The 120,562-nt window shown below is 40.0% G+C and overlaps 8 protein-coding genes across 20 annotated transcripts in view; 2 read left to right on the top strand and 6 right to left on the bottom strand.

The window, feature by feature from the left end:
* Positions 1–1,662: 1,662 nt before the first annotated feature.
* On the bottom strand, positions 1,663–23,924 carry rasef (RAS and EF-hand domain containing). Its single transcript, XM_017468914.3, has 17 exons — positions 23,280–23,924; positions 17,747–17,893; positions 16,993–17,083; positions 15,754–15,849; positions 14,761–14,838; positions 13,302–13,417; positions 10,746–10,814; positions 10,574–10,655; positions 10,240–10,310; positions 8,898–9,159; positions 8,454–8,585; positions 7,564–7,711; positions 7,254–7,335; positions 6,860–6,974; positions 6,466–6,585; positions 6,250–6,326; positions 1,663–4,816 (listed from the first exon to the last, which is right to left on the bottom strand). Exons 1-17 carry the CDS (start codon positions 23,648–23,650, stop codon positions 4,711–4,713), a joined length of 2,163 nt encoding a protein of 720 aa, XP_017324403.1. The 5' UTR covers positions 23,651–23,924; the 3' UTR covers positions 1,663–4,710.
* Positions 23,925–25,767: 1,843 nt separating this feature from the next.
* Positions 25,768–36,056, top strand: rad21l1 (RAD21 cohesin complex component like 1). Of its 5 annotated transcripts, none has more exons than XM_017467239.3 (14): positions 25,768–26,080; positions 26,455–26,654; positions 26,833–26,962; positions 28,326–28,425; positions 28,538–28,641; positions 29,195–29,302; positions 29,651–29,755; positions 30,174–30,284; positions 31,001–31,230; positions 32,263–32,359; positions 32,458–32,594; positions 33,544–33,651; positions 33,861–33,938; positions 35,430–36,056. In XM_017467239.3, exons 2-14 carry the CDS (start codon positions 26,532–26,534, stop codon positions 35,616–35,618), a joined length of 1,620 nt encoding a protein of 539 aa, XP_017322728.1. In that variant the 5' UTR covers positions 25,768–26,080; positions 26,455–26,531; the 3' UTR covers positions 35,619–36,056. The 5 variants fall into 5 exon arrangements, with proteins under 5 accessions (XP_017322728.1, XP_017322727.1, XP_017322724.1 ...); XM_017467238.2 differs by having other exon boundaries at positions 26,455–26,678; positions 29,195–29,299; XM_017467235.3 differs by having other exon boundaries at positions 26,455–26,678.
* Positions 36,057–36,669: 613 nt separating this feature from the next.
* Positions 36,670–47,360, top strand: LOC108265973 (syntaphilin). Of its 3 annotated transcripts, XM_017468876.3 has the most exons (6): positions 36,873–37,153; positions 42,389–42,473; positions 43,088–43,225; positions 44,397–44,546; positions 44,766–46,104; positions 47,234–47,360. In XM_017468876.3, exons 2-5 carry the CDS (start codon positions 42,409–42,411, stop codon positions 46,075–46,077), a joined length of 1,665 nt encoding a protein of 554 aa, XP_017324365.1. In that variant the 5' UTR covers positions 36,873–37,153; positions 42,389–42,408; the 3' UTR covers positions 46,078–46,104; positions 47,234–47,360. The 3 variants fall into 3 exon arrangements, with proteins under 3 accessions (XP_017324366.1, XP_017324365.1, XP_017324364.1); XM_017468877.3 differs by lacking the exon at positions 47,234–47,360 and having other exon boundaries at positions 36,670–37,153; positions 43,091–43,225; positions 44,766–47,065; XM_017468875.3 differs by lacking the exon at positions 47,234–47,360 and having other exon boundaries at positions 36,874–37,153; positions 44,766–47,065.
* A 1,123-nt stretch (positions 47,361–48,483) lies between these two features.
* fkbp1aa (FKBP prolyl isomerase 1Aa) lies at positions 48,484–50,731 on the bottom strand. 2 transcript variants are annotated; one of them, XM_017466824.3, is made up of 5 exons: positions 50,600–50,731; positions 50,322–50,369; positions 49,577–49,689; positions 49,237–49,386; positions 48,484–48,849 (listed from the first exon to the last, which is right to left on the bottom strand). In XM_017466824.3, the coding sequence occupies exons 1-4, from the start codon at positions 50,634–50,636 to the stop codon at positions 49,258–49,260; spliced, it is 327 nt and encodes a 108-aa protein (XP_017322313.1). In that variant the 5' UTR covers positions 50,637–50,731; the 3' UTR covers positions 48,484–48,849; positions 49,237–49,257.
* A 4,536-nt stretch (positions 50,732–55,267) lies between these two features.
* On the bottom strand, positions 55,268–64,349 carry mfsd2al2 (major facilitator superfamily domain containing 2a-like 2). Its single transcript, XM_053680562.1, has 13 exons — positions 64,329–64,349; positions 63,980–64,099; positions 62,344–62,468; positions 61,510–61,642; positions 60,698–60,776; positions 60,358–60,521; positions 59,218–59,305; positions 58,905–59,026; positions 58,151–58,234; positions 56,640–56,723; positions 56,372–56,484; positions 55,827–55,970; positions 55,268–55,510 (listed from the first exon to the last, which is right to left on the bottom strand). The coding sequence occupies exons 1-13, from the start codon at positions 64,347–64,349 to the stop codon at positions 55,330–55,332; spliced, it is 1,458 nt and encodes a 485-aa protein (XP_053536537.1). The 3' UTR covers positions 55,268–55,329.
* Positions 64,350–67,758: 3,409 nt separating this feature from the next.
* fam110a (family with sequence similarity 110 member A) lies at positions 67,759–73,321 on the bottom strand. The gene is made up of 2 exons (XM_017468945.3): positions 73,251–73,321; positions 67,759–69,929 (listed from the first exon to the last, which is right to left on the bottom strand). The coding sequence occupies exon 2, from the start codon at positions 69,858–69,860 to the stop codon at positions 68,574–68,576; it is 1,287 nt and encodes a 428-aa protein (XP_017324434.1). The 5' UTR covers positions 69,861–69,929; positions 73,251–73,321; the 3' UTR covers positions 67,759–68,573.
* Positions 73,322–76,132: 2,811 nt separating this feature from the next.
* Positions 76,133–115,045, bottom strand: prickle3 (prickle homolog 3). 4 transcript variants are annotated; one of them, XM_017468710.3, is made up of 11 exons: positions 114,704–115,045; positions 103,702–103,778; positions 90,761–90,944; positions 88,246–88,359; positions 84,981–85,118; positions 83,031–83,234; positions 82,718–82,904; positions 80,558–80,893; positions 80,123–80,392; positions 79,615–79,989; positions 76,133–79,395 (listed from the first exon to the last, which is right to left on the bottom strand). In XM_017468710.3, exons 1-11 carry the CDS (start codon positions 114,743–114,745, stop codon positions 78,923–78,925), a joined length of 2,400 nt encoding a protein of 799 aa, XP_017324199.1. In that variant the 5' UTR covers positions 114,746–115,045; the 3' UTR covers positions 76,133–78,922. The 4 variants fall into 4 exon arrangements, with proteins under 4 accessions (XP_017324199.1, XP_053536094.1, XP_017324200.1 ...); XM_053680119.1 differs by lacking the exon at positions 103,702–103,778 and having other exon boundaries at positions 114,704–114,899; XM_017468711.3 differs by lacking the exons at positions 103,702–103,778; positions 114,704–115,045 and adding an exon at positions 98,517–98,772.
* Positions 115,046–119,703: 4,658 nt separating this feature from the next.
* LOC108265256 (axonemal dynein light intermediate polypeptide 1-like) overlaps positions 119,704–120,562 on the bottom strand; it is a 2,440-nt gene continuing 1,581 nt past the window's right edge. The window contains exons 5-7 of one of the 3 annotated variants that reach the window (XR_001812652.3): positions 120,346–120,510; positions 120,148–120,245; positions 119,704–119,911 (exon numbers count right to left, since the gene is read on the bottom strand). Coding sequence is in view for 1 of the 3 variants with exons in the window: in XM_017467396.3 (XP_017322885.1) it covers positions 120,213–120,245; positions 120,346–120,510 (198 nt within the window). In the remaining 2 variants the exon portion in view is untranslated. Of the gene's footprint in view, positions 119,912–120,073; positions 120,246–120,345; positions 120,511–120,562 lie in introns of those variants that run through there. The other 2 variants (XR_001812653.3, XM_017467396.3) reach the window with 2 other exon arrangements.

Genomic DNA, 120,562 nt, shown 5'->3' with positions numbered 1-120,562 from the left:
TACAGTATAATCCTTTTTATAACATAGCACATCATGTTTGCGACCTCAACAAAAAGTCAGCAAGTCATTAGCCAAGTTTCAAGTTTCGCTATCATCTTCAGTTTCTGTGTATCATGAGGTGAGCGTGTGTTGCGCAACAGGAGGGTTTTATGACAGCTTTGTGCAGAACTTGCTGCTGTTGTAGTCCAACCACCTCAGGTTTTGACATGTTGTGCATTCTGAGATGCTTTTTTGCTCACCACGGTTGTAAAGAGTAGTTATTTGAGTTACCATAGCCTTCCTGTCAGCTCAAACCAGCCTGTCCTTTGACCGCCCTCATCAAGGCGTTTCCTTACCACAGAACTGCTCCTCACTGGATGTTTTTTGTTTTCCGGCACCATTCTGTGTAAACTCAAAAGACTGCTGTGCCCAAGGAGACCGGCAGTTTCTGAAACACAACCGCTGAGATCTGAGATTTTTCTCCCGCCATTCTGTTTTTAAAAAATGAACTGAAGCTCTTGACCCATATCTGGATGATATTATGCAGTGCGATGCTGCTACGTGATTGGCTGATCGGATAATTCCATGAATGATCAGGTGGTTTCCATTAAAATGACTGGTGAGTGTATATACATAGCAAATTGAAAGTTTTGCTTTGCAGGAATCAATAAGAAGTGATTTTTTTCTCTACTTGTTCAACTATGTGATTTGTCCACCTCTTCCATAAGTCATACTTGCGTTCCATACTCACAAATTCTATCTAGTGTAAAAAAAAATTTTTTTTTAATTTTAAATTCTACAAATTCTTAGCTGACAGAGTTTTCATGGCAGTGTGTACCACATTGGTTGAAAGATGTTGAAGCTTGTCGAGATTGTAATGTGGCAAAAGCTGTTTTAGTCAATCATATTACTGCCAATCAAAACTAGTGAAATATATAACCGTAAACAAACATGTTACACACACCATTTTTTATTTGGATTAGTTGTTGTTCTTCTAACCTCTTATTACACGATTGTCTTTTTCTACATGGATCTAAATGAGTTCGATTCTAAAATATGATGAAATGCCCAAAATCTAACAAATAGAACTACAAGATATTTTGCTAGTGGTCACCTAGACAGTTTTTTTTTTTGTGTGTGTGTGTGTGTGTGTGTGTGTGTGTGTGTGTTTTGTGCTTAATTGAAATTAATAATATGTATTAAGGATAGAATAAATAACTTTTGTGTTGGGTTTGTAAGTTGCATATTGCTACATGTATCATTCCATACACATTTTACATGTCACCATTTCACACTATCCAAATAAATTCTGAAATCTACTCTAAATATTCAAGATTTTAATAGACCGTAGATTTAACTCACAAACCGAACATTTCTCTTGTTGAAAATTTCATTTATTTAATTCATTTCATTTATTTTGTTTGTAGAGAAATTGTATAAGATTTCTGACTGCTAGAAAATGCACAATTGTCCAAATGAATAAATTCTGCAAATGAGAGAATTGGATAAAATTGTATGAAATTCCATCCTCAACTGCTTATCCGTTATCGGGTCGCGGGGGCAGCAGCTCCAGCAGGGAACCCCAGACTTCACTTTCCCGATTGGATGGGATGGATTGAGAATTGTATGAAATTCAAATTCAGAGTTGTATGAGAGTGTATAATGAGCCCACACTGCTATTCATTGACATTTTATTCTTTCATTTGTGTCACTGTTACAATTATGTAGGTCAATCAAATAGACTAATTCGCTTTGCAATTAAAACACATTTCCCTTTTGTGTCATTCATAAATCACAGAGTGTGATCAAATGAAAATATGCAACTTTGGAAAACATCTTTACTGTGTTGGTATATGCAAATTTTTTTGTATTATTATTATTATTATTATTATTTTGTTTTAGCAAGAGTTTCTTTCTTATTTACCCTAATTTGCCGGACGTGTTTGAAAAGACACTTTTTCTTTGCATGGCTAACAAAACACTTTTACATGTTTTTACTTTGGTCTTTGTCAGTTCTACAATGCAACTCTGGGAATACCAAGATTAAAAAAACAAAAACACAAAACAAAAAAAAAAACGAACGTAAAAGACCCCAGTTTGTGGAACACTGGGACTCAAAGCCTTATGAAGTTTGTAATGTCAATTTTGATTGTTTCTATGTTCAATTATGGATTGTTTTATATGTTAGTATTGCCAGAATAAAATCCCAGAATTTAAACATTACACTTGTTTTAATATATACTTCGTATTTGAATGTGGAGTAGGTATCCCTTTTACACAACAGAAATGCGTAAACCTGAGCAGCAGCAGATACATTATGGGATGGCATTTGTGGCTAATTAAGTTATTGTAAAAAGATGACAATAGTTTTAGCTTATAGCTAAACTTACTAACAACTAGCTTCCGAGTAAAACTTTAACATCAGACAGTTCCATTATTAACAACCTAGCAAGTTCTTTCACAATACATTTGAAAATCAGTATTATGAAATAAGGACAGTAAAAGGCTTTGGGGAAAATTCCCTTAATGAAATAAAACACATGTTTAGAAAACGGTGGATTGATTTGAAATCACACAATAATTCAATTAGAAAATGATTACATTATTGAAAAATATATAACAACATTTGGATTATCTTAATTTAATAATGCAGTTTGTCACAATTTATTCAATTAGGCATCAAATGAATTCCATAATGCACAAGTTACAAAAAAATGTGTTGATCATTGCAAGTTTATAAGATGCACAGTATATTACGTAGGTAGAATATACAAGAATTTAAAAAATACACTCTATATGAAAAAGTTCAATTTCATTCGAAAATAACGCACTACGATCTAAGCGAAGCAGTGGAATTTAATGATCGTAAGGATGAATAAACAAGCTGAACAATGTTATGTTGGTTGGCAATTGGTTTAAAAAGTTTTATGGGAAATATCTACAGAAAAAAGGTCTACATTTGGTTAGTAAAACTGCTAGAATATTGCATAAAATCTTCAGTGGGTTATCAATACATATAAAATATATAAAATCCATTTTAATAAATCCAGAAAAAATAACTAATGACTGTCAGGTTATTTCACTATCCTCACTAAATAAATCGTAATAATGAAAGAGTTGTATTTTGTAATGCCTGAGTAAAGTAATTGTTCAGTTAAACAACAAAACAGAATTCGAAACCCTTCATGTACACTAAATTATGTTAGCTTCAATTGAGTCTGAGAAACCAGGCTTTCATATAACTGCATAATATACAACATACTGTATGCATGCTACATTTTTCTAAATAACAGACAGACAAGGATCTCCCAGGTAAATAAGCAAACTCCGCATTTCAGATATGAATTCCTTTTAAAAAAAAAAAAAAAAAAAAAAAAAAAAAAAAAGGAAAATAAATGATATTCTACACAATCATATAACGATTAGAGTTAATTATCATAAATAAAGATTTTACTCCTAGCTTATTGAAAACTACTTAGGCTGTAATGCACTTATTATAAAAGGATTGCATATTTTCCTAACATGTCATGGAAGGATAACGTTTTTCGTATGTGCAAAATAGCATGTTGTGTCTCTTTGGTGTGTTTACATTAATGAACATCGAATGTGGGACTTTTCTATTCCAAGGTGGAAAATACAGTGTAGTGTTTAAGCAAGTTCATTCTTTTTGAACCCGTAATGGGAATTACTAAACATCATCTCATTCAGATTCATCTCAGGATCTGCAATTGTGTGAGGAAATCAGTACAACCCTAGGGCAGGTGTTAAATTTTGCATAAGCTTGTTTCCATTACTGAAGACAAAATGACACCTAGTTAATTAAATGGCATCGTCTGACAGCATTTAAACCGAGCCTACGCGTTTACCTCATTTATAGAACGCACTTTGATTTCTATACACTGTTGTTTTATATCGCTCTTATACTCGAGTTTCATTTTCAGTTTCACTCTTCGGGATGTCTCGCTCCCTGCATCCCAATTGGCATACTGTCCGTACTAAACAGTATCCGAGATTGGAATTAGCAGGTCCCAAATCGTAGCAGCTTCCCAAAGGTATCCGGACGGTCGATTATTTCAGGTAGATTTTCGAAGTGTGGATCAGCTAATATTGCCCACAGCTCCTTGCACAAGTTAGGAGGAGTTTTGTGACAGATGCATTTTAGAGAGGTGTAAATAAAATGTGGAAAAATAAAATCAAGGGAATAATAAATTAGCTAAACTATGTAGTATAAATTATATAAGGAATAATGAATGAAGAAAAAAAACTGAAATGAGCGAGGAGTTTGTTCACGGTGACCGCGTTCTCTTCCGAGCAACAAGGGTATTTTCTACCCCTACTTTGCATGTGATGTTATTCACAAAATTATTCTTTGTAAATAACTCGCCACATGCCTGCTAGTTCATTCACATGCAAATGACTTGTTAATTGGGCCTTAGTATACCACCATGAGGAAACCCTCACTGAACTCTTACAAACTCCATTTGCATCCCTACTCGTTGTATGGTGCGCTTCTCAGGCTGTGACAGAACACAGTGAATATCCTATATGCAGCACATTATGTGTAAGACATGGAACTCTTTAAAGTATAGCTTGAGCTGCGCAATCGGAGGTAGGCTGCAAAACAGACATGCATAGAAATGTATAATGGACTCCGACAGACAGACGCCATCCTTCTGAAACAAGCATTATTCCACACACTGCATGAGTGTTTAGGATGATAAAGGGCATGCATTAGGCTCTGCAGCACTTTGAGCTGGTGAGCTTTGGGTTGGGGCTCCCAGAGAGGCTTGGACCCAATGTTGTGTCCTTGCGTACATGTGCATATTTGGTAACCTCTCTGTGGAAAAAAAGAAAAGAAAAACTTTCATTTATGACAGCTATCGATGTACATGTAGCAGCATGGAAAAACCCTTCACGTTTTTTTTTTTTTGTTGTTGTTGTTTTGGGGATTTTCCACCATCCATCCATTTTCCATACCGCTCATCCTACAGAGGGTCGCAGGGGAGCCTGGAGCCTATACCAGAGAATTCGGGGTACAAGGCGGGTCGACACCCTGGATGAGGTGCCAACCCATCACAGGGCACATTAGCACACTACGTACAATTTGGAAATGCCAATGAACCTACAAGGCACAGTGCGGAGGCGGGATTCGAACCCCCAACAACTGAGGTGCCAGGCAAATGTACTAGCCGTTTACCCTCTTCTGCTAGTGTCACTGCGGTTGACAGGGTAAGAGTATACTATCCCCTTCCACCCAGAGAGCATGGCCAATTTTGCTCGCTTGACTTCTAGACACGTGGCATAAGCGGGAACCTGAATGCTTTGCCGTTGTGCCACTCAGGAGTGGTGAACTTTGGACATTTTCGACTATATACAGTTCTGAAACTTTCCGGAAATGAAATCTTTTTATTTTGCACATCCCTCAACCACAGGTAACGTTCTAGCATTTTAAAATATAGTATTGAAATCATGCTCATGGCTGGATCGGGAAGCTGTCGCAAGGCTGCGATGGGCTTTAAGAGGAAACATGGCGAGCACATCGCACACGACACTGTTGCCACACTTAATAACAAATTCAAAAAGACTAAGTGTTGCGGACCGACCGAGACGTGGACGTCCACGAACATCCACTGACGAAGGCACAACCGAAGTGGTACTAGAGTACATAGTCCCCTATGTATGGACACCTTCGGGACACCCTGAAGATAATTTTGTAATAATATTTAATTCTATATAATTCTATATAATTTATATAGTATATAATTCTTTAATAGTAGCGCCAACGTTTTGCTATTGACAGAAAAACACAATGTTGGTCATTTTTGGCTGTATTCCCAAAATCAGGCTCATCAACATCCTATGGGTTTTCCCTGACTGCCACACATATGTGTCACAAAGGTTATTTGATCTAAACAGGCGAAGTATGCATCCAAAATTATTTATCTTGTTGAAAATTCATTCAAAACCTGATGACAATGTCAAAATGAAAATGCAGTGAAGTTTGTTACAGGCCAGCACAATGCGTCACCATGTATTCCTGATGCTCACCGATGACACTTAATTTAAGCAGATCTGCTGCCCTCACGTGCTGGATAAGTGAAAGCACTTTAATACAGGGTGTCTAAGTTTGGTCTATGAACACAAGCTCATATTTAGTTCGTTTTGCTGAAATATACATTAAAGTATTTGCTAAGCTAGGTTTTGATTTGGGGGTCAAGTGTGACTGGTGTCTGACCATGTTCCTCGCTTCATGCACTATGAGTGACTCACCGTGCTAAATGGAGCACTGCCTCGATGATGTTTGAGCCATCCTTTGCACTTGTCTCACAGAAGAGGGAGCTGTAAGTCTGTTGAGAACCAAGCACACTTCAATCTCTGGCTTTCAGTTCAAAATTTCACCCTAGTGAATGTTTGTTTACTGGCACAAGCACATTATACACATGCGCACAGGAAGCATACGAGTTAAATCATAGTGAATCTTCTCACCCTGGCCAGTTTCTCGCCGCAGCTGGTTGAGATGCACGAGACGCCATCCTGAAGAGCCTGCTGCCGTAGATCTGTCTTATTCCCTACCAGCATAATGGGGATTTTTTCCTGGGACACATCCTGGACATGAGGGGAGCTTAAGTCAACAACTAATGAATACTGTAACATGCAAACGAGATCGCTATTGAACTTCCTTGGTGCTGGATCCGTTTCCTTGATGTATTCCTTTTTTCTTTTCTTTTTTTTAAAAAAATCTCCATATTGTAATGTAGAGGCGATTAATAGAGACAATAATTTTTACGCTGTAAGTAAACTCTGAAGTGGCCCAGATTGAGATTCGCAGAGGTTGAAAAACGACAAGCTATTCATTTAAGGGATAAAATATCAGAAATACCTCTATGGTGTCGACCCATTCTCGCACATTTAGAAAACTCTTCTCGCAGGTTACATCATAGAGCAGGAGAACGCCGTCGGCCCGTCGGAAGTAGGATTTTGCGATGCTTTTGAACCTGTCGAGAAAGGAACCATACTAATTCGCATTTCTCAAACTAACCCAGTAAAAACAACCCATGCCTCAGTTTACACTACGTTTAGTGATTCAAAATAATCGGTTTAGGATGTGTTGTAGCTTCAGGGTATGGACTAAAGATGTGCTTGAGCTGTGCTAGGATCCGTTTACAGTGGAACGTTTCGGGCGACAATGTGTTGTTGGATTTGGTGTTAGGGTTTAATTGACGGTTTAGAGTTTCTGATGATTTTACGTGACCACGTAAAAAGAGGCTTCTCACCTCTCCTGACCCGCTGTATCCCAAAGCTGCAGCACTGTCGGCACTCCGTCTACCACAAGCGTCTTCATTTGGAAATCAACACCTTAATGAAAACAAACACAGCCGGCATTTGGTATCTTATCATCGCCTCAGGTCTTCTAACAAACACACGTACTTATGTGTATATGTATAAATATACTATGTGTATGTTTTTGGACCTTATGTTTTCACAAACAAAATGTTTTTTTTTCTTCTCTTATATCTTGATAAGAAGATTAGAATATAATATACTACATACAATGTTGTGTGTTTCGTGCTCAGTCGCTCTTACCCAGAGTGGTGCTGGTGATGCCTTTAAACTCGTTTTTACAGAGGCGTAGGAGGAAGCTGGACTTGCCCACTGCAGCGTCACCTGCTAACACAATCTTGTACGCCTTTTCAGATGCCCGAGCCGTCATCACCGACTCATCCTTCAGCATCTGTAGGCAAATGATTTAGCTCGAACAGAACGTCTTACTGGCAAAAGGTTTCGTTTGTAATATCTGAGAAGTTATGTACTTCGTTGGACAGTACAGAAAATGTGGAAGGAAGAAAGGGTTTACTGAGGTGGTGTGGTGTAAGGAATAAAACACACACACTCTCTCGAAGTATTTAAAAAAAAAAAAAAAAAAAATCTTATCGCTTGCCAAAGCTAACAGTTTAATATTTAATGAAGCCTTTACAGATTTGTTTAACATTGTGGAACATCCAGGAAACTGCTATCGTTACATTGTAACAGTTATAAACAGGAATTCCTTCACTAGCCTCGCTTTTTCCCTCTCTCTTGAACTTAATAGCACACACACACACACACGCACAATGCAGCTTATCATGTTATAAAGAAACAATTAAATCTATTGTTACTAGAAATATACTAACATATTACAATGAGCAAAGTAATAAAATCCTGTGATTTTACCTTGGAACTACTGTCTGAGCTGCTGTTATAGAAAATGAATGAATACCTTCTACCCAATCAGCATCAAGAAGAGAGGTCTCTTAAGCTTCACTATTGTTTCCCCCTATTTTTTTATTTCATTAGCCTCAGAATTCCAAGCCCACTGATTCTAAATTCCTGACTATGTATGATTTCCCTCACAATCAGTAGCTGGATAATGTGTAATGTTTAAGCTTGAGTGTTGTGATTTTAGTGTTTCAGGTTTATGGTGTCTTTAAGCTCACCTCGTGGAAGATGGCGGAAAGACTTTTCTTCCCTGTAGCGGTGACGTCTTTTGTGTCGACTGGATTTAAAGTCATGTTCTGGACAGACTCGCGGTCTGATTCGCACGCTGTCTTGTCTTGAAGATCTGGCACCTTCAAAACACACACACGCACTTCAATGTGTAGCGAAAAACGATAGACTTGGCCTTGCTGTTCCAATACTTTCGGGAGGGACTGTATAAACGGCCGTTCCCTCGGCATCCTCTCCCTCACCGTGAAGTCGAGTTTTCTAATAAAAAGGTAGAAAACCTAAAGGAACAGCTCCGGACCGCTTTTTAGGTTTGAGACCCATTTTTTGCCTGTTGTCATACCCGTGTGTCATACTTTACCGGAAATCACGGAAGCAAATCTGTCACAAAGTCCTTTGTAGACTAAACAACAAAACGTCTGTGTGCGTCCTCTCACCTCCGTGTCCGAGGTGTCTCCTGAGCAATTGAAGTCAATCATGCGAGCGATGCTTTGAACCGAATCGTAGCCGTTGTTGGAGCGCAGAGTGGACATGCCGCTGTCCACGCAGCTCTCGTTCAGGCTGTCCACCTCGCAGCTGCTGCGTCTGCGCATGGGATCGCACAGCGCCAGAGCCAAAGACTCACTGCTCTGATTTTGCAGGCACTCCGTTATCCGCAGCTGCCCATAATCATCATCATCCATGTAGACCTTACAGCACCTGCAGAGCACAGATATACTTCAGTAACACACACACGAAAAAAAAACCCCCACAATCATTCATACTTTCATGTGTCCAGATGGCGACTTGCTGTTCCCTACAAACTGCAAAGTGCATTATGGGTGTTCTGCAGCATGTCGTTTTGTTCTGTAACCTATTGGGTGATTTCAGGAGTGTGCTGAATATTCTACACTATGCTCTCTGACATGAAAAATGACAAAACTCACTATGCACTACATAGTGAAAACCAGGTGAATTTGTACATCTTGAGAGCACAACAGCTGCCCAAGACACGATTACCTACATAAGCAGCCAATTCCTGCAGCGCTGCTGATGACCGTGTGTGTTATAACACATTTCTCGACTAGGTGTTTGGTTTAAACACGTTCAGTGCTATGAAATATTTGTACGACGCATACACACACAGTAGTACATTAACATGCGTTAATATTGTGCGATATTGTTACTGACATTCCCAAACATTCCCGAATACTCAGATCTGATTGGTCAAAAGGAGTTGATTAATTTTCGGTAACGGCACTGACGGTACTTCATCTGCAATCCAAATCATAGGTTTAGTATCAAATTCAAAAGACGTCAAACACTAAACGCAGGGTTATCAGGGTCCTGTTTGGTGTACGCTTACATGAATTCATTTCTTCAAAAAATTTTAAAATGCGATGTTATATAACAAAGAAAAGCGTATCGTTTCCATGGCGATGTTTTCCATAAGGAGCTGGTTATTTAACGTTTATTGGGAAGAGTCTCCAGTAATACACAGGGGTAAAGCGGTAGCGTCACCTACCTACGGACGCTTATCGGCTGCTTTTCGGAATAACTCGCTCCGAGTCGTCCGTTTAAAAAAATATTTTTTGCAAATAAAATGTTAGTTTTCTAATGAAAGAAATGAATACGTCGGCACAGTTATAGTTTTTTGTCTACAACACCGATTTCACACACTTACTTCTCATAATTAAGATCATGAGAAATATTTCAGTCAAGTGTCTCCAAACTTTTGACCGGTAGTGTATAACATTTTATATACCATGCCACAGGTATAAACTCATGCTCCAGACATACCTTTCAAAATATGGGGTGCCCATGGTCTTTGTCCTATCGATGGTACTTGCAGGAGACAGTCCACTACCTCTCTGCAAACATAATTGTTTGACATTTTAGTCTGTCTTTAGGAGATTGCACGGTCACACTGTCAGCTTGAAAAACAACCCCCCCACACACACACATATTCCAACTCCAACTTGTCGTCACACTAATCCCGACCTCCTCAGTGAGATTAGGACAGGTCATTGTGTGAGTGGAACCTTAATCCGTCTTTAAACTGACTTATTTTTTCTGTTTCTGCTTATGCACAACTTTGTCTACAGAGATCAAAGGATCATATTCAAGCACTTACCTGATTCTTGGTTTTGCTCTGGCTGTTCTCCAGACTCGAACGTAGACCATCGTTGGTGTCATGAAGCTTCCTGTTTGCTAAGCTAAACGCCAGAACAGGGAATAACGAAATAAAGTGAGCATCATATTCTATGCTATCTGTAAGTAGGAATGTTCATATGTCTCATACTTACTGAAGAATCTCAATCTGCCTCTCCAGGTTCTCCCTCTCCTCAGCAAAAGACCTCATTAGGGCTTCATCTCTGCACAAGCAAATATTAAAAAGATGGCCATTAGCAGATTATGAATGATGATGTAATACTAGCATCGCGACTTCACGGTTTTGATTGTTATCCAAAACCCGATCTACATTTCGATATAATCACAGCTAATATTTGGATAATCAAATTGCAACTAGAATCAAGAATCTTACACCTAAAGGAATACACGTGTGTTTTCAATTCTCTAATCTCTATGAACCGCATCAGTAGCCTATGTTTATTAACCATGGACAGGAATTTCAGCACGTTTCCTTGTACTGAGAAAAGAACGGAAAACCGGTTTACTCCAAAGTCTGAAAGTCTTCTGGGAGAAGTAATGAATGTTTTATGTGAGAAAGGTATTTGCAAAGTAAGCTCTAAATGTGTATAATTTGCCACTTTAGAGATAAGACTTCTTTTTCAGAGGGAAGAATTTGGTCAGCATAAGAGGTTTCCATCTGACTGCACATGAATAGAGCAAAGCCTTCAGGAAAGAGGAAATAACCAGAATGACCTTTTAGTCTGTGTTATGGCGGTGTTGGACAGTTGGATTAAACTACATAAGAAGGCTTTCTGTCATGTCAGTCTTTCTAAGATATTCGTTTTTAGACTCCAATATTACGTTATATGTGCGGCAATCAGGGAAAACCTTTCACGTGGTGAAATTTGAACGTTTTCTACCATATATTGTAATGAAAACTAGACAAAATGAATGAAATGTAGATGTAAATCTGGTTACACCCAAAAGCGAAAAAAGAGAGAAAAAAAAAAAATCGACATTTTAAAACTTAATTCCAAATGTAGGAGTTGGTATTTGATTAGGCTAATGTCCCCAGCATACCCCAATACCCCAGCATGCCAGGAAGTTGGGGTCAGCCATGACACAGTGGTGGCTTAGCGGTTAAGGCTCTGGGTTACCGATCAGAAGGACGGGGGTTCAAGCCCCAGCATTGCCACTGTTGGGCCCTTGAGCAAGGCCCTTAACCATCTCTCCTCCATGGCCGAGCCTGCGCTCTGACCCCAGCTTCCAGACAGGCTGGGGTGTACGAAGAAAACAATTTCAATGTTCTCTACTGTATATGTGACCAATATATATGTGACTCATTATCCCCCGATCTTCCATTCAGTAAGCCAGAGCCTTAACCACTAAGCCACCTCTGCCCCTAGAAAAGTTATTGACATCTTTTTGGCAGACTGTTCGAGATTGTTTTTACTTCTGTGTTTGTTAAATTGGCTTCTTACCAATGATAGCCTAGACAGGAACGAAATGTAAATAAAAACATTTACACATTCCATTTGTTTGGTGAAATATACTGTATTTTAAAGTATCTTACTGTTGAGATCTCAAAGTATGTATTCATTTTGGCCAAAACCTGACCTTTTGGGCTTTTTTGACTGCTAGCCACATGTTATTCTAAACTTTTATGGAGTTCAACAGCTTGCTCTTAGATTTCCATTCTCATTAGGTTTAGAGTAAACCATAGAGTTTACAGTAAAATTCTTGTCCATGGTAACAGCACCTACACTACAGATGTAGTAAAAACACCCCTTAAATATTAACCAGTGAACCAGTGAACACCACAGACCACTGAAGCGGGCAATCAACTAGGGCTCTGACTTAGTTGCTGAGCAACAAGGGCACCAAATTCCGTAGGTGTGTGGCGTCACTCCAGGATATCCTGCTCCTATGATGCTAGAACAGCAAACAGCAGTGGGAGTGGTCAGACACTGATAGTGATACTTTTGCGCACTATCTGTATGCTGTACGTGTGTGACTCAGTGAAATTCGCCCATCCCTGAGAGTTTACCTAAGAACTAGTACTGCTATAGTAACACAACACCACCCTTACACTCTACTCTAAACCCTTTTAAAAATTTATTTTACAATTCCTGAAACTATTAATGCACGTTTCACTTCAGTACCTTCACGTATTACGAGCTATATCTACATTTTAATATACTGATATACCTGCCCATTCATGCAGTTATCCAATCAGCCAATTATGTGACAGCAGCACGATGTATACAATCATGCAGCTTCAGATAATGTTCACCTCATACGTCAGAATTCGGAAAATGCGATCTCTGCGACTCTGGAAGGTGATCTGGTCTTTTCTAAACCTAAAAGAGTGCTTATTTGAGCTACTGTAGCCTTCCCGTCAGCTTGAATCAGTCTAGGCCATTCTCTACCCACAGAACTACTGCTCACCAGATGTTGTCTGTATTTTTGCATCATTCTTTGGAAACTCTAGAGACCGTTTTGTGCGGAAAATCTCAGATCAACTAAAATTTCCGAAATGTCATCTGGCACCAATAACCATTCCACGGTCAAAAGCATTGAGACCACTTTTTATCCCCGCATTATGATGTTTGATGTGAACATTTACTGAAGCTCTGGACCTGTTTTTATGCATGATTTTATGCGCTGCACATATCTCAATAATCAAGAATAAGCTAGAAACTGATAGATATCTGAAAATGAACTCGCACCGCTCGAAATTGATGCTCTGGTCAGTGAGATCACTCTTGAGGGAGTCCAGCTCACTCTGCAGAAACGCTATATTGGTGTGTGACTCCAGCAGTTCCTGCTTCAGCTTCTGGTATTGCTGTGACAGACAAAAAACAAAACAAAAAAAACCCCAACACTTTAGATCAGTGATTTTCAAAGTGGGGGCCACTTGTGTGCTGCCAGGGGGCGCCCGGGGGGCCTCAACAATTTGGTGTGCCCAGCCCTCCCACTAGTATGCTTTCTCTTTCTCACTCTCAGACATCCACACACACACACACAATCAATTCCTAATCTAATGTAATGTAAAGATGTAAGATGTAATTATTAATAAAAATTTTAAAAAGGGGGATATATTCAGAAGTGTATTTTTAATGTGTTTTAAAGACATCTTGCAAAAGGGGGGCCACGGTCAAATGTTAATGCCATTTGGGGGGGCGTTTCCCTGGAAAAGTTTTCGAACCCCTGCTTTAGACAACTAACGCAATGTATCCCAAAACTGGTTCTGTAGTCCAACTACACTGTACGGTTTAAGTAAGGAATAAAACACTGTTATAGGAAAACAATCAACAACAGGGTGGTGTGCTGCAGCCTGATAAGAAGTGAACATACTGTTATCACCCCAACATTCATTATTTTCCTATAACAGACAGTCATTTGGGGAAGTTTCCTTCTCAAGGTGCACTCGGATTTCTTTTTTTTAAATATTATTTATTTTTAGATCTGAAAGTAATTACTGACTTCATGTGCTATCGAACACTGTTACTTTTGGTGCAAACTCGGGTAAATCCCGGAGGTCTACACAAACCGTGTGCTCACAAAGACCCTGATATTAAACGTGTTCATTTTTACTCAACGACCGATAAAGAAAAATCTACCATTTCAATCATATTACCTGTCAAGTCACATAAATGTAGATTTATTGGAAGAAATCAAAGCCATGCATTGACATTAAACATTCTTAATCAGAGCAGCTGAACGACAAGAACGCGCTGTAATACAAGTAGACTAAGTGGTGTGATCTGGAATGCCCACGGCTCTACAACAGGGAAGCTGAATGAGCCGAAACACAAAGGAAAGTCCTCGGGTCTGGTATCACATTTACACTCAGCCCTAGAAACTATGCAAATTATAGGGTGGGAAATAGAGTAGAGGAAAAGGGACTGCCTCAAAAAACAACAACAAAAGAGTCCCAAATGTTCGCATATGGGTGATAATTTTTTTACACTGACATTTTTACCAGTGGTAATTACGCAAGGTGAACCTGTGTCCATTTTTATGCACATTCTTTTCCGATTGCTTAACCTGTGCAAAACAACAGCACGTCCTTTAGTAAATATGGCTCGAAAACATGCAGCGCAAGGAGGATCCCATGTCTACGATGAAAGAAAAAGCTTACTGGATACTGTTTTGAAATAAGTAAATGAGATAATCTTGTCATACCAGGGTCAGCTCGTTATTCTTTCGCTTCAGTGCTGTGTTTTCTTCTTTAAGGCTGGTGCTCTTGTTCTGGTCTTCGAACTGTGAAAGAGATCAAACTTCAGTCCGTTGACTTTATTAGCAAACATGATAACTTCTTATTAAACTACTGTGCATCTGTTAGACGCTGTAAAATACTGCGAAACATTTGAAATACCGTAAAGCACGAATCCAAGCCACAAATGACTTGGTTTAACGAAAGGTATTTTAGATTGCTTCAATTCAATTCAACTTTATTTGTATAGCGCTTTCTACAATAGACATTGTCTCAAAGCAGCTTTACAGAAATATCAACTCCGTGACACAAAATCAGCCGAACGTACACAAGAAAACATATTGTGTGAACATTCTTTGTGGTTTGATATAGAGTTGCATTCCAAGCAGTAACTAAATAAAGTGCTATAGTGAAATAGTGGTTCCCTATTAAGAAAGGAATGAAACATTCGAGGGCGTGCTGATGTAGGGAAATAATCAAAGACATGGTGGTGTAATGGTTTTTTCCCTATTCTCACTCCAGAGCAATCTGCATTTTGCAATATGTTGCTTATCAACAAGGATGCGTTATAATATTTATTCCTTTATAGATTACACATTTAACTTTGTGGAAAGTCCTTAAAGCTATAAATAGTTCTTCCCTCAGCAGACACGCTCATCTTTCTTTTTTAGTTAATAAGCCAAAAATTTTTTTAAAAGCTGCTTGTCGGAAAACCTCTGACTGCTACAAAGTGCTGGCACTGGAGACTCCTTCCAAAAAATGCGAACTCAACAATTACACATGCTTTTAAAATGTGGCTCGTCTGACACGTGTTACTATTGAAAGAAGGATGTATTAGAATAAGAATATAAAACTACATTTAGAGCTGCTGTTATAGAAACTTCTGACCAATCAGAATCGAGCATTCGACAGCGCCGGAGTAATAAACTGAATTTATTGATGGTCATGAAACAAACGCTCACCATCTGCAGGGTGAGGACCTTCTGCCGTAACTCACTCAGCTGAGCTTCGTATTGGTCTTTCATAAAGCTCAGTGTTGCCTCTGCCTTCTTAGACTCCTGAAGGAAACAGAACAACAGAGAGACTATGAAAATTCCCCTTTTCAACTCATCTTTTCTCTCTGTGTTTAACCTTGATCATATTTTTTCCATAAACAAATATTACACTAAACTGGACTTAATTGTGTGACCGTAAAATTGTGTGAAGGATGACATGGCTGATGTAAAATAAATAAATAAATAAATAAATAAATAAATTTAAAAAATTTAATAAATAAAAAAGCACCGTGTTTTCATACATATTACATTTCCATAAATTTATCTAGAAATTCTGAGAAAAGAAAACTACTCGCACTGCTGGAACATGGCTCATGATATAAATATCAAGTTATCAGCTGTTTGTTTCAACTTTTTCCCATGACGTAATATACTCAGTGTTCCCGGATCTGGTAAAGCATGTAATACGTTTTAAAAGATTAAAAGTCCACATGTTGTCCACAACTTTTCCCCGCCAAATAAATAAATAATTTTTTATTTTTATTTTTTATAAATCTGTCAACACTCATTCCTTTGCTTAGTAATACAATGAAATAACAAGTGTAGTGCATACTGTCTCAGCTAACTGACAAGCCGTAGGAAACTAAGCAGGTACTGTACAGTCAGAAATGAAATACACGTGGGTCAGCTGATAAGTGATGGACCAGGAACAGAAGTTAAAGATTAGAAACAGGGTTAAGGACACGAGCAGAAGCGACACTACCCAGGCTTCTCAGCCCTGAAAACTGTTACGTCGTGGATAAATAAAGATCTGGAGCTCATCCAGGAGACTCACATGACAGAAGTATTTACCTTACCAGAGCAGCATGAATTCACCTGTGCTCATTTAGCTGTTATGTTATTTACCATGCCAAATAAAGGATCCATGGAAACAACACAAATACACTCGCATCACATTATAAAGTGATCTCAATATAAATAAACATCAGAGCAGGAGAATTATCTAAATAAAATGTTTACCTATTCATAATGCTATACTAATATGTCTTTAGCTAATATATACATGAAAGGGAAACTTTTTGGAGTTGTGTGACGTATTTTCATCCTCAGTGTTACTGGCTGATGATAGCTGGTTTGCAGGGTTACTTTAAAAATGTATTCCGTTACGGTTATAAATGACTTCAGTGCTGGCGATGCTGTACCGACCTCCACGCGTGTGTTTCTCTCAGTTGTGTGAATGCGCTGGTCCATTTCCTCCTCCATCGCACTCAACTGAATGGCAGCCTGGTCCTGAGCCCTGCAAACACATGTTACACACAGTTATACCACAGCGCTGATGAATTCTTTAATCTGATTGGACAGAAGGTGTTGATTAACTTTCTGTTACAGCAGCCCTGACAATAGTTCTGGCTGCGGCGTTTACATTAACGCACTCGTCTTAATACTTTATACCTTCTACAGTAACAACTCGTTCCCAGGGACTTGGTGGACTTTCTTTTTAACAAAGAAAATGTATACTTGTTCATATGGTGATGCTTTCCGCGAGGAGACGTTTATTTAACATTTATGGAAGGTGTCTCCAGTTTCAGCACGTTGTTAAGGTCAATCAAGAAGTTTCAATACAAGAAAGTCTTCAGGACCGGGGATTTTGTGCGTCCCGGTAGGGCTGGGCCATATGATGGTATAATATCGATATCGTGATATATAATGTCACACGACACTTTTCTGATATATCGTTGGTATAACGGTACAATTAAAAGAAAATCCTTATCAGTGTTCAAATTTTCAATAAATCCATTTTTTTTGTAGATATTCTAATGTTGAATAACACCTACAGTGTTACATTCCTTTGGTACTAGGGTTATAAGTACATATCAGTAGAATTTAACATTTCTATATCTTGAAGTTTTACCTGATTAGCTAACTGTTGTGATATTTTTATGTATGCGACTGTGCGTACCGTTTGACAGCCAGCCCCAGGCGCTCCATCTCTTTACTCTGGAGTTTGATCTCTCTGGTGAAGTTTAGAAGGACTTTCTCATACTGAGGAATCATCCTGGTCTCGGTCAGACTGATGTTCTGGTACAGGGTCGAAACTAGATCAATTCTGTACACATATTGATCGAAGAATATGATTAATATGCTCAAATATTATATGACATCATTCTACTCTGCCACTGCTGGGCTCTTAACCCCCAACCGCTCAGTTGTATAAATGAGAGAAATGTAACCTGTATGATCTAAAACGTCATCAGATTTTCACACAAGTCCTAAAAGTAGACACAGGAGACAAAAATATTATACTTAGTCATGTATTTATTGAGAAAAATGATCCAATATTACATACCTGTGAGTGGCAAAAGTATGTGAACCTCTAGGATTAACGGTTAAATTTGAAGGTGAAATAAAAGCCAGGTGTTTTCAATCAATGGGATTCCACTCAGGTGCGAGTGAGCACCCCGTTTTATATAAAGAACGGGGATCTATCAAAGTCTGATCTTCACAACGCATGTTTGTGGAAGTGTGTCATGGCATGAACAAAGGAGATTTTTGAGCAGTTGGAAAAGGTTACAAAACCATCTCTAAAGAGTTTGGACTCTACCAATCCATAGTTAGACAGACTGTGTACAAATTAAAGGAAATTCAAGTAAACTGTTTCCCTCCCCATGAGTGGTCAACCAATAAAAGATCACTCCAAGGGCAAGACGTCACAAAGGTCACAAAGGAACCCGGGGTAACTACTAAGCAACTAGGGGCCTCTATCATATTGGCTAATGTTAATGTTCATGAGTCCACCATCAGGAGAAGACTGAACAACAATGGTGTGCACAGCAGTGTTGCAAGGAGAAATTCACTGCTCTCCAAAAAGAACATTGCTGCCCCTCTGCAGTTTGCTAAAGATCACATGGACAAGCCAGAAGGCTATTGGAGAAATGTTTTGTGGATTGGTGAGACCAAAATAGAATTTTTGGTTTAAATGAGAAGCATAATGTTTGGAGAAAGGAAAACACTGCATTCCAGCATAAGAACCGTATCCAATCTGTGAAACATGGTGGTGGAAGTATCATGGATTGGTCCTGTTGTGCTGCATCTGGGCCAGGACGGCTTGCCATCATTGATGGAACAATGAATTCTGAATTATACCGGCGGATTCTAAAGGAAAATGTAAAGGACATCTCAAAAGAAAATGGGGCATGCAGCAAGACAACGACTCTAGGCACACAAGTTGTTCTACCAAAGAATGGATAAAGAAGAATAAAGTTAATGTTTTGGACTGGCCAAGTTAAAGTCCTGACTTTAATCCAATAGAAATGTTGTGGAAAGACCTGAAGCAAGCAGTTCATGTGAGGAAATCCACCAACATCCCAGAGTTGAAGCTGTTCTGTACTGAGGAACGGGCTAAAAGTCCTCCAAACCAATGTACAGGACTGATTGACAGTTAGTTGCAGTTACTGCTGCTGAACCGGGGTCACACCAGATACTGAAAGCAAAGCTTCACAGACTTTTTCCACTCACAGATATATAATACTGGAGCATTTTCCTCGATAAATAAATGACCAAGTATAAAATTTTTGACTCATTTGTTTAATTGGGTTCTCTTTGTATACTTTTTGGATTTTGATGATGTTTTAAGACATATTTATGCAGAAATATAGAAAATATATACATATATTATTAATAAAAAAACAACAAAAACAAATAAGCTTTAAAAAATACAGGGAAAAAATACATAGCTAAAACACGACTTCACATAAAAACCACTTATATTGCCAATTAAATAAATATAATAAAGTATAAATATAACAAAAATTAATCTAAACAAATCAAGTCTCTGTATATGCATTCCAAAAAAAAAAAATCTATTTGAATCTTTTTAAATATTATTATTATTTCTTTACAGAATCCGAAGCCACTAATTTCTGAGCCACCATTTTAGCTGGTATCAGCTTTTTCTAATTTATTTTTGTTTTGTTATTTTTAGTTATCACAAACAGTGCCAGCAGAAAGCAGTTACACCATCAACTAGCATTTATATATAGACCAACAGAACTAAGTAAGCCTTAGGCTTTAGCTGAATTTGGACTGGACAAATATTATTTCTTGTATTCTCACAGCCACTTGATAGAAGGGCCAGCGATACTGTACTCACTTAACCTATACATACATATATTTATTATTTAAAAAAAAACAAATAAATAGTTACTTATTGTTTCTAAAACCTTTACATTAGCTTAACAAAGATAAGCTCTTTGGTCAAAAGGCAGTTTTATTAAAACTCATTTAAATGTTTTATATTTAGTCAACTCTAATCACAAATGAAGTGAATGTGTTTTAGAGTGTACTGTACTCCATGTCATGAACTAACCTTGAGAGCTTGCGTTATCAAAAAATAAAAAACACAGTGGACTGTACATGAACTCTGTACTGGTGCACAACACTATCATCCTTATGGTGCTTTCCTGTACTCGGTTTTCCACTGTCTACATCCTGTATAACTCTGCAGTGCACTGTGGCTTTATTAGATACAGATTAGACTGGAACAGAATTTCCAACAGACGAGCAAAGCTCCGAGTATAATATCTCATTGAGCCACTGGAATATATTAGTACACCTGTGTACACACGTGACCTGCCCTAACTCTTATACACTGAACTTTTTTAATCAAATCATAAACATGGTGGATAAACAGAGCTGTCATGTAGTGAATTTTTAACATTCACACCCCCCCACACACAAAATAGCTTGACAAGTAGGCCCATATTAGAGTAAGTATTATATGTTAATAGAATTTTCGTGACAATCACCAGTCACCTAGGAAAGAGCCCCAAATCTGTTGGCTTAGAAGAAATACATTAACAATAATAAATGTGGTTTCATAACCCCACATTAACTCATCTTATTACTTTTAATAAGGACACAGTATTTATATCTACCAAATTCTCGTCTCTACAAAAGGCTCTAAAGGTTTCGGTTTATCCAAAAGTAATAAAGCTAAGATGAGCATTAGACTAACGCTGATTTATGCGAATTGCCTTAACACAGATTTAGCTCAGCTTCAGGCTTAAGGCATATTTAGAATCCCTAATTGATTGCCTCCAACCTGACTACATCATAAAGCATACAGGATGAACATCCATCCATTTTACATACTGCTTATCCTACACAGGGTCGCAGGGAGCCTGGAGCCTATCCCAGGGAACTCGGGGCACAAGGTGAGGGACGCCCTAGACGGGTTGCTCACCCATCGCAGGGTTCAACTGCACACACATTCACACACTACAGACAATTTGAACATGCCATTCAGCCTACAATGTAGAAATGCCAAGAAATTAGAAATGCCATTCAGCCTACAATGCATGTCTTTGGACTGGGGGAGGAAACCGGAGTACCCAGAGGAAACCCCAGAAGCATGTGGAGAACATACAAACTCCACGCACACAAGCTGGAGACAGGATTTAAAACCCCATCTCAGAGGTGAGAGAAAAACGTGCTAACCATTACCCCACCGTGAACATGAACATTTTATATCTAATCAAGTGTACTAACTTGATACAGAGAAGGAATAAAACACATTGGGATGCACTGTTATAGTAAAATAATCAACAGTGGGCTGGTGACGTGGCCTGACAGATACAAAGATACTGTTTCCACCCCAAAGTTGATTATTTTCGATAAACAGTACATTCCAAAGTGTTTATTCCCCTTATACCACAGCAAGTTACCAACAATAATAATTTGTAATGTATTAATGAAAGCCAATCTTTGCTGCCATTTAACAACACCTGAGCAACTATAGATGAAGTGAGTCATAGCAAGAGCAGCAAAAAGTCCTTTTGCATTAAGAAAAAATGCAACCAAAAGTGCAAGCTTTAGCATAACTTAACTTTTCTTAAACAACCTACCTCTCAGAAGTAAAAAAGCGAACGTTTATCAAAGGGAGTATAGAGTATTTACTTACTCATTCAGCAAACAGGCCATGATGAGTTTACATACAGGTGTGTTTCATAACAAGAAGCTTCTTATGACTTTATTACATAATTTAAAACATCAGCAGAAAAAAATGTTACGGAATAACAGCTGCTGTCATTACCATTTATAATTTTAGAATTTATATTTCTAGGACTATCCTGGTTAAATTAATGCTAATTAAAAATGTCAAGAAGAACATTTGTTCTAGCTCTTCAATGGACTGGCGCACCATCCAGGTTGTATACCGACTTGCGCCCGGAGATCCTGTGGTAGGCTACAGATCCACAGGACACAGCGATTACTGATGAATAAATGGCAATTGCACCAATACTCATTTTGTAATTAAACTCTCCTTGTAATAAAACATAGCTCCATGTAAACTCATCATGGCTTGTTTTCCTAAATGTGAGTCAGGAATATTAATCATTCAAATAATTTCTACTACTATTAGTACTTTTTTTTTTTTTTAAATCAAAATAATTACTCGTTACCCAAAACATCTGTGCAGTCACCTGGATACTCATTTCCATTAAATGTATTTGATTAACCATTAGAGTAATGTCCATGCTACTGGGCAGACTTTAGTCTGTTATATTATTATAATGTAGGGAGTCTACCTACTGCGCACTTTACTGTATATTATAGTGTCTGTCTTAATAGACAAAAATGAGTTGCTGATGAGGTCAGGTGTCAAAAATAGTGTTTAATTACCTGTTATAATGTTGAATAACATTTACAGGTTCAATACATTTAATAATGCTGATTAACACCTATACTGTTCAATTAATTCTTATAATGTTGAGTAACACCTGCCGTGTTCAAATAATTCTTATCATGTTGAATAACACCTACACTCTTCAATTAACTCTTATAATGTTGAATAACATCTGCAGTGTTCAAATAATTCTTATCATGTTGAATAACACCTATACTGTTCACTTAATTCTTATAATGTTGAATAACACCTGCAGTTTTTTTTTAAATTAACTCTTAATGTTGAATAACACATATAATGTTCAATTAACTCTTATCATTTTGAATAACACCTGCACTCTTCAATTAACTCTTATAATATTGAATAACACCTACACTCTTAAATTAACTCTTATAATGTTGAATAACACCTGCAGTGTTTACTTAATCATTAATAACACCTACTGTCTTTATATGCATTTATTTGGTCAGATATAAACTGTTAAAGTGAATTCAGTACTCCAGGTGTTCAATCCTAAGGGGAGTTAGTTGAAAACAATTCCTTTTCCTTGTCTAACAGGAATTTACCCACAGTATTGGATTACAACCTATAGAGATGAATTCATTTATTGTTTAAACTAACATTAAGGAAAAACTTACCTGTAAACTTAAGGGTAAATGAACCTGTTTACTCAGCCCTAAGTGTTGAATGCATGTGTTTGCCATTAGTTCGACAGAACTGTACATGATTACAGTGAATTTAACACTGAATGTGATTCTTAAACACTTTAATGAATAGATGTTGCAGTCCCTGAGGTGTTTGTCCTCACCGTGGGATGAACTCGGTCTGCTCCCCGAGCCGGCTCGTGAAATCCTCCCAGGCCAGTGCGCACGCCTCCGCGCCGTTCACGCGCTCGCTCATCCCTCCTTCGCTCGCCAGACTGGAGGCCGTCTGAAATCCGCCGATAAACTCGTCCATGTTTATCGCTCCGTCCTCGTTCGCGTCCAGTTTAGCGAATATGTCGTCGACGTCCGCCGAGCGCACGCGAAGCTCCGAACACATCCGCTCAAACTCCCATTTCTCAATGACGCCCGAATTGTCGACGTCGCAGGCGTGGAAGAGCGCGCGGAGACTCTCCTCATCGCTCCCGCCGCCGGACTCCATCAACCGCACGCGCTCCTCTCTGAGGCAAAGTCCCATACACGGGTTCGAAACTTTCTTTAAGACATGGTCGGTTACTTCCCGTAAACAAGACCAAAAAAATTGTAACCCTCCGCTGTCAAAAACGACTTTATGAGTGTTCGTTAGGATATTTTTAAAACTTGCAGCACTCACGCACAAGTTTCCTTCAGATTCCAATGAACACACCTGCGCGCTCGCGACACCTCTGACGTACTCAACACAGCGCGCGAGCACACAATCTTAACTGGAGCTAAGTAAACAAAGATGTTAACCTGCAGTTAGTCCACTGTAAAACATGCACAGGTAAAAACACCACTGAGTGAACATTAACACTAATAGGCCTAATACTGAAATAACTCTTGAATTTAAATGAGTGTTTAATTAACATAGGGTTGAACTGACACCTATAGAGTTGAACTAACACCTTCGGTGTTGAATTATAGCACTATGGTGTTTAAGCCCATTTAGACAAAATGAGTACTGTATAGGCTATGTGAAGTTAATCACGGCAGTAAGTGTAATGTATCATTGTGAGTGTTAATTCTCACTGTTAATTCAATACAACACTATAAAAGTTAAACTAATACTAAAAGTGTTTGTTCCAGGTTCACTGGTTTCCTCCTTGTGTCCAAACACTTGCATGTAGGTAAATAAGTAAATAAACAAACAAACAAACCCTTTAGACTTCTGTTTGATGGAGTACTATATAAGGGTACACAGTGGTTTAGTGGTTAGCACGTTTGACCTCACACCTCCAGGGTTGGGTTTGCATGTTCTCCCCGTGCTGCGTTGGTTTCCTCCGGGTACTCCAGTTTCCTCCCCCAGTCCAAAGACATGCATGGTAGGTTGATTGGCACATCCATAGTGTATGAATGGGTGTGTGAATGTGTATGTGATTGTGCCCTGCGATGGGTTGGCACCCCATCCAGGGTGTACCCCTCCATGTGCACAGTGCTCCCTGGGATAAGCTCCAGGTTCCCCACGACCCTGAACCATAAGCGGTATAGAAGATGGATGTACCTTTTATTAATTAACATCAATTGTGTATGAGACCTTAACAAATCTTCTCGGTTGTGTGGTTCTGTGTAAACAGTGTTGTTGTGCGCCCCAATGTGGTAACTATGTGCATTACACTAATGAAGAATGATTTCATTAGTAATGGTCCCTACTCCAGCCTTGGTCCATTTGCATAGCAGAAATGGATCACAAATTGTTCTTAGTCCAATTCTTGAAAATATGAAGACAAGGGATAACAAAATAGGGGTTAAATGGCTCAAGTTTAAAATAAGAATGCCATTTGGCTCACAATGTGATTTCACTTTTGTGTTTCTACTGCTTCAGAACCTTCCACAGCTACTTCAGAGGCCTTGCCAGATACTCCCACACTGAATGAGACCACACTGCTGGAGAATACAGAGGAAGGCTTTGCTCTTGAACCTGTGGCTGTTACACATAGGTCTCTAGTCGAAGGATGTAACAGTCACAAACAGTACCCCACCTTGTGCCAGATGCTCCCTTGGACAGGCTCCAGGTTCGAACCAGTAGGATAAGCGATATAGAAGATGGATGGAGTATTGTGTGTGTGTGTGTGTATATATATATATATATATATATATATATATATATATATATATATATATATATATATATATATATATAAAGTTTATTTTTATATTTTTACATTTTGATAGATGGGTAGATCTTTAGGATTCTGACTGCTAGAATATATGCATTTTTAAATAATAAATAAACAAACAAATAACTTTTAACTTGTGTTTGATATAATACTATATAATTCAAATGTTTACATTTTTGATAAATTAATGAACTAATTAATTCAATGATTCTATTAATTTGCTGTTTGCTGGAGTATTATATAATGCCTATTTTACGGTTTATTAATACCGATGTATAATATGATAGCAAAACAGGCTACATCACGTTTTGTTTGGCCAGTCACTATCTGTTATCTGATTGGCTATCCTTAACACCAACCCTAAATGATTGGCAGATAGACGGAGTGATTGACAGCGTGTCTGCCTGCTTGACACTCCCCCTGCTTCTCCGAGTTGCAGTACATACCAGTTCCTGAGTGTGTCGCTGTTTATTCACAGTATAGAAGTTCCTGACAAAAACCAATGCCTCACAAATCCTAACCACCTTGTCGAGTTGTAATTTTCGGTGTTAATTCTAGCAGGACCGTTGTGTTATAATAAAGAGCTAACAGAAAGAAAGAAACGTTAAATTAAGATAAGTTCCCCGCCCCCATAGTAGTCTGATAACAATTTTAATAATAGCATTCATTTCAATTTCAGAGCTCGTGAACATGAACGATCGATCAAAATTGGCGGGATGCGCGAGCTTTTTTTCATTTCAGCGTTAGCTTTAATGTCAGTCGACCTGTCAATAAACTTCACGTTTAGGATTATATACACACAAAATTCAAAGGTAAGACGCCGTTAACTAGTGAAGTAAACCACCTGCAGTGTGACATATTTATTTATAATCCCATGTATCAATTTTAATATCATTTAAATACAAGAATTAGCAAGCTAACTAACCAAAAACACTTTTTTTCTTTTTTAGCATACTAGTCAAGCTAGCTTAAGTGTCGCGCGCGCTTAGATTCATTAACATTTGAATAAGTACACGAATTAGTATGATTATTTACATTTTCAGAACATCGTTTTATATCTAATTGATTCTCAAGTGAGTGGATTTCGTAGTTAAAACTAACACTTCAAATGGCCAAGACGTCATTCAGTGAACATTTGTTTAGCAGAGAGCTAACTAGTGTCCTCCATCTACCTACTTGTTAGCAGGTGTCTTATTGGCTCTGAATCTGTATTTGAGAGAAGCTGAAACTGAGAACGCTGTCAGTTTTCTCAAAGTACTGAAGATGGTCTTCTTCACACAACTCTTCACCTCTAAACGTGGACCCCTGGCCAGGATCTGGCTTGCAGCCCATTGGGAAAAGAAGATAACCAAAGCCCATGTGTTTGAATGTAACCTGGAGGCGACGGTAGAGGATATTATTTCTCCACGGGTACTCTATATGTTCCTTGTATGCATTTTAAGTCAGGATTGTAATGTTGTGTCAGTGTTAAAAATGCACTGAAATCATAACTTGTCTTCGTGTGTGTGTGTGTGTGTGTGTGTGTGTGTGTGTGTGTGTGTGTGTGTCTATGTTTTAATGCCAGATAAAGATTGGGCTGCGGACTTCAGGTCACCTGCTCTTGGGTGTTGTGCGGATCTACTCTAAGAAAGCCAAGTATCTCCTCGCAGACTGTAATGATGCTGTGGTTAAAATCAAAGTGGCTTTCCGACCAGGTGATCACAGATCGTGCATTTTGCTTCTGATTGTTCCATAAAAAGTCCAAGCATATTGTTTAACCAGCAGACAAACCACCTGAATCAGTATCATATAGTCATCACATTCAAAGAGGTCTATCAGGTGACACTTTTTGAACAGATATGATGCAGCTCATGACTCCTAATTGTGATGTTACTGTTTTCCCCCAATTCTAAAACTAACTGATTTGCTTTTCAGTATCATATGTATGCCTTTCTGTATGATTACATATGAGTAGTGGACATGATGGCGTAGATGATAAAAGTATGCACCAGAGGCATTTTCACTCAATCTGATCTGGAAGAAGGAGAATAAAAATGAAAAAAAAATCATTAGAAAGAGGTAGGGCTTGTGTTGGTAACCGGATGCTGAAGGAATTATTACAGTGGATGAGCCAAGTGGCTGCTTGGTGGTTAATGTGGTTAGTGGGAAAAAATGACTTGTTGGAATACACCTCTCTTAGATCACTTTCTCACCAGGTTATCCATTCATCTAGTTGAAATCAGTGGGAAATCGGTCATTTTGGTTGGTATGGTCCAATTCAGTTTCACGTCGTACAGATTTGATAAACTTGGGGGAATAAACCACGGGTGCCGTAGCATGGCTGACCCTGCCTAACCTCTAACCCCAACCTCCTAACATGCTGGGTGGGATTTGCAAAGAAAAATTAATTTCACTGTGCTGTAATGTATATGTGACAAATAAAGACTCATTATGAACAATGGGGTGTGTGAGATGTACATGTCAAAGCCTTTCATTCATTGGTTAATTCCTGCAGTTGGGTTGAATCATGTTCAGAAATGTTGGTTTGGAAGCAACCCCAAGCCCTGTAAACACTCCTGAGTCAAACAGACTAAATACTGCGCATGTAAAAGGGTGGCTGTATTTCTCGATTTAATCATATCAAAGCTGGAAAATGTTTTTTGTTGTTGATATTTCTTAATCCACATTCCTCATGGTTGATTAGGCATGTCATGTCAAATAGGTATACAGTAATGTGAAAAAGAATTTGCCCCATCCTGATTTCTTCTGTTTTTGTGTATATCTCATATTAAATTGTTTCAGAAATTAAAACAAAATCTAAGGTAAAACAAAGGCAACGCAGGTTACTCAGGTTGCCTTTGTGTTATGTTGTATTTTGTTTGACGATCTAAAACTATATAGTATGAGATGTACACAAAAACAGATCAAAGATGGGGCCAAATACTTTTTCACAGCACTGTATATGTTTCCTCCCTAGTGTTATCTCTAGTATTGTCACAGAAAAGCTTGGAAGCAGGGGTCCAACACAACTAAGGATGAATGTTAAATCATTGTCATGTGTTTGCTTTGTCATAACAGGACAGTTGGATCTGCCTGAGGAAGGGATGGAGGCCATGGTTAAAGCCATTACACTGCCTGAGGATTTCAATGACTTTGAGTCACAGCTGCCTGATCTCAAGTACAATGTTTTCCATCCAGCTCATCGACATTTCTTGTCTTTAATTTTATATTTACCATTCTGCTCACTGTTACAGTGAAGTGATTTTGATGTGGTTGTGTTTCTCGTCCAGCACTATCGATGTGGTAGATCACTTCTCACTGAACCAGAGCCGCACAGAGGAAATCACTATGAAGGAAAACTTTGGAAACAGTTTTCTCACCATGGATGACTTGGGTAAGCGTTTATAAGTCTCACCAGAGCCTAAATGAATGGAAAATTCCAATAGTAACTGCATGCATTGGCACCACTGTATGAAATTAGCTCCCTCCAGATGTGGGTGAATTGTCGGCAGTGCCATGTTAAAGCCACTTTGGCGGGTACATGTCTCGCACAAGTAGGGCTTGCAAAAACAGATACTTAAATTCATGTAATTTAGTTGTACTCGTTCCTCCATAAATGATCGTGATTACCATTGGCTGTACAAGTATGAAATGTCACTTTGAAAGTGGAAGTGAAGAAAAAGCAAAAAAAAAAAAAAAAGGAAGCAAAAACCCGGAAGTGTGAAATTGTCTGAACATACAATGTAATAAAAAAGCAATAAAAATACATTTTAAAAAAGCGTCTAGTGCGTGACCATGACAACAGCACAAGTTCTCCGTAGACTAGTTGTGGTAGGTTTTCTCCATCAATGCAATGCCCCCCCCCCCCCCCCCCCCTTTTTTAAACCCCTTATCTGTTTTTCTGGTTTTTCTTCTTCTTCTTCTACTTCTTCTTCTTTTTTTAACAGGAGATGAAACCCAATCTCATCAGGGACTGTTTGACACAAGTTTCCAAAGTGTTGGTGCAAATGGTGATGGGTTTGGTGATGAGGGCATGGCTTTTGATCTTGTTGGTAGTGAACTTCTTTCCACATCACTTCTCACATCAAAATTGTTTATAGCAGTATGTCTAACTTATGTATAAATATATGTATGTACTGCATATATATTAAGCTGGACTGCATACATATATGTACAGTATGTGCAAGCACTAGTATGCATCTACATGTGTACTCTCACAGATTTGATGTAGTTATTAGACTCTTGGAATATGTAGAGAAATTCTTTTAAATGAATAAAAGACAAAATGAACTGTAGTAAAAATGTGCAATTTTATATTCTGCCTCAATTTCTTAAATCCAAATATACTTCTTGATCTGTGCTGTTCTGGGAGTCACAAGACAATGTTTCATGTGTCTGTGCAGATTTCATAGCAAATGCTAATGAGAATGCATTTCTGACTGATTCGTATGGTGAATCATTAACTGAGGTCCCTGCAACACCCCCACCAACTGCTATTAATCCTACAGGTAATTTGGCTTCTGGGTATTGTTTTTATTGTTTTGCTCACATTTTTCATTTTGTCATAAGTCCCTTTTTAAGCTCCCCACATCAGTTTAAGTTTTATATTTACCTTTTATTAATTTACATCAACTGTGTAGGAGAACTTAACAAATCTCCTTGTGTTCACTGTAAACAGTGTTGTCGTGTGCCCCAATGTGGTACCTATGTGTATTAAACTAATGAAGAATGATTTCATTAATAATGGTCCCTACTCCAGCCTTGGTCCATTTGCATAGCAGAAATGGATCACAAATTGTTCTTAGTCCAATTCTTGAAAATATGAAGACAAGGGATAACAAAATAGGGGTTAAATGGCTCAAGTTTAAAATAAGAATGCCATTTGGCTCACAATGTGATTTCACTTTTGTGTTTCTACTGCTTCAGAACCTTCCACAGCTACTTCAGAGGCCTTGCCAGATACTCCCACACTGAATGAGACCACACTGCTGGAGAATACAGAGGAAGGCTTTGCTCTTGAACCTGTGGCTGTTACATGTAGGTCTCTAATCCAAGGATGTAACAATCACAAATAGTAGTATATAGAGAAATCAGGTTTATAGTTAAGATGTCTTGGGTGTTCAGCCCCCTTGATCTGCAGCATCATATGTGTACACAAAGCCTTTTGAATATTAGTAATATGAATTAGCTGTAAAGTTGATTAGCCTGTGATGTGAATCCTGACTCTGAGCCATATGTGCAAAATAGCCTACAATATAATTTTGGAAATTTTGATGAAGTTGTGGTTCAGCAGCCTTTGTGGATGCACTGACGCACTCTGGATGCGTGCCGGCATTGCATTAAAATGAATAACAAATATAAATATTTAGGAATAAAAATATATTAAGGAAACTATGTTTTGCAATGTCAACTCCAGCATATGGCATTCCGGTTAAGAAAAGCCCTGGAGGAAACACATTGGCTATTCTTCAGTCCATAGCAAAGACATCTTGATCCTTTATTCCAGGGGTGTCCAATCTTATCCGGAAAGGGCCGGTGTGGGTGCAGGTTTTCATTCCAACCAAGCAGAAGCCACACCTGAATCTATTGAAAGCCAAGATCAACTGATTAAACAGGTGGAATCAGGTGTGGCTCCTGCTTGGTTGGAATGAAAACCTGCACCCACACCCGCCCTTTCCGGATAAGATTGCCCACCCCTGCTTTATTCAGTCCCAGTTATTCAGTCACCTTGTCATCTTGATTATTATTCTCAGTCTCTTCAGAGAGGAGGAAAGGGAGCAGGAAAAGGAAGCTGGTGATAGATCAGTCTAAGGAGCTTTCTAATGAAACCATCAAAGCCCAGCTAGCACACTATTCTGACCTGCTGACCCCACTTGACCTAGCTCCACCCACACGGCAGCTCATGGACTGGAAGGAAAATGGGGGCGTGGATTATCTCTTTTCACATTTCTGCACTCCTGTCATGGAGAATGATTTGCAGAAGGTAGCACACACCTATGTACACCCCACCACATATATATATATATATGTGTATATGTATATGTATATATATGTGTGTATATATATATATATATATATGTGTGTGTGTATGTATGTATATGTGTGTGTGTATGTATGTATGTATATATATATATATATATATGTATATGTATATATATGTATATGTATATATATATATATATATATATATATATATATATATATATATATGTATATATATATATATATATGTATATATATATATATATATATATATATATGTATATGTATATATATGTATGTATGTATATGTGTGTGTGTGTGTGTGTATGTATGTATGTATGTGTATATATGTATAGACATATATACACACACACACACTCAAGCTTTATGGATTTCTGGAGATTTCATCAGAAAATATTTACAGATTTGCATTTCCCCCACAGCTAATTGAACACCCCCCTGGTTTGGTTGTGTCATGTTGGCGACAGGTGGTCATTGTAATGCAGTCTGAGCACTAATCAGTGTCTGCCCACATGTCTGGCCTCCCACATTTTATTCTGTGTTCTCCATAATGACTACATGCAAGAACGCACTCAGCAGCTCAGGGCCGGAAATCACAGTTCAGCAGAGGGCAGTGTATTTCCCTGTGGGTTGAAATTGATATTTAGCAATACAGCTCCGTTCGCCTTTTAGCATTTATAAATAATAAACCCAAGGATGCTGAATTACAAGCAAATATTATAGACATATGACATGTTTATGTAAAAGGATGCCTTAAGGAAGATATTCAGAGTTTGTGTGAAGTCTGTATTTAGTGTGAAACCCCTGAAGCCATATCACACTGACACAGCAAGATGTACAGCCATTCATGTCTATATGTTTGGTCTGGTTTATCCATCATCCCAGTGAGAGTGCAAGAAAAGGCTCTTGGCTATAATTATTCTGTCAAACTGGTGGATTCTGGGTAATTACTCTGTCAGTTCTGCACTGAAGCAATGCACCATGTTTAATTGTCCTTCCCTCTCTCACAAAGCTCTTCCCTAGAGATGTGTTACCTGGGGAAAAGGGGCCAAACAGAAAAGCTGGAGATGATAGTGACCCCAAGGAGACGAGGGAGCAGGCGAGAGAGGGTAATGCGCACACCTATATTACCCCCCCCACCCCACCCCCACACACACGGTCATTACAGCAGCCTTGCTAATAAAGGTGCTTTTCTCTTGCTGTGTAGCTGAGAGTGAGAGCACTGCTGTGCATATGGTGGAGGAGATGAGCTTACTGCAAGAGACTGTGGAACAAAGCAGAGCAGCAGAGGAATCCAGCTTTATTGAACCATCTTTCACACATGCAGAGCCTCCAGAATCCAAAGTTAGAAAAGTGCACACACTCAAACTTTGCAGTCTCTCCAAACATGTTGTTATAAATTGTGTGTGGTACAAGTTTTGTTGTCAAATACCATTTAAATTGGATTTTAATGTAGCGTTGAAATGCACTCAAATAGTAACGAGCCTATTATTTTATACTGCCAAAAAGACACAAAAGCCGAGCTAACGTTACAAATAACAGATGGTGGAAAATTTTGTTTTCTTAACCACCAGGGGGCAGTATCATCATTTTCTCATTAATGTTTACGATTTGTTTAGATTTTTGTATATGCTTACATATTGTATATTCATTCATTCAACTTCAGTAAGTTTTTTTTTTTTTTTATCCGGGTCCAGTGCACACTAGGTGTAAGGGAGGAATACAACGTGGATCTGACACCAGTCCATCGGAAGGCACCATGCACACCTACCGTAGGGGCAATTAAGAGTCCACCTACTGGCAGGTTTTTTTGGGAGTTAGCCTTTTGTCCATGTAAAAATCTGACATATTCATCTCATTTCATGTGCAGTGAGGCCAAATGCCAAATGGCTTTATGCTCACTGCGTAGGGTATAACTTAATGTCGTTTAATTTAGATAGTGCTTTACGTATCTACAGTGCTAAATAAATAAAAAGGACACTTTTTAATCCTTGTTTTTAATCACCTACTTTTTCTTTGTTTTGAATTTAATAAACAAATTGATCCATGATGATCCAATTTTATTTAAAAAAATAAATAAATAAAGTATGCCCAAAAATGTATATAAATGGGGTCTTGTGTAGATTTTTGGCTTCTTGATGAAAACTTCCAAAAGCCTTAATCTTAATCATAATGAGACTTATCTTTCGCCCTGTAACATGCTGTGCTGTCATACGCAGTTCCCTCCACTGATTATATTCCTCCTCCTCTTCCTCGTCTGTGTATTCACCTTCCTGTTCTCCCTTTCCTACAGGAAAGCAGGCTGGAGGTGTCGCATCCAGAGCCACTTTCTGAGGAGTCTATGCTGGTTCATCCATCTGAAACAGACAGTGAAACACCACTGATGCACACACAGACACAGGTAGTGCAAAACATCCTCACACACTTGGACACTCGTTGATGCTGATGTGAACAAGAACTCGAGTTTGTTAATTGTGTCCAGGGGAGAACACTCAGGTCTCCTTTTTCTCCCTCTCTCTCTCCCTCACACACACACATGCGCACTCTTCTTTGAAACACCATGTTATATTTTGCTAACCAATTGTACCATTTCTTCATTTTTCATTCCAGCACTCTTTCTTGGACAGCCAGAACAGTGAGGAGAAGAGAATGACTAGTCGAGCACAGAATCTCCTCCAGGCCATCAGAGTAAGATAATACAAACTCCGTCCACAGGGATCGTTTCTCTGATGTAGGCGAGACTCACTGAGCTGCCAAGGGAAAAAGTTTAGGGATACGCAATTTAGGATTAAGAGAAGGAGGGAAATGAAAGTGATCTAAATAGACATGTTAGAGGCCTTTTATTTCTAAGAACACACACACACACACACACCGACACACACACACAGGCTGTGATACTGCTTAAGTGCCAGACAGTTAAAATGGACAGAACTGAGGATTCAGTGACAATTATTCTTGAGATTCTTGGGACTGATATGAACAAGTTGCTTACATTTGCATCAAGTAGGGAAATCATTTTATCAATTAGGGAAATTTTTTAAGTCTGATTCCTTTTTTTTTTTTTTTATTAGTATAGTTATTTATTAATGTTCTGAAATGAATTTCCTTTTGCACTGTTTCTTACTCTTCCTCTCTCTCTCTTTAAGCATTTCTGGGCTTAGTACTAGGAGGGCATCTGTGACCATCTTTCCCAGTGAAATGAAACAGAAACAAACTTAGTGTAACAAACAATAGAGCATATAGTGTAACAAGCAAAATTCAAGGCATGTAGTCCTGTACAATATTTCTCTAAACGGATACGTTAAGGAGGCAAGGCGTCTGTCTGCTAGTTTCAGTAAAGGTGTGGCATCTCACTCCTCAAACTGAATTATGTTGTATCTCGTTGATCAAGTATCATATCACGTGCTCTTTGAAGAAGAGCTACACACCCCTCATTGTAAGAAGCTGGTTAGCCCTTAAGGAAAGCCTTCTGAGTCGACGTTATTAGTAGTTTCTTTCATCAACATGTTGGTTAACTGATTTCACTTTGGTTCAGCTCTCTCACCTTCTCATCTGTGCATTCTGCTAAAACATATTAGGTTCCAGCATCGACGCCATCATGTTCGTCATCTCGGAGATCATGAGCCAGTCAAGCCGAGTCTCTGCCGTAGCTCGGTGCAACTCTGGTGTATAGCCGCATTGCATTCTGGAATGTTGAGTCCAGCATTTGCACCAACAACCCTACTAATTCTTTGTTGTGGTTCTCGTTAATGCAACCCTGAATGTCACTGGAAATTGATGAGTGAAAAAGGAAGCATTGCACAACCTCTGACGTCTCAAGACAATACAGCACCAACCAACAAATTAGCAACAAATATTTAAATCTAAACATGTATAATGCTTTTCAGAGTGGAGTTTTCCTTTAAGCATGTTGCAGCCATTCAAAAGCTCCACAGACCTGGTAAAGTTTGAGGGCAGAAATGCCACGTATTGTTTACTATTCAGAATATAGTTTTGATCATATATTGAAACAGTATCCTTACTGGATAAGTTTTTAGCGCACTTGGTTCCCCACATGTGTCGTTGCGTATTTGTATATGCTTTTGTTTATCACCATCTGTATTAATAATGTGAGGATCAACATCTGTATTAATAATGTGAGGATCAACATCTGTGTTAATGTTATATGTGTCATAACAGAAGCAGAACAGCAGCCCTGATGCCACATTCAGCCTTCATGAAATGTGTGAGAATCGCAGTCGATCCAACACAGCGGCCACATTCTTCTGTCTGCTGGTGCTGAAGAAACAGCAGGCCATAGGCTTGCAGCAGAGTGCCCCCTACAGTGACATCATCATCATACCTGGTCCCCGTTTTCAGACGCTTTAGGACAGAGACATTAAAGAAGAGCCCTTTTATGAAACTTCGTCCACCTGAGTACTGAGGCACTGGAGTTTTAAGGAGCACCTTAACGGGTCTGTTAAACAACATAAAGCAAAAGATGTTCGCCGTTTTGAGAAAAGCACTCGTACTGTTTCTCTTCCTGTTCTGTCCTCCATTCTGAGCTCTGACCTGCAGGACATAATTGACTAGAATTTATCCTGACACGAAACAAAATGGACAGGTTTTGTTCACAGGTTTTGCGTTTCAGTACGTTTAGTGGACTTAATATTCAACCAGAAAGTCACACACAGTTGTGTGTGTTGTAACCAGTTTAAAAGTTGTTGTTTTTTTTGTGGGGTTGCATGAGACTTAGTTCTGTGTTATATTCCACATCCTTGTTATGTTTATCTTTGTAATCTAAAGTTCTTATTTTATGGAAACCAAGTTAACTTTTTTCATGTGGTTATTTGATATATTTATGATGTGTGTAAATGTAAATTTGGCTGTAATGTTTGACAGTCCATGATATTACTCACAGACTACACTGGTGCTCTATGTTACCCACAATTCCGTTCGACTACCTGCTGAAAGTGGTGCCAGTGGGATTTAGCCCTTGCTTCATCTCCAACTAAGGAGAGCGCTGCAGTGGCACTTTAGTCTGTCCAGCTCTCTCACCTTCTCATCTGTGCATTCTGCTCAACTTTCATACTAATACCACCGACAGAGTAGCCAAGCTGAGTCTCTTCCATAACTCAGCACACCTGTCATAGAGCTGCATTGCATTCAGCAAATTTTAGTCCAATGTTTGCACCATCATTACTTCTATACTAGATTTCTCATTAATACAAAATCGAACCTTGCTGGAAACTGTGTAGGAAAAGAAGCTCTTGCTCTTTTGTTTTTAAAAGCCATCAGTGAAACTGTACAGTCATTCCTTTTGTTTAGTTTTTCTCCTATTAAATGCCTTTGTAACCGTGCTAGCAATGTCCCTCTATGATATCAGCACAGCACTCATTTCTCTCAGGAGGCACAAAAATACAGTACCAAACAACACATTGGCATCAGAATTACAAAACCCATCACAAATACTTCAATCTAAACGTGTTTCAGAGTGCACTCTTCCTTTAAAACACTCCACCAGTAGGACATGCACACTAGAATGGCAGTGTCACTGCTGTAGAATGATTCAACCCATAAAATGATATCCTCCGGTCCATCTACCTTGATGGACCAGCAAGAAGCATGTCATTTCAGTACACTAGTTTGGCTTTTGGACGCGGCCTGTTAATTTATTTTGGTGCTCCTGTCCCTTTAAGAAGCGCCGCACCGTTACGTCACTGTGCTTTTGCAGCGTCAGTGCGCGGCGCTCGCGCTCTCAGCAGCGTCATTCATCCGCCTCCATTAAAGCAGCAGGGGAAAGGCGCTGCAGGATATCACCGCTCCAGGTCACCGACAAATAAAAAATAAAAAGAGCGAGAAGTTCACTCAGGTCTGCTGTGATGGAGGACGAGCAGCGTGCAGAGGAGACACCAGAAACCGCAGTAAGTTTTTTTTTTCTTCTCAGGTTGGGGTTATAGTGTGGGTTTATGCTGCAGCATCAACAAGGGGAGGGGCTAAGTAGGGCAAAGCAAGATGCTGTGACTGACAGGAACATCATAAACATGAGGTTACAACAAAAGGTCAAGTGTCCTGTGCCACTATGGTGCAACTACAAGACAGGGTATTATTATTTATTGACAACCGACCATTCATGCATGCTGTCATGACCTAAAAAAAATATTTTTATTATCTTCTATTTATAATGCCAGTTTTTTTTCCAAACTCCCATAAACAAGATGTAAGATAAGGAGAATGATGCAAAAGTTGTTTGTAATTTGCTACATAAAGGAAAGTCAGTCATTTAACACTTATCTTCGGTGAGGGGAAATAAGTATTCAAATACTTTGTTTTATGTTATTAAATATTTTTCCATTACATATATCCAGTTCAAATTTACACACATTATGTCCTTGCTTATAAATATGAACAAAAATGCATGTATTCATAAATATTGGGGGAAAGTATTTCAACACTATGGTAAAAAATAAATGTAAAGATTAAAAAGATTTTTTTTTTAAATTTCTAGATATAAATGCTGCGGGGGGGGGAATGTTCTCTTGCAAATTGCACATGGTGTCATTATAAAAGATGCCTTTGGTTGGGAAGATTTCATTCAGTAAGTAGCAATCATGGTGAAAGTGGAGGACAATATTATAAAACAACACTCGAATGGGAAAAGCTACAGAGCCATAGCACAGAGTTAAGACCTAAAACATCACCGTCAGTACAACTGAGGTGGAAAGTTCATGGAACCACAACTAATCGTCCCCGGCATACATGATTTCACAACGTGACTCTCATGCTAAGGTAAGAGAGACCCCATCAGTCACTCAGAAAAAAAAGAGTTGCAGGATGATCTGAAAGCAGCAAGAACAGCAGTTACACAGGCCTACATCCCGTGCAAAAATCCTCTGCTTTGATATGGGGCATATCAAATGTCCTGGGACATATTAGAGGAGAATTTAATGCCACTGGCCAAAAAATGTATCTTGCGAGAAGATGATGCTTCAATAAGACAGCATGCCCAAACATACAGCCAAATTAACTCAAGAAGGTCTTACAATTTCCTGACTTGAATCCCATTGAAAATGTATTGAGGATTTTTAAAATTATGCGCCCATCGGCGAGACCCTTGTAACCCTGGGAAATTGAGGATGATTTGCCAAGAGGAACGGACCAAAACTGAACCACAAAGCTTCGAAAAGCTCATTACCACTTACCATAGACATCTCGATTCTGTAATTGCCAACAAAGTACTACTGTTAATTTGCGGTGTCAGAATCATTTTCCCTCTGTCAGTTTTGTGGGGTTTTTTTGTTTGTTTGTTTGTTTGTTTGCTTATGAATACATAAATGTTTTATTCATATTTATAAGTACAAAGTCGGAAGACATTGCGTGTAAATTTAAAGTGTATTAAAGTGCACTGGAAGTATATTAAATCGCATCTGAATACTTATTTCATTTATTTCTGAATACTGCTATGTGTACCTCAACTTGCTAATCAAAATACAACTACAAAAAAAATTCAACACTCCCTATATATAAGGAATATACGGAATGTGCTGGGAAAAAATCCATTGACAACACATCCCTAAAACAAGTGTTTTAATCCTCATATACCATAGCAATTTGCCAACCAATACAAACATTAAGTTAATACTGATTTTAATAAATGTACTCTTTAAACGTTTACAGTTACGTTTAATGATGTGGAATGTCCTTGATACAAGTGAGTTCCTGTTATCACTTATGACTTTTTTTTTTTTTTTTAATTCTATATGTATATGTATATTTATATATTCCCAAAATCCTCTGAAAACTTTCCTGTAGCAGAAAACCTCAAGTTACAACTTTACGTCTAACAGCTACAAAGCTCTGACACTGGAGTCTCCTTCCATAAATGTTAAATAAATGTCCTCTCCACTACATCAACGGGTATGAAGAATTGAAGAATTTTTCAGTTCAACTGCAGCCCTAAATGTACATTTAGACGTCCCAAAAATGTCATTACAGCTTCACATATCAACTTTATGTGAAGGTTTCCATGACGCCTCCTTATTATGTTCGTTGTGCATTAACAGACTGCAGCACTATGGCCAATGCTGGAAATCCTCTGTCATAAAATGTCTGTGGTAGCTCTGTCTAGACATGATGGTTGATATGTCTCTTGATCTGTAGGACTAAAACATTATACAACATAAATGTTGAGGCATGAGGCAAGGGCCTGATCAGTATAGTAGGAATGTAAGGATATTTGGTTGTAAATCTTGATTATATATATGATTATAAATCAGAACTGGCATACGGAGCATGTTTAGCATGCTGCCTATATTATCATCTGCCTTTATTAAATATTAAGAGAAGCACAATATTAATTGTTTTCACATAAGAGGAATGTGATGGTGATCTTATTTTAAATCTAGTTTTGAAGACCCTGTTTACACATGTACATAATCCTGATACTGGATGCTTAAAAAGACCAAATGTAAGTGTATTTTTATTTGTCAGGATCGTTTCTAGTATAAGCAGTCATTTAGGGCCCCCAAGCCACCAGGCGATGTTTTTCCAATCTTCAACTGTCTAGTTTCAGTGAACCTGTGCCCACTGTAGCCTCAGATTCCTGTTCTTGGAGTGGAACGTGGTGTGATTCTCTGCTGTTGTAGCCCATCTGCGTAAAGGGTTGTCATGTCGTGCGTTCTGAGATGCTTTTCTGCTCAATACGGTTGTAAAGAGTGGTTCTTTGAGTTACTGTAGCTTTCATGTCCACTTGAACCGGTCTGGCCATTCTCCTCTGACCTCTCACATTGACAAGTCGTTCCTGCCCTCAGAACTGACATGAGTGAATGTTTTTTTGTTTTTTGCACTGGGTAAACTCTAGAGATTGTTGTGTGTGAAAATCCCAGGAGATCAACAGTTTCTGAAATACTCAAAACAGCCACCTGGCACCAACAGCTATCCCACAGACTATATATAGGGGTAAGTAGACTTAGGGCACTTAAAGCCCACAGCTCTACTCCCCAAAGGTACAGAAACAGCCTTGGTTGGCGCAATTAAACATCTGCTCTCTTTTCTATCCACCACCCCACCCCAAGCCCCCTAACAAGCCTCAGCGTTAAATTGAACCTTTTTTAAAAGTTGACCGAGCGTAATGTTTATGCATTTTTGATGGACACCAGAATGTTCAAATGTGGTCATATCATCATCCATGTTGATACGCCTGATTCACTGTACAGTCCTTCCCGACTGGATGAGACCATCTCTCTGCTGCGTGCGAATGTGAGTGTGCCTGCTCATTATTTTTTACTTCCTATTCTGGCTTCAGCTCAGACAGTCCAAACTGTTCTCCCTGCATTGCATTTCTCATCCTGTTGCTCATATCTGATAATCGTATTACTCCTGGCACTTTTTCATCTTTGATTTTGCAATCAGGCCGACCCGGATGCTGGGTTACTAGGCAACCGTGCATGATCACAACAGTTCGTAGAGCTGTGCTGGTTTATCCGCACTCCGATTTGTTTTCTTATATAACTTGCAGAGGATGTTGGAGACTCCAACTTGGAGTATATTTAGCCAACTTTATCCCCCATCAGACACAAGTAGTCAATATTAATTGCTAGTTTTTAAAGATTAAACATGAAAAAATGATTTGTACTTCAGTTTTGCTGTCACGTTTTTCACATTTTCATGGAATTCTCTTCTCATGAACAGTATTATCATACCGATATTGTTTCAGCGTGCTTGCGTCACCTGTGACCTGCTGCGTTTTGTGAAAAAGGACTGAAGTGTCCTGACACACTTGCTTGTTATATAAAGCCGTGAAAGAGAGCATGACTCAACAGTGTGTGTGTACGTTTGTGTCCTCTGACTAATGTCGATGTGTGCCTGTAAGATTTCACACCATTAATGCTCACATTTAACGTATTACTTTTTCATGCTTTTAGCAACAGAATCCAGTCCAAGCATGAGGATCACTGAGGATTATGGGTCTTGCCCAACACTGGCTGTCTGGCAGCTCTTAGATTTGAACTCACAAACTTCTGGTCACGGTGGCATGTTTGGGGGTTCGATTCCCATCAACACTGTGTGTGGAGTTTGCATGTTCTCCCCGTGCTTCTGGGGTTTCCTCCGGGTACTCCGGTTTCCTCCCCCAGTTCGAAGACATGCGTTATAGGCTGATTGACATCTCTAAATTGTCCATAGTGTGTGAATGGGTGTGTGTGTGATTGTGCCCTGTGATGAGTTGGCACCTGTCCAGGGTGTCCCCCACCTTGTGCCCAGAGTCTCAGGGCATAGGCTCTGGGCGACCCTGTGTAGGATAAGTGGTATATAAGTGGCATGGTGGCTTAGTGGTTAGCACGTTCGCCTCACACCTCCCGGGTTGAGGGTTCGATTCCCTATGCTTCGGTGCTCCATGTACTCCGGTTTCAAAGTCCAAAGACATGTCCAAAGTGTCCATAGTGTATGAATTGGTGTGTGAATGTGAATGTGATTCTGCCCTGTGATGGATTGCTACCCCATCCAGGGTGTACCTCGCCTTGTGCACCATGCCCCCTGGCATAGGCTCCAGTTCCCTGTGACCCTGTAGGATAAGTAATATAGAAAATGGATGGAATGAGTGTCTAGTGTCAGTGCTTTGTAACAGCCTGTAAGTTTTCCACCATAGGAAAGTGGTGGCTCAGGGCGGAGGAGTTTGCTTTTTCCAGTTTCTCAGTAACATGACAAGCGGCATTAATTTATCCTAGTAACTTAAAGAGAGAGAGACAGAAGAAAGGCTGGTCAGAGAATGATTGTTTCTAGTTGCTATAATGTAAGTAATAAGAGAAACACTTTTGTCTCTGGTTGTTCCACAACATAAAATGTAACTATAAATGGATAGAAAGGCACATGACATTGTATAGTAAATTTAAAAAAAAACGTAATGTTTGTCAAATTGTGGTATAAGAGGAATAAAGCACTTACGACGTGCTGTAATTGTAAAATATCATCGGCCTTCACATCGGCCACATCACTCTACTCCGTCATTGTTTATTTTACAATAACACCACACCCCGAGTGTTTTATTCATTGCTTCGAATCTGTATAGTGTAACATAGTTATGCGCAGGAGAACCTGACACCTGATCTCTTAAAGAGTGTGCTGCTGTTGCTCTGTTGTGTGTGTTTGTGTGTCTTACCCAGAACATTGTGTACTGAGGCAGATGGTGAAAGACTCGTTGCCTATGTCTCTCTCAGCTAACAGAAGGCCGTCTGCTGGAACTCGCAGGTACCAGTGCACCCTCCGTTCACACTCGGATTCAGTTTGGGCGATTTGTTTGTTTGTTTGTTTATTTGTTTTTAAACGTGTGAACATTCCGCTTTAGGGTTTACGGATGTGATGTTAGGAAATTAAAACTAGGGGGAAAAGCTGATGAGTTCAAACGTTTGCATCCCCCTTTCTAAACCTGATATAAACACACATTCTCCTTAACATGTCTTTTATAACTACTAGATGTAGTACACTACCTTCTTCAGATCAAGTAGTGGCAGAAAATCTGTTCGTATAAGATTATTATATTGTTGCAGCACGCATCCACATTTCTTTCGGAATCATGTAATCTTGTAGATGAATTACAGTAGAAGGTAAATGGACATTTCCTGTCACATTTTCCATGTGACAATCACGGGGGTGAAAACTTTTGCACTCAGATGTATACCGGATAACATATCATTTATTGGCTGTTTTAAAATGCATTTTAAAACTGTACTGTTATCAAGACAAGCTGGGTCAGCGTGCCCATAAATTTAAACTAAGCAGTGTTTAAAAGTTTACACATCTCTGTGTGTGTGTGTGTGTGTGTGTGTGTGTGTGTGTGTGTGTGTGTGTGTGTGTGTGTATAGTAGACGGCCTGCTGGTACAGTCAATAGCCGACAGCCTCACACACATGCAGATTCCTCCATCAGCACCACTTGCTCAGCATCGCCCTGCAAAGGCGCAGAAATCAGTAGCAAACCACGATCACATCCAGCTACACCTCGGTAAGACACACACATGCACAGAGAGAGAGAGAGAGAGAGAGAGAGAGAGAGACAGTGGGGGAGAGAAAGAGAGAGGGAGAGAGAGAAAGAGAGAGGGAGAGAGAGAGGGGGAGAAAGAGAGGTGGGAGATAGAGAGAGGGGGAGAGAGATGGGGAGAAAGAGAGAGTGGGGGGAGAAAGAGAGTGGGAGAGAGAGGGGGAGAAAGAGAGGTGGGAGATAGAGAGAGAAGAGGGAGAGGGGGAGAAAGAGAGAGGGGAAGATAGAGAAGGGGGAGAGAGGGGGAGAAAGAGAGGTGGGAGATAGAGAGAGAAGGGGGAGAAAGAGAGAGGGGAAGATAGAGAGAGAAGGGGGAGAAAGAGAGAGGGGAAGATAGAGAGAGAAGGGGGAGAAAGAGAGAGGGGAAGATAGAGAGAGAGGTGGAGAGAGAGAAAGAAAGAGAGAGAGACAGAGTGTCTTACACTGTGATATAGCAAATGTCCTCTGTCTGAGGTTTGTTCCAGATTTTGAACACGTGTGGCTCAAAAATAGATTTTATGTGCAAGATCTACTTTATGCCTCAGCAAAATTAGTTCACAGAGTCTCCGCTACAAGAAAAATGAAATGTTATAATGCCGTGATTAAATCACAATTCGATCATTTTAGGTTTAGGTGAGGTTTTGAAAAACAGCATAAATCAGTTGTCTGTCAGTAATAGAGCGCAAGCTACAATGTTAGTTGAAATGAAAGTATAGTGAAATTCACGGTCATTTTTTTGCACTAGAGCTTTAGCTCATACTATCAACATTGACTGACTCCAAAGATTGAAACGAGAATGCAAATGTTGCTAATAATCACTGGTAACTAGCCTCTGCCAATTAATGTGAGGCAATCACTTCATGCCAATCAGTGGTTTATATTAATACACTCGTTTTAATACGTTATAATTTCTATAGTAACAGCTAATTCGCAGGACTTGTGTGACTCACACGCACGTATATTCCTGACCATTGATTTGTTGTTGAGACCGTTAAAAGACGGTGTACTGTATATTACCATATAACCATAAACAAGCAAACACACAAGTACACATTTCATTGCACACCGTACACACTGCAGTAAAGCGCTTTGGTTTGGTTCGTTCACTGAACCCGTTTCCTCACCGAGTCTCTCTTTTTTTTTTTTCTCGGCCCAGACGGCAGGCGAAGTACGGAGGCTGTAGTGAGAATCACGGGATCCGTCCTCCTGCTCCCGAGCAATATCTCACTCCACTGCAGCAGAAGGAAGTGTGTATCCGTCACTTACGTGCCCGGCTGAAGGAGAATGTGGAGAGATTGCAGGACAGGTCAGTGAATAATAAACTAGTTTCCCCGATCTGCTTCCTTGTGAGCCTGTTGTACTTCTGCTATAATAATAACACCGCAATTTAACTGCACTGTGGGATAAATGGACTATACTAATCATCGTTGTTACCAATTCCATGAAACGATACCACAAATCGGCTCTCTCGTTTTCACGTATATATGCCTTCTTTGCTTTATAATTTCATTGCACATTACTGCAGGGACTCGGAGATCGGGGAGTTGCGAATGCAGTTGACGCGCATGCAGGAGGACTGGATCGAGGAGGAATGTCATCGGATTGAGGCCCAGCTGGCACTGAAAGAAGCTAGAAAAGAGATCCGGCAGCTCCAGCAGGCCGTGGACGCTGTCCGATCCAACCTGGGCCACCATGACTCGGATCTACAGGACTGTAAGTCGGACGGAGCGAGTGGAGTCAGGCTGGAGTCGCGACTTGGAGCTTCGAGGTCATGTGGATGCTCTCCAGCTCACACCATCGGTCGTAGTGCCACCTTTACTAGGCTGAGCAGTGAAACATTGCCTGGCATCGACCGTAATGGTAATGTTACCTCCCAGCACCGCACTCACCCCATTCCCGCCAACCGAGGAGCTGCGACTTTACCAAGAGGTGATGGACGCCCTCGTCTCATCCTGGAGGCGGCCCGTCTATCTGAGCAGGCCCCACCCACGATGCTGTGCTCCACCCTTTCACGCTCGTCCACCTATGAGAAACTGTGTAGCAAGGAGACGGTCGCACCTGTAGGCCGACCCTGCCGTATGATTAACAACAACTGCAGCTGTGCACTGAATGCCTGCCTCCCTCATCACCATCTTTTTTTGCATCTTCCTCAGCAGGAACCTCCACCTCCCCCACCTCCTACGCCACCACCAGTGCCACATAGTGCATCCGAGGCGAGCGATAAGCCCGGATTCAGATCACAAGCCTGCAGCCCGACCATCACCTGGATCTCACCAGAGGAAGAGGAGGAAGAGGGTGAAGAACTGAGCGTCATCACTTCAGCCACAACGGCGCCGGACGTCACGCTTGCTGAACCGCAAACAATTTCAACGTCTTCCTCCACCATATTGTCGACACAAAAATCTTACCTCGCTAAGCCTTTACCGCCAGACAGCCTCGTTCACTCACTGTCCTCAAAAACAGCTTCACAGACAGTGGTGACTATGCCACAAGTCCATCAACCCAGTCTTCGGTCGCCTCCATCACCCGAGCAGCCTCCACAGATAAAAGAAGAAGATGGAGCTGCTGGAACTACCGAGGAAGAGGAGGCGCAAGAACAAGATCCTCCCAGCTGTCACTGGAGCCGCTATTTCCTTGTTGATCTGCTAGCCGTGGCGGTCCCGATTGCACCAACATTGGCGTGGCTTTGTCGAGGAGGGCAGCATGACATCATACCAGCGTACCACATGGGCTCCCTTTTGCGCGGCTGTTGCGCAGTGGCACTTCATTCACTAAGACGTGTTGGCAGCACTCGTAGCCAAGGCCCATCTGGGACAGGGGGTGCGACAGCAATCTAAATATCTGCCCTAGACTTCTCTGCCCTGGTGTGTTTCTTTTTCAGCTATATCCTATTTCAGTGGTCACCAACCCTCTTCCGTGAGATCGACCTTCCTGCAGGTGTCATCTCCAACCAAAATCTAACACACCTGCTTTAGTTTATCAAGAACTTCTTAAGGAATTGGTTAAGCAGGCATGATTATGGTTGGAGCTAAAGTTTTCAGGAAGGTAGAGCTCCAGAAACAGCGTTGGTGACCAGTGTCCTATATCATGTTTAATAGACATACTAATTATTTATGCTTAGAATGAACTGAAGCAAAATATGGTTGCAGTAGGCTTTATCTATGAAGGAGAAACGGCTCACTACAATCTGAATATCAAAGTTAAGCATTTTTTTCCTCGTCTAATTTGGCCAATTCCCACCCACCAGTCGGCTCAATTGTTATACAAAAACCGGCAATTGTGGAGGGTGTCTGAAATACGTGAAGCCAGCCAACCACGTGTCAAACTGCTGCTCATGCTGTGTATCACACTCAGCGTAACACACTCGGGTGGGGGTGGGGGGGAAGCGTTATCCACCCTCTCCTGCATACATGATCTCACAGAGACCCAGGATTGGCTAGTGTCCTTGTGACTGACAGTATGCCATCCCTCCCCGATGGCTGTGGCATTGTCAGGATTTGCTCTCGCGATCTCCGGACTATAGGGTAAACTATTTTCACCTCATCGCCACTCAGGATCCCTCACGTTTGAATTTTTATCCGATTCTAAATTCGGTATTTAAATGTTCAAAATACTAATCTGGGGACTCGAGGAAAGAAGCGAAGAAGCACAGATTCGATCGCCACTATTTCAGCCAACAAGCTAAATCTTCAGATGGTGTGAAAATTTGTATATAAACTTGAACTGGATTTGAACTGGATTTGAACTGGATTGTGTCACCAAAAGTTTCATTTGAATTTCCCCACACCTAAAATGAAATTCGAAACCTTTCACAAATTGAAGTGGTGGAATGCAATTTCATTTTGATCCAACTACAAATTCAATTCAATTCAGTAAAGCCATTTGTACATTTTAAATTCAAATTGTAGCAGTACAATACTTATATAGGATATTTATCCTATAAAACCTTGATCCCTATTTTAATTTCACTGACACAGCCTTTACTTGTTTCAGGGCTCTTGGCTCTTTTCCTCATTTCCACCAATTGTCATGTTTCCTCTCCACTCTGTTTGCTCCCGTTCCAGCCGTCGAGTCCGAGGAGAAAGCGTCGATCCAAAATGGCAGGTCTCTGCCAAGCACACAGGGATAGAAACAGTACCTCATCTTAGATGTTTAAATATGAAACAAGGTTCCTGACATGCAGTGTGTAGCAGGTCACTGGTTTGATGTTATTAGCCCTGTGCTGTATCTGGCTATTCATCATCCACATGATCATGTTCATCCAGGCATGAAACCCAATACCACTGTTTTGATTCAAGGGGAAAATAAAGAGGGAGGAATGTGTAAGAAAGTGCTTCCTTGGTTAGAAGAATGTCGTACAGTTTTTAAGAATGTAAGCGTGCTTGTTGTATGCTCAAGAAAGATTTTAGTTTTAATTATCTGTTTAATAAGATGTAATCTCAGGCTGAATTCCCCCCCAAAAAAAAAGAAAAAGAAAAAAGACCTCAGCAATGAGTCAGTTAGCTTTAAAAAAAAAAAAAAAAGTTCCATCATACAGCTCAGCTCAGTACATACAGTAGATTTGGGTGTGTTGCACTTGTTCAAACAAACTTTTCATCTTTGCCGTTTCTCCACCTTAAATCTCCTGTAAAAGCTTTCCTCTCAGTTTAGCACTTTATAGTAGAGCATTAACTGAAATCCAGGGTTGTGTTGCATGCGTTCAGGTAATTCTATGTAATTGATATGAAATTATGCATTTAAACAGTTTATAAATTGTGTTATATTAAAAGCCATGCACTCCAGCAATGAATCTGAATCAGGGAGGTCAAAGACCAAAGCGAGAGCTCCACGAAGTCCGGCTAGAGTGCAAGTTAGCTCAGATTTTCCACTAGACAAGGCTAACGATCCACATCTATTTTAATAAATGTCAGCGCATTAGCAACGGCGTTTCCTGTATCCACAGTGGAACATCCTTCATAATTGTAGGCAATACCGAGTACGCAGCTTTGAAAAGGTTTGTTTTTTTTTTTTTTTTTTGGAAAAAACCTGCATTCTGCTCTATAAACAAACATGATTTGAAAATAAAAATGTGACTTTAAACAACCAATGGAGACTTTTCTTGTCCACAAATCAACACCATCTGTTGGAATACGTAATCTGTGCTGCTCAGACACGCTGCCAAATTTGTACATGGCTTTCAGATCACAATAATAAAGAGAGGCAAAGCGTCGTTCGCATTTAATGAAATCAAACAGAGCCGGCTCTGTCTTTTTATAAACAATGTTTATTTTCAAGTAGTTTAACATTTCATAATTAGCCAAATTCCCCCACCAGAGTATAGACTACCAGCTCAGCCAAAGCCCTGTTGAAGTGAACGTGTTTACAGAAATCAAATACAAAAAAAAAAAAAAAAAAAAAAAAAAAGGCAGGAGAAAAGGAAAAAGAGGGAGTTTTATAGTGAGCGTCCAGTGAGTGAGAGCATACTGATGAACATGTTCAACAGGAAAGGAATAAAAAGGGTAATAAAATATACAAATGGATGACAGAGCTAAGCTAAGTGGTGTAGCTAACAACACTAGCCCCTTTCAAGGATCACGTGCAGGAGGCCATGTTCCCCAAAAAAGGTTGACCTGCAAAAGAAAGGGATGCAAGGTGCGGTTTTAGAAAACGCATCAGTAAAGATTAGACTGTCTAATCCAAGAGCCTGTTAAAAGTAAACGCTAAAGCCTGGTTAAGACGCAAGATAAGAGTAATCTCTCAATCTCTCATGGATTAACGCACAGACAAATGAATCAAAACGATCTCTGCATTCAGTGGAACTAGATGCATTGTAACGCAAGCAAAAGCATACCATCCTTTAAATGCAAATATTTCTCTATTTTCTAAATGATTTCCGACTACACAAACAGACCACCAGTAAAAAATAAACAAAATATTTTAACTAAATAAATAAAATGCTGCAATGCATTACCAGGTGGTTTCTCAAACTCACCCTGAAAGTATGAATAGGGAAAAACCTGAGAAGAACTGCAGCGCTGTTACTCCAAGCCAATAAGCTCCACATCGAATATGAGCGTGGCGTTGGGAGGGATGATGCCAGGGTGGCCTTTGCTCCCGTAGGCAAAGTCAGGGGTGCAGGTCAGTTTAGCACGCTGGCCTACACTCATCTGCAAAACATGGAAGAGCTCAGAGGTGGTTTTTATCTCCCTGCCCTCCCCTCCAGCTGTGATTGACAAATATGTGCAAAGAAAACAAGTAAATATTTCCTCATGCTCTGTATGCAATTTGATCAGTAGGACTTATATAAAGCGATCAAAACATGGCTGAAGGTCCGTGTTGATGTTTAATCGATGGTACCTGAGCCACTCCTTCATCCCAACCACGGATAACTTCCTGCTTGCCGATCTTGAATTTGAAGGGCTTGCCTCGGTCCCGAGAGGAGTCGAACGTGTGGCCGTTCGTCAGAGATCCTGATGTGCAAAGAAAAGCCTTTGTTTTAATAACAAAAACAAACAAACAAACAAACAAACAAACAAACAAATAAAAGTGACGATTATTCTTGGCACGAAATCGCGATCGGACGGAACGGAGCACGAGACTGAAACATGTCAAAGGAAGCGCTAGTATAACTGACCCTGGGCGGTTCCACACACACACACGGAGATCTACTGACATTTTCGACATTTTTTTTTTTTAAAGAATGACGAGCCATAATTATATCCCTCTTACACTAATGAACTCGCCATTAAAAAAAGGGCTTATTCTTCGTCGGGAAAAAAAAAAAACGTTTAAACTGGAAAAAAGCGGGCTAACAAATTACTATATAGTAAACGAATTAGATTCCCCCCACCCTCAATTACACTAAAATATCACGCTAAACCCCTTATGTTATCCTTATCAAATTTCATTCCCTGCAAAAAGAAAAAAAAAGAAGGCCTATTGTTAATGCAGCATCCTGTCTGGATTTAGCAAAGAGGCTAACGGAATTTCACTACAAGTTCATGTTCGGCGATTATTTGACACCCCTGAGGTGTCTTTTTTTTTACCTTTTTTTAATTTTATTATTATTATTATTATTATTTTAACAAATTATTTTACTTACCAACATAGTGCACGACGCACGTCTGTCCTTTTTTGGGGAAAGTGCTTCCTGAAAAAGAAAGGATGGAAATAAGAAAAATTAGGCTCTGCGCTAATTCCAGTCTCTGCCTGCTAGCTAGCTAGCTATGCGTTAGCCATTCGGCTAATGCTAAACCAGCCGAGGTGAAGAAGCCCTCACAAGACCGAAATATACTGACTAAAATATGCGTAAATAATGAGGCATGCGGGTTAAAAACGAACGAGGACGTGTTTATGGTGCTATTAGTATTATTTTTATACCGTCTCCGGGTGTTATCGTTTCGACCTCGACTCCCATCCTGGCGTGGTGTTTATTGGTCTTGACTCTCGGCACAAAATGCGCTCTGTAATCAAGATTCCAGATATAAAGGTCCTCTCTCGCTTATAGCCTTCTACCGCCCCTAGTGGACACAAAAAGGGGCGCTTCATTTTCCATTAAAATAACGAGTAAACAAAACAATTAATATGCAGTCACAAGCCTTGATTTAATTACTGCCCTTCCTTTGCCAGCTCGCAGAAGATTAATCCTAATTCAGATACAACTTTACTAAATAGTGTCAACAGTAGTACCCTACCCCAGGGCTTATTTAATTACATAAACTGCATTTGACCTAAGAGTGTGTGTAATCTAAGACAAAAAAAAAAAATCAGATTTCCCCTTGGGGATCAATAAAGTACATCCATCCATCCATCCATCCATCCATCTATCCAACCATACTATATGGCCAAAAGTATAAGGACACCTGACCTTCACCCATATGTGCTTTTTAAACATCCCATTCCAGATTTGTTCCCCTCAGACTCTGCAGCAATGTCAAGTGGCTTTATTGTCATGTCAACCATATACAGCTGGTACAGTACACAGTGAAACAAAACAACATTCCTCCAGGACCACGGCACTACGTAAAATGACCACAGGACTACAAAAGACTACACAGAACTAAATAAGACCTACACATTTCTACATAAAGTGCATGTCCAAACAGCACAAGACAGTAAAGTGACTACTAAAACAGAACAATAGGCACAGTAAGAGACAGTGTAGTGCCGACCAGTACACAGTTCTAGTGTGAAAGTGTCAAATATAACAGGTAGTACAAAATAACAATATAATAAAAATGCTGTGAATATAAACATAACATAGTAAGATATTATGACATAGTATTCAGCAGATACACTTATAACATATATGGACATAGCAGGTATTGGGGTAGCAGCCAAGTAGAGAGTATACTAGTGACAAGAAATTAAATACAATATATATATATATATATATATATATATATATATATATATATATATATATATATATATATATATTATAAATTCAGCAAAAAATGCAGGAAGTCAATACAGATGTGCAAAAATTGCAAGGGGAGTGGGATGGTGATAATAATAATAATAATCATAATCATAATAATAATAATAATAATAATAATAATAATAATAATAATAACCTCCAATCTTCTGGGAAGGCTTTCCACTAGATTTTGGAACATGGCTGTAGGGATTTGCTCATTCAGCCACAAGAGCATTAGTGAGGTCAGGCACACGTGTCAGGTGAAGAGGAAGTGTTCCGGTTCATCCCAAAGGTGTTCAGTCGGGGTTGAGGTCAAGACCACTTGAGTTCTTCTACTCCAACTTTGACAAATGATGTCTTCATGGAGCTCGCTTTGTGCACTGTCATGCTGAAACAGGTTTGGGCCCTTTAGTTTCAGTGAAGGAAAATTGTAATGCTACAGCATACAAAGATATTCTATACAATTTTATGCTCCCAACTTTGTGGCAACAGTTTGAGGAAGGCTCACATATGAATGTGTTGGTCAGGTGTCCACAAACTTTTGGCCACATCTATCTATCTGTTATTACCATAACTCCTATGTGTGGCGTACTGTTAAAGCCATACCATTTATCTTGTGATCATATGTGGCTTGGGACATAAAACACTAGGTATAAATTTTTTATTTTTTTTAAAAGGCACAAAAAAAGTTATAAAACACTGTGTTGTGCGGTTATAGGAAAATAATCAACAAAGGGTTGGTCCGATGTCACCCGACACTAAGCGGAGTAACTGTTACCACCCTGAAGTTAATTATTTTTCTATAATCGCTCATCCTAAAGTGTTTTATTCCTCTTAAACCACAGTGATTACAAATTTAATTTATTAAAGAATGGCACATCATGCTTTCTATCGGTTTATAGCTACATTTAAAGTTGTGGAATGTTCACAAGACAAGATAATTTCTCTTATCAAAAGTAACACTTACTTTTCCAGCCTTTTGTTGCCCATCCCAACTTTTTTGAGATGGGTTGCGGCCATCAAATTCAAATGTACCATATTTTTTAATAGTACATTTACTCAGTTTAAACATTTGATATGTTTTCTAATGCTATATTGTGAATAACATATGGTTTTATGAGATTTGCAAATCATTGCATTCTGTTTTTATTTACATTTTACACAGCATCCCAACTTTTTTGGAATTGGGGTTGTATAAACAAGAAATTAATATCAAGTAACTGACATTTCAGACACAATATGGACAAATTTTTTTGTTTATTTTTGCTCCGTCAATGAAAATAGTACCCAAAGAAGCCACAGCTGGATAGAGCCTTGTGTGTTGCCATGCCAACACACAACAGCAAGAGCAAAATATAACACTGGGCTGTGTGAGGCAAGAACATGAATCTGTCATTACAGTGGGTACAGGTTCACCCAAATCGGACAGTTAAAGTTTGGAAAAACATTGCCTGGTCTGCCGCATGATTGGCTGTTTGGATAATTGCATGAATGAGCAGGTGTATAGGTGTCCCTAATAAAGTGGCCTGTGAGTGTATATACATTTTTTTTTTTTAAATCTTGCAATGTTTATTATTACAAAAAATGTGTTGCATTCATATACATTTTATAATAAATGGAGACTAAATATAATTCTGACTGAATTCAACCCTGATATTTAGAACATTGAGTAGAACTCCAGTCTAATTATGAACAAGATTAGCCACTGCAAGCTCACAAAAAGACCACCTTCCTGTCAACAAATCAGTTTTATTTACACCCATGTAACTGTCTCATTACTCTCCAGTGAAGACTGGTGTGTACTAATCTGAGATACAGCTAATTTATTTTGTGACCTCCATTTTGGTTTATAAAATGGCGGCTCGGAAGTGCAGTCTAAGCTAGCATTATGACTGGGAGGGCTTGTGCTTGCAATGCAGTGCTTTTGCACAGAAGTTGAAGGAAAACATCTCAGCTGGGAAGAAGAATTTTTCACTCTGGATGAAGAAGATATCGTGCTAGACTTTGACTGAAAACTGTTCCTCTTAGACGTGCGTTGCTGTATTCTGACGTCGTCTTTATTTGGAAGCATCTGGGACTTGACTCTGTGGAGACATGAAGAGCAAACACTCACAACCACTAAGAGCTTGGCTTTTCAGCTTAAATAAAGGCACAGCTAGGTATTAAAAATATGACTGAAGAAATACTCCAGCATTTGAAAGAAGAAATCACATCACTATCCACCACATTTGTATCATATGTGCAATTAGCACTGATTGGAATTTAGACTCTTCACTAAATCTGTCTATCCATCCGTTTTCTGTACTGCTTATCCTACACAGGGGTGACAACCCATCGCAGGGCACGATCACACACACATTCACACACTATGGAAAAGCCAGCCAGCCTACAAGACATTTCTTTGGACAGTGGGAGGAAACTGTGGTGCCTGGAGGAAACGTGGTGAGAAAACTCCGTGCACACAGAGCAGACGGATTCGAAACCCAAACCGCAACACATCAAGGCAAGCGTGCTAATCACTAAGCCACCCTTCACTACATAAAAAGATTTTTAAAACCTGTTTAGTGAAACGTCAGGTCTAATGATAGTCAATAAATGTTTATGTGTATCGTTTGAATGAATTCTTCAGTCACATATATTTGCAAAAGTAGCGCTAAAATTGTCTAATTCATCCTTTTCAGAAATGGAACAATTTTTTTTCCCAGATTAATTTGTGCTTATTTGTTACCAGTAACCAGAATTATTTTTGGAGCGCTCCAGTGTTGGAAAGTTGTCAAAACTCCAAAAAGCAGCTTTGGTAAGATTTCCTCTCAGGCTTGTCTCATCCTACGACCTTTATTGTTAAAAGCTGTAGTTTTACATTTGTATTATATAGTCACATATTTTAAGCAGGGTGTTAAACATGATGGCTTAGTGGTTAGCACGTTTGCTTTGCAACTCCGGGGTTGGGGGATCGATTCCTACCTGCGTCCTGAGGTTTCCTCTAGGTACTCTGGTTTAATCCTCCCAGTCCAAAAGACATGCACTGTAGGCTGATTGGCATCTCTAAATTGTCCATAGTGTGTGTGATTGTGCCCTGGACGAGGGTGCTAACCCATCATGTGGGGAAAAAGCTGTCCCCCACCTTATGCTCCAAGTCCCCGGGGATAGGCTCCAGGCTCTCCCACAACCCTGTGTAGGATAAGCGGTACAGAAAATGGATATTTTAAACATTTTTTGTCATAATTCAGCAACTGCCCTTATTAGACTTCCATTATAAATGAGTTTCTTATTTTTTTCAGTTCAGGGAAACATGTAAAATTCTTGTGTGGTGTAATCACACACATACTACACACACTGTCGTAGATTGAGATTGGGGGGGGGGGGGATAGAACTTGCTGTCAAGCTAATTAAAGATAGCCATGGCAGCATAAATTTACATTTACTGGCTAACTTTAACCATGAGTAGTGAAATTTTTACAACTACAAGACATGCAGTTAACTTTCATTATAACTCTACTGGATTTTCCCATGAACAAGCTGCATCTCTGGAGCACCCAAAATTGAGATTGCACTACATTATGTAGTGATGTAGACCTTTGTGTAGTTGTAGAGTCCTTGATTGTCTAACATCCGTGTGAAGTCTGTATCTCTCTTCCAGTATTTGAGCGTTTACATCCGAACCCACTGTGATGTTGAACCATAACCGATCTTACCTGGTTTGTTCCTGGTCTTGTTGGATCTGCTGCCGCTGCATTTCATTGATGGGGTAGAGGTAGAAAAAGACCAGACCCACCAGCAGTAGGATGATGGGAATCGGTGCCAAAAGCAGGCGTAATGCCAAGACAACTCCTCCGCTGTGGCTGCATGCTCCTGTTTTATAACCTGTCAGGCTTTGAGAATCAGAATGTGAAATGTACTGCTGTAGTGTTTATACTGACCCACTCATATAGACTCAAGGATAGTTTGGTCAAAGTATTGTGTGTGTGTGTGGGGGGGAATAATACAACCTGGAAGAAATAATGTTTCGATTCATTGGATTGGAGGGAGTTTATTTGCCTTGCCTTGATCATTATAAAACTATGATGGAACTGAGAAACACTGCTACATTTACTTGGGCCTCAACCAATGGAAAAAGTACCTAACTGTCCCTTTAAACGAGCTTGCCACAGTGCTGCAGTGTGTGTGTTCGTGTGTGTGGTGACTCACTGTAGTGTCATGGTGGAGATGCCAGCAGAGAGACCTCCTCCGAGCTTGTTGCAGAAGCAGTAGCAGGAGAAAAACAGCGGCTCCATTGCCCTGCAGCAAGGGTTCGCAACCATGAACTCATCCACCACGTCTGGCAACATGGACCTCGCAAACACACATGATTCATATTCATAATACCATTATCAGATAATAAAACAGATCTCTGTTAAACAGTGTCTAACTGTATGTTCACACTTCAGTCTTCAATTACAAGAGTAAGTTCATTTAGGATTTATTATTTGAGTACTGTTCTGCTTAAAAACATAGAAGACCTTCAGGTTTTTTAGCAAGCATTAAAAATCCTTGACTGGATGATTCTTTAATATACAAACTACATTTTTATTTATTAAGTCAAGGCAAGATCCATTCAATCCATTCAACAAGGCCCGAATAGAAGTGGTAAATGATGGACATGATGCACTGCTGTTGAGTAGCTCATGGCCCTGCTTAAAAGAGATGAATAAAGTTGACTACAGTAGACAGATCTAGGCTTTGCCTTTACGCACCATGGTAACAAGAAGAGTGTAGCTACGCTGGTGCCAACCAGAATGCACATGATCATGTAGACGGGGAAATTCTCTGAGACAGACGCTAGGACTATCATAACAGGAATAAAGAGCTGTTGAAAGACAAAGAAATTAAGTACAGGCACATGGTCAAGCCAAACAGGAATGAATATACTGTATGAAACAGTACAATAAATGAATAAATGCATAATATAAAATAATAATAACAGCTGTACTGTTACACAACTCTTCCACATCATCAACTCACAGGTAGGCCGATATAGAGAGTACTCTTCTTTCCCAACCTCAAAAGAATCATCTGCCACATGGGCACTGATACCGTAGCTGAAACCTAGACAACACAAAAATATACCACAAAATAATGTTTACAGTTTATATCGCTTTCAATTTATTTATCGAGTGTAACTTTATTTATTAACTCGATTGTAAACATTGTATATATTGCTTCAGTTCAAAGTATTTGTAATGTAATTAATATAGACAACTAGTGTATTCACTATGGAAATAATTCATACTGAAATGGAATTATTCACAGACTTAATTAAGACATCACCCACAGTTGGATGGATTTCTGGGATGAAATACAATTGGACAGTTGGGACATTTTTAACGCAGGCTTGACTTGTAGCGCAGAGGCACTACAGGTCTATCGTCTCCCGAACTACCCTTGTCAAAAAAAAATCCTATTGGAATTTCAGTTTGTCCAGTAGGGTCATATTTGATTATTCGAATCTTATTGGAACTCTATTTGAATTTTATTGGAAATAATGTCTTGTTATTGGAAATAAAAATTACAGAGGGTGCTTTAGGAGTTAAAAATGAAAAATTTGAGTATTTTACTTGGATCCCATTAAAATATCCTGTAGAAGTGGCCCTACAGGATATTTACGTCTTGTCCTGTAAGACAGTTCCTAATCAGAATCCTGTACAAGTTTATTATTGGAATCCTTTAGGATTATTTGATAAGCGTTTCCAAACGCTTTCCAGTCACTCAAGCTTCCCTGTCCATGTCCAACTCTTACTGAACCACCTCAAAAAGTTTTGCATTGCAGGTTGCATGCATTGACACCATGTCTTATTTCATCATGTCTTATGTTCGGTCTCTGTGTAATTAAAATGAGTTGCACTGTTTATTGTCTTTATCTGTCAAACGTATCATTTGTTTCTACTGTACTGTCTGATATTTGCTGCACTGTATGTTTGACGTACTGCTTAATGTTGCACACTGGCACCAAACCAAAACCAATTACTTTGAGCACAACTCATAGGCAATAAAATGTTTCTGATCTATTCAACTACCTTTATTATATAACTGATGACAGAACTGTTGTTGGCTGGATGTATTTCTTTGTAGGTTTTCATTAGATTTTCTGAGTTTTACAGGTTCTGCAGGTTCTTTTCAGATGGATTCTGTTTGGAATCTTGTCAGAAACCTTCTCAACACACTGAGGTGTTAAAAATCCCAGTAACACTTTTGTGCTTGATACATTCCTTTCAGTGCAACACACACACTATGGTATATCAATGCATATAAAGAAAGGTCCATCATTCAAACAATATTTGCTCACTGGTGGTTCTATGGTGGTCCCTTTTCCAGTTATGTAGCAACAAGTGGGCTGCATTCAGTAACGATATTATATACATACAATTTGACCTACATGGTAGGTGATAAAATGGCCAATGAGTTAACAACTGGTTGAAGAGATTTCATTAAGGTTAAGGCCTGGACTAAACTAAGAGAAGTTCATTGACACTCACCAGTATAGCCAAAATGAGATATTGGAACTGAGCTCCCAATCCTGCCACATGGATGCAGAACAGAGTAAAGTTTCCTAAAGCCATCTGAAAGGTGACATGTCCAATAAAGAAAGTTGTTATACAGTATAAGGTACTTGTTACATGTAATAATGGAGTTATTATTAAAAGTAATACTGTAAAGAAAAAGAAACATTTTAAATGAAATGTTTTTAAAAATCCAGGTTTCCAAGTGGCACAACTATCAGCAGGAGATTGGCCATGCCCTCTGGGTGGGAGGGATTGCATTACTCTCACTCCTGTTAATAACAGAGACACTAGTCAATGGAGTGCGTCTGACATTAAAGTCATTTATGTGGAAGAGGTTGGATTGCGCTTTCCTGGCTTGTATCTCGTCGATAACGTACACGATAGCATTCACCCTCCCCGGTTGGTATCTGTCATGTGATAGGGAAGAGCTGGCTGATGAGTGGGAATTGTCAAGTGACCAAATTGAGGAGAAAATGTATAGAAATGCAGTGTCTAATGTTTTGCACATTGCTGTAGACTTCTTAACTACTCTTTTGCTATTCCTATTGAATTTGATGTGTATTAATTAGAGTAATTTTGGTGTCATGGTGTTATGCAATGCGTCAGTAAAACTGTAAAACAAGACTTTACTTATTACATCTTCTCATCTTATCACTGAACACCTTATGCAATCCCATATATGAACTGCTACACTACTACTCTGATCTGCTTGTGCAAATACCCTGACCTGGAAAGCAAGAGAGGAGAACAGGAAGCCGAGCACCAGGCGCTGATATGAGACGTGGCCAATCAGTTTCTTCAGATCAGCAAGGTATGACGAGCGCCTCTCTGTCTGAACGTCTACAGCCCCTAAAAGAGCACAGTTCACACAGGCAAAACAGGCATCCACCGTTAATGCAGACCAAAACTGCACTCACTGCAGGAAGACTAAGGAGCCGGTCTGATTGGTTAAACAGTACCACATGGAAGAATTACCTGCAAGACATTGTCAGAGTGAGTAACACAAAATTCCCTGATGCTGTGAATACCACACTCACCACTTTGTTCTCTCACTCCAAGAAAGAGCACCATACAGCAGAGGAAGAAGAGAGCACCTAGGATCAGAGCCGAAGACATGAAGGCTGCTCGCTGAAGAGGAATACACACACGCACTTACTATACACTGAGCTGTCGGTTTATTAGTTGGCTAAATAGACTACACAGACATAAACATATGTCTACAATTACGCTATAGTCCATTTATTGCTATGCACAATTTGTCCAACACTACTGAGGAGATATTACTGTTGGTGATTGATTCACAGCAGAGTAGTGATACTGACATAACAGCTCATCAGCATTGCTGTGGGTTTTAAAACCTCTAAATGCCACTGCAGGGTTGAGATACAGACCACCAACAAAAAATATCCATCTAACCCTAACCCTACAGCAGTGCTGATCATTGATGAATCATGGTTAATAAACACTCTGCACGAAAAAGATGAGTCTCTTATACCACATGCACAATTGCACAAGCTTGTTGTGAGGAGATGTTTATTTACAATTTTTTGGAAGGAGTCTCTAGAGTCAGCAGTGTAACAGGCAGTTTCTCAATAATACAACAAGCTGCAATTTATCTTGGTTTTATTAAGAGAAAAAAAAAAGCGAGACCGTTGAAGGAACAACAATTTATAGCTTCTCTAAAAGGAACTCAATTGTGGAAGTTTCACAACATTAAATGTGCCTACTGTATAAGCACAGATAATGTACATGTGACATAACCGCTGTTGTGTAAGACACTTCAGAATGCAGTGAAAAAAACAGTCAGCGACAGAATGGTGGGATGTGGGTGGGGTGGTGGGATGAGGGTTCTCAGCTCCTGAATAATGTGGTTCTACTTGGAATCCTGTCTGAAACGGAAAACCTCTGGGTTCTACATGAAAGCTTGATGGATGTTGCCAGAGGAGAACCTGAAGAACCCTTAAGGCTTCTTGATTTCCCAAATTATACAGTATCTGGTCAGTCTACAGTGGCAGATTTTACATAGCAACAGATGGGCTCTGATAAATGCATCAAATGAAACTGCACGATGTGATATTTGACATTACAGTAGTCTAGTTATGTGAATGACCTGTTTAATTAAAAGTCTAATTGTGCTTATTGTGTGCCCTGTGGTGTAATTGTGTGTTCAGTAGTTATACTGTGTTCTGTAGAGAAGCATTGGAGGGAGACGGGGTGCTGTATGTCAGCTCGTCATTATAATCGGTGTCCATGCAGGAGTTCTCTCTTTCTGTGTTGTACACTCTCAACACCTGCCCCTGCATCACAGCAGCCAGCAGCATCGACAACACCTCCGCACTCATTCCTGTGAGAGATAGAGAAAGAGAAAGTGGGAGAGAGAGAAAGAGAAAGAGAGAGAGATGCAAGCTGATAAACTATGGAAAATCACTCCATTAACCATTTCATTCCATCTGTTAGCAGTTATCTGGTAACCCCAATCTCAAACCCAGAACAGTACCAAGGATGTGGAAACACACTTACTGTAGGCCGTGGCTGAATCTCTGTCCCTCTTACTTCCTCCCAGAAACATATTAAGTGACATATACGGGACATGATAGCACTGTGGAGACAGTGGGATTTGATTATAAGAGTGGTCAGGATGCTAAAAGTAAAAGTTTAGAATCCAGATAAGGAATAAAACCAGAGCAAACATACTGTTATAGGAAAATAATCAGTGATGGATTGGTGTGATATGATCAGCCAAATCCCCCTACCACAGCCTCTCTTGCTTTTTCTCTCTTAAGTTGTATATTTTTTTAAAATTACCTTCGTCAGGTTACCAAGAAACCTCAAAACCCTCCACCCGGAAGAATTTCCTGTCGTTGAAAACTTAAAGTTATAGCATTACCCCTGACTGTTACAAAACGCTGACACTCGAGACTCCTTCCAACACAGCTAAATATCTAAAACGGTTTCATCAGGGAGAACAAACTGAAGACTTTTTTGGAAGGAGTCTCCAGTGTAAGCTCAGATTGAATCATTAATCGTAATCCTAATGTTTAGTTCAATAGTTCTATTACAATCATGCCCCATGACCCAAAACCCCATTCCTTAATTCTTTAATTTTATAGCAATATCATAATATACTAGTATATCTTATATTTAAGGAAACAGACACACAAAACCCCTTTAAAGTACATGATTCTGGATCCTCCTCTGGTCAGGAGCAAGGGTACAATAAAAAAAAAGATAAAGGGAATGTAGCAGGGAATAAAATATTTACAAATGTTTCCACGTTCATTAAAGATACTAAGGATTAAACTGATAATAAAGTGATGTAGAGAAGGTCATACGCTCATTAGTGTCTGGAAGAGACAGCTGATGATGAGGTACCAGGGTACACCAACTGAGGAGCTGTCTGCAGCATGAGGGATGAACCAGAGGAAGACGTAAGACAGAATGCCCAGTGGCATGGACAAAACTGACCTGAGAAACACAAGAGACTGTTATAACATGAAAACAGCCCAGACACAACTAATACAAGAGCTAACATGGACGCCAACTCTTCTGCATGAAAGTCTAATAGTAGGTTCTATTGGAAGCTCAGAAGTGAAGACCAGGAGACATTCAAGTATATCTTCAGCAGGATTCTTTATTGAGAACATGCTGTTTTGTGCTGCAGTCACCAAGTCTAAACAAGGGATCTGTACGTTGTAGTTTCACATACATTTTAGAGGTGCAGACCTTGGAGGTGGAGACAAAAGGAGTCAGGTGACAACCTGAAACAAAGTATGCAAAGGAAGAACACACCCGCCCCAGACTCAGGAATTTCACCAGCCCTAATCCAATCAGCATAATTATATCACTTTATTATCATAGAGATAAAGAAAAGTCCACACCACAGGCATTGATGATCATGAACAATGGCCACCAATTCAAAGAATGAGAGCCATCACAGACAAAAGGTGATAGCCTCAGTTAGCATGACTCACACTAAAGAAAACAGGACCTGGCAGAAACCTCCTACAAGAAACTTTGCTCAACATAATCATTCAGCTGATGCTATGGTTGCTTGACTATCAAACAAAATACACATATAGGAAAACAGTGACTCTTAAATTTGTTTCCATGAATGCATTTTTCCAACACAAATTTGTTGAAAACCCTTCATCTACCTCTCCACTCACCAAGGGAGGAGCTTTCCAGTTGGGGTCCACCCACTCCTGCTCACCAGGTACCCAACGAGGGGGTCAGTTACAGCGTCCCACACCCGTGTGATGAACAAGATCAAAGAGACAAAGAACGCCTCCATCTACAGAAGACACAGACAAATAGAATGAAGAATAAACAGTGAACCTTATCCCTGAAGACCTGGATACCCTATTACCCTATTTCTGAAATCAGGGCTAAGAGTCATGCTAAGATCCAAGGTGTATTTGTTTAAGAATAATAATTCATGAGAATATAATGAAAGACAGGTCCAAAATAGATGGTAAACTTGCACTGTCTTGGTAATGCCAGTCACACATTAGGGTCAATAGTCTGATCAATTTAACATCTATATTTGTCCAGTACAGTCCATTCTGCGGTGAGGATTAAACTGGAGTCCTATTTCAGCAGCAGAAGCACTCCATTAAGTACAATTGTAAAGTGTTTTACTATACAAATTTTATAAATCCTGTTTGAAAAATGGCTATGAGGCTAAACAAGATAGATATTACATATCAGAGACCTGGGGAAGTTTGGAAAAGTATATCTAGGATGGAGAGTGTGAATAGAGAGTATAGATTTTCCTACAACAATTATGTGTAAGGTATGATGTCAATTTCAATATAACTGCAAGATCCATCCATCCATTTTGCATACCACTTATCCTACTTGTGGGGTTGTGGGGGAGCCTGGAACCTATCCCAGGGAGCTCAGGGCACAAGGCAGGCGACACCCTGGATGGGGTGCCACTGCCAACCCATTACAGAGCACAATTGCACAATCCGGGAGTAAACCCCCAAAGCACGGGGAGAACATGTAAACTCCACACACACGGGGTGGAGGCAGGATTCAAACCCCCAACCCCGGAGGTGCGAGGCAAATGGGCTAAACGCTAAGCCATCATGTGCTAAGCCCCATACTTGCAAGATATAATATTAAATGTTTATTTGTACTAAATATAAAAAGTTATTCCTTACATATGAAAAAAAGTTCTGTCAATCCCTGTCAAAATGTCCCAAAACTTTACTGGTCAGAGAAAATTACATCAGTTTTCACAATCCAAAACTCTTTTGTAATACTCAAAGAAGTAGTGATAATGCATACGGGACTAAATCAATACGACAAGTTTATATATGCTAAAAGATTTGACGTGTTTGTTCTGAGATGCTTTTTTGCTCACGACAGTTGTAAAGAGCGATTATTTTTAATAACGTTACTGTAGACTGGGCATTCTATTATGACTTCTCTCATCTACCAAGGCATTCAAAAAATGAGTTCTTGAATAATCAGTGTCAAAGGAGGAATTATCTGTAGTATTTTTTAAATCTTGTATTAGTCGACACAGATTCTGAAACCAGATTCTCCACACAAGTGTTAGACTTCATGTAGAATAAATGCTTTTAGCAGCTGTTCATAAATAATAAATACAAAACCATTCATTTCAGCTATTATGGGAAGCACTGATCCTGGTCTGAAAAATATTTTTTGGCAACAGCAAGTCAGATAGAATGTATCCGTGTTATGAAACTTCTTAAAAGAACGTAGGATGGCTTTGTGTTTTGAGCATAAAAGAATGCCGAGAAGGGTCAATGTTTGCAAGGATACTTCTCTTACTTGCACTACATCCAGCAGAAATAACTGGAAGGAGAAGCCCAGGGCAATGTTAGTTGCCTGATATGGAATTCCCCCAACAGCATAACATAGCTTTGTAGCTAGAGGGATTCCTGCATGGTTCTAAAAAAAGAAAAAGGGAAAAGAGTAAATGAGAAATGCTCTTATATTATCACATGTTCCGAAGCCTTCAGGATGCGACAGTTTATCACAGGAAGGAAAAGTCATCTTATTAGTAAATATGAAGTTCAAAGCAGATTCTGCGATATACTGAAAGTCATGATATTGGCTAATAACCTCTTAATAAAAGTATGATAATTTACTTGGTTGGGGCTGCTTTTGCATGATTTACTGTATCAGTGTGGCGTGCCATGGAGGCAATCAGCCTGTGGCACTGCTGAGGTGTGTGTTCTGGAAGCCCAGGTTGCTTTGATAGCGGCCTTCAGCTCGTCTGTATTGTTGGGTCTTGTGTCTCTCATGGTTTCTCTATGGGGTTCGGGTCAGGCGAGTCGGCTGGTTAATCAAGCACAGTAACACCACGGTCAGTAAACCAGTTACTAGTAGTTTTGGCACTGTGGCCAGGTGCCAAGTCCTGCTGGAAAAGGAAATCAGCATCTCCATAAAGCTCGTCAACAGATGGATGCATGAAGTGCTCTAAAATCTCCTGGTAGATGCTGCATCGACTCTCGACTTGAGAAAACACAGTGGACCAACACCAGCAGATGACATGGCAACCCAAATCATCACTGACTGTGGAAACTTCACACTGGACTTCAAGCAGCTTGGATTCTGTTCCTCTCCACTCTTCCTCCAGACTCTGGGACCTTGATTTCCAAATGAAATGCAGCATTTACTTTCATCTTCCCCGTGATTGTGCTTGTGTACTGAACCAGACTGAGAGATTAAAGGCTCAGGAAACATTTGCAGGTGTTTTGAGTTAATTAACTGATTAGAGCTCTTCTCAGGTCGACATTTCTGTATTATAAATTCTTTATTCTAATATTTTGAGATACTGGATTTTTCATTTCCATGAACTGTAAGCCATGATCATCGAGAGTAAAACAAAAAAAAGGCTTGAAATATATTTAACTTTATGTGTAATGAATCTATGAAAGTTCCATTTTTTAAATTAAATTACGGTAAAAAATGAACTTTTCCACAATATTCTAATTTTTTGAGATGCACCTGTACAACCAGAAGTTAAATTGAACTCAAACTTTGGGGTGCCCAAACTTTTCCAATATCAATTCTGCCGAATTAATGAAACATTCTTGAGATAGTTAAGCATGGAATATAAGGAAGCATGAAAATAATGGATATAATACAAAATGTAGTATGTTTTATTAAAAAGTTACGTCATGACTTTAACATGATATTTTATCACTCCACTTTGCATGAGTAAGAGCAGTCCCGTTTCAGACTACATTGTGTTTTATGCTTCATATGTACAGACTTAGATACAAATAAGGAATTTGTTTTTTAAAAAAAACGTGCTGCTGAAACTCTCCATAAAGTCCATACTAGCACACCTGCTCTCACATTCATGCACATTAACACAAACAGTGCTGAGCTCTGGTACTGTAATATTGATGGAAATGAGAATCATAGGATGGCATAATGGTCATAATAAAGTGTTTAATACAGTTTATGCAAATTATTTTATTTTTAAATGCTGTATTTCTTCATTCAAGGCAATTGCCATCTACTATTTATATATACACAGTATATTCATTCATTCATTCATCATTAGTAACTCCTTTATCCTCAGCAGGGTTGCAGGTTAGATCTGGAGCCAGTCCCGTAACTCTAGGCACAAGACAGGAGAATACACCCTGGACGGGATGCACACACGCTTCCAAACCTTGAGCAATTTAGTGCAGCCAATCAAGCTACTTTCATGGTTTCAGACAGTAGGAGGAAAACCCTGTGGAAACCCAGGAGAACTTGCTAAAAATGTATATACAGTCTGGCCCATAAGTATTTGGACAGTGACAAAATTTGGCCTCTCTACCACACTACCACAATGGATTTGAAATGAAGAATTTAAGATGGGATTGAAGTGTAGACTATGACCCAAAGTGTTGATAATGACCCAAAACATACAACGAAAGCATCCCAGGAGCTTCTTAAGGCAAAGAAATGAACTGTTCTTAAATGTCCGATGACCTCAACCCAATTCAGCATGCTATTCACTTACTGAAGACGAAAACTGAAGGCAGAAAGATCCACAAACAAGCAGCAACTGAAGGCAGCTGCAGTAAAGTCCTTTAAAGCATCTCAAGAAAGGAAACTCAGCATTTGATGATGTTCATGGGTTCCAGACTTCAAGATAGTCATTGACTGCAAAGGATTTGCATCCAGGTATTAAAAATGATCCTAATATGTATGATCGTTAGTTTGTCCAATTACTTTTGGGCCTGTGAAAATAGAGGGTTTAAAAAAATTACGAATCAATTTTAAAAAAGCCTGTAATTCCTAAACAGTTCATGTAAAATTTTGTTAAACCCCTTGAATTAAAGCTGAAAGTCTACACTTCAATCACTTCGTTTCAAATCCATTGTGGTGGTGTACAGAGGAAACTGTACGAAAATTGTGTCACTGTCCAAATACTTATGGATTTGACGGTACATTTGCTCATGAAAAACTTCAGTCTGTCATGTATCATCTTTTATCTTCAATGTGAAGATATTGTAGTATCTTGTAGTATTTTGATGCCAGAATGGACAAACAAGGGATATTTGAGATACTTTCAGATGCAAGGTCACATTTTCATGAGAACGTAATCCACTACAGTACAACAAATTAAACTGGCTTGTTCAAGTCACAGCGGTTGACCAATTTTTTTTAAATTTTTAAAAATTTTTTTTTTTTTACATCTGATTGCAATACTAATGCATTATTCCTTTTTCATTATTTTTTGTGAGAAATCTCTTAAAATAGACGCAAAATACCCAAACAAACAGAGAACATGAGGCACTTACAGAAGACTCGTCTTTTCTGCTTTTCTCATCTGGTTCAGCCACGGTACAGAAAGAAATCGCTTCTTTCCATGATTGTAGCTTATCCTGTAAAGCTTTAGCCAGGGTCATACTAATACCACCTTTATTAGATGAATTTTGTGTCCTTTAACCGTCTTTTGGAAAAGTCTACATGCATTCACACTTCCCACTTGAGCCACGATCATATATATGTGTTTCTCTGTAGTTCAACTCTTGGCATAAGTGAAATTTAAGAACCTATTTACCTGTTCACACCTGCTAATCCCTGAAACTCTGCCCAACAACAAATACCCTGACCTGCCATAGGGTTAGATTTACAAAAGCTAGCAGATTCAACAACAACAACAACAACAACAACAGCAACAGCAACATTCCCTCTCTTCTTCGAATTATCATTGGAACATATAAGTTATGACATTTCTTTTAGGTGTTTCATTATTTTGTACTTCTTTATTGGAAATAAGGTTAGAATGTTAAGGCTGAATTAAGTACAACACTGAAAGGGTTGATCCAGAGAACGGAGAGAAAAGAAAGGACTGGGTGTGTTCCCCTGCCATTTAACGGACAAAAGCTAGAGTTAGCACGCACGCTATCTATTCTGCTTTTCCTGACCATAATGACAGGAAGCAAAAAAAAAAAAAAGGAAAAAAAAAAAGGGACCCTTGTTGAATTACACTACATGCTATTTTCATACCAGTTAGTGCTAATGAAAACTCTGAAAACTTTCAATGTGTTTTAAAGCAATCAACTGACCTACAATAATTATACAGCAATAATCGACTGTTTTCCAAGCAATTTGTTTTATTTTATTAATTATGACAATCCATCAGTCAACATGGACAATCTGTGCATCTGTATATGAAGATCTACTCAGGTCAGAGGAAAAACTACTTGCAATACAGATCTGACAACAGAGGGCAAATATTATTGAGCAGAACCAGGCACACAAATACGGACTCCGTAATCCACAGATATGATGAACACATGAATGCAACAAATACTTTTATACTTTTGGTGTTTATACATTACATGATCATCGTTTCTCATATTGAAGGGAATTATACATACACATAAAAAAACCCCAAAAAAACCCCAAAAACACACATATATACATTTAAATCAGTAATATGTAGTTAATTGAATATGTTTCATATCCAATTACTTCCACAGCAGCAGACATGACATATCTTGATCCCGGTAGCTCTGGAACCTTTTTCTCATTACCCTAAACAGACGTAATATAAACCTGTAATAGAAACTACAAGGCACTTGATATTAAAGGTACAGTCAGTGGTTTTAGCAAAAATTAGCAGCAGCTAGCAGTTTTGAAGCTTAAAAAGCAAACAAATACAGAGCCTCCAGTCAGTGTTTGTCAGGCAAACATGATTGACAGGCAAGCAGAGATGCCTCCTCGATGTGATTGGTTGGATGTTAGTGGTCCACGTCATTTGCTTTTTAACTGGTTTACAGAGGTCACAGAGGCTGGGGATATTGGACTGTGAAAATAACTTCACAGAATAATGCCTAAAGTCTTGAGAATTAAAAACCCAAGCTTTTTAGTGCACACGCACAACCTTGAGTCACCTTGGTCGTCCAAGCTAAACGTTAGCCACTTTTGTGCTGTCCTTGGTATGGCGCATTCCAAACAGCCACTTGATCACCCGTGCATTTCTTTCTATGACTGAAACACCATAGCTGGGCCTCTCATCTTTGGCTGCTTCCTCCTCCTCCTCTTCTCCATCCCCCTCCCCTTCAGCTGTGCACTCTGATGCAGGAGCACTAGCACTACGCAGGCGCGAGATAGATGCAATGTCCGAACCAGGCGCCAGCTCTTCAAAGTCTGATGGTTCGAGGCCACAGTAGTTAAAGAAACGCTCGACTTCTGCACCAACGCGGGAAAAACGGTCACTCACATCAGACTTGGAACGCGTTAGCGACCTTCGTTTCCTAGAGCTTACTGAGGACTTGTGGGTGCCAGCAGGAGATGGAGGTGGGAGGGGTTCCTGGGCTGAGGTGAGAGACACTTCATTTTTTTCTTTTGGAGATTTATCAGGGGAAAGTAAGGCAGGAGTTAGGGGTTCAGCAGAGAATGGTGAAGCCTGAACTGGGCTTACAGGGGATTTCACAGGAGTGGAGATGTTTATGATGTCATGCCGGCTTTTGATGGGCTGAAGAGGCTGTGGTGGAGGGGAAGTCTGAGTGTACGGCCTGAGCAGCTGCAAAAGCTGGGAGTGGACGCGCTGCCCGGGGAGCTGTGCTCGGCATGGCTTTCTCATCTGCGGTGTCATTAAGTGAGGCCTCACATCAAATCGCCGTACTGTTACTGTATAAGAAGAAGACCCATTGGCTGCATGGCCATCTCCTAATATTTTCTTTTGTGGTGTTGAGTCTTTTGTCAAGTCTGGTTCGTCTCCAACTGCACTCAAAGTCGGGGAAGGGAGCGGAGATACACTGCCTGCTGCAGAATCTTGACGTTTTCCAGGCTTTACCCTTTGCAAACTACTGGATGGAAGTGCATCACTGACTCCATTAATCAGGCTATTCAGGTGTTCTAGGTTAAGGGGCGGAGCCTCAGGTTTAGATGTGGAGCGAGCAGCCAATTTGCGCGTTGGTTGTGGTGCACCTGGTCGAAGCTGCCCGCTGTTGCAGGATGGCATCAAGGGCTTTCGGATGATTGGCAGCTGCTTGTTGAGTGCCACTTGCTGGCTCTTAACGTACTTTGCCTTGTCAGCCTCCAGGCGCTCCACAGCACTCGGCTTGCGCTGCCCGGAAGAAGAGTCTGCGGTTTCAGTCAGTCTCGCTAAACGCCGAGGCAACAGCCCAAGAGCCTCAACAGACATTTTTTCAGCAAACGGTTCCCCTTTTCCTCGGTCCCTGGTTTGCATCAATGCAGGCAAACAAGGCCTGCAGGAAGTAGAGATGGGGTAATGCAGGTCTCTGTGATCTGTCTGTATCTGCAGAAACAAAAACAAAAAGAATAAAAAAAAGGTATGAGGTACGAGACTAGGGTTTATACCACTTCTAATCCAACTCATTCACGTCATTTTATATCTGGTCCAATTTGGTTTCACACTACTCAAATTCAAGCACAACCACAAAGAAGAACATTTGCTGAGGAATAACATGTGTAGAGGCAACACTTGAAACAAACAAGCAAAAGCTCTTCTTTCACTTTTCTTTTAATGATTCAAACATGGTCTTCCTACACTGAAACTGCAATAGAGTTAGCTTTAAGATAACACGAGATCACCTTTGCGCAAGAGAGGTCAAAGGAGAATGGTCAGACTGGTTTGAGCTGATAAGAAGGCTACAGTAACTCAAATAACCACTCTTTACAACCGTGGTGAGCAGAAGAGCATCTCAGAAAGCACAACATGTAGAACCTTAAGGCAGGTGGGCTACAACAGCAAAGGATCATATCAGGTTCCTCTCCTATCAGCCGAGAACAGGAATATATGATGCTGCAATGGGCACAGGCTCACCCAAACTGGACAGATGAAGTCTGGCTGGTCTTTTTCCAAACTATTTGGGTTCAATTGTCCGGGGTATATTAGCCTCAGCGTTCCCAAGAAAAGCTTTCTGACTGATGAATGAATGAAAGATTGAATGAATAAACGAATAACCCATGGTATGGATGAGAATATACTCGTCATTTCCATCAACTGTATAGAATAAGGGAACATTCAAAAGCTTAAGGGATACTTTCCTGGAAAATTTACACGTGGAAAATCCAGCAAGAATCTGAAAGCTATCATCACAGGCTTGGCAATGATTATTTTATTATTATTAAACAAGAAAATATTGTATGTAGAAAAAGACATTTTATGCCCAATAAAGTACTAAAAAAGGCATAGGAAAATAGCTGGATCATTACCTTCAATAAAAACATCAGGATCTATGAAAATGTACAAATATGCAACACTGCCATAGTCAGATAGCTAGCTGGCTAGTTAAACATTAGAAGCTCATGTTTACCCCAGGTAGAAATTAGAGGGGTTTCTCACACACACACACACACACACACACACACACACACACAGACACACACAGACAGACAGACAGACAGACAGACAGACAGACAGACAGACAGAGAAAGAGAGACACACACAGACAGTGAGAGTGAGAGACACACACACACACACACACACACACACACACACACACACACACACACACACACACACACAGAGACAGCGAGAGAGACGCACACACACACAGACAGCGAGAGAGACACACACACAAAGACAGACAGCGAGAGAGACACACACACAGACAGACAGCAAGAGAGACACACACACACAGACAGACACAGACAGACAGACAGCGAGAGAGACACACACACAGACAGCAAGAGAGAGACACACACAGACAGACAGCGAGAGAGACACACACACACAGACAGCGAGAGAGACACACACACACAGACAGCGAGAGAGAGACACACACACACACAGACAGCGAGAGAGAGACCCACACACACAGACAGCGAGAGAGAGACACACACAGAGAGACAGGGAGACACACACACAGAGAGAGACAGGGAGACACACACACAGAGAGAGAGACAGGGAGACACACACACACACAGAGACAGGGAGACACACACACACACACAGAGACAGGGAGACACACACACACACACAGAGACAGGGAGACACACACACACAGAGACAGGGAGACACACACACACAGAGACAGGGAGACACACACACACACAGAGACAGGGAGACACACACACACAGAGACAGGGAGACACACACACACACAGAGACAGGGAGACACACACACACACAGAGACAGGGAGACACACACACACACAGAGACAGGGAGACACACACACACAGAGACAGGGAGACACACACACACAGAGACAGGGAGACACACACACACAGAGACAGGGAGACACACACACACAGAGACAGGGAGACACACACACACAGAGACAGGGAGACACACACACACAGAGAGACAGGGAGACACACATACAGAGAGACAGGGAGACACACATACAGAGAGAGACAGGGAGACACACACACAGAGAGACAGGGAGACACACACACAGAGAGACAGGGAGAGACACGCACAGAGAGACAGAGACACGTTTCTGTGGACGTCAGTGGAATACCGAAATAAAGCAAGGCCAGTCATGTCTCTTGCTGACGGACTGCATAACACTGATCTTGCTTCACAACTGAAAAGTGAACTCAGATAGCAGCACTTTATGAGAACAGCTACTGCACAACTCTGATAAATGTCCTTTAATCATTCCACAGAATTGGTGTACTTGAGTGGAAAGTGCTACACGTACGTTACACCTACACTCCAGGAAGGAATGCAGCGTGGGTTTCAGAAAGAAGGAACATGATCCTGAGCCACCGCGCTCTGGCAGCTGAACCGAGAGCTTTGTGTGCAGGGGTTTGTTAATAAACGCTAACTTCTTTCTCTGTACAGCGAGGAGGCTTCTGCTACTACACATGATCAGTGTCGGACACGTGGTCAGCACGTATGCCATTCCCTTAATATACAAGCCAAAGCTCCACCTGAGGACAAAGGGCAAAGCTTTCTCTCTTTCGCGCTCACCATCTGTCCACTGTGTGATCACTCTCATCTCTCTTTCTATATTATTATCATCATCATCATCATCATCTCACCTAATCTCCCTTTTAGAGCACCCATCCCCCTCTCCACCAGCTTCTCTCTCTCTCTCTCGTCTTTTTCCTGCTTTCCACTAAACAGAAGATAGGATCTTTCTAGTCCTAAAGTGATTACAGTAGAAGCACAGGCTAGTAAATTCAGGAAACATTTCTCTGGAATTATAAGACTTGTTTCTACATGATCCTGGGTGAATACTAAAGTAAAAGTAAAAGACACGGCACTGACAGTTGGACACACATTCAGATCATGTAACAGCAGCACAAGAAACAATATTGATGATAATTTTACATTTGAATGGTTAAAATTAATATATCACTCATAAGACAGAATTCTGATCATCTTATTTGTTTAAAGGCACGACTGGACAGAGAAAAGAAACAACGTACTCACATGGTCATACTATTACACAAACACACCCATACAGACTCACCTGTGTGTGTGTGTGTATGTGTGTGGCTCCCAGGTTACAGATCCAGGAATGTCTCCTAAACTTACACACTTGCAGTGAAGAATAAGAAATATGAACAAGTACAGCTAGACAATGTGTCTGGGTTTGTTCTCTATGTGTGTGTGAATATAAACATGTGTGTGCATTGGCAGGAAAGCAAAACTAGACAAACCTGTTTGCCTTTGCAGTCCTGAACTTGCCCCGCCCCCCTGCACGTTGTGTCCAATCGGAACCCCCCGCACACACCAGGAAGTATTACAGGTCATATGACCAGCCTGCAGGCGTTCTCTGGGAGAAGTCTCCTCCTCCTGACCTCTCAGCTCTTTCACCTTAGCACGTCATGGGTCATGAAAATAAGCCAATAAAATAGGCCTCCCCAAAACTAACCAATTAACTAATTAACTAACTACATTTAATAACAAGCAAGTAAGTAAACAAAGAGAAAAACAAAATAAATAAACCAATATGTAGACCTGTAAATTAACAAAGACGAACAAGTAACTAAATACGTAAACAAACAAAATGAATTAATTACAAATACATAAAAGTAAATACATATACAGACAAATACATAATGACATAAGTACATCTATACAGGAATAATAAACAATTGAACAAACAAACAAACAAATACATAAATAAAATCAGCAAGCAAGTAAATACATCAACAAACAGACAAACAAGTAAATAAGTAACAAAAACCATTCTTACAAATAAGTAAGGAAATCTGCAAATGAATAAATAAACAATCGGACAAAGACATAAATAAAATGCGTGAGTAATAAACAAATAAGTCAATCTAGAAATGAACAAACAAACAAACAAACAAGCAAGTCACTAAAGACACTAAATGAATTGATTTCAAATAAGTCAGTAAATTCATTAACAGACAAACAAATAAATAATCAAATAAGTACATCTATACAGGAATAATAAACAATTGAACAAATAAATAAAATATGTGAGTGAGTAAATGAATAAATAAATAAAAATTAAGCAAGCAGCTAAATACAAATGAATTCAAATGAATTCAATAAAAATATGTAAATTAAACAAATACATAAACAGACAAAACAAATAAAAAAACAAATAAGTCAATAAATCTATAAATGAGGCAATAAACAAACATGAACGAATGCTAAATGAATGAATCTAACATAAATATGAATAAAACAAGTGAGTAGGTAAATGAATTTTTTTTTTAAAAAGCAATCAATTAAGCACAAACAAACGAACATTTATTGTCCGTACTTTTATTCTTTGAGCCAGGGGAAAGTCTTTTCTGTACTTTTCTTGACTCCCAAACAGTATTTTCTGTTCTTTGTGGTGTTATGGTTGCTAGGTGGTACTGTCAGGGAAATACCTGGGAAGGTGAATGTGTTGGACCTTTCGATTAGCTTTTAGAGTAACGCTCTAAATGTACATCAGTGGTCCAATTCAATTCAGTTTCTATAGATATAAAAGATATATACTACTGTACAAAAGAAGCACCCTTTATGGCACCACGCCAGTGACAATGGAAAGTACAGTTCAGCAGCTTTATTTCTTTCTGAGTCTTTCTCCTGCCTTAAAAGTAAGGACACGTATCGTCACACATGTATAAAGGACACACTGTGTGTGCTCTCAGATGAATTAACTTTGCTATTTTTTCATCTCTGATCTCACCTGGGAAAATCCCTGTCCTTCTGGAAGTCATAAGACATACTTCCACCTATTGGTGAGATGGAGTAATATGTATGCACAATACTGTGTGTCCTTGAGCCCAAATGGTGATAAAACAGAGCCTGAGACTTCCCGACCTTTAATTAGTAACTAATAAGGGTGAACTTTTCCCGTCCTGAATAAAGCTGTGTACACACAGGAGGCGTACAGCGATATTGTGATTTTAATGGGCTAGTCAGCACTGCTCCTTAAGTGTGCTCTAAAGCAGAGAGGAGCGGATGTTTACTGGAAACCGCACTGCATTGTGGCTGTAAAGGGAATTTATAGGAATCCTCAGAGAAATATTTCAATGGAAATGAATTTTTAGCATTGTGTAATGGCCTTTATACATTATAATTCTGTCAGTGCTGAAAGTGGACGTCATTTTTAGATACACCGCCAGTCCAATAAGGCACAGAAGAGCATTTAAATAAGGAAAGCTAAACCTCTGTGGATGTTTAATTGACAAATTTATCTGTTAAGCATGAAGGCAAAGTGGCTTAATGGTTTGCCTCGCACCTCCAGGGTTGAGGGCTCGAATCCCATTTCCACCCTGTGCGCATGGAGTTCGCATGTTCTCCCTTTATGGGTTTCCTCCAGGTACTCCGGTTTTCTCCCCCAGTCCAAAGACATGTCCGTTCAAAATTGTCCATGGCGTGTGAACGATTGTGTCCTGCGATGGGTTGGCACCCCGTCCAGGGTGTCCCCACCTTGTGCTCAGAGTTCCCTGGGATGGGCTCCAGGCTGCCCCAAGACCCTGTGTAGGATAAGCAGTATGGAAAAATGGATAGATGGAGCTGTTAAGCATATAGAAAAGAGACTCACAGACAGTGCTAGTGTGAACTGGAGAATATAATTATGTAGTGCGCTCCAAGTACATAATTAGAGTGATGAAGTGTTTTCACAATTAGTTTTCCATCAAAAGCTTCAGAGCTGGTTGTTGTGTGAATGGTGAGACATGAAAATGGCAGTAATGAGTCGTTTGAGAGCCAAAAGAGGTGACTCTTATTGGGGAGATGAGTCAAATGATCTGACTCACAAAAAAAGAACCAGAATTCACATCACTACTGTCGTTAACTCGCCTCCGTCTGATTATTTTATTGCAATGCCTTTGGTGACTCGGGATGATGGACTGCAATAAGTAATTCTAGGTAAAAATCCTGATTTTAACATCTATTGACCCCCCCAAAATGACCATGAATGTGGCCTTTGCATCTATACACTATATCAACAGTTTCACCCTACACCAAGTCTCAATTTGTAAAGCACAAAAACAAGCTCCGTCTGAATGAAGTGAAACTTCACGAAAACGGCTTTAATTCAATTTAAAATGAATTCAATGCACACATGATGAAATGGTCAAGTGGTTTATTTTCACCTATACAAAAAAAGGTTACTTGAAATAATATTCTCTGATAAAAAATGAGTGATAAAAATAAAAAAACAAAAAACAAACAAACAAAAAAAAAACATACATACATATCTAAAGCTATTTTCACAGGAGCGTAAAATCGGCACCGTCACCCGCGCATGTAGAACAAGTACGCCTGTAATTTACAGTGTCTTTCAATATTACATCTTCTGGTTCCATCATCTGAACAGAAGAACCGGAAGGTTCGGAACGCGTTTCTGTCCTACATCTTCGTCTAAGTTCAGCATGAAGAACTGTTTGAAACACCGAGAGCTCTTGCGTAGCTGCGCAGTCACAGGATTGTTGTCTCCACAAAGCACTTTCTGAATACTATTAAGTTGTTTGCAAGAAAGAGGACAGTTTTGGTCGACCAGCAAAACCACGATTTCTTTGTTGTTGCATCTCACAACGCCTCAGGGGGCGTTTTCAATGTCAGAACCAAAGACAAGGAGAGTTATCATTTCCATGTTTACTGGAGATTCACGTAATCAACATGCAGATCTTAAACACAGAGCAATACCCAGGCATCCCACCCACCCACACACACACACACAGTTTCCAGAACGTACAAGCCTTGTAGCTTTCTCTCTCTCCATGTGTCCCCGTGCATTCGTTCTGCATTAGAGAACTGTGTGTTTGTCATGGAACAAAATCCAACGCAACTGGCCTTTGAGATCGCAATCTTCTCTCTCGTCTAAGAAAAGAGCCTGAATGACTTCCTCCTGGTGATATTGTGTTCGGATTACTGTGATCTTTCACCCAGATGAACACACACTACCGCTCGATTGAAGGCGTGTGAACATATTCGTTGTTGTAACGTATTTCAAAGAATGTGGTTAAACACCATCATCAAATATTCCTCAGTTCTAAGAGAGAGGGGGAAAAAAACTGACGCTATCTGTGTGAAAATTAAAAAAAGTGCTTCAATGAAAGATCTCTCGAAGATATGCCTCATGATACTGTAATTATTACAGCCCCATATGTGAGTCACAGCATGTTCTAGACTCATATGAACAACAGAGTTTGTTTCTAACAGCGTGTGTTAAGCTATGCACAAGTGATTTTCCTGCTCAAACACAGCTTTTTGGCAGAAAACTTTTTTTTTTTTTTAGTTGTACACCATAAAACTAACTAGTAATGGAAGTCTATCTCAGTTAAAATCTCACCCTACACTCATTCATTAACGTCACACACACTTGGACACCATGTGGCTAAGATCTAGTAGACACTTCCGGGTCTTGCACATACGTGCCTGTAAGTGTCTGCCGGAGTACACGCACATAACCTGAACACGTGCAGTAGGCCTCAGTGCGCCAAACAAGATTTTACAGAAGAAAAGTCTCATGTTGCACTGTAGTAAAGAGAATGGATAAAAGAAGCAAAGTGCTGATTGTATACACCAATCAGCCATAACATTAAAACCAGCTGCTTAATATTGTGCATGTCCTCTTTGTGCCGCCAAAACAGCTCTGACCCGTCAAGGCACGGACTCCGCAAGACCTCTGAAGGTGTGCTGTGGTATCTGGCACCAAGCCGTTCGAAGCAGATCCTTTACGTCCTGCAAGTTGCGAGGTCGGGCTTCCGTAGATCGGATTTGTTAATCCAGCACGTCCCACAACAAATGCTCGATCAGATCGAGATCTGGGGAATTTGATCAGTTGTGAAAGTCCATGTCAGATCCTTACTCGTGCCCATTTTTCCTGTATCCAAGACATCAACTCTCGAACCGACTGTTCACTTACTGCCTAAATGCATCCCACTCTTTGACAGGTCCCGTTGTAACGAGATAACCAACGTTATTCACGTCACCCGTCAGTGGTTGTCATGTAACGGCTGATCGGTGTATAAACATCTGGGTTTATACAGTCGGATTCAAAAATCTGAGACCACGACGAGAAGTCTTTTCATTTCTATATGGAATATAAATAGAAAGAAATTCAAGCTTTGAACTTTTTAAAACAAAGAAAGGAAATGATCATAATTCGATCAATATTTAAATATGGTCAATATTTAAAATGTAAGCATTTTTTTTTTTTGTACACAACTTCAGATTTTCCACGAGACTCACCTCTACCAATCAAGAAAGTGTTCATATGACGTTGTGAAAGTGTTCATTTGAGCTTGTTTCCCCCCCAAACCATTTATACCAGTTCGAGTGCACGCTGTCATTAAAGCAAAAACAGGGGGAAATACCAAATACTAATCATCTGAGAAATTCACGTACAGTAAATATTCTACATTTCAATTAAGTTTTTATGCTGATGATATATCAATTGTAATGAACACTTTCACATTAAATTAGAAAAGAATGCAAAAGCATTTTCTGTAGTGGTCGAAGACATTTGGACCCCATTGCATTTCTGCTAACTGTTACATTTGCCTCGTAGCACCAACAAACAAGCCTTGACAACAGGGGAAGTGATGTCGATTGAATTTTTTGCTGAGTCACTCCTTAAGGTTACGTTTTATTATGCACGTGTTCGTTTCCATCTGTATTTATAAATCAATTTAAATCGAGTTACTACTATAGCTGGTTTGCTGTGCAGCTATTTTACTAGTTTATTAACCAGGCGTGTTAGAGCAGGAAAATCAGGAAAATCGACTTTAAACGTTGAAACTACAGATCCGACTTGATGCTGCGTCCATCCAATAAAATGCCTGAAACGTTTCAGTTTACTTCCTGAACGAAAGCAAGAATCAGCATAATCGACATATCGCAATCATTCTTCCTCTCAGGACAATATGCAGTTTTTGTCCTTGTCTTTGTCCTTCGCACTGAGACTTTGTGTCCTCCTCCTCCGCAGACTCCCTCTCTTGCTTTTCCCCTCTGTCTGTGAACTCTCCCCCTCCCTCTCTTTCTCCCCCGTCAGCTGAGGAGGTAGAGGAATCCGCTGGCCGAGAAAAAAGCCCTCCTCTTCAGAGTCGGAGGAGGACGAGCAGGTTGAGCAAGAGTCCTCGTGTTTGTAGTGGGTGGAGTGAAGCGTCAAACGAGAATTTCCGTCTCCAGGGGAGGTGATGGAGGGTGGGCGTGCGGCGTGCTCTCTCCCTCCTCCTCTCCACTCCAGGGAATCTAGACGAGGTCTGTCGCGTCTGGAGCGGCGGAAGTGTTTCTCCGTGCCCAGGTGGAGGGGGGAGTTCGAGACCAGGTGGCTTCGGCCAGGCGGGCTGGTGCACCCCTGCCGGAAGCTGCGACGGTACGAGCCGTCTAAGATGAGGAAAAGAAACCATTAGTTGCATTAAAGAGAGCTCACTCTTTTTCTGTTCACTACTTCCTTTTGACACCGTTTTTATCGCACCTTGTCGCTCTCGGGATTAAATGCTCGTAATACAAATATAATTTTCAAATATATGATTTTCGAAATTGAGCCAAGCTGTTGATGAAGTCTGCATTAAATGTTTTACTTCTTTTATAAAATTATATTACCCAAAAGGTCCATCTGAGGTGGCATTTCAACTCGAAGGTGGAGTCTGTGTCCCGAGCCTCCATCAGTTTCATCCTCCTCATCTTCTTGCTCTACCTCATCTTCCTCTTTCCTCACCAATTCAACCCCCACTTCCTCCTCCTCCTCCTCATCCTCCTCCACTGAATAGCTAGAGCTGATTGGCTCCCTGAAGCTGACCCTGGCTGTGCTGCTTCGCCCAAATTGGGGTGGAGGTGGAGAGGGGTGGGGCTCATCAGGCGGGGGCAGGATCGGTAAATCATTGGGACCAATAAACACAGGGGGTGGAGGTGGTGGGAAAAAGTCTCCATCTTCTATGGAGTCAACCTCAGGTGAAGGGTGGGGCTGAGTGAGAATTCCTACACAAAACAGAACAAAGAAGCAAAATGTAGTGAAAAACGAGACGGTGCAAATGTGTAAGTTTGAATTATTTGCTTATATTCCATAGTGAGAGTGTGTGTATATGTAATACTAGAAATGAGGTGAACTTACCGGAGCTGTTCTCCAGTCTCCCAGAGTCCTTTGCTGTTGAGGTTCCTCTGGAAGTACAGCTGGGTGGAAAAGACCCGAATTCAGCGTATCCATTCAGCTCCACTGTGTACTCCAGCCCTGATTGTACGTCCGTGTTTGATTGGTCTCCGTTTGCCAGCGGTCCCCAGCCATTGTCTAAGGCAGGAGAATGTGAGCTTTGAGGGCGAGTTTGTCCATAAGGTGGAGGCGGAGGGCCGCCATTTTGTAAATGGAAAAATGAAGTGTGGACGCCTAATAAACAAGACAGAACAAAGACAGAACAAAATACTTTAATATTCCACAACCTGTCTGCAAGCCAAGATGAAATCACAACGACGGCATGACTTTTACAGGTCAAAATGTACATCTGATGTTTCTTTGGGCAAGTAATAAACCAGTACTGGTTATACTTCATACCTCTGCTTTCTGATAAAGGGGTTGATGTGGTTGCAGTAGAAAATACAGTTGCAGTGGTGAGATTGCTGCCCTCTGGTGGCCGCAGAGGTACATTGCGTTCTTGCTGCTGCTGATGTACAAGTTTGTGTGAGGTCGGTTTGCACTGCAGGGCGGAGTCACAGGAGTCAGAGTTATTGGGGTCTTCTCCCAGAGAGCAAGATCGGGAACAGAAGATAAGCCCCCCGCGGGGGAGGAAGGGTCTGCCCAACAGGGGCAGCCGACAGCGGGCACAGCAAAAACACGCCTCTGATGCGTGCCAGTGCTGCCCCTCGTACGTCATCTGCCCCTGATCTATGCCTGCAAATAAAACATGTTAACAATGTATCTGTTAGCCAATATGTTTACTATATAAAATTGCATTATTTGACTACTGCATATATGGTAATATGCAAATGAAATGGAAATAACAGCGCTGTTAATTGGCTAAGGTGCCTCTAGTCTATAGAAAGGACTTTTAGCATTCAATATTTCATCAAAACATAGGTTTTGCCTGGTATGACTTAATTTAAATACAAAAGACACCTATCCAACATCTCACAGCACATGTAAATTTTATCTTAAGTCAGCTGCTACATTGCTACGGGGGTGCTTGAAAGTTTGTGAACCCTTTCGAATTTTTTTCTCTCTGAATAAATATGACCTAAAATCATCAGTTTGTCCTAAAGTAGACAAAATCAACCCAATTAAACAAATGAGGCAAAAATATTAAACTTGCTCATTTTTTTATTGAGGAAAACGACCCACTATTGCATATCTCTGAGTGGCAAAAGTATGTGAACCTCTAGGATTAGCAGGTAATTTGAAGGTGAAATTAGAGTGAGGTGTTTTTAAATCAGTGAATTGACAAATCAGGTGTGAGTGAGCACTCGGTTTTATTTAAAGATCCATCAGAGTCTGAGTTTCACAACACATATTTGTGGAAGTGCATCATGGCATGACAAAGATTTCTGAGGACCTCTGAAAGAGAGTTGTTGATGCTCATCAGGCTGGAAAAGATGATAGAACCATCTCTAAAGAGTTTGGACTTCACCAATCCACAGTCAGGCCGTCTGTGTACAAATTAGAGGAAATTCAAGTCCACTGTTTCCCTCCCCATGAGTGGTCAACCAACAAAGATCACTCCAAGAGCAAGACGTGTAATAGTCCACAAGGTCACAAAGGAACCTAGAGTAACTTCTAAGCAACTAAAGGTCGCTCTCACATTGGCTAATGTTAATGTTCATGAGTCCACCATCAGGAGAAGACTGAACAACAATGGTGTGCATGGCAGGGTTGCAAGGAGAAATTCACTGCTCTCCAAAAAGAACATTGCTGCCAGTCTACAGTTTGCTAAAGATCATGTGGACTAGCCAGAAATCGATTGTAAAAATGTTTGTGGATGGATGAGACCAAAATAGAATTTTTGGTTTAAATGAGCAGTGTTATGTTTGGAGAAAGGAAAACACTGCATTCCAGCATAAGATCCTTATCCCTTCTGTGAAACATGGTGGTGGAAGTATCATGGTTTGGGCCTGTTTTGCTGCATCTGGACTGAAAGCAAAGGTTCACATACTTTTGCTACTCACAGATATGTAATACTGGATCATTTTCCTCAATACATAAATAACCAAGCATAATATTTTTTTTTTCTCATTTGTTTAATTAGGCTCTCTTTATCTACTTACAGGACTTGAGGAAAATCTGATGGTGTTTTACATCATATTTATGTAGAAATATAGAACATTCGGAAGGGTTCACAAACTTTCAAGCACCACTGTATACTGTAACGTCGGAGATATAATACTGTCGTTTTAGGCTTTCTTACTGCATTACACCATCATATTGCTATCTTGTATACAGTGGGGGGGTATTTCCATTCCTGAAGCATTGCGGCGTTTAATTCCAGCTCTAATCCAACACAGCTGATCCGGTTCATCATCGGCGGACTCGGAATATTAGAGCCATGTGTGTGGGGAAATAAACTCTCTACGGAGGCGGATCATAAGGAATGAAGTTGGCCATCTCTTTTATTATGTAGCATTATATTTCTTTTCAGCTGCATCCACTTTGGCATTATTTTATCACCCATGAAATGCCGTGGCTTTCTGCTCGAGCTCATCATGTGCGTATCAGCGTGTTTACCGATGTGCTCTCCGCAGGTGTCGCAGTACTCCGCATACAGAGACTCGTAGCAGGTACAGCAGTATGGCCGACTCTCTCTCATGATGTAGCGCTGACCACCGAGTGCCGTCTCACACTCAAAGCAGCAGAAGTGCCTCATGTGCCAGTGGCGTCCCTCCGCCTCCGTGCACTCATCTGCCAGAATGATCTAATCGTAAAGAGAGGGGGAAAATGGCAGGGGTTTCAGTTTAGAGTCACTGCAGGACGCAGGACACGTTTGGTTCAGTGCCGAGTTGAATTAGGAGTATTATGTGGCTAGGGAATTACGGCTGACCTCATCACAGGCCTGACAGCGTGGTTTGATGCGCTCGGCGTGGTGACGTCCGCAGTAGATATGGCCGTCCTGGTAGAAGTAGATGAGGTCGACTAGCAGCTCGCTGCAGGTGGCACACTGGAAGCACTGAGGGTGCCAACATGTGCCATGACCCGCACGGGAGGCAAACACGGCTATATCACCTCCATAAATCTGCCTCCCACACTGAGGGGGAACAGAAAACAAACAAAAGGCATGAAATTCATAGCTGCTTTAAAAAATTAAATACAAAAATAAATAAATAAACAAAAATAAATAAAAATACAGGCATGCAGAAGATAACGTGGACATCCTAAAATGGTCCCTTATGGATTTTGTGATAGCAGAAACGTCATAATATTCAGAGGAGCTTACAATTTTTCAAAATCGGCAGATTTTCCGCAGATTTGGGCCAAGACGCGTCATGAGATGTCATCACAGCACGTATTAAGCCCTCTTCGATTCACGTGCGTCAAACCAACAAAAGTACCAACAAATTTTCTGTTTACCAACAACAACAACAAAAAAAAGCACAAAAAACCCCGCAAGTTGCATGAAAAATAGTGAAAAAAGCCGCAAGAAAAATCGAGCATTGGCCGCAAGAATCATTAAAAAAATAAATAAAAACGCCACGAAATCCTCTACGGACCGCTACAAGCACACGATACGTAATACTGTCAGGGATTTCAGTAACAAGTTCTCATTTCAAACACGATTCAACTTTTCAGAATATTTCTACTTCAAGGGCAAGTATGAATCCCAGGTTATCTCGTGCCACTTAGGACTCTAAATAAAATGATGCTGTTTATACCACGCCTTCTCCTTTTTTTAAAAAAAAATGATGCATTTTATTTTCTGATGGAACAAAAAAAAAAAAAAAAGCATGTCCCAGAAGAGTTATTACATACAAAGAAGTGGGATTCGGCTAACTTTGTCTTACAAGCTTGAGTTAAAAAAAAAAAAAAAGTTAGATATTTACGTGGATCCGTAGAACAAATGTAAAATGTAACTTTTTTTTTTTTTTTTTTTTTTACACCTTCCAGGGTTTGTGTCATACAAACACACTCTGACACTACTACTGTTTGTTGTGTTGAAGCTCTTCTATATTTGAATAGATTTAAGTACGAAATAATGTCCATCATGTAGACCAGTTTTTAAAGCAGTTTGCCAGCACTAATCCATGAACACATTCTCAGATTTATTATATATCATTTATATTACACAACAAATCTAAAGAAAACCATCGAATCCAGTTTGAGTACTACAGCCTGCTGTCTGAATGTAACCTGCACACGAGAGCTGAAATACATTCTTAAGGAGGTAAATAATCCACAGAACGACTTCACTTATACTTAAAACGACACTCCCACCCTTTAAAATGTGCCCTTGTAAACGTCACCCGCACAGCCTTATCATAAATCAACTTTAAAGCCGAAGGGGGAAAGAAAGGAAAAAAAAAAAAAACCCAGTAAATCTGCTTTCTGACACTTAAGAGGTCAAAATGCTATTTTTATGAACTCTGAAATGACTCGCTCTCAGGGTTTGTTTTGTTCTACCTGGGTGCAGATCAGGCAAAGCTACACGTGTCTGACGAATCCATAAATCAAGACTAGAGGAAACAAAGTGTCCCTCCCAGGTTCTGACACACCCTCTCGGCAAGAATTCGTTCACAGGGCGCGTTCACGGGGCGATCCTTCAAACGCTGTATCTAGGGCTGGAATGTATGTGGTTTAAATGTCCTCACTGGAGTTTTGGGTCTCTGTCAGCGAATGACATCGTGGTCATGCTATCACAGACGGCGAGTCATCTTATGGTTAACAACCTGTATATGCATGCTCGACATCTGGTGTCATTCTCCAGTAATTGCTCAGAATAATGTTTTAGAAAGTACTGTTCTCTCTCGTTCCCTCGTCCTGTTCCGTGTGTGTGTACCTGTTGGCAGATGGCGCCGGTCATGGTGACAGGAAAGAGGCGCACGATGCCGCGACCTAGGTTCTCTCTCTTCCTCTGCTGACTGAACAAGCGCAGCTCCTTTTTCTCCTCCTCATCCAGAGTGTTACAGTACTGCGGCTGCACACACACACACACACACACACACGATTCAAAATCATGCTCGTCACACTGACGCTGGACAAATTCAATACGCTCTCAGATGCAGTTTGTAGTTTTGTACTGCATACTTTCCCCTGATAAAGTTCATTAGAGGCTTAATAACGGGATGTAATCATACTGATGTTTCTATAAATATTGTAATAGTTATTTAAAAAAAAATACATTTCATTTTGATGGTAGAATTTATGCATCCCATCCACGGTATATTCAGGGCAGTGTTCCTGGGATAGACCCCGTATCCATCGTGACCAGGAAAACGCTCTTCCTGAGGATCAAGGAGTGTGTTTATTTATATTAATTTAGCTTTAATTTGCTTATCCATATCATTGCATGCACATTGGTTTCATTTTCGTTGGTTTTTTCTTCTTCTTCCTGTTCGTCTGAAACTAAAAATGAAACACCCCGAAACTGCATACGGTACCATAACGAAGACGAACTGTATGTCGTTACGTGAAATTCTGGAGGGAACGTCGGACGGCGTGGCGTGGGGACGTAATGACGTGTGCTGTTAATCTATCTACGTTCTAGAACATGTAAAACGGGAACATGAAAGGAGTATACTAAAACTGACTCATGTAAACACCTTCACGATACTCTCTTACTCAGAATAAGGTCAATAATTAGATTACCGCTGTCCGTGTAAACGTAGTCGGTAGTGTATATACCACTTGTAGAATGCTTCTTGACCTATCCCACTGGCTTATCTCATAATTGGATAGAAAAGAAATTGCGATTCTGACAGTGTATCTAATCTTACCTCACTCTATGCAATGATATACTGTACAGTAGGTGCGAAGAGCGCGACCGGGTCAGATAGAAAATGAGGAAAAGCGGCAGAAGAAATACGGCAGGCAGGTTGTGTGTGGTGTGGCTACGGTACGTCCCGGCTAATGAGCTGGGACCGTCCCAGACTGTCAGTGGTAAGAAAATAACAACGTGAAAATCATCATCAGCAGCGGACTGTTCTCCGTTCTTTGATTATACGCGCGTACACAGGTGCTTATTTGACATCCTGTTAAGCAGGATTGACGATTGAGCACATTCACGCACTTTGTATTTGTATGTTCAACAGACACAAACTGTCCACTTTAACAGGAACACGTGTACATTCATACAGTTATCCCATCAGTCAATCATGCAGATACAGGTCAAGAGCTTTAGCAAAGATCGGAAAAACAAACCTAGCCTGTCCGGTTTTGGTGAGCCCAATGTAGCCTCAGCGTGCAGTATTGTGCATTCTGAGATGCTTTTCTGCTCACCATGGTTGTAAAGAGTGATTATTTGAGGAGCCTTCCTCTGAGCTCGAACCAGTCTGATTATTCTCCTCTGACCTCTCTCATCATCGTGTCGTTCTTCCCACAGAACTGCCACTCTCAGGATGTTTTTTTTGTTTTTCACACCAGTCTATATGACTGTTGTGTGTAAAAATACAAGTTTCTGAAACAAGCTCATCTGGCACCAATAACCGTAGCTGCTTTCCCGCCAAAAAATTACCCGGAACAATTAATCCCAGGAATTTTTTTTGAGGGACCATTTGGTTCCTCCAGACTTTTTTGCTGTCGGCATTTCCATTGCTGTCTAAAGTACAGTGAAGATTAGGCAAATTAGTCCGGTGACGTATGACTGCACGCAGCAAGCACTTGGCGAGGATATGAAGCCTCGAAGTATTCTACAATCAAACGATTTACTCACACAAAGAAAATTGATTTTAATGCTGTAATAATGGCAAATTTTTGCTCACATGTAGCAGGCTCTGATCGGACCCTTTGAACAGTAACAAAACTGCTTCCTGCAACCAAACTGGTGGTGTAGTGGTTAAGATTCGGTGCTCTCACTGCTGCGGCCCAGGTTCGATTGCCGGTCACGGAAAAAGAATTTTTTATTTTTATAAAAATCTTTGAATAAAGGTTCGTGTTTTAAAAACAGACAGTCTACGTTCTGAAATCGGATCACGGCACTGCACAATAACAAGCGTGCAGGAGATTCAAGCGGTGCTGCTGTTGATTGTGATGTATTGCTTTGCTCAAGAGTTTTATTGAGAAAACGCTGGAAAAGAGACGAGCAGAGGTAGTAAAGCCAATTCAGAATGCTCGTAATGCTAGACTTAAAGTAAGTACACGGATTTTATCAGCTATTGCTGATATGACCGAGACAAACGCGCGTGCACGTATAATTTTTTAAGTATAATTTTTCATCGTGGGTCGCCGTTTCCAATTCCCGCTGTATTTCGTCCTCGGGATAAATGCTTAATACGGCCTGAACCTCGTCGTCGGTCCGTCTGTCGCATTTTTTAAGAAACTCCATTGTGTTGATTCGAATCGCAATAAGCAACTGCTACTGAACGCACCGCAACAGACTTTTAAAACTGGTGGTTGGAGAAAAAAAAGTGCTGTGTGCACTCAACCAATCAGCATGTTCAGAATATTCAGTCCCAATACGCAAAGTTCCTGGCTTTTGAAAAAAGTACCACCTCCCGAGTAGGGACTTTGTGAGGGCTAAATATTTTACCCGGAACTTAATTTAGACCCTGGTCCCTGCGTTGGAAACACACCGAGTACCTCCAAAAGTCCCTAGTTCCTGGAGAAAGTTCCTGCGGTGGAAAAGCAGCACATGCAATGGGTCAAAGTCACGGTGGTCACATTTCCTCATTCTGATATTTGATGTGAACATTAAACGAAGCTCTTGATCTGCGTTCGCCTGATTTCATACACTGCGCTCATGCCACACGTTTAAATAAAGTGGATGGTGAGTGTGTAGTACATTTGGAATGGAAATTTGCTGATTAGTGAGCATGCTAACTGAGTGCTAAATTTGGAAGGAAAATGCCACAGTGGCTTGTGAACTGTTTGGAAAAAAATACATTACAAATTCTGAATTTGATTATTTGGAGAAAACACTCAATCTCCTAGTACTTTGGCATTGCATGAATGTGAAGTGATTAGACTCCATCCTTGCCCATCAGCCCTGATTGATATTCAGAAACGCCTGATTAACATGAAGCCGACGCAGGTGTTCGATCAAGGTCTGGATTATACCCAAGAACGTAAAGTGTGATGCTTTGGGGTGAAGTGTAGAGGATTCTGACCTCACTGTCGTGGGCTGGGAGCTGATGGAGGAGCTGTTTAATGCGATATCTTTCTCCTGGGCTGTTCACATAAGGTACTTTATCCTCAGGAATACAGCTGAAGTATTGATAAACCTGCAGACACAAAGGCGTTAGGAGAACTGAACGGTGCACATAGCGACCAACGCACATATACACACACACACTTCATCATGAAATGGTGGGCAGTAAAGGCAGCGTGTAAGCAGAAGAGTAATGGGAATGTTCAGTACACTGTAACATGAGTCCTCTGCCTCTGTCCACACAGACTGGCTCAGTGAAGAGTAACGTGAGCTCCGAGAACAAGACACAATAGACAATACACACACCCTGGCTCAGTTACTATCACTACACTGTTTTTCCCTACTACAGACTTAAGAATGCTAACACACAGTACACTAAAAACTGTCCTAGCCGTAGATATGCATGGAATATTAGAATTGTGTCTCTCTGTGTGTGTGTGTGTGTGTGTGTGTGTGTGTGTGTGTGTGTGTGTGTGTGTGTGTGTGTGTGTATATATATATATATATATATATATATATATATATATATATATATATATATATATATATATATATATATATATATATATATATATATATATATAATTTTTACGAAGTACACAGTATGACAGAACAAGTTTCAAATAATAAAAAAAGATTTCAAGTTCTTTTCTTTATTTTAAATGCACCAGTTTATGTAAATACATTAATAATAATAATAGATTCTCAGAGAGACAAAGCTTCAACGCTTGATGTTTTGTGAAGCAACCTCAGGTTCGGGAAATGGACTACTAACAAACAATATCACATCATTAAATATATAAACAAAGATTTTTCATTACTTTTGATTCTTTAAAAAGAACAATTCTGATCGAATCTAATTACTTAAGAAAAAGGCAGTCTCATTTTATTGCACCGATTCACTTAGATATGTTAGAAATTATGCATCCATAAGAGGAGATGAGGCGTTGTGTTTGCTGCATTGTAAAGACTCAAGTGCGAGAAACATAGTAAGGTCCGATTTAAAAAATAAATTAAAAAAAATTAATTTTCTTATCGATTCTTTAAAAAGGCTTCTATTTTAATGAAATGATTCACTTAGTTATATGTTCTGAATTATACGTCCAGAAGGAGATAAAGATTTCTTTTTGGAAAGCAACCTCAAGGCTGAGAAATGGGCTATAATTAAAACACAGAAAGATGGTTCCTTTACTTTTGATTCTTTAAAAAGAATCAAATTGATTCTGATTCAGAATCAAAAAGGCGGTCCTGTTGTAACACACCTATTCACGAAGCTACATTATAAATAATACATTTACAGGTAGATAAAACTTCTTATGCTTTGTGACACGAACTTGAGTTTGAGTATTAGTATCTCTCTCTCTCTCCCTATCTATCTATCTATATATATATATATAAAATAATTAAAATATTAAAATACTCTCTTTAAATATATAAACACAGTAAGCACCTTTTCATTTTGTGCTCTCATTCTTTTGGTGTCTTTAAATTTTTTTTTTATTTTTATTTTTTTTTAAATGAGTGATCAAACTATCATGAGTTCATCTGAGGGTAGTTATTAGGTTAATGTTAGAAAAAACATTTATATTGTATATTATTATTATTATTATTATTAATAATAATAATAATAATAATAATAATAATAACAACAACAACAACAACAACAGGTGCATTAAATCGCTCCCCAATATATACTCGGTTGTATGGTGTACTGTATTTGTTAAAATATATACAGATTTGAATATAGAATAGATATAGACTTATGAAATACAACCAGAGTGATGAAAAAGGCAGTTTTCTGTTGACTTATAAATGATAAAGTGCAGTAAATGTTTTTGTTCCTAAATTAGCCAAACAACTGAATTCAGCTTTCAGTATTGAGAGAATTAATCATAATTATGATATAAATATATGTCTCCCTCTGTTTTACACATTCACTGTACAAAACGTGAAAACATCTGGAATACAGTCACATTTACGCAATATTTAATATATACGATTACAATAAACAAAATACCAGATTACTAAACCTATTTCTAGACTTAAAAAAATAACAACAAAAACCTAATATTTCAAGCTCGAACTAGTCTTGTTCTATTGGCAGATCATTTTTCTTATTTTAAGCATTTATTTCTAGAAAGAAGCAAAATCATCTGCCAATAGAATAAGAAAATGTTAAAGCTCAAAATAAGTTAAAAATGTCTCAAAATGGGTTTAATAATCTTGTATTGAGCTTATCCAAATTTTATGATAGGAAACACTACATAAATGTGACTATATTTAAGATGGTAAGATGTCAGTTCTTGCCGTTCTTACAGTGTAACCACTCCCACAGTATCTGATCTTGCAATTCATTGCACACTAATAACTGTAATAGAAGTCAGTGTTGTGATTATTCAATTTGATTGTAAGAAAAGCAGCCGTGCCTTTTCTGGTACATGGGGACATTTGGGAATATTTTCACATCTGCTGACCTGTTCGGGCTTGAGCCCAGGCGGCACCCAGGCGTACTCCTCCGAGGCGCATCCCGAATCGTCGTCCGAGATGGAGTGCCTCTGGAAGTCGGACGCCAGCTTCGTCATCATTTTCTCCAGCTGCCCGGGCACGGAGCGCACCGCATGCTCTTCACGCACACACTTACAGTGCACACAGATCTTCCTGTGGGAGAAGGAAGAACACAAAAAAGGGGATTCATGAGGACATGGCAACACAGCGTGTCCTCGGTCCTTGCAATACAGACTTGTGTGTGGCGCAACAAAAACTGTGATTTGTAGAAGTACAAGAAGCTAATGCTGCTGTAATTATGTGGATGTACTGCAATTAGGGGAAAAAAAAAAGCCTTGTAACCCAGAGGTAACCTTGGACTTCACGGAATACAAAAAGATCAGTTTGGATGCCATTATTTAATCTAACACGAGAACAAATATTGCACTATTTTCCACATCTGTATAGACTCTATTAGTGCGCCTTAGCACGGATAGACAAGGGATCTGCCAAAACACGTCAGGCTAGACTCGCTAATGCGCTTGTAGACAAGAGAAAACCTTCCTTTTTTGGCACAAGGGAGGACAGTAATGTTGCTCTGCTCGACTCCAAAAAGATTCTCACTAGCAGGAGGAGGAATAATGAACCAAAGGTTATGGCCTAGTATTACTTAACGTGAAACTCGAACACTTAAAGGAATACTTTAGCAATTTCCAACCTAATCCTGATCTCGTGCATCTGTAACGCGGGTGCGATTTCCATAGACAAGAATTTCAACGTTCAACGTCTCCCCTGTACTGAAAGAAGAACAGAAACCCTGCTTAGTTAAAACTTGTGTACAAGTCTAAGGGCACTTGTAGAAAACTGTAAAAGCTACATAACACAAAGCAAACAGTTAGAACACTGGAACAATTCCGGTCTTTGGATGAGACAAACACGACAGGAAGTTTACGTCGGGAAAAATGTTTCAGCGTTGAATCGATTACGTTTCCACGAGTTAGTTTTGCGTGATCAGGTTTTCTGCCTTCATTTCCTCATTACGGCTAACTTGTATCTGTGCTTAAATCACTCCTATGCTACAGATGTAGTAGATAAAGTTTAGCTTGGAAAAAACAACCGAGGATTCCTTTAACGCGGTGATTTATCACTCGTACAAAACGAGATTCCTGATTACATCGAGCATGGAACAGCTGGATCAGTGTGCATCTCGTCAGCGCAGAATCACGATTTCACGCCTGTGTGTTCACGCGGTCTTAGCTTTGTGGTGGAGACGTGACGTCATACGTAAGCCCCCTCGGCATTCCTCAACACCGTCTGACTCGATCGTGACTCCCAAACCCTGTTATTAACTCTCACTCACTCACTTTCTCTCACACACAGAGTGATATCTATTGGGTCATCAACCCAACTACAGAGGGATGACGGACACTATTTATGCACACTAACATTCCCCTCAACAATACACATACACTGTGAATAAAGAAAAAACCCTGGTCATTCTGAAACACGCGAACTGAATGACGGAAATAATCTTTTCCCAGAATACATTTCTAATGAACACAGATGTTATCCACTCGCACATACACACAGCTGCAGGAGGACACGAACCACATGGACAAGTCAGGCGTGTTTCACTATCAATACCACAGCCTCCAGACCACACACACACACACACACACACACACACACACACACACTTACAGGAGAAATTATCCGCTTCAGCGACAAGAACACCACAAATCAATCATTCAGCATTCTCGTATGATGAAAGTGCCAGCCTGAACTGGTTTCATATTATGCGCTAAATGACAAGCACAGGAGTTCTATCAAAGGAAAAACCAACAGAGATAAATAAATAGGACATGACAACGATATACGCACTGAATGCAAAATCGGCTTCCAGAGTCCGACCGTCAGGAGAAATGCTGTTCTGATTTAATTCCCCGCTGCCCTGCCTGTGACCCGGCGAGATCCGTCACTCTGTGAGAGCTGTAGCGTACTGACACGCCAACAGACAGATAGAGACATGGAGGGAGAGAGAGAGAGAGAGGGAGCAAGAGGTCTAAAGATTAGTGGATGTGCTTACACACCTCTAAAGTGATTAATCCAGCCAGTCCCCACCCAATTTTAACAGGAAATGACCGGCCTTTCTTTTGAGAGGAGTGTTACGAGGTAAAATTTCTACTTCCACTTTTACAGTATTAGATTTGAGAGAGACAGAGAGAGAGAGAGAGAGAGAGAGAGAGAGAGAGAGAGAGAGAGAGAGAGAGAGAGAGAGAGAGGGGTGAGACATCATGTATTTTCCCCTTCATACACTCACCATCCACTTTATTAGGAACGCATGTATATTCATGCAGTTCTCTCATCAGCCAATCAGATGGCAGCAGTACAATGCAAAACAATCAACCGGATACAGGTCAAGAGCTACAGGTAACATTGGGGTGGAAACTCCTCACTGATAAAAGAGGTCAAGAGGAAAATATCCAGATTGGCTCGAGCTGCAAGGATATAGTAACTCGTATAAGCACTCTTTACAACCGTGGTGAGCAGGAACGCATCTCAGCATGCACAAAACATCAAACCTTGAGCTGGAGGGGCTACAACAATGACAGAACACCACATCCCGTCAACCAACAACAGGAATCTATCATGGGACTCACCCAAACTGGACAGATAAATGATGTGCAAAGAAAGGGAAAAAAAAAGACAAACAGTCACAGTCGGGATTTTTCTTGATAATCATTCAGTACGTTCACATGGACAACAATAATCCGATATTAACTCGATTAAGACGATACTCTGATTAAGAAACTAGCATGTAAACAGCGATTATTGATGACCTTAATCCGACTAAAGTCACACTCGAAGTAAACACAAATTGAAGAGCACAGCTGCGTCCAAATCCACGTACTTACCTACTATATAATAGGACAAATACATGCATCTCAGCTACTATATAGTAGGTAAGTACGTTTTTTGGGACGCAGCCCACGGCTTCAAGCAGTCGTCTATTTGCACGTACAGCATGACAAATAATTAAATGCACTTGAAGCTTCCGTAAAATTAATAATGAAACACCCGAAACTGTATACGGTACCATAACGAAGACGAACCGTATGTCGATGCGTGAAATTCTGGAGGGAACGTCGGACGGCGTGGCGTGAAGGCGTAATGACGTGTGCCGTTAATCCATCTACGTTCTATAACATGTAAAACGGGTACATGAAAGGAGTATACTAAAACAACTCATGTAAACACCTTAATCACAATAGTGTCTTATTCAGAATAAGGTCAATAATTACATCACTGCTGTCCATGTAAACGTAGTCAGTCTCAACATATTTACTTGGGTCTTTATTTGAAATGTTCTTGCTGTATTCTAAACTGTTTTGCATTTCCAAGTAACAGAAAAAGTTATTTGCGTTATCAGTACAAATGTTCTGGCCCCTGATTTTGAAGTTTTTCCCCGCTAGGCGTAAAGTGTTTGCTTTAACAGAAGTGGTCTTGTCACTATGGCAAGCTCCATCTCACAGAGTGCTCCACGAGAAAATCCCCATCAACTCCCAAGGTGTGGACTTTGCACAGGTCATTTCAATAATCTGCATGCGCCGCCCTGAAATTCAAGTTAAGCGCCTGCACAACACAAGTCTTAATACAGATAACCTTCCCAGTGTAAATATTAACAGGACTTTTGAACTTGTTTTTCTGACTTAAATTCCCAGGAATTTATCCTGTTCAATTTACACGTTATGTCTGGGGCTTGAGATTTCTAAATAATCATTATATGTGGGATAAATGATCAATAACATTTATTTTTAGAGCCATAAGTACTTTGTAAGTTCAATGTAGTTCACCTGAGAGGAAAAAAAAAATCATCATTATGACTAAATGCAACTAAAATGAAGAAATATCTTCATGTATACAACTATAATAATATGTTTAATTTATATAGTGAAAAACAATGAACAATCATGGTCAAAATGTGAACGAACAATGAACAATCAAACACAGAGTGAAAAACAGTACAGTCACTGAGAAGGATGCATAGCAACAGATTAGGACAGATAACATTGAGAAAACATAAGTTTTCAATTGGGATTTGACCTCGGGGATGGATGTGAAATGAAGGAATAAAAAGTACCAGACTTTATGCAGTTCATGTTTCAACAGAAAACTGCTACTTGTAAGTACAACATTAAAAAAGCTGCTTAAGGATAAAAAACACACAGCGTCGTCGCCAACAACAAAAAATCCCTCCCTTGGTCGTAATGATAATTTACTCATTTTTATTTGTGTTCAGAAAAAGAAATTCAAATGTCACGTAGGGCAACTAAAATCTATACCCATTTTACCTTTCTGTATCGCATTACTGCCACTCGGTACTCCTCAGAGTGAATTAGTTGAGCATTAGCTTTTGAGCTGTATTTATCTCTCGAGTACAATCGAGTCCGATATTTTGGAGGACTTCCAAAACAGTGCATGAAAACCTGATTGTTGTTGGATATACCGTGAGAGACGCTCCTTAGTTAGATCACTCTTCTTGATGATGATGATGATGATGAGGTAAAACCAAACAGAACGCGTATTTAATTGACTATTTAAATCGATCAGACATAGCTTTGGAGCAAATAATGTTAAAATCATAAAAATTGACAGAAATCACAAATGACTTGTCTCAACATGATTAATGAGATAATTACTAGAGCTCGACTGATTGATCGGTTTTGCTGATTAATCGGCACCGATAGCCGATCGCAAGAACTATGGGTCATCGGCAAAAATCCACATGGATAGTTTTCCCGGTTGCGTCCGTTGCGAGAGCGGCTGAGAAGGGTCCGCTGTCATTATGCAGAACGAGAGAGGCCACTAGAGGTGAAATAAAAACCATCACTGATCAATTTCGTTGTGTTATTAGGGGATCAAGCCCGAAGGACTGAAACCCTATTGTAATTGTAGGGATTTTTATTATTCTTTTTTTTAAATGACTACTATTATTATTATTATTCTGCCATAAAATTGATCGTCGCAAAGTTTCGGCCTGATCGTGGCGCTATAGTGATAAAAAAAAAATAGCCATAACTTGTCACAGACTCTGGACAGTCTGTCCAGATGAACAAAAACGTCATTTCCGCCTATAAACATTTTCCGCCATCTTGGAATTTTTGTAAACCCTACTTTTGCGAACTAGTCCTAGGTTCCTTGTCCGATCGAGTGCTAAACGATTCTATGGAGTCGCAAGATCTAAAGTTATCAAAAGAAGTTCCACACACACACCTTAGTCATGCCATAACCTTTCCCCGTTTCCGTGCTTCATATCTGTCACTCAAACAGACGCTTGCCATACTGTATACAACACTCGCAGCTTTATTCCATGCGGTTCATCCATCATGTAAGACTTAAAGAATTATGGGAGTCATTAGGAAAGCAGCGGAGATGCATGAGAGGCTCAATGTTCACAACGTCAGAGGCTTTAACAGCCTGAGCCTGAGATTATTCAAACATTACTACTTTACTGCAGCCCATTACGCACTCGCTCTTAACGGTGCAACTCGTTCCCCCCATCAGTTCGCCTTCGTTCTGCATTCAAAATGCCCTTTTAAGGCAAAAAATCATCATGAGATCTTTTCACCGGATTGTACCAGCCAAAAATGTGCCAGACAATCTTATAACACTACATCAGTGACTCGAATAATGAGCGTTGAGCAAAGGGTGAATGTAAATTAACTTGGCTGCAAACTGTAGCTGTCATGTCAGTATTAGGATAGAAAAGTACGAGTCGATTATACATTAATCACACACACACACACAAAAGCATACATGCACAAGCCCAATCCAAAATGGAGGAGACTGAAATCACGATCATTTAAGCCTGATACCACCAACATCGGACAAACACACTCCAGGACATGTTCGGTGCGAATACACACAGGGGATTAGAACAGAGCAGTGAAGATTAAGCCGTGTTGGGAAAAGATCTCGAGCTCCAGTATGCAAACACACTCTGAACTCTGCTTGTGTGCTTTCGGGATGGTGTGTGTTTGGTCAAGGGGTACAGCAGCAGGCAGTAATGCCGCTATTAACAGCTACACATTCGCACACAAAGTTTGCATGCACACACACACGCGCTTGTTTGTGTTAGTATCCTTGTTTGTGAGCAGTATCCATTGATGCAATTATTAATGCAGATAATTAATATTGTTCTACACCTAAAGCTAAAACTTACATTATCCTCAGTAACCAAAAGGAAACCTTTTAGTTGTTTTTATTTCCTTGTGAGGTTAAATAAAATTTCAGAAAAAAACGGTCAGGAAAAAAAAAATCCTTTTCCCCCCCGCACCTTACTTAAACTTGGCATGTTTATAAGAAACTGCAGACACAAATGTCACAAAAGTCATGTGATAAACTTTCTGACGGCTGTCACCGACGTTCAGATTTGGTGATGCGCTTCTTGACAGCATGTCAAATTCAATTATGTCAACCTAAATATAACCTTATAACACAAACACACACACACACACACACTCAGCTGATGTCAATCACCACTTCAGACTTCCTGTTAGTGCACCAACATGGCAACCCTGACATGAATGTGAACAGTTCTCTAGGTATATTTAGCTCGGCATAACTGGACAGCCTTGTTAGGTGAATTAGCCTCTAACTCCAACACACACACACACACACACACACACACACACACACACCTCAGTAAAGATTAGAGTGCAACTCCATCTTGCCAATTTGTGGAAACAACAGAGAACAAATGATTTGATAAGCTGTGAATCCCAGCATGTCAGGAGAACGGTCTGGGTGCCAGGAGCAAAATAGAGAGGAATGTAGTCAAACTGCTAAGGGTACCAAGCGAATATAAATATGAACTAACCCTCCAAGCCTTTGGATTCTTAATAATGAAATTGAAAAATTCATAGTATTGAAATATTTTACTTCACATTCATGCACTTCAAAATTAACCTCCATGAAATGCAAGCCACTGTCTATTTTTTTCACTTCTATAATACAATAATACAACATCATGATTTTATTAAGGCGAGAATCTAAAACCCAGCCCTAAATTACTAACCAAATCACTAATGAAGAAATAGTTCTAGTAAAGACGGTCATCACTGGTGATGACTTCAGCATTTTAACAACCCGGTTCTATGATCGTAGATATTATTACTATAAAAGCATCCAAAACCTGGGCAGACTCAGGCTTTATGATGGATCATTAGCTTCTCGAGAAGAGACAGGAAGCAGATCAGTGTCTCTGAGAGTCTAATTACAATCATTAAATGACAATAAACCAACCTGGCTCCAATTGGATCCCCACTGAAAATGCAGGAGATACATGAACGTAGCATCAAATAAACACTAGCGGGATATTCTGGTCTTATCGTGACATCTAATTAATTAGATTACTTACAAAAAACAAACAAACTTTGGAATGTTACTGGGTTATGGTTCAGTTATATTCATTCCAAACATCCAAGTATATAATAACTACCAGAAGGAGAGTGAACTCTTTGGTCTTGTTAACAAGAAGAATCTATAAAGTCAGAATGTTGTTTGAAACAATGAATTTCAAATCATACAGCAATAAACTTCTCTCAAAACATACTGAGGACATATGGAACAATATTATTAAACCCTCAAAATGACAAAAAAAAACAAAACAAAAAAAAAAAACAACCCAAAACATCTTCATCTCAATCATGACAACCACAAACAATCAAATGCTGGAATCATTACCTCAGATCACCATAACTCCACTCATGCATTCGTTGCTGTCCAAAACTCTGATGAATCCTAAACCTGAGATGACTTTAGCGAGCTAGCCATTCTGCACTGGGCAGCAGGAGCGTCAGAGCCTGTTGTGCTGACTCAAACCAGACGCTTTCCCCTCTCCCTCGCTCTCAGAGATCCTTTTCTTCCTTTCGCGCCCCCAGGCCTCGGCAGCTACACCGAGGCTCAGACAATAGGTGACTCCGCTCAACTTGCGCAAACATCACCCTTCCCCTGCCCTCCCTTCTTCTCCTCTACAGCCCTTGCATTTTTCCCTCTTATCGTCCCCTCTCTCCTCCCTCGCTCATACCGTGTTTCAACATGACTCTTTCACCACCCTCTAATATGGATGAGAGGTTACCCAGGAGGTTAGGTAGATGTGTGTTTAACTATGAGAATCATTTGGCGCATATATATATATATATATATATATATATCATAGATGTGCACTCAAGTAACATGTCCTGCAGTACTGAAAGGATTAAAGAAAAGGCCTGGCTTACAACAACTTTTTTTTGTTGCCTAGTGGGGACATGCTGATGTCAGGATGATACAATTCAGTCTAGACATGAAGAAGAGTGTTTAAATAATTGAAAACCCTAAACAAGCTATCTGAAAGCATGCGATAAAAGCTGAACATCAGGTGTAAGATGATAACCTGTCGATCGGTCCATCACCAGAAGTCATTAAAGAGAGTTCGCTCATGGGCATTGGGTGGAGGGGGTGGTGGGGGGACAGGCGACATGCCCGTTATTTTTTTTTCTACATCTATAAAACCATAGTTAACCAAATATCCATCAATTAACTCTTCCAGATGTTCAAATATTAAGCCACATCTGTACTGTGTGCAAAAGTTCTCACATGGTAACTAGTGAACAGAAGTGTACAGCTTTTGACTGTATCTGCCAAGTCACCAACATATAGAAGACACTAAATATCGTGCTACGTTACTTACAACGACATTACATTGTTGCCTCAAATTCCTGATTGACAGGTTTATAAAAATAAAAAAAAAACCCCAACAAAACAGAAAATAAAAAACTGATATTTTATCACACAGAAATAAGAAACTACTCCCAGAACTACCTCGAAGATGTTTACCTCGAAGATAACAACAATGCAAACTTGTTGCTATAGTAACCCCTCAGAAAATGAAAGGAAAAGTTAGCCAGGTCGATAACAGCAACGGTTTTGCTCAACATCCTGTAGTGGACAGATGGACAATTGGCTGAGGCGTGTGGTGGCAGCCATTACTGAATGACTAATCACTTTCTGAATAAACCATGGATGTGTCTTATATAACTGTGTGTTGTAACATTAGGGGGTTGTGTGTAACTCAATAAAACACTCACAGAGGCTGGACAACCGTCTTTCCGACATATGCTGTAAACCAACTCTGTATGCGTGGTCGTGACAAGACGGATTGGTCCTTTGGCACCTTAGCCAGAGCAGCCAATTTGGTGCGTTAGCAGTAAGATAAGATTTGACGTGGGGACCTTAATTGAGTCGCCCCGTCTGGGAAGCCCCATCTGTCTTTGTCTTTTCTTACTGAAAAAAACCCCCCGAAACGTTTCATGTTAACAAAACAGCCTGAGCTGGCTCATCAACTGACCAAGTATGTTTTTTTTCTGAGATAGAAAGTTAAAGGAAAACAAGCTGTGCCACTCTAAAAGAGATAGTCGCCTGCCTCAGAGCTTTTAGAACCACAGCTGGTTTGTATCAGGCCTTTTGGATTTTGTATGGCGACTAGTGTTAATCCATGCAGACTAGTGGGGGGATTTAAGTGAACCAAGCCTCGATTCCAGATACATTTCGACCACAGCAACAGAAGTCCAAATTACCTCAGTGTAAACACTTGTAAACATTCAACGTCCTTTCAGGTTAATACACATCTGCAACTAGTGTATTTCCTCAACGATTGGGGGCTGATCTGTCCCCTATAAAGCTCGGTTTTCTTTTTCATGCTGGCTTTTTTTTGTGTGTTGCCCATTACAAGTCTTAATGATAGTCAGGACTAGTGCAGTAATGAATACAATAATGACACAGATATGTAAAGAAAAACTGACACAAATAAATATGTATATAGACACACACACACACACATATACATACATATATACATATATATATATATATATATATATATATAGAGAGAGAGAGAGAGAGAGAGAACACGCAAGGCAAAGTGTGTCAAGAGTCGATGTCTCAATTGCTGAAGGCTTGGCAGCAGAAGCAGACCTTGAAAGGACTAATCTTATTAGTGTGACAGCCTGGACTAGGACACAGAATGAGGGGCCAGACGGACACGGGGGGAACAAGATGGAACAGGGGAACCAAAAATAAATAAATAAATAAATAAATAAATGCAAGGAACTGAAAGTCAGTGAAATTAAACCAACTTCAATAATTACAATAGGGTGCTTGGCCCCCTAAACAGTCTGGACTAAGCTAATGTAAGTGAATTAATAAAAGGTTAAGATTTTAAGTACATGCAATAAACTCAGACACAACTAGAACAGGTTTCTATTCAGAATTAGCCTAAAATGGTCACTTTGTGTCCACCAAGGTTGAACTAATGTGTGATGAACCATCTTTAATATAGACCTCTTTTGAAGTTCTAGACTACTGGACCTCTTTTAACGGTTTTTCTTTCCTGGCAAAATGCACTTTAGCAACTGAGATACCCCCAATACTGTCTATTGAAGATTTAAACAACATTCTATCCAGCCTGTACTTAGCACAAGCAATTGGATTGCTACTAAATAACTAAACGATACTCAAAAATGCCTAGACTAAATATTGATACATTCCTACTGAACACTGACAGACCGTTTAAGAAAACGAGAAGAGAATGGCTGTTTAAAATGACCTTGCATTCTACTCCTGTGTGGATTTTGTGTGACATTCATCAATGCTGCCCTGCTGTGACTGAACATTTGTATGCTTTCATTATGGTGTCAATTTAAAGAGAGATCACACACTGATTAAGTAGAGATCTGATTAAGACAGACACTGATGTATGACTTTCGAGAGAGGAAGCGAAGAAGGCTTGGCGGCACTAATTCGCTAATCACAAACACACTAGTACACACGTACATACACACACTGCGATCTTTACCATCTGGAATTCCACATGTGTCCTGTAGCACTTTGTCTATTGTGCGCCTGGCTACTTCACTGATATATCCACGTTCACACCTCCATCGTGAAATGCAAGTGTGTGTCTTTGACTGTTCATCTCAGTGTTCTCGACTGCACCGAGTCACCGCAGAATATTCATTCCTAGTTGTTCGGTCTCTGAAGAACACAACCTGACATCAAATATAGAAACATGATCTGATCTGAGGTGACGAAGTGGTTGAACATGTTGTCTCATGAACACGTGTTACTATCAGTAGAAATGGCTTTGATGTTTTGCATCCAAAAATTGAGAGCTTGTCTTGCTGAATACTCTATACTGTAAATACATGCATATATACTGTATAATACAGGAAACAAGATGTTTTGGACAAAAAGGTCCTTCATAAGCTGTGGATACAACATGCTTCTGAAGCTATGGAGGTGAAACCAGTTCATATTCAAAATGACAAAAATCTTTTGTGGACTTCTTATAAACCTAATTACGTTATTTACATGCCGATGAATACATATGAAAGGTTTAAAACCAAAGTAATAATGGAAATATTTTCAAACGAAGTTTAAACTTGGGCTAGGCGATATGACAATAAGATACATCACCATGAGGACATACTTGAGGACATTTCTACGATACACGATGCGTATCACGATATATAATGTAGCTAACAAACTGTCTGCAAAACAGTAAAGTAGTTAAGTAAAGAAACGATACCTTTATTTAATGCCTACAACGACAAAGAAGATTAAGTAAAAACAAATTACATCAAATCAACAGCATCCATTCAGTAGTGTTTAATATGTAAAAAAACAAACAAACAAACATTTAAATATATTATAATCAATATATCGCCCAGCCCTAGTTAAAACATGTCCGCATTGGCCGTATCGAGGAACCAAACGTTATGTCGATATCTTAAACTCACAGAATTGTGCAAACAATCCTTAAAACGCCAAGGTCTCAATTAGTAGATGCTTTAAAGAGGTTTTCCAAGTTCCCACAAGAAAGGGACCAAGTGACAGGCGGTCATCCATTTTCTATCTACGTGCATGACACAGAGCTTTGATTTCAGCAGCGACAATTCTTCGGACCAACCCTACGGTGCCCTAACGTGGTCCGACAGTTTGTCAGTTCCCCGATTACAACTGGAGTTCCTACCTGCAATAAGTGCCTGGTTACTCTTTCGCAAAAATATACAACCATGTTTTCATCGTATCCGGTCATATAGAACCTCCCTAAACTACAAAGATGTCACGAAGAAAAACAAACAAAGCTTGGGAGGAAGTAGCAAGAGATTGTTGGCGCCTCTGGTGAATGTATGTAGCTGGTATAGTTAGATATGTAGCTTTGCTAACGCGAGTATGAAGCTAGTACGAAGTCGAGCACGCAACATATAAATTCATTTTCGCAATGATGAGTGTGGCCACTACATGCCCACAAGAGACAAGCTACAAGTGACTCGAGTGACTTTTCACTTGCTAGCACGAACGTAGGGTTAACCCGCATCCTCTGGACCGATTGACGTGTGGTCATTTCGTGGTCAGATTTATTGAATGAAAAAAGTACTGGTAGAACTTGTAGTCCGACAGTATGGCTTATCGACTCACGCTGATCAGATCTAGTAGGTTCACTCGGGCCATGATGGTGCGCGGCGGTGTTGTGGGGTGTCAGGGGGAAACTTCTCATCTGTTCTCTACCCGTTTCAATGTTTATAGACTAGTTTTAACAAAACCAGATGCGCGTCTGGCCATAAAAAGGCCGTCGTTAAAAAACTAAAAGTCAGCACTCCCACTGCTAAACTTTGCTCTCCCACAGCCTGTACAACTCGTTCCTTTCTCTGAAACAAAATCGCCATCGAATACGCAGCTAAAACAAACATACTGCTCTGTCCATGTTCGTGATTATACACAGAGCCTTCACCTATCCATGTACTTCAAGATCTCTCTGGCATTATTAAGTACAAGTAGAAGAGGAACGCCCGACAGCCGTCGTCCACTCAAGGAGATGTTCTCTTACCTCCAGCCGTGCATGCGTAAACCGGGACACTGTTCTCCACATCGCATGCAGGGCTGCCCTCTGTCAGGATCTTCCTCCTGCGTGAAAGAATGAAAGAAGCGCTATTATAATAAATAAATCACTGCAAGACTAAATACTTGTCTTGATGGATCCCCTCTGCCTCCTGATAAAAGCGAGAATGTGCAGCACATGGGCTGCATTTACATAGCTGAATAATACACTTGATGCTTTTATTTTGGGGCAGATTGGAGTCTTCGGATGTGCTATCAGGATCATGAAGGCGTCCGTATTCTGACTAAACAATATTAATATCTCAACAGATATTAAGATCAAATTTTGCTGTGAAATTTGCGGAGTTTTTTGTGCTTTTTTTCATGTCTCACAGTGATGTTTGCTGGTAAACGAGACCTTTTAGCTGTGCTCACGTTTGACGCACGTGAACTGAAGGGGGCTTTGGCTGAACACGTGTTGTGATGACGTCAAAAGACGTGTCTTGGCCCAAATCTGCGGAAAGCTCCTGCGAATATCGCAGGGTTTCCTTCACTTTGAAGTAATGCCTACGTTCGCAAACTTCTTGAGGGACGGTCTTAATTGTGTTTAGTTAAGCCCCCTCCAAAACACACAGCTAGACTGAATCTCAAACGGTGTTCAATTCACTTCACATGCGCACTACATAGGGTAAAAACATGACTACGTTGTATAATGCATGTAGGCCGTTACATAGAACTGCTTTTCGGATTATCTTAGAAAAGTGATTGCAATGTGTGCTTGTTGAAAACAGATTTTTCAACATTTTAAATAAATGTCAGGACAAATAGGAAAATCCATTAATGCATACTACATACTAAGTATAGATGTTGACCTTTTCATGGAGTCTAAAGGAAGGAAATGGCTGCAGAAATGATGCTACACACCCTTCCTTTCTCTCTCGCTTTTGTTTTCCACTCGGTCATCCTTTTACCTTTGGTGCCATTATTATACAACCCCTCTGTTTTGAGCCTAAGCTTCAAATCTGCCCAAAGCAAGGCATCAGCTTTAGTCAGCACTAGGCTGGATTGGGCTATAGTCTACTTGATCTCATTCAAAATAAATAAGGATCCTAACTAGAAATTTGAAAGGGAAAACAAACAAACAAACAAACAAAAAAACCAGTACAATATCCATACACACCTAGAACACGGAACATGCTCATAATTATATTATATTATATTATATTATATTATATTATATATATATATATATATATATATATATATATATATATATATATATATATCATTTATATATCATATATCATTTATATATAAGCTTTAATAGTTTAAGACAATGAAGTACTGTTGTTTTTCAACAAGTATAATCATTATCTATTCTTGCATGCCAGACTTCTAGTTTTATCTATAGAGTCTGGTATGTTCTGTCAATAAATGTGGCCAAGAACCCATCCATCCATCCATCTTCTGTACCGCTGGGAGCCTGGAGCCTATCCCAGGGGACTCGGGGCACGAGACGGGGTGGACAATTTGGAAATGCCAGTCATGTCTTTGACTGCGGGAGGAAACCGGAGTACCTGGAGGAAAACCCTGAAGCACGGGGAGAACACGCAAACGCCACGCACACAGTATGGCGGCAGGAATCGAACCCCCAACCCTGGAGGTGCGAGGCAAACGTGCTAACCACTAAGCCACCACAACCCCTCCCCATTAACTGTTTCAATCTTTTCATTAACATTTAATGATGGGCTTTCATGGACATTTTTCAGTTCAGCCAGACCATCATCATCATATTGATCTGAAAAGCTAATCATGTCACAGTGTTGCTGCGAACTAGTGCATATATAAGAATAAACAGAATGCAGCCCTCAAGATCCTGAAGCTTGTAGCCAGAGAAGTGTACAAAATATCTCACAAGCTCTATGGCCAATATATATATATATATATAGGACTTATCTTGCAGACACCCATGATATGCCAATGATTTCTGTAGGTCTAATCCAAAAGTTATTTTGGTCAAATCAATGTAGGGTTATCTTTAACTGTCATAGGTTCACAAGTTGTTTTTTTTTCTTTTTTTTTCCATACTCTAAGGCATATTATGATCGCAATGTGCATCACTATATTCACAACCAGGCCATTGTGCCCATATGGTACAGCTTTGGCGAGTAACACACAAAAGGTTTTTGGCGTTGCTCCAATGACCTTTAACTAATGGAAAGGCCTGATTTAATAAACTTTTTTATAAGTTCATATCTATGGAAACTGGAACGTCGGCAGGTATCGAAAACTGCAAGGCGCATAAGTAAAATGCGTGTTTCGACAAATAACAGTTCCGAGTATCACTTTAACTATCTACAACTCTTAAAATACAAGCCAAAATAGAGCCATAAAACGAAGAACTAGTTCTCCCACACGCAAGTAGTTCCAGATCTTTCACATGCCAGGACACAGGTGTTTGTGTCAAAGCATGCAGATAGAGCTTGTAAAGCTAAAACGCAGTCTTCGCCTCGCTCACACAATCCACCACACACAGCGGCAGGGATGAGAAGTGTGTGTGCAATTGTGAGACTTAAGCTCGAGGACAACATCGCAGATGCCTAAACAATGTCTAAATGCTGGTCTGCATTTAAACAGGACTGCTAAGAAGCGTAGCTGAAGGCAAAGGCATCGCTGGCCTTTGTGGAGCTGCCCATTGTTCAGCTCATACAGGGAATCCTTTCAGCGTGCCATTACAGTAGCGCACTGGAATTTATGTCACCTTCTGTCAAGTTGGGACGGTTCCAAAGGCGTTCCAAAGACATAATACAGGTCTTAGGATGGGTTACATAAAACATGTGTGTATAATAAAATGAGATTTAGTTATACGGGTTTGGTCTTGTTGAATGATATAGTTTGGTAGCAATACTGTACAAACAGTGGCATATTGTATTTAAATACCACTTTATTAGGAATACCTGTAAGCCTGGTCAATTATGCAAAGCAAGCTGATCGGAAAGTGATGAGTTCAAATCCCAGCATGACCAAGCTGCCACTGCCTTGAGCAAGGCCCCTAACCTTCAACTGCTCAGTTGTACTACATCCAGTCTCACATGTAAATCACTAAGAATAAATAGTCAGCCAAACCAGACAAATGTAAATCAGAATGGGGGGGGGGGGGGGGGGTCATCACAATGACTTTGACCATGGCATGTTTGTTGCTGCCAGACGGGCTGGGATGAGTATAGAGGTTTGGAATTTTCATACAGAAGTTTCTCGAGTTTACTCAGAGTGGGGGGAAAAAAAACACCACACACACACACACAAAAAAAATCCAGTCAGAGTCAGAAAGAATGCTTTGTTGATGAGAGAGGTGAGAGGAGAACAGCCAGACTAACAGATTCGAGCTAGCAGGACGTCTATGGTAACTTAAATAACCACTCTTTACAACCGGGTTGTGCAGAAAAGCATCTCAGAATGCACACCATGTCAAACACTGAGGTGGATGGGCTTCCGACTCATTCTGACGCTTGATGTGAACATGAACTGAAGCGATTGACTTGTATCGGCATGATTTTATGCATCGTGCTGCTGCCATATGATTGTGCTATGTCACAAAGTGCGCAGTAACACTTCTTCAGAAAAACACATTCATTTATACAGAGAGAGAGAGACAGAGAGAGAGAGAGAGAGAGAGAGAGAGAGAGAGAGAGCGGAGGAACAAAAGCTCGCGTACAGGCCGGCAGCCTCTTCGAGCCTGGAGCGAGAGATCTATGGAAACGTGTGTGCTAAAACAAACTCAGCTAGTAGAATCAGTGAACTCTGCCACTTGGCTGAACCAAGACCAGGGCACAAGCATTCACTTATGAAAGAGAGAGAGATAAAGAGATCAAGAGAGAGCGGCGGAGCAGGAGGAGGACTGTTTTTCAGCTCCTTTCTTTTTACTAAAGGCTTAATTGCTTCAGCTTATTAAATATGCTAGAGAGACAGGGAGAGTCACATTTCTTTTTTTTTTTTTTTTTTTTTACACCTGTCCACGTTAGTCATGCGCAATAAATTTATGTCGAAGCTTTCAGTCATTATAGCATTTAAATGTCGACATCAAACACACAGTCACGCATGAGCCGACCCGTCAACCTGGCTCTAACGTTCGCGTCACATTGTTCAGGATTCATTCTCTCCGCCTGCTTGGAGAATTTAAGCCTCGTCAGTATGCATAATTGCTCATTCATCAACATTACAGGCAAGCCATTAAGCATCATTAAACATAAGCATTAAAATATACATACCGAAGCTGAAAACTGTGAATAATCAAATCGCAGTTGATAATCTTGCAGAAAAATGGTACCAAAAAAAGGATTCCAGGTTTTTGTTTTTTTTTTTACAATAAAAATTACAACAACAAAAAAGAGAGAGAGAGAGAGAGAGAGAGAGAGAGATGTTAGTTTTTATTATTTATTTATTTGTTTTTAGAGTTTTATACTTCATTTTATACTTAATATTTTATTTGTGGATGAGGTTTTTTTTTTTTTTTTTTTTTACTTTGAGGTCTATTATTTTTTTTAATTATTGTTTTTTGATACCCACATTTAATAGTAAATTAAAAAAAAAAATTCAAGCACACAAACCTGTTCCTGAATAATCAGATGTGCAATTAGTGTAAATACAAAACATTTGTTGACTGATTTATAACGCAAACAAAATCAGCATAAAAAGAAAGAAAAATTCTTTTTAAACAAGAAAAATACCACTCTTCTGGCATTTTCCATCACTATATGTGAGCATTTCATTTCACAGAACATTTAACAGGCCACCAGCCTGACACCGCAAACTACGAGTCACAGACCGTTGTTTTTGAGTGGCGTGTAGAGGTGGCTAAAAATGTTGCTGCAACAAAAACAAACCTGGAAAAAACACCACAGTATGTTCTCTCACTCACTGTGGAGTACTAGAGCGTTTGAGGCTATAGTGTGCTGTAAAAACATCACGTTTTTCACTGTATCTTGTGTAAACACACTGCTATCACAGTCAGGGCTGCAAGGATTAGTCTGAAGAAGCAATAATGTCGATTAGGAAAAAAAATAAATATCTACCTGGATTTCTATATTCAACTAGTTTTTTTAACGTAACCAATAATAGGAATGTAAAAGCGTGCAGGCTTCGGGTAGAAGGTAATATCACAGGCCCTGTCTACACTAGTGCGTTTTAAAATGAAAACGATCCTCGTCCACGCTGGCGTTTCCGCTGCGTTTCAGAAACGATCCCTATCCGCACGGCACGACTGAAAACGCATGTCAGATGACCATTCATGCACACTGGGCATGCGCATACAGGTGTTAACAGGAAGTCGGTTGCTAGTCCAAACCGGCGTTCCGTGTAGGACTTACACCACTCGATATGAGATTTGTTGCAGATCGCTCTGATCATACCTCGCCTCTTGCGCATGTACGCAGCCGCAGTATTATAAAATACAGAATTTAACTGCGCAAACTTCTGCTGAGAATGACGACAAAGCCAGCGGAGCTTGCGGTTCAGTCTCCGTGTTTTTGTGTACACGATCAAGGTAGCGTAACAGTCATATGGTAGAGGCTTGACGAATCAGGGAAGGATACGCGATGATCCAGAAGACTCGATCGGGGAGCGAATGTGGGCGGAGCCACGCCTTCGTTTTGGTCTGTTTACAATGAAACGCGAGTGCAGAGTTTTCAAACTAAAACGGGGTCGTCGGCGTGTCCAAAAGTCTCCGTGTTTTAGGATCGAAAACGCCGGAGTAGCGTAGTGAAGACGACAGGCGTAACCGTAGCGACGGATATGAGTTTTTAAACAATAACGCACTAGTGTAAACGGGGCCTTAGTGAAGCCGCGGTGCGCAGAAGGAGCACTGATATTACTGCGCCACAAACGGCTGTGCACAAAACTCTTTTTAGGTCCAACGCTGTTAAGGCATTTTTAAAGAACACGCACACAAAGCCAGACTGATGGACTGACTGACAACATATACGGTTCTTGCTTAAACAAAACAGTCCGTACAGAGTTTTTAGTGATTGTTGTGGCTAAAAATGCTCGATCTTTTCTGCTGCTCTTTTTTTTTTTTTTTTTTTTTCTTCAAAATTTGCGATGCAACTTTTTGATGTTTTGGGTTTTTTGAGGAAAACTATTTGAACTTGCGAAATCGCAATTGTGTGAAATCGTCTTTCGCAGTGATGTTTGTTGGTAAACGAGACCTTTTAGCTACTCATGTTCGAGGCAAGGAGGGCTTTGGCTGAACGCACGGTGTGATGACGTCACACGACGAGTCTCGGCCCAAATCTGCGGAAAACCTGCGGTAATTCTGAAAAATTGCACGCACCTGCGAATATTGCAGCGTTCACCGTATCACAATTCCTGGAGGGACCGATAAAAGGAAGGCGAACAGAGCAGTCAGATCGAATGCGGGAAAGAAGCGTAATGTAGAGTTTATGTCTCACGAGGTCTTCCATACAGAATATGGAGAGGAATATATATATTTTTTAAAAAGCCAAGAGTTTCACTAAAAACTGCACACTGCACTTTACATAGCTGCATCGGTCACTTTATACTACGCAACTCGTTTCTGCTGCCAGTATTGCTGCTATACGTGTACCGCTACATTACACAAAAGCGTACAGCTACAGTCCAGGTTCTGTGTATCTATTGTTTTGTTCTGTGCATCTGTTGTCCTGCACACGTCTCACACTGTTGTGTATTTGCACTTCATGTAATCTTGCGCACTGTTCCGCGTTGCACCGTGGTCCTGAAGAAACGTCATTTCGTTCCAATGTATACAAGCTATACAGAGGAATGACAGTAAAAACCCACTTGATTTGACTTGACTAAAACATGGTACAATGCAGTCTGCACAAAGCAGGGATGCCTTTCATAACAGCACAAGTATTCAAAACAAAAGCAGCTTGTGCTGGTGACAGAAATATAATAAACAGTTTGGGTTATTGCCTCATATTACATTTCATTCAAGCGGTTTGATAGTTTTTTTTTTTGACTTTTATTATTAAGTAGAAAAACGTGCAGCGATTTTATAGTTTTAGCCTGTCGCTTGTATGTTTGCTTAAAATAAATTCCTTATCAAACTTCTTATTTGTAATTTAAATTGGTTGTTGTTGTAACAGAGAACAGTCATTTTGGGATTAACCCTAGAGGAGAAAGTTAGTACAACAACAAGATGTTAAATGCTTTGTGCCTCGGTTTTCTTCCAAGTTAATTGTTTTTTCTTGGGACGTTAAAATGCAAAACATTTAACACATTTAATCCATTTAATCACCTATTTGTTCATGGTCTCACATGAATAATTGACTATTAATTATTAGGGATTTTTGCAGCCAAAAGCTTCCTGTTAGATAATAAAAAAACAAACATATGGAAGCACGTACCGCAACAATCACATCTAAAACAACTCGGTGAAATCCTGTATTTTTGACGTATGACATGCTTTAAAAAAATGCTACTCTGTTTCTGATTCTTTACTCAATACGCAGGTTCAATGAGGTTACATATAATAATGCACATTTCTTGTTCTACTGGATTAAATCCCACCTTAAGTAAGGATGCAGGTGGTATCTTTGCCCTCATTAAATCACCGAGCTTCATTTAAATCAGTTCTGGAATCAGTTAAAAGCCTCGGAGCGTAAAGCTCTGCAAGCAGAATTCACACACCCGGCCAAACTGTGAACCGATATGCCACAAGGAGCGCATTACACATGCACGAACCAAGCCTGAACACCCTCTAACTGCAAATAATACCGAACACGGACATATAAATCATACAAGACGAGGACGATTTTGAGATCAAATGTAACGGAGACGTTAAAGAGCTTGGGCGCACTTTAACCTGTCTCGGCAGGATAAAGAAATATGCAGAGGAACCGCGAAATGAAAGATTTCTCCCAACCATCGTGTGAGAATATCCGTTTCCCACTGCTGCTATCAGTGTACTGATATGAGAGGCTAATTTTCGTGTTTACCTGAGATAAGGTCGAGCGGAAAGGTAAAGAAAGATAAACAGCTGAAAAGTAAAGCGATATGCTACAGTATAGAGTAGTAATGTTGCGTGCACTGCGAAACGTAGGCGAAACGCACTACACTGGCCTCCCTCCTCTCACTGCGAGACAGGATGCTCCCAAGGTTTTCTTCCCACCCGCACCCTCGGGAAATATTTCCTCTCGGCAGCCACCTGACCGGGCCAAAATCTCACAACATGACACTAGACGTGCAACAATAGTGTGGTGCAAAGGTCTGTGTGAAACAACACCACTGCTGAGGGCTATTACTTTTCAGCAGGGGAGAAATATTAATATGATAAATGGTACAAGCTTTACTATATCACTAAGCCTCAGTCAGTTTTGCATACCATAGGACTAGCTTGTTACACATTTACTGGCTAAAAGTCGCAAGGTCGCGGGCCTCTGGCACCGTGGCATGCTGGGAGAACTGAAGTCAACCCGTCTGGTCATGATCAAAAAAAAGACATCTTTATGCATGAGAGCTTCAGATGTGTTTTTTTAAAAAACAAAAAGGTCAAATTTCAACATCCCGCTCAAAAATAACTGCCCAGTGCAGTTGAGTGGCTTTAAAATTTACACAGAAAACACCATACACATACTAGTTGTCCTTGGAATGCGAGTGGACATGCAGAATTTACTTTTAGGTCTGTTTCTTTTCCTGCGTGTGATTTCTAGGCAGTTAAGGAACTCTCACTGAATAGAGAGCACTTCCTCTAGGAAAGGAAAGTAGACAAAAACAATCCTACTGACTGCACAGTGTTTGCAACACCAAAAAAAAATCACGGTTAATGAAAACCTAAGGAGGTGTTCCGACCTCAGTGTGTGTAAAAACAGAAGAATCAGAAAGTTAGTGCTTAACCTTCCGTACTTCAATTATAACAACACTTGGATTTCATTCACTTTTAATGAAAATTCCTACTTAATTCGGCTTAATGAGAAGGTCATTCGGATATCACATAAGCATTAACCAAATGTTTTCCTTTTGCAGAAAGATGACACTTTTCCACCGCACGGTACGGCTCGACTCGCATTTTGGGGGCTTTCCACTGTGGATAGTACCTGGTACTTTTTTTAGTACCACCTCAGTCGAGGTTCCACGCAAGCCGAGCTGATACTAAATGTGAGCCGCGCACTGAGGGAGTAGGGAATTCTTAACGAGTGGTTCTGTATTGTGCCTGAATAAATGTAAAATTTAATACATACTTTGCGTACGGTAATATTCTATTCATTGAAAATGATGCATCGTTTATCTCACTACAGATAAAATTACAACAAAGCTTTCGGTCTTAGATTTTTACGTCTCGCTTGTTACCGATTTCCAAACAGGCGTTTATCGAAGTCGCCCCTGTCACGGATGAATCTAACTTCGTCATATCGGGCACTACGTAGGTTCTAGAGCGGCGTTATTTTACATCCTTAATAGGGTCTGTGTTCAGCGAACAGGAAAGGCGGTTGGAATACGGCCAGACCGTGTATTTGTACAGGGCTTCGATAATACAGCATTATTCCTGCGTGAAGGCGAGTGGAAGATGGCACCTACTCTGAGGCGGCAGTGAAAAAGCAAGCTCAGAAAAATAAAGCGAGCGGAGTTGAGTCGAGTCGAGCCGTACCGTACCATGCAGTGGAAAAGTGGCTTAATTGTAAAGCAGAGGTACATTTGTCTTTTTTTTTTTGGTCATATTCAAAGCTTTTTTTCTCTCCACTATATTGTTTAAAGGTGCATTAGGTAAGATTACTAAAAAAAAAAAAAATTCAAGATCAGGTCTGGATTTGACATACAGTACGAATGATTTTCAAAAGAACGATCCATCAAACCCCCAACCCCAGGAACTCCCTCCAGGATTTCGTGATTTTATGATCGCAGAAACTAATGCAAAATTAAGCAAACTCCGCAATATTCTGAGGAGCTTGCGATTTTTAAATATTACAGGAGATTTTCTGCAGATTTGGGCCGAGACGCATCATGTGGGCGGCTGTGGCTAAGGTGGTAGAGCGGGTAGTCCATTAATTGTAGGGTTGGTGGTTCAATTCCCAGCCCACATGACTCCACATGCCGAAGTGTCCTTGGGCAAGACACTGAACCCCAAGTTGCTCCCGATGGCAAGTTAGCGCCTTGCATGGCAGCTCTGCTAACATTGGTGTGTGAGTGTGTGTGTGAATGGGTGAATGAGACACAGTGTAAAGCGCTTTGGAACCGCTAAAGTTAAAAAAGCATTATACAAGTGCAGACCATTCACCATGTGACGCCATCACAGCACACTTTCAGTCAAACCCCTCTTCGATTCACGTGTGTCGAACACGAGTAGTTAAAAGGTCTCATTTACCAACAAACATCACCGCGACATTTCAATTTCGCCAATTCAAATAGTTTTCTGAAGAAAAAAAAAAAATCCATAAAATGCCCATAAAATGTCTTACGTAAAACGCCTATAAAATGAATGCAGTTCCATCCAAATACAAACTTGCATATCAGATTAAAAGGCAGTTTACCCAGCCACTTAATACACTTCTGCTGAGACTATGGATAACATGTATGCTTTTCATAATTATCGTGTTTTACATATTTTCCAAGTAAGAAATTTTTTAAATCGCATATTGCCCCTTTAATACAGCAGTATGCAATTGAGGACGTAGCCATCATTCTGCTCAGGTAAATATGACGTCAGAGTCTCTTGGCCCCGCCCCCCGCATTGAATCCAATGGTAAAGTTTTTTTTTAAACAATTCTTAACATGCTACTAAGGATTTAAAAGCATGAAATATCGGTATGTTAGCGAGACCGATAAAATAAGTCAAACACACCGTTTAAAAAGCGTTTGTTCGAAGTGAAACTTTAGATGTCCCGAAAAAAAAAGTTCCCCACGCAGGTAAACCCGTAATGTCGCAAACAAAAGCAGACTTTCAGACCGTTAAAACGAATCAGGAACGGATTTTTTTTATTATTTATTTATTTTTACTGAATGTAGCACGAGTGTTTGAGAGCGCGAGCTTCACTTACCGAACGGTTCGAGCGGCGCTTTTTGGAGCCGCGCGTGAACATGTCGATGGGGTCGAGTTAAAGCGCGAGCGCCCGAATAAGCTTTCTCCGAGCAAACTCAACCGAGTCGCTCCACATGTAAACGCTTCATATGTGGCGGATAATTCCCCTATCGAGGTCTCGTGCTGTTTATCTTTAGCCCCGGATTCCGGTACGTCACGTCATCTGGAGTTTAAGGAGGGCAGCTCGCGGAGAGAAGTTGCCCGAGGTGAAGGGCGCGTGAAGAAGTGAATGGGCTACACCTACAGGACCAGGCTGTTCTCTGTGTTCTCTCAGCTGAGCCCAGTCAGCGAGGCCACAACCCCTGTTCCTGTACACACACACACACACACACACACACACACACACACACACACACACACACACCAGTGATTCAGCTACCAAAAGTCCCTGACAGAAAACAGACGGCTAGTGCCTCTTAAAAACATAAACGATTCATGAATGTGTGTCTATATGAAATGACAAACACAGTTGGAACACTTGTATGCAAGTAGCCTACTCTCTCCTTCACCCTTAAGTAGCTTCAGTGAATACAGCTAAACATTTAGACTGCATTAAACAAACTATGGTTTTTGTAGTCTGTACCTAGAATGGTGCGAAGGGAAATTGTAAATATCTATCTAACACATTAACGATCAATCAGGATGCTAGTTCCAGATAGAATTGTGGGTCTAGGAACACCAGATAACCACCAGCGTTGATGAGGGTCATCTGGATAACTTGTTGTGCATATAAAGAAGAAAAAGCCTTTATTTGTCACATGTATACGTTACAGCACAGAGAACTTCTTTTCTTTATATATATCAGCTTTTTGGGGTCAGAGTGTGGGGTCAGGTATGATGCAGCACCCCTGGAGAAGGACGGGTTAATGACCTTGTTCAGCAGCCCGAACGTGGCAGCTTGGTGGTGCTAGGGCTTGGGACCCCTGACCTTCTGATCAGTAACCCAAAGCCTTAACTGTTGAGCCCCCACTGCCCCCACTGCCCCCACTTCCCTCACTGCCCTGAGCTCTTACAAGGAAACCAAGGAATAACTCTACGCCAGAAGAAGATAAAAACAGTTGTCATGTGGCCTTATTTTCCTGGAAATTTCTTGCTGAATTAGATTTGGTTCCCAGTCAAATTTGGTTCCAATTGACAGGGATGCTGGTGGTTAGCCAGTGTACATAGAACCATATGTATTGCGTATGTAACTATCCTCCAGGGATGCTGAGAATCACCTGGATAACCTATGCCACAATGTCATTTGTCTGACAAACCTGAAGTCTGACTGGGATGGTGTTTGTTTAAAGCACACCCACGCCACTTACAGTAAGTAGAAGGCTAATGTTAAATGTTAATCTGGGGAAGGTGCATGGTGTCAAACAGGTAGCAGCAGCACAATGCCCATGAAGAGGAGATGATCCTTATAAAGTGAAATATCACTGTAGGGTCTGAGGATATGCCCTTGAGGGAGAAACAGGTATTGGGATATAAGGAGGACTCTGCTAAAGAGTGTGATCTTCCATCACATTTGGTTTCAGTTCCAGGATCAACAATTTTACGTGAGCTACATCTGACTCCACGTCGTCCACACGGCTAGAACGAGATTATGAATGCTTTACTGTACAGTCAGTGCAGGAGACACCTAAACTAAAGACCACTTCTCTACGATGGTCAATCCCAAGTAGACACATAGCTGGTGTTCATCCTCAGCTTCCAGAGAACTGAGACATCGACTGCACCCATTTCAACAGGGAACCCAAGTGAAGCGAGTAGCCACAGAGTTCTGAATGGCACCAAAAAGTATGAAATACACTCACTACAACCAAAGATGCAGTCATAAGCTCGTACGCAGATAGCTCCAAGGTGCACACGGGGTCCAACGTGTAAGATTTAAGATTTATCAAATATTACTTCATAGTCACTTTGTTACTTTGTTGAAAGTCTCGGACTGCGTGAACAAGAAGGTATTCAGGTAATTCTATCTGCCCCTAGCAGTTAAAAGGGGATGCACATACTGTTTTCATCAAGTGACATGAGAAAGAAAATCAAGATTCAAGACATTGTTGTGGGGTATAAATATAAAAAGGTTGGCTATTGCATTTTAAACTACAGTCTACACGTTCTGGCTGTACAAGGCGTAATCAGGGACAGCCTGAAAATTATACTGTGTATAACATTAGTTAGCTAGTTACCCTGCTAACTGTTGTAGCTTGGTGTAAAATGACAGGATAATCGTAATGTGGCTGGATGATGCCTCTATGAGGCTCTGATGAAGTTACAAATAGAATAAGAAAAATATCAACTCTATCAGCAGGCATGGTGACTTAGTGGTTAGCATGTTTGCTTCAAACTTCCGGGGTTCCGGGCGGTTTCCTCCAGGTACTCTGGTTTCCTCCAGATAAATAAAAAAGTTGAATTGTTTTTTTTTTTAGTGTGTAGACTTACAATTATACAATATATGACTATGTGCTACCCTCTAGTGGTTACAGCCAGCATTGCATGTTTTCAATAGTGTTTTTGTATTTTTCTGATAAATTCCTGAAGGCACAGACTCAGAGACATTTCTGTTAACAAGGCCGCTTTAAACAATATTCGAGTAGTTTCTCTAACTACCCTGCTGAAGAAAAAAAAAACCCAATAGAAACCATCACATATATTCTAATGGCTTCCACTACAAATACCATTACAAACCATCAGTTAACCATTAAAACCATTACAATTATTGGTCCTTAATGGTATCCACTAGACATAACATGCCACCAATAGAAGGCAACAAATTACCTTCTATTACAAGAGACCCACGTTTTTATCTGGGTTTTTTCAGCAATAGGGTGTGTAGAAGCTGCTACAGGATGTACTTTTTCTTATTAAGAATTTACTTACTATCTACTGTACCAAGCACGTGTGTCATTGATCAACAGTGAGAAGAGGGATTTATTTACATATATAACCCTTTAAAAGGAATTGCATCAATTCCCACAGCAAATTCTCAATGTTTAGCAATGTTTAATCATTCAAAACTGAATAAAAATATAGAGAGTTTTGGCTTAAACAGCCAAGAAACTAATACAATATTGTTATTAAGCCAATTTTGGAATACTGATATTTTGTAACTTATTATCTTGGTTATTCGAAATAAAATTATTATACACTCACCGTCCAGTTTAATAGGAACACCCATACACCTACACATTTATACAGTTGTCCAATCAGCCAATCATGTGGCAGCAGCACATTGCATAAAATCATGCAGATACAGGCCAAGAGCTTCAGTTAATGTTCACATCAAACATCAGAATAAGAAAAAAAAATGATCTCTGTGACTTTAACTATGGCATGGTTTTTGGTCTCAGATGTGCTGGATTGAGTATTTCAGAAATTACTGATCTTCCGGGATTTTCACTAGCGTTTACACAGAATGGTGCAAAAAAAAAAAAAAAAAACCCAGAGTGACAGTCCTGTGGGTGGAAACGCTTTGTTGATAAGAGCGGTCAGAGGAGAATAGCCAGATTGGTTTGAGCTGCCAGGAAGAATATAGTAACTCAAATAATCACTTAACAACCATGGTGAGCAGAAAAGCACTCAATGAATAATAATAATAATAATAATAATAATAATAATAATAATAATAATAATAATAATAGTAAAGTTCATTGTTCTTGGTAGTGGGGAATAAGAAATTACAAGTCGACAGCTTATAAAGAAATCCAGACAGAGTGTCTATAGTGCCTGTGTATGAGAGAGAGAGTGTACAATGGTATTAATTACTTGTACTATATATATAGTTCTTTGTTTATAGATATGAATGCATAATTTCAGTTCATTTAATAAACTGTTCAAATTTAGTTCTTTATAGTGTCTTATTGAATATGTAATAATTGTTATGCTTATTGATAATGATTGTTTTTACACCTGGTAATAAGAAAAGATAATTGGGGGGTGGGGTCTTGAGGCCTGGAGTACAAATTAGCCAGGGGGCCCAATAACCCTAGCGGCACCCCTGTAGTTTACACAGAATCATGCAACAACAATAAAAAAAATAAATAAATAAACGTTTCAGTGAGCAGAAGTTCTGCAGGCAGAAACGCCTTGTTGATGAGAGAGGTCAGCACATGTACGACAGAGCGGGAACATAAGCTTACTACCAGTTCTGCAGGGGAGAACGGGATGGAGCAGATTTCGCAGGGGCAGTACTGTGGCTTTGACAAATCCATAGGTTCAAAATCCTTGAAAATTATATGGGGGTGATCTATGGGGTAGCATTTCTTGTCCTGGCAAAAGGGTTACAAACTTGTAAAGCCGACATATCATGTGTTTTCACCAATGTCAGCTTTATAATACAATTTGTACGCGCTAGTATGAACACCAAATAGAGCATTGCGTGGTTTAAATTTTTCAGGATGTGTGTAAGTGGCCATAAAAGCATGGCCCAATCTCACAGCTGGTGATACAGCCAGTAGCGCAGTTAATGTTATAACATCCCATGTTACATATTGGTTTTTTTTTTATCCAACTCATCCATTTACAACTTAATCTCCTTAACAGAATGAAGTTTTCACTCTCACCGCAGCGTTAATTTATTGATGGTCTTCAGGAAAAATATTCCTCACGGACAGTTGAATTTCCTTTTTCATGTATATAAATCCCCACCAATTCTCGCTGTTCTTCTGCGTTAATACTTAAGATTTGAAATACTCTTTATAGTAAATGGTCTGCACTTATATAGTACTTTTTTAACCTTAGCGGTTCAAAGCACTTGAAACTGTTTCTCATTCACACCAGCACTCATGGGGTTCAGTGTCTTGCCCAAGGACGCTTTGGCATGCGGAGTCACGTGGGCCAGGAATCAAACCGCCGACCCTACGGTTAGCGGACAACCCGCTGTACCACCACAGCCACCCACATCTTTACATAAGAAGCTCACCGTTTACAAGTTGCTCTTTAAATTCTAATTAAATTACAACCAAGACCCAGACCACTTTACAACATTTGCTTTATTGTTCTATCTTTGTGTTTCATTTTGTGTTTTTTAATTCTTTCTTTTCTTTTTCTTATTGTCCGTGTTGTAGAGCATCTTCAGGGTTTCCTGCAAGAGAGATGCACAAGTCTGACATGATTAATTAAAGATCCTCACCAGCTTGTGACCAGCTTCCCTCAGCTTCAAGGGTGCATCCATTTCATCCACCTACAAGCATACGCGCAGATTCACACACGATGAATAGTGAGGATCGGTTTTGTTTCCACATGGCCCACGCTAATGTCATTTCAATGTCAAACATTTTTAAGAATCAGATATGAAACACTTGGTATATTGCTTGATACTGGTATTATTTATTTATTTATATAGACATATATATATATATATTTTTTTTTTTTTATTTGTGCATGTGTGTGTATATACAGTACGAGTGTGAAACTCACTCGCTATCTGGACCTAATCGTCTACCGGCACGGACTGGCTCCATTTTTAAACATGTCTGTTATAACTACATTTGTGTGATGACTGTATTCAACTGGTCCTGAAAAAAAAAAAAGCAGATAAGGACGTATTTTTAGATGAAGATGTCAGTGTCTCAGCAATTTGTCTTAATGGTAATTTGAGGCTTGTACAAGGCATACCTTAATTTGCAGGTTGGTGTATTTGAGAGACTCGATCTCCTCAGCGTGCTTCTGCTCTTCAACCAGTCGCTGTTCATTTGCCTGTCTCTCCATTTCCTCACATTCAGCCTTCTTCTCATTCAACTGTCTTTCCAGTTCAGTCAGCTCATCCGCCAAGTCTGCAATCTGTTTTGTAAAAAGTTACAATTACTATTAATATTTCAATTACAGAAGATAT

The sequence above is a fragment of the Ictalurus punctatus genome, chromosome 5 (assembly GCF_001660625.3).
Source record: "Ictalurus punctatus breed USDA103 chromosome 5, Coco_2.0, whole genome shotgun sequence".
Classification (NCBI taxonomy): domain Eukaryota; kingdom Metazoa; phylum Chordata; class Actinopteri; order Siluriformes; family Ictaluridae; genus Ictalurus; species Ictalurus punctatus.
This window is presented reverse-complemented; position numbering and strand designations above follow the sequence as displayed.

Excerpts from the sequence above, each read along its gene's own strand:
- rasef (XM_017468914.3), bottom strand. The coding sequence starts at position 23,650 with ATGGGACTTTGCCTCAGAGAGGAGCGCGTGCGGTTGATGGAGTCCGGC. Across the intron at positions 14,839-15,753 it reads AGGTCCTCACCCTGCAGATG|TTCGAAGACCAGAACAAGAG; the intron begins GTGAGCGTTTGT and ends TCTCTTTCACAG. Across the intron at positions 7,712-8,453 it reads TTTCCGCCATCTTCCACGAG|ATGCTGAAGGATGAGTCGGT; the intron begins GTGAGCTTAAAG and ends ATTTGCCTACAG.
- prickle3 (XM_017468710.3), bottom strand. The coding sequence starts at position 114,745 with ATGTTCACGCGCGGCTCCAAAAAGCGCCGCTCGAACCGTTCG. Across the intron at positions 80,894-82,717 it reads CACCTGCGGAGAGCACATCG|GCATAGATCAGGGGCAGATG; the intron begins GTAAACACGCTG and ends TTTTATTTGCAG. Across the intron at positions 79,396-79,614 it reads ACCTCAGATGGACCTTTTGG|ACGGCTCGTACCGTCGCAGC; the intron begins GTAATATAATTT and ends TCCTCATCTTAG.
- rad21l1 (XM_017467235.3), top strand. The coding sequence starts at position 26,532 with ATGGTCTTCTTCACACAACTCTTCACCTCTAAACGTGGACCCCTGGCC. Across the intron at positions 29,303-29,650 it reads GGCTTTTGATCTTGTTGGTA|ATTTCATAGCAAATGCTAAT; the intron begins GTGAACTTCTTT and ends GTGTCTGTGCAG. Across the intron at positions 32,595-33,543 it reads CAGAGCCTCCAGAATCCAAA|GAAAGCAGGCTGGAGGTGTC; the intron begins GTTAGAAAAGTG and ends CCTTTCCTACAG.
- fkbp1aa (XM_017466824.3), bottom strand. The coding sequence starts at position 50,636 with ATGGGAGTCGAGGTCGAAACGATAACACCCGGAGACG. Across the intron at positions 50,370-50,599 it reads AACGATAACACCCGGAGACG|GAAGCACTTTCCCCAAAAAA; the intron begins GTATAAAAATAA and ends TTTCTTTTTCAG. Across the intron at positions 49,690-50,321 it reads GTGCGTCGTGCACTATGTTG|GATCTCTGACGAACGGCCAC; the intron begins GTAAGTAAAATA and ends TTTGCACATCAG.
- LOC108265973 (XM_017468876.3), top strand. The coding sequence starts at position 42,409 with ATGGTGAAAGACTCGTTGCCTATGTCTCTCTCAGCTAACAGAAGGCCG. Across the intron at positions 42,474-43,087 it reads CCGTCTGCTGGAACTCGCAG|TAGACGGCCTGCTGGTACAG; the intron begins GTACCAGTGCAC and ends GTGTGTGTATAG. Across the intron at positions 44,547-44,765 it reads GTGGAGAGATTGCAGGACAG|GGACTCGGAGATCGGGGAGT; the intron begins GTCAGTGAATAA and ends ACATTACTGCAG.
- fam110a (XM_017468945.3), bottom strand. The coding sequence starts at position 69,860 with ATGCAAACCAGGGACCGAGGAAAAGGGGAACCGTTTGCTGAAAAAATG.
- mfsd2al2 (XM_053680562.1), bottom strand. The coding sequence starts at position 64,349 with ATGGCACGCCACACTGATACA. Across the intron at positions 60,777-61,509 it reads TCTTCCAGACACTAATGAGC|TGCTATCATGTCCCGTATAT; the intron begins GTATGACCTTCT and ends CTGTCTCCACAG. Across the intron at positions 55,511-55,826 it reads ATCTCCACCATGACACTACA|CCTGACAGGTTATAAAACAG; the intron begins GTGAGTCACCAC and ends TGATTCTCAAAG.